At 55.9% G+C, this 139,023-nt stretch overlaps 3 protein-coding genes and 3 pseudogenes across 16 annotated transcripts in view; 3 read left to right on the top strand and 3 right to left on the bottom strand.

Annotated features, from left to right (window-relative positions):
• The first annotated feature begins 6,506 nt into the window (after positions 1-6,506).
• Positions 6,507-87,013, top strand: SLC41A3 (solute carrier family 41 member 3). 8 transcript variants are annotated; one of them, XR_011377801.1, is made up of 12 exons: positions 6,507-6,644; positions 15,407-15,693; positions 32,884-32,991; positions 59,588-59,659; positions 63,469-63,613; positions 65,771-65,917; positions 67,943-68,087; positions 68,868-68,947; positions 70,504-70,638; positions 72,560-72,708; positions 73,273-83,463; positions 85,276-87,013. XR_011377801.1 is itself a non-coding variant. In XM_070046576.1 (11 exons), exons 2-11 carry the CDS (start codon positions 15,439-15,441, stop codon positions 73,480-73,482), a joined length of 1,446 nt encoding a protein of 481 aa, XP_069902677.1. In that variant the 5' UTR covers positions 6,507-6,644; positions 15,407-15,438; the 3' UTR covers positions 73,483-84,524. The 8 variants fall into 8 exon arrangements, 4 of the variants coding, with proteins under 4 accessions (XP_069902677.1, XP_069902678.1, XP_030706596.2 ...); XR_011377800.1 differs by lacking the exons at positions 73,273-83,463; positions 85,276-87,013 and adding an exon at positions 72,414-72,474 and having other exon boundaries at positions 70,504-72,322; positions 72,560-72,699; XM_070046576.1 differs by lacking the exon at positions 85,276-87,013 and having other exon boundaries at positions 73,273-84,524.
• On the bottom strand, positions 13,136-14,098 carry LOC115849465 (heterogeneous nuclear ribonucleoprotein A1-like; annotated as a pseudogene).
• Positions 15,963-16,636, top strand: LOC115849466 (mitochondrial import receptor subunit TOM20 homolog; annotated as a pseudogene).
• Positions 48,588-50,908, top strand: LOC115849463 (peroxisomal targeting signal 1 receptor pseudogene; annotated as a pseudogene).
• Positions 70,295-102,510, bottom strand: ZXDC (ZXD family zinc finger C). 7 transcript variants are annotated; one of them, XM_030850730.2, is made up of 11 exons: positions 101,655-102,510; positions 99,473-99,625; positions 99,306-99,384; positions 98,130-98,260; positions 94,720-94,890; positions 91,441-92,090; positions 90,532-90,594; positions 89,856-89,940; positions 76,963-77,087; positions 76,151-76,249; positions 70,295-75,219 (listed from the first exon to the last, which is right to left on the bottom strand). In XM_030850730.2, exons 1-11 carry the CDS (start codon positions 102,508-102,510, stop codon positions 75,133-75,135), a joined length of 2,499 nt encoding a protein of 832 aa, XP_030706590.1. In that variant the 3' UTR covers positions 70,295-75,132. The 7 variants fall into 7 exon arrangements, with proteins under 7 accessions (XP_030706590.1, XP_030706592.1, XP_030706589.1 ...); XM_030850732.2 differs by lacking the exon at positions 76,151-76,249; XM_030850729.2 differs by having other exon boundaries at positions 70,295-76,249.
• Positions 102,511-110,467: 7,957 nt separating this feature from the next.
• The window catches only part of UROC1 (urocanate hydratase 1), a 30,993-nt gene continuing 2,437 nt past the window's right edge, over positions 110,468-139,023 (bottom strand). Inside the window, exons 2-20 of the mRNA XM_030850726.2 lie at positions 135,078-135,208; positions 134,312-134,405; positions 133,451-133,510; positions 133,036-133,164; positions 132,867-132,928; positions 129,553-129,619; positions 129,327-129,470; positions 128,254-128,342; positions 126,282-126,344; positions 125,771-125,950; positions 124,884-124,981; positions 124,648-124,720; positions 123,548-123,669; positions 123,103-123,173; positions 120,402-120,500; positions 118,788-118,887; positions 116,207-116,288; positions 111,759-111,858; positions 110,468-111,041 (exon numbers count right to left, since the gene is read on the bottom strand). Coding sequence (XP_030706586.1) covers positions 110,901-111,041; positions 111,759-111,858; positions 116,207-116,288; positions 118,788-118,887; positions 120,402-120,500; positions 123,103-123,173; positions 123,548-123,669; positions 124,648-124,720; positions 124,884-124,981; positions 125,771-125,950; positions 126,282-126,344; positions 128,254-128,342; positions 129,327-129,470; positions 129,553-129,619; positions 132,867-132,928; positions 133,036-133,164; positions 133,451-133,510; positions 134,312-134,405; positions 135,078-135,208 — 1,905 coding nt within the window. The 3' untranslated portion in view covers positions 110,468-110,900. The remainder of the gene's footprint in view (positions 111,042-111,758; positions 111,859-116,206; positions 116,289-118,787; positions 118,888-120,401; positions 120,501-123,102; positions 123,174-123,547; positions 123,670-124,647; positions 124,721-124,883; positions 124,982-125,770; positions 125,951-126,281; positions 126,345-128,253; positions 128,343-129,326; positions 129,471-129,552; positions 129,620-132,866; positions 132,929-133,035; positions 133,165-133,450; positions 133,511-134,311; positions 134,406-135,077; positions 135,209-139,023) is intronic.

The following is a 139,023-nucleotide window of genomic DNA, read 5'->3' on the forward strand; positions in this document are numbered from 1 at the left end:
AGGACACGTCCAACCACAGCCACTGCGACCCCTGCAGGGCAGCTGGGGTGTGGGCACCCCTGCTCCAGCCGTAGGGCTCGGTGGGAGCGGGGCTGGCATTGCCCGCTGCTCACGCTGCCGCTCTCGGCTCTCCGCGGATCGGACTTGAAGAGCTGGAACTCACCGGAGGCCAAGCCTTGCATTTATTCAGGAAAAAATCTCCTATGTGGTAAAATTGGGGCTGGTGGGGATGTTCAGGATCAAAACGTGGTCACAGGATTGCTCCACATAATAAAGGAAAGAGGATTCGAAGGGAGGAGGCCCCATGGGTCTGGGGGTGGGGGGCGGTGAGGCGGGAATGCTGTGTAAGCTCCTTCCCCTCCTTCCCTCCAGAGGACATGGTTCCAGAGACGAGGTGGTTCTGTACTCAAGGGGACACGGAGGGGACACGTGGAGTGGCCAGGCGTGTGCTTTCTATTTCATATAGTAGATGTGATCTGGTGATAAGTGCTTGGAGAAAACCACAGCAGTGAAGCATGGGGAGTGCTGTCTGGGGGGAGAGTGGGTGGTGCGCTGCTACGTTATACGGGGCGCTCAGGAAGGCCCTTCTGATAAAGGGGGATTTGAGCAAAGACCTGCAGGGAGAGGGAATGAGGTGGGACCCACGTGGCAAGGCCTAAAAACAGCCACGATTTGGGGAGCTGCTTCCACCAAGTAACGGGGTTGCTTCTCCACCCCTTGAACTGGGCGGGTCTCGTGGCTCGCTTTGACCAGTAGGGTGTGGCAGATGGGAGGCGGTGCCTGGTCCAAGCCTCAGCCTCGAGAACACACACAGCTTCCGCGCTTGAACCAGTCTCGCGGAGGGTGAGAGACATGGGCCCAGTGTCGCTGGGCCCCAGAGCACAGCCACCGAAGTGGCCGGGAACTGACCGCAGACTCGCGGGTGAGGACCCGAGGAGACCAGTCCCAGCACTGGCCACTGAATCGTGGGATGAATATGACTGCTGCTTCCAGCCTTGCAGTGGCAGGGTGGTTTCTCGTGCAGCAGAAGCTAACTGATATGGACAGCTTTAAGAAGTGAAATCTCTGAGTCAATGTTTCAGTGCAGGTTAGACTAGAGGACTCAGGCAGGGAAGGAAGGGCTAGACTACAGGAGGCTGTAGTCAAGCCATGCGTTTTTGGAGCATCCGAAGTATCAACCCCTAGGGAAATAGTTAAGTCAGTATTCTCGATGCTGCCCATCCCAATATCTTCATTTTATATTACAAATATTTTTATATCACCCTTTCTATATCCTCTGATGATTTGCAGGTCACATTACCCACCTATACATGTAATCTAAATAAATTAATATGTTGCCCTCACTGCAATACAGATGAGAAATAAAAGAAAGGGATTTTAAAGAAAATATTATGTGCTTCGGTACATAGAGGTGGGAGAGCTGGGCTTCGCTCAGGCTCCGGGAACTAACCTGAAATCAGATTGCTCTCGCGGTAGAACCAGGGGGCTCAACTGCAAAGCGGGTGGGGCCTGATCAGGGCCTGTGTGTTTACGAAAGGCTCCAAAATTATAAAATTGTGGTAGAGTACACCTAACATAAAACGTAACCATCTTAACCCCTTTCAAGTGTACAGGTCAGTGGCGTTAAGTATGCTCATGTTGCCAGGCAACCGTCACCAGCATCACCTTCAGAACTTGTTCATCTTGCAAAACTGAAACTCTCCCAGCAGAGACTTTAATGTTAACGGCAAGTGAGGCGACTCACGGAGCTGAGCTGTCGCTCACCGCCAGAAGGAAGAAGATGCACACTCTTCACCTGTAAATCTGTGCCTAGTCTCTACACAGTACACAACAGTTTAGAGCTGTGAGGGCATCAGATCCCCCAGGTTATGGGCTCAGTCCCGCAAGTCTGCCCGCCCCCCGACTTCAGATGCCAGTTGAAGCCAGGTTGTCACGTGTGCTTCTGACCCACCGGCTGTAGATGAGAGGTTCCCACGGCCCCCTCCTCAGGTTGGATTAACTTGCTAGAGCAGCTCAGAGAACTCAGAGGAACACTTGACTTACTAGATCATAGGCTTCTGATAAGAGGCGTGGCTCAGGGGCAGCCAGACGGAAGAGACGCTCTGGGGAGGGTGGGGGAAGGGCCCCGAGCTTCCACGCCCATCCCCGCACGCCCCCCCCCCCCCCAGCCTCCACGCCTTCCCAGCCTGGGCGCTCTCTGAACCCGCTCCTTCGGGGTTTCTGTGGAGGGTTCCTTACGCGGGCGTGATTGACTACATCACGGCCACTGGTGATTGATTCCGCCTCCAGCCCCCCTGCCCTCCCGGAAGGTCAGGGGCTGGGACCCACGTTCCAGGCCTCTGATCACACGGCGGCTCCACTGGCATCCAGCCCCATCCTTGGGTGGTTTCCCAGAGTCAGCTCATCAACATAAGGAAAGACACCTTCATCCCTCTCAGCAGAGGAAATTCCAAGGGTTTTGGGAGCTCCGTGCCAGGAACGGTGGGCAAAGACCAAATACGTCTTTCTTATGGGCCAGACCCCAAGTCAGGGCACGGCCTTTGGGAGACGCTGGGGAGGGGACATCCGCATCTCACGGGTCGGGGACAGACTCTCGCTGACCCCAGATCTCTTCAAAGTGCAGGACTGTTTTTAGCGGTGGCTCCGTCACTTCGGGCCCTGCAGGTCCGGGGCCCCGAGGCGCCTTCTCCGTGGCTGCTCCCTTCGGCGGCCCCGCCCAGCCGGGTCCTGGGAGCTGGACCATCGCTCCTGATGCCCCACCTGGAGGGAGAACCAGCAACTTCTCCAAGGTGCACCCAAGTGCCCGCATTTCAGGCAGGTGAGTCCCGCTGCCGCCTGCTCGGGCCTCGGCAGTGTAGGGTGGAGAAGACCCCCAGGCTGCCTGCCGTGGGGAGGCCGTCCAGCAGGGCGAGAGGTCCCACGCCCCTGACCCAGCCCTGCTGGGCACCCTGGAGGGCAGGCCCGTTTCTTCCTCCCTGACTTTAGTACCAAACACCAGACCATCGTAGAGCGGTGAACTCTTACCTGGAGCCCTGGGTTAATCAGAGTGCGGCCCTTCATCCACTCACTGTCATCTGTTTGAAAGAGACAGACCGATGGAATGGAGAGACTGGCCTTAGAACAGAGTCTGAAGCCCGGCTCTGCCTCTCGAGGCGTGGCCTTGACCTTTGGGAGTTTCCTCATCCGAGAAAGGGGGTCCGCGGGCCACACAGAAAGCACAGGGGCCCAGAGCGCGTGCCTGGATATCTGATGTCCTGCAGCCTGGCTGTGGGACCTGCAGGGACTCCTGGGACGTCTCTCTGCCCTCGTGAGCCACCTGCCCACCTGGCCTCAAGGTCCAGGGCTCCGTTGTCCTGGAAGCAGCCCTCACTTGAGGCCTGGTGGGATAGGAGTTGGCAGGGCCTTGGGGTGGGATCTCCAAGGACTGAGCTCCAGGCGCCCCGGCTGCCTCCCGGTCCCCCCACCCCCCGACTCTCCCAGCAGGTTTCCTGGGACCACCTCCCAGACAAGCTCATCTCCAGGTCTCTTCCCGGCGGGAATCCAAGGACGAACCAACAGTCCCCTGAGGAATTTGGGGTGTGAGAGGCAAAAGTACCCTCCCTAGTATAGCACAGTGACGTGGCTAAGAGGCGTCGGGACATCACAGGAAGGAGGTTGAGGACCCGTGCCTGACGCCCCCCGGGGGCGACAGCTCCCAAGCAGAGGCCGAAGGAGGCCGTGCAGAGGGAGGCTGTGTGGGACGGGGTGGGCAGGAGGCCGGGGGCGATGAAGGCACAGCTGAGCGGCACTGCAGGGCAGGTGGGCTCATTGTGGGAAGAGGCCGAGGGCCCTAAACTCCCGTCACTTTGCGGGGTCAGTCTGCGCGGGAGGGCAGGGCTTGGCCAGCCCGTCACAAGGGCCCCCGCCCAGCAGGTCTGCCCACCGGCCCTCACACTGGGTGGGCATGGAGGGCAGGAGGGAAGGGGGTGGCGCCAGGGCTGCTGCCACCAAACTGAAGGCCGTTTGGGGAAGACAAGGACTGGCTGGGAACAAGGGTGGATGCCGTGGTGGCAGAGTGACAGCAGGAATCTGGGACAGACATGAGGAAAGGTGCAGGCAGGGTCAGGCCTTCCTTGTGCCCCACACATCCCCCAGTGGGCCATCCGGGTGCCTGGACTCATCCGTCAGAACTTCAATGGTAACAATAAACTCAGTAGCAGCAAACACCTACTGGGCTCCCCGTTCGTGTGCTGAGGGCTTCACAAGGACCCTCCTGTCGTCCTCCGACCTGTGAGGCAGCACTAATACTATCCCCACGTTACAGATGAGAAAGCTGAGGTCCATAGCTTTCCTAAAGTCAGCTTGCTGTGAAGTATTAACCCCTGCCTTAGTCAGATTAGGGTGCTATAACAGAACGCCAGGGACGGAACAGCTTAAACCACAGAAGTTTATCTTCTCACGGTTCTGGAGGCTGGAAGTTCCCAGATCAAGGTGCCTGCAGGGTTGGTTTCTGGCGAGGCTCTTCTTCCCGGCTTGTAGACGGCCACCTGCTCGCTGGGTCATCACAGGGCCGCAGCTCCTCGTTAGGACACCAGTCCTAGCCGGGCCCCCCTCCATGACCTTAGTTAACCTTTATTGCCTCCTTATAGGCCCCATTTCCAAATACAGGCACGCTGGAGGTCAGGGCTTCAGCATGTGAATTTTGAAGCCACAGCTGAGCCCATAATATCCCCTAACACTGTATGGAACTGTATCATTTGCAAACGTCTTTCGTGTCTGCATTTCTTACGTTTCCATCCAAAAACTACAGTTTGGGCAGAGTAGCTCTTTGCAAAAGCTACTCACTGCGTGGAATCTGGCCAGGGCCCTGGACACCCAGCGCTCTGGGCACCTGTAAACACCAGTGAGAGGGGAAGCGAAGGGGCAAACTGGGCACGAGCCAGCTTGCAGGACTGGTGCACGCTGCCTGCCACCTGCCGAGGCCCCAGAGAACGGGCCCCACATCCTGGCATGGCAGCCATCCTTTGGAGCTTGGCTGCGTCTGCCCCTTTGCAAGAGGGCTACATTCTCTCGTGCTTTCTCTACTACGGAGGTCAACTGTAAGTTGCCATTTATCATTATGCTTTTGCTGGTTTATTTTTCTTGTAGTAAAGCTAAGAATGAAATGAAATATTTCTTGTGCCCATAATTATACTGAACCAAGACAGCCACAAAATTTACAGAACCCAGGGCAAGAGTACAAATGGGGGCCCACAAGGCATATTTGCATTCATAGGAATTGCAAATAAAACAAACAAGTTGTAAAAGGGGGTCATTCTAATTTCTGGCCTTGACAAATGTACCTCCATAGCAACTTGGGAGGCCACTGGACTTCCCAGTGGCCCTGTGGGAAGGGAAAGCCCGTGTTCCTGGACCCGTTTCTTCTTTGGATTGCTGATCTGGGCACATCAGCGGAAAGGGCTTGGAGCCAGTGGGAATTCCTGGGTCCCAGGTAGCTGGAGCAGGTCTACAAAGTTGAGAGCAGGACTCCTGGCTACAGGTGACATGAACCCTGTTTCATGGGGAGGGCAGGAGGGGCCAAAGGATGGCTGGCCCTCTGAAGTCCAGGCGCCTGGGGAGCTCCAAAACCAGACATGGATCAAGAAGGCCACATGTCCTGAAAAACAGAGTGCACGTGTGTCTGTGACTGGAGAACTCTGTGTTTCACACGCAAAGTTGTCTTTTGTTGCAATAATATAGTGCAGTATTTACTGAGTCTTGCTGAATATCTGGCCTCCATCTGCACTAGATGGCCCCTCCCCTGCCTGGGACTTCCCTCCGTGGGACCACATTCTGGCTGTGACCCTGAGCAGGCTCCTAGCAAACCCTGCAGGTGAGCTTTGCCTGAGACTCCCTCCAAAATCTCATCCTTCCTCCCACCTTGGCTAGAGCAGGGCAACGGTCAAAAGATAGTTTGGAGTGCATCGAGGAAAGCTGAACCGCTGGGTATTATTAACTTTGTCAGGTGTGATGCCGGTATTATGGAAATGTTTCAGAAAACAGGCCTTATCGATTAGATAAAGATTCAAGTATTTACAGGTGAAATATGTCTGCCGGATGCTTTAAAATTACTGCGGGAGAAAAAAAGGTGTGTGCGAGGCCCAGGATTTAGATGAAAAAAAAAAAAAGCACGATGCAGCGCATGCCCGCGGCCCGAGGGGCGTGGGGCCATTTTACTGCCCCGGGCCGCCCGAGCGTTTCCGGGACGACACCGACGGGGGAAGACGGCCCCTCACGCCCCTCCTCCGGGCCTACTCGCGGCCCTGCAGCCGCCAGAATCCTGGGGAGCCCGCCCTGCAGCCCGGGAGGGGGGGAAGGCGATCTGCGCGGCCCAACCGGCCATTTCCCCCGCCGGTCCCCCCAGCCCCGCCCCAGGGCCTGTCCCGCCCCCGAGACCCCGCCCAGAGTCCCGGTCCTCGCGGCCGGGCGGAGGGGGCCGGGGAGCGCGGCTCCGGGTTTGGGGGCGGGGACTCCGGGCCCGGGGGCGGGGACTCCGGGGCTGGGCGGGGACTCCGGGTTTTAGGGCGGGCTTTGGGAGAAGGCCGCAGTCCCGCCTCCTCCGTGGCCCCAGCGGCCTAGCTGCTCTTCCAGCCGAGTCGCTTCTCGCCGCCGCCCGGGGCTATCCGGTGAGTGCAGCTCTGCGCCCGATGAGCCCGGGGCGGGGTGCGCGGAGGGGCGGCCCGGGGCTCCGAGGGCCGGGAGCCGGGTACGCGGAGGGGCGGCCCGGGGCTCCGAGGGCCGGGAGCCGGGTGGAGCAGAACGTACGCGGAAGAGGAGGCAGGACTGGGGGAGCAGGGGGCGGTCCGCGCGGCCGGGGCCTGGAGAGCGGGATGGGGACACCCTCGGCCCGGAGCTCAGGTAGCTGTGGGGCCCGCGCCCACAGCACCCGGCGTCGGCGCCGACGCCCCGCTCGCCACCCCCACCAGTGACGGGAAAGCACCAGGTGGGTCCAGCGCGGCTGCCGTTAACGGCCTTCCAGGTGATTCTGGTGCGGGGGAGTTAACCGCTGAGGGTTTGTGCTGCGGGTGGCGACAGGCCACGAGTCCTGTGATGCGGATGCGTTAGTCCCGTGTCTTCAGCACCCTAAGGAGGCGCAGAAGTTTAACTTTTCCAAGGACACACGTATAGGAGGGGAGGAGCTGTGTGGGGGCGAGGCGCGTGTGGGGTGAGGCGCGTGTGGGGGGCGAGGCGCGTGTGGGGGGTGAGGCGCGTGTGGGGCGAGGCGCGTGTGGGGCGAGGCGCGCGTGGGGGGTGAGGCGCGTGTGGGGTGAGGCGCGTGTGGGGTGAGGCGCGTGTGGGGCTGAGGCGCGCGTGTGGGGTGAGGCGCGTGTGGGGTGAGGCGCGTGTGGGGTGAGGCGCGTGTGGGGGCTGAGGCGCGTGTGGGGTGAGGCGCGTGTGGGGGGTGAGGCGCGTGTGGGGTGAGGCGCGTGTGGGGTGAGGCGCGTGTGGGGCTGAGGCGCGCGTGTGGGGTGAGGCGCGTGTGGGGTGAGGCGCGTGTGGGGGGTGAGGCGCGTGTGGGGTGAGGCGCGTGTGGGGTGAGGCGCGTGTGGGGGCTGAGGCGCGTGTGGGGGCTGAGGCGCGTGTGGGGGCGAGGCGCGTGTGGGGCGAGGCGCGTGTGGTGAGGCGCGTGTGGGGTGAGGCGCGTGTGGGGGGTGAGGCGCGTGTGGGGGGTGAGGCGCGTGTGGGGGGTGAGGCGCGTGTGGGGGGTGAGGCGCGCGTGGGGTGAGGCGTGTGGGGGGTGAGGCGCGTGTGGGGGGTGAGGCGCGTGTGGGGGGTGAGGCGCGCGTGGGGTGAGGCGTGTGGGGGGTGAGGCGCGTGTGGGGCGAGGCGCGTGTGGGGGGTGAGCCGTGTGGGGTGAGGCGCGTGGGGTGAGGCGCGTGTGGGGGGTGAGGCGCGTGTGGGACGAGGCGCGTGTGGGTGAGGCGCGTGTGGGGCGAGGCGCGTGTGGGGGGTGAGGCGCGCGTGGGGTGAGGCGCGTGGGGGGTGAGGCGTGTGGGGGGTGAGGCGCGTGTGGGGGGTGAGGCGCGTGTGGGGGGTGAGGCGCGTGTGGGGCGAGACGCGTGTGGGGGCGAGGCGCGTGTGGGGCGAGGCGCGTGTGGTGAGGCGCGTGTGGGGTGAGGCACGCGTGGGGTGAGGCGCGTGTGGGGCTGAGGCGCGCGTGTGGTGAGGCGCGGGGGCTGGGTGGAGTGGGGGCTGGGCTTGGGGGTCCTGCTGGAGCCGGGCTGGTCACCGCCGGCCTGGCTCAGGCGCTTGCAGGGAGGGGCCGTTGGTGCTGAGCAGAGCGACGTGTGTCTGTGGTTGTGTCCTGAAGGGCGGGAGGGAGGTGGGCTGAGAGCCAGCGGGTGACTTGAGGTCAGGGAGCTTGTTTTTGAGGCACATCCTAGAGCAGGTTCCTTTCCCAGCAGACGACCCTGCAGAGGTCGAGGGGGGAAACTGAGTGAGGACACCTTGCAGGTGGCGTCCTTGAGCAGCTGAGCTGGGCCTGGGACAGGGGGCCGCCTCTCTGGCCCTGTCCGCCGTGGGTGGGGGCAGCGGGGCAGTACTGGCCGGGCCATCCTGGGGTCTGGTGAAGACTAAGGGGGTAAAGAATCGCCCCCCGAGTCATGGGAGTGGGGTCGTTACTTTTGAAGAGATGAGGGACACGGCCCTGAAGCCCTGGGCCCGTAACCCTGTTGTGCCCAGCGTCCTCCGTCCTGTGGGTTCCACGAGGAATGCGGAGTGGGGACCCGAGAGCCCGCCGGCGGCTTTGAGCACGGGCGCTGCTCCGTGGGGCAGGCCTGGAACCTCCTCCCCCTCCGCTACCGCCTCTGCGCCACGGCCCGACGGGGCGTCCTGGCTCAGATCCCCAGCATCGCCGAGAGTGTGGCAGGAGTTTAAAGGAAGGGGCCGGGCTTAGAGGTGGAGGGCCAGAAGCCCACGGCGGGGTGGAAGCGGGTTCCAGCCCCCATGAAGGACCAGGGCTTGGGTCCCCAGTGAGGGCAGCCCCTGCGGGTGGGCCGACCAGTGGGCGGCCCTGGGCTGCTTGGCAGGAGGTGCAGGGCAGGTGGGAATGAGTAACTCCCGGACTTAAGTGGTTTGCTGCCTCTTTGAGCCAAGCAGAGCTTGCCCCGGCCGCAGTTCTGCAGGCTGGAGATGAGGGGCTCCCCTTTGCCTCCGTTCATTGTGCCCAGCGCACCCCTCTTCTGCCCAGCACCTCCTCTGCTGCCCCTGGGGAGGGGCTGCGTGTTAAACAGGTAGCCACGTGCCCCTGCTCTTCCTGAAGCTAGAAATCCTCTGGGAAAAAAGTTTACCGGCAGCTGGGTGCAGTAAGCCCACCACCTCATTCCTCACCTGAAACTGGGGTCAGCTATCGAGGATGACGAGAAGGCATAAAGGCATCTCTACTGAAGAGAGAGGTGGAAAGGTGCATACATTTCATATTTAAAGACACCCCGGATCTAGAGCTGATTAAAAAACTACAGTATGAGTGTGAGAGTGTGTGTGTATGTGTACATCGTGTATATATATATGTGTACATTGTGTATATGTGTATGTGTACATTGGAAGGATATGCGTATGTGTACATTGGAAGGATATGCGTATGTGTACGTTGTGTATATATACGTGTACATGGTGTATATATATGTGTGTACATGGCGTATATATATGTGTATGTGTACACTGTGTGTGTACATTGGAATGATATGTGTATGTGTACACTGTGTATGTGTGTGTACATTCGAAGGATATGTGTATGTGTACACTGTGTATATATATGTGTATGTGTGCATTGGAAGGATATACACTAGACTTAGCATTAGTGATCTTGGAGCAGTAACGTTGAGGAATTAAACTTATTTATACCTTTTTGTATTGTGTAAATCTTATTTCTCATGAACACGTTACTTGTGTAATAAAAGCAATCAAGTTTTTATTTTGGAAAGGAAGGTAAGTTGGATGGTCCCTCAAGCGTAGAACAGGTGAATGGATTGTGGTATATTCATGCGGTTGCTTTCTAACAGTAACAATAACAGTAACAATAAAATGAAACAGATTCAGCAGTGTGGCTGAATCTCGGAAGTATAATGTCCAGTGAAAGAAACAAGACATGAAAAAAATAAATGGAGTGTGATCTTAGTGATCTAAATTGCAAAGTGAGCAGAACACTACTGTGGGATCCCCCCTTACCCATGGGGGATACGTCCCAAGACCCCCTGTGGATGCCTGAAACCACGGTTGTGCTGAACCCTGCATCTACTCTGCTTCTTCCTGTACATACATACCTGTGATGAAGTTTAATGTATAAATTAGGCACAGCATGACTACGCTTGTGCTTGGGGGCCGTTATTAAGTAAAATAAGGGTGACTTGAACACAAGTGCTGTAATACCATGGCGGTGGATCTGGTAACCTACAAAGCTGCTAAGTGAGTGACCAGCGGGTGGATATGCCAGACAAAGAGATGATTCACGTCCCCAGCAGAACAGAGCTGAACAGTGCGAGCTTTCGTCCCACTGCTTAGAACAGCACGCAATTTAGAACTTATTTCTGGAATTTTCCATTACTTTTGGACCATGGTTGACCTCAGGTAACAAGTCGTGGGTAAGAGAGGTGACTGTCAGGAATTCACTGCCGAGGGTGTGGGATCAATGCCTGGTCGGGGAATTAAGATCCCACAAGCCATGCGTGGTGCAGCCCCCGCCCCCACCCAAAAAAAAGAGTAAAGGGAGAGGACCATCTGTTGTTTAGCGCTGTAGTCATAGTTGGTAAAAGTGAAGGAGAAATAGAACAAGCTGAGGTGTGATCGTGTCTCGAGTTAGCACTATTCTGGCGGGGAGTGGTTATTTCAGAGAGTCTGCGGAGGCTGGGAGTGTTCTGTTTCTTGCCCTTATTCCACAAATGATTCATACTTTTTATTGAGATATAAATCACATACCCAAAATTCACCCTTTAAAACGTACAGTTCCGTAGAACAGAAAACCCATTGTTCATCGCTAGTGTATAGAAATAAAACTTAACTTTTTTGTGTCAATTTTGTATCCTACAACCTTGCTGTACTTGTTGATTAGCTGTAATAGTTGTGTGTGTGTGTGTGTATGTATGTGTCCTTTAGGATTTTCTATGTACAAGATCATGCCATCTCTAAATGGAGGTAGTTTTACTTCTTCCTTTCCAACCTGCATGCTTTATATTCCCTACTGAAGTCGTCTGACCTTGGACTTTATAAGAATATTTTTATTACTAATTCAGTCTCGTTATAGGTCTTTTAGTTAAAAAGAATTTTTTTTTCTTGAGTTAGTTTGGGCGTTGCTAGGAATTTGTCCATTTCATCTAGGTTTTCTAATTTGTTGGCATACAGTCGTTCATAGTATTCCCTCATAATTATTTTCAAATTTATAAGTTTGGAAGTAATGTCCCCTCTTAAGTATTTGAGTCTTTTCTCTTTTTTTCTTGGTCAGCTAAAGGTTTGTCAATTTTTTCAGTCTTTCCCGAGACCCAACCTTTGTATTTGTTGGTTTTCCCTATTGTTTTCCTATTCTTTGTTCCACTTATTATCACTCTAATCTTTATTACTTCCTACTTCCTACTATTTTTTCAGGGGGATGGTGGTGATTTTGCTCTTCTTCATTATTTTTCTTAAGGTGAAAGATTATTTATTTGAGCTCTTCTTTTTTAACATTGGTACTTACAGATATAAATTTCCCTCTAAACACTGTCTTCCCAGCATTCCGTACGTTCTGGTATGTTGCGTTTTTATTTCTCTCAAATAATTTTCTGATTTCTCTTGTGTGCTCTTCTCTGACCCATCAGTTACTTGAGCATGTGTTTCAATTTGCACATATTTGTAACTTCCCAAAGTTTCTTCTGTTATTTGTTTGTAATTTCATTCCATTGTGGTTGGAGAACATACTTCGTATGATTTCAGTCCTTTTAAATTTGAGACTTGTTTTCTCCCAGATGTGTGGTCCATTCTGGAGAATGTTGCGTGTGTACTTGATGAGAATATGTATTTTGCTGTTGCTGGGTTGGAGTGCTTTGTTTTCTGTGTCTCTTACGGTTCTTTCTGTTCCTTTATTCTCCATTACTGCCTTCTTTCGTACTAGATCTCATGTATTTTCTAGTGTGCCCTAACCTTTATCATTGTATTTCTATATATGAGATATTTATAAGATATATATATATAATATAGTTATTTTTAACTCAGTAGCAACTTAATTTACCAGTATATACAAACTTTGTTCGTATATAGCTCTACGCCCACCCTTTTGTGGCCTTACTGTCATACAAGTTGCGTCCTTCTACATTGTGTGCCCATCAACACTGATTTATAACTACTGCATTATGCAATTGTCTTTAAATCAGATACAAGAAAAGAGTTACTAACAAAAAAATAACGCTTACACTATTTTGTAAAATATGCCTATTAGTTACCCTTGCTATAATGCTCTTTATTTCTTCATGTGGACAAACAGCTGTCTGGGTCCTTTCATTTTAGCCTCAAAGTCTCCCTTTGGTATTTCCCCTAGGGCCGATGTGCTAGTGACAAATTCTCTCTTTTCGTTTATCGGGAAATCAATTTCACCTTCATTTTTGAAGGATAATTTCGCTGCCCATAGAACTCTTCCAGCGCTTTCAACATGTTACGGCTTCTTGATTTCTTCTGGCTCCATGATGTCTGATGAGAAAGAGCCGTTAATCTTACCGAGGATGCCTGTACAGGATGGGTCATGCTTTCCTTCTTTAGACATGGCTCCTTAAGTTCTTTGAACATATTTTATTTATTTATTTTTATTTATTTTAAAAAGACACATTTATTCAGCGGCATGATCAGACTATTACACTTAGCAATCAACAGCATGGGTTCAAAAAAAAAAATCTACATTAAAACCCTTTGTTGGAATGCTTTACACTTTCCACGGAACAGAAACTAAAATAACCTGTTATACAATTAGTCACAAATACAGTCCTCGAGTTTTTTTGCCCATACACATGAGTATTGTCTAAAACACATCTTCTTTGTAGCAGCGAGGCCCTGCCACCACTGTGCTTGGCTGAGCTCACACATCTGTTGTAGCCTGGAGCTTCCCCGTCACTCCTCTGGCTCTCCTCTCCTGCTAAGCTTTGTTTCCTGGCAGTAATCAAAACCTTCTGCCACTGCCATAGCTCCTGCTGCTGCTGGAACCACCACAGCCACCTTGGTTTCGGGGTTTGGCAAACTATTGGCCTCCACCACCCTAGGGGCCAGAACTTCTGCCTCCAAAGTTTCCTCCTTTCATGGGTCCAAAATTTTAAGATTGATTGTTGTAACTGCCAAAATCATTGTAGCTTCCACCACCTCCAAAATTGCTTCCATCATTACCAAATCCGTTATAGACATGCCCACTGCCACCATATCCACCACCACTGTGGCTGCCACCAAAGCCACCTAGACCACTGAAGTCTCCTCCACGACCAAAGTTGTCATTCCCACCAAAACCACCTCCACGACCACCACCAAAGTTTCCAGAACCACTTCGACCTCTTTGGCTGGATGAGGCACTAGCCATCTCTTGCTTAGATAGGGCTTTCCTTCCTTCACAGTTGTGGCCATTCACAGTGTGGTATTTCTGAATGACAGTCTTGTCTACAGAGTCATGGTCATCAAAGGTTACGAAAGCAAAGCCTCTCTTTTTGCCATTGCCTTGATCAGTCATGATTTCAATCACTTCACTTTTCCCCTACTGTTCAAAATAATCCCTTAGGTGATGTTCATCAGTGTCTTCTTTAATGCCACCAACAAAAACCTTTGTCACAGTTAAGTGGGCACCAGGTCTTTGAGAATCTTCTCTTGAGACGGCCCTCTTTGGTTCCACAACTCTTCCATCCACCTCGTGTGGCCTTGCACTCATGGCCGCACCCACCTCCTCCACAGTGGCGTATGTGAGAAACCCGAAGCCTCTGGAGCGCTTGGTGTTTGGATCCCTCATTACCACACAGTCTGTGAGCGCTCCCCGCTGCTCAAGATGGCTCCTCAGACTCTCATCGGTTATTTCAAAGCTCAAACCTCCGATGAAGAGCTTCCGCAGCTGTTAGGGCTCTTTGGGTGACTCTGACTGAGACATGACGGCAGGGGAGGGGGGAGGAGACGTCAACGATGCCTACTCGGCGGCGTCCACGAGCAGAAAGGCTGAACGTATTTTAAATAGCTGATTTAAAGCTTTTGTCTAGTTAGTCTGGACATTTAAAATAAAATAATGTGGCACCTCTGGAAATCAGATTCTCCCCTCTTCTTCTCAGGGTCGTTTGTTATTGCTGCTTACTGTAGGTGTTGTTTGTTTCATGACTTGTCCGAACTAATTCTTTAGTCTGTTTTCTCTATTCTATGTGGCACTGAAGGCTCTGCTTAGTGATTGATGGAGAATTCCTTGAACGCCAGGCCTGGTGCCGACGGGTCTCCCAGTCCTTGCCAAAGGGGCCCTGTGTGCATGTCAGGGCATCCCTTCAACCCTCACTCAGGCAGTTGGTAGCCCTACCTTAGCCTTCACTTCCTGCTTGTACTGAGCCTCCAGATGAGTCAGAGGTGAGAGCTTGGGTCTCCTCGGGTATTTCCTGAGCAGCCCAATGCCAGTGGCCTTCTAGTGTCCTGCGATTGTATGGAACCTTTTCAAAACCCAAGTAGGCATCTCATTCCACAGCTTTTCCTTTTAGGCTTTTTGGCTAGTGTGTTGTTAACCCCAACTATTATCTACTGCCTCAGGCAGCCAAAAAGGGAAAAGGCTTTTTATACGAAGCAAACCACAAGTCAGGTGACATACAGAGTCTGCAGCTGGCGTCTTCTGGTGAGCTACCTGATGTCCAATAGTGACAGTTCTTTGGGAACGAGGCTTTGAGAAAGCTCTGGCCCATTCTCATCTTTCCAGGCAGTTGGTGTTTAAGGCTGCTGCAGAGCTGGAGAGCAGGAGGTGGGACTAAGGCAAGTTCAAACATTACAGACGTTGTGGGCATCATTCTGTGGCTGTTTATGCTGAGATTCAGCATTTTTTCTTGAAGAAATACGTTGCTGCAAGCCTTTGATTAATATCCATAGTTGTGAAAAAGAAGATTCTGACAGTTTTAGTTTTCTTGTTGCTTTTATGGAGGAAAGAATTTTCAGAAGTCCTAATACCTCCAGTTTTGCTGACTCCAGTTCATATATATTTAATGTTCACTTCTGTATGTACTCTCTCCCCAAACATGTGCGTATTAAATTAAAAACTGTTGTAAATCCGGGTTGCAGGAGGCCATGTGGAGCAGGCTCCAAGGGAAGGGCTGTGGATTAGACAGAACGATGCAGCCTCTGCTGGACAGAAGGGTGTGAAAACCTACAGGCTGTCAGCCCCATGGGGGTCAGGAACTCTGCCCTACAACCCCTGTTGCTTTATGTCTCCCAGATTAAGGCTGCCAGGGGCTCAGCTGTACTCAGATGGACGGGACGGAGACCCGACAGCGGAGGCCAGAGGAGCTGGGCCTGCTGCACGGCCTCAGCACAGGAAGACTCCCTGAAGCCTCGGAAGATGGACTGCTGAGTGTCCCTGAGAGCCAAAGGGTGGCCCCTAAACCCCTGGGGCCTGAGCTCAGCAGGGAGACCACCTTGTCCATTGGCCTCCAGGTGACAGTGCCCTTCCTGTTTGCAGGCCTGGGACTGTCTGGGGCAGGCATCCTTTTGAACTATTTCCAGGTAAGAGGGGACTAAATGGGGATGGTGGGGGTGGGGTACTGTCTAGTGTCAGCCTAGGGAGTAGGCAGGTACACATTGTGTCCAGCTTGGGGGCAAGGGGCAGGACCTTCTCAACTACCATTTTTCTAAAATTTGGGCAAGATTCTTTTAGTTACTGACGTCAGAGACTAACTTTAACCCAGGTTAAGCTTTAAGAGACAATTATTAGCTCATATAATTGAAATATCTGAGGGGCTGGATTTCAGGCCTGGCACAATCCAGGTACTTAAATGGTATCAGGTTACTGGCTCTTTATCTGTCAGCTCCGTTTCATTTTCACGCAAGATTCTGTATTTAGAGGGGAGCGTGGCCCTTGGCAGTCAATCCTTTGTAAGTGTGCTCTTAAAAAAAAAAAAAAAAAAGCTTTCCGCGTCCCTCACTGTGGGCGTCGGGACAGAGCGGCGCAGTCTGCTCAGAGGGTTCTAGGCCAGCTGCTTCATCACGGACCCCACCGCCGCCGACCCCACTCCTCATTGAAGAGGAGATGGAGGGCCAGAACAGCGCCATTGCCGCCCACGTGTGCAGGTCCTGCATTTGTTTCGACTGCAAGAGGCAGAGTGACCCCAACTTCAGGAACAGGCTGCGAGAACAAAGAAAGAAACAGAAGCTTGCCAAGGAGAGAGCTGCACTTTCCAAGCTACCTGACCTTAAAGATGCTGAAGCCATTCAGGAATTCTTCCTCAAAGAAATACAGCTTAGTAAAGAGTTACTAGCTCAAGGTGAATGTGAGAAGGGTGTGGACCATCTGACAAACGCAATTGCTGTGTGTGGACATCCACAGCGGTTACTGCAAGTGTTGCAGCAAACTCTTCCGCCACCAGTGTTCCAGAGGCTTCTGACTAAGCTCCCAACAACTAGAGAATTGTTAAGTGCTCAGAGCTTGGCCGAAGATGATGTGGAATGAGAAACAAATGTCAGCATAATCATCTCAATTAAAAAACATTTTTAAAATCTTTTTTAAAAAAAAAGAAGAGGAGAGAGACTTCTTGGTCAATACCCACATCAGTCTCCAAAAATTGACCCTGCTGTCGAGTGTCCACTCCTGTTCCAGTTAGTGCTTCCTGAGGGGTGACATTCTCTGCCCGGCAGCTTGACTTCTCTTGTCGTCCCTATGAGGGGAGGCAGGCCCCTTGATTTACACCCTAACAGAGCCCCATAGCGTGAGGAACTGGGAGTAACCCATCAGACAACAAAGCTACCAGTGTACCATCCCTTTCTTTTTTTTTTTTTGCGGTACGCGGGCCTCTCACTGTCGTGGCCTCTCCCGTTGCGGAGCACAGGCTCCAGACGCGCAGGCTCAGCGGCCATGGCTCATGGGCCCAGCCGCTCCGCGGCATGTGGGATCTTCCCGGACCGGGGCACGAACCCGTGTCCCCTGCATCAGCAGGCGGACTCTCAACCACTGCGCCACTAGGGAAGCCCACCCTCCCTTTCTTGTTCTTTGAGTATCAAAAGCCCCATTCCTTCATCAGCATGATCGGCAGAAGTCCTCCCTGGAAGAGCATGGTACCTGAGAATACTTGAAGCCATTAGTGGCCAGGTCGTCGCTGTTGGTTGGCAAGGAGCTGAGAACACAGACTGTCTGGAATGGTGAGCCGGGAGGAGCGGCAGCCTCTGCCCCTCTTGCTGTGGGCACTCCGTGCCCAGGGAACTTAGGCCTGCCCCTCACTGATTTGGAACCAGTCAGGGTTTGAGTCCCAGTCTGCCACTCAGCTGTAAGGCTGGTGCTTTAAAATTTTTAAGACCAGCACTTAAAAATCAAGAGATGTCACATAAAAATTCAAGTTCCTGTTTTCCCTTGAAAATCTGGCAACTCTTCCAACATTGGACCCACATTCCCTCACAGCCACAGTTAGTGGTCACTGCCGTCTCGGTGTCCACGGTCCCCACCGTCCCTCGGTCTGCACCCACTTCACTCCACTACCTGCCTGCCCCTCCCCTGCCACCTGGGGTCCTCAGTGACCCTTCCAGCCCATGCAGTCCAGTTCCTCGTAGCGTCACAGCACTGGTGACAGCCAGCTGCCCTTCCAGGTTCCTCCCAGACCTGCTCAGACCCCAGCATGGCTATGTGTCACGCCAGAGTCCCTGCCCTGGTGTGACCCAGCCCCAGGCCCCCGTTTGGTCTCTGTGATCCCCAGACGCCTCAGCCCTCTCCTTCCTCCAGTGACCTGGTGCCCTGCAGCCCCATATCCTCCTTTACCCGGTGGTGAGTCACACCGCTGCAGCCTCCAGAGCACCTGGCTTCCGCGTGCCAGAAGTTCACATGCCGCAGACCTCCGCCAAGAATTCCCTCTTCCACCTGAAGGCCGCCAGCCTCCTCGCCACCCTCCTGACTGTCTCCCTGAAGTCTGTTCTCTGTGCCGCGATTTTCAAAAAGCCTGTTTCATGGTGTGTTCGGTATAACACCACTGAGCATGTATCCCCTGCACACGCACATGTGCTCACTGCTACATACGGACACGCGTGTGTAGGTCACGTACACGTGCGTATTTATACACACATTGATACACATACATACTTGTCTGTAAATATACAGACACGTGAGTCCCCTGCACACGCTGGTTTATAGGTTGCGCTTCGAGCGGCAGGTAACAGAACACCGTGTGGCTTGGAGCCCAGACTCCAGAGCAGAACCAGCTGGGTTTGCGTCTGACCTTTGTCACTGGCACAGGCTGCCCTGTGTTCCCGGTTTTCTCCTCTTAAACCAGAGCTGAGGGAGAACTGCCCAGGTCGGGCTCCCGGGAGGGCTGTGACATGCGGTGCCGGGGCCTTGGACTTGGGCCTCGCCCACGAGGGTTTGTGGCCGAGTTTGTGGCCGACGTTCTTATTCTCGTCGATACTCCATCACAGGTAGTTCTGTGCTGATGTTTAAGAACTTACACAAAAGCTGCAACTCAGATAAGAATTAGAGATACCTGTTCTAGTGTTTCTTTCCCATGCCTGGGGGCAGGGCCCGGCCAAGCAGCCCCACGATGCAGCTCTCCCCAAGTTTTAAATCTCTGTGCACTTGCCTACTGCCTCTGGGATAAACCCAACCTCCTAAAATGCATCTGAACATCCTGAGCTCACCTGGCTGTATCAGGATGGTTGCAGCCACAGGTACCAGAAAACCCAACTTACAGTGGGGTAAGTAGGAAGAAAATATGTCATCTCCCAAAACGAGGTTTCCAGGATAGGGCGATTCTGGGGTTGGAAAGTGGTGTCACCACCAGCCAACGATGTTTCCGAGGACCCGGCATCTTCCCAAATCCTGCTAGTCAGCCTCCACAGGTCAGCTTTGTCCTAGAGGCGTGTCGTGTCCAGAGGGAGAAAAGCAGACCGTGTTCTGGTTCCTCCTTAAGTGCAAGGAAACTTACCTGGGGACTAACTCCCCAGCCTCTCCCCGGCCAGATGGGAGGCACATCCCACGTGAAAGCCACATGTAGGCAGAGGGAATGGAACAGCGTGATCAGCTGGCTTAAGTCATGGTCCGAGGGGTGGGTTCTGCTGCTCCGCGGCCTCACCTGGGCCTCCTCGTCCCCCTCCTGTGTCCCTCGGAGCCTTTCCTGGGACGCTGCCCCCAACATCACTTCCTGGGGCGTTGCCTCTACCTCCTCGGTTGAATGAGACTCCATGAGCCCAGAGGCTGCACTTTTTTTTTAATACATTTGTTTTTCTGGAAAAGTAAAGCATTCACGTGCCCGCAAGGTCAGCATGTGCACAGGGACAGGACGTGCTCCTTGCCTGTCCCCAGGCTCTCGCTTCTCCAGGGCAGCCAGGACCTGCACCTTCTCGTCTGCCTCTGCATTCCTCTCACCCTTTTACGCATGTGATGGCACATACAAACTGTTGTGTGTTTTGCTTTTTTCACTTTACAGTGTATCTCAGAGGCTATTCTTTGTAAATATGTTAAGAGCTTCCTTTTTTAAAGATTTATTTCTTTCTTTTTATTTTATTTACTTTTGGCTGTGTTGGGTCTTAGTTGCAGCACACGGGCTTCTGTCTAGTTGTGGCGTGTGGGTTTTCTCTAGTTGTGGCACGCGGGCTCCAGAGGGCGTGGGCTCTCTAGTTGAGGCTCACAAGCTCTGCGGCATGTGGGCTCTTAGTTCCCTGACCAGGGATGGAACCTGCGTCCCCTGCAATGGAAAGTGGATTCTGGACCACCAGGGAAGTACCAAGAGCTTCCTTTTTTTTTAAATGGTCGTTCAGTATCCCATCAGGCAGACACACCAGAGTTTATTCACCTTTTTTCCTCTGATGTTTAAGTTTCACAACTATGTTAGTTTGCTCGGGCTCCTGTAACATAGTACCACAGGTGGGGTGCTTTAAACAACAGACATTTATTCTCCTGTCCAGGAGGCTGGATGTCTGAGATCCAGGCATCAGCAGGGCCTCTCTCCTTGGCGTGTAGACGGCCGTCTCCTCCCCGTGTCCTCACGTGGTCGTTCCTCTGTCTGTCTGAGTCTCCTCTGACTATTAAGGGCCTATTGGATATGGGCCACCCCCCCCCCCACTTCCAGCTTCCTGTCTCCAAATACAGTCCCATTCTGAGATGCTGGGGATTGGGGAGGGGCACACAAGTCAGCCCTTAACAACTTAGAGCAGCACTGCTGACAGTGCCACGTTCTTTACACGTCTGGGTGAAGGAGTGGGATGGATTGCTGCAGGTAGAGCTGCTGTCAAAGGGCATAGGCGTCCGTAACCATGATAGATGTGGGGCTGCTCCCACCTCCCTTAACGGTGTTATCTTCAGCCTCTGTGATCTTTCACCACCTGGCAATGGATCATACACTGTATGCTGTGGTCTCTGCTCCAGGGAGTTAGCTGTTCCGGGGCTCAGAGCTTAAGCAGCCTCTGTGCCCCATGGCTGCTGTGGGACAGCAGTCAGCAGAGCTGGGTTTCCGCTTCAGGTGTCGTGATGCTGCAGCCGAGGGGTCAGCGTGCTGAGGCCTTCATCCCTTCCCCTTGGGCATGTCCAGCATGGCAGCTTCATCCAGGTGTGGGGTCGGAGAAGGAGACCATCTGCTAGCAAGGTGGGTCCCAGGAGCAGCATCTTTGCCGGCTGCTGGACGCGTCAAGTCCCTGAGGTCAGCTCACCCTGGGGGTCGTGATTCAGAGGCCGGGATCCCCGGAGGCCGTCACTGGGACCGCCAGCGGTGTTCACCGTAGTGGGATTTGCATTTCTCATCAGGAGTGAGTGAGGTTGAGTATCTTTGGATATGTCCTTTGTCCGTATTTCTGAGGAGTGGTTTTTGCTTTTGTATTGATACTTCGGGGCTCTTTACATTTTAAGGAAATTGGCCTTTCCATTGTGATACGGATTGTAAATATGCTTCCCATTTATCTTTTGACGTTGGTTTTGGTGGTTTTTTGCTGTGCGTGTACTTTTTTCTGTAGTTAGATTAACACACTGTCTTTCGAGGCTCCGAGCCTGCGTCCTCCTCAGCGACAGCGGCTGCCCCTCATGCAGCTGCCCTGCCCCCCAGGCCCCTGCAGGCCACACAGGCCACAGGTCAGAGGGCGCCTCTCAGGCAGGAGGAAGCCCCACTGTGTCGTGCGTCTGCGCTCTGCATTGCGTGCAGTGAGAGTTCAGGCTGGCCGTCCGCGGACACTGAGCTGGTCTGCAGAGGGGTCAGAAGCCCCGGGCCCCGAGTGTGGGTGGGCGTAAGGGGAGGGAGGGTGGATCCTGCAGGGGTTACGCCTTAGCAAAGACGCAGGGTGGCTTGAGAGGCTGGGAGGGCAAGCGGGCGGCTAGAGGGCAGAGGCGAGGGGTGAGAGCTGAGGGAAGAAGCTGAGGCTGGACTGGGTGACACATGGGTGAGGTCAGCCTGTCCATCACCTCCTGCCCCAGGGTTGGGGGGCAGCTGAGCACACAGCACTGGCCGTGTTGAGCACTCACGTGCGCTCACAGCCAGGGAGGGCCTTCAGGGCGGCGCTGGGCGTAGGGTGAGCCGGCTGGGGTGGGCGCCCAAGCCTGCTGCCCGCTGCCCCCTGGATATGAAGGGCTGCTTACCCTCAGGCATGGAGTGGAGGCCACTCGGGGCCTCTGCTCCCCCCATGCCACAGCCACGCACGGCCTTGCACCCCATTGAACCTGGACGCCCTGATACCAGCCTAGACCCGGTGCTGACCGGGACCTCCAGGGAGTGGGCTCTTGACGGGACGCAGAACTTACAGGGACCCCTTGGTGGCCAGTAGAGGCGATTGAGGGGCCGGTGTGGGTGTGCCTCCCCCCGGGGCGAGTCCATGTTCGCGGGTACCTGCGGCAGTGCTGACGCCAGGGGCTCCTCTTGCTGCCTTGGAACTGAACCGGAGCTGCGGGAGGGCCGCTCGGCCCAGCGCCGGCCTCGGGCGAGGGGGATTGGGGGGTGGCTGTCCCCCTGAGAAGTGGAAGGACGAGGGTCCCGGCAGGCCTGTGGCCTTAGTGCAGGCAGACACATCTGTCGCCCTGTGTGTTTGGAGTGTCCGGAAGGCGGGGTTCCCAGAGTTCCCTCCCTAAACGAGACGGCCCTTAGGCCGTGGCCCAGGCGTCTAAAAGGCACAGAGCCGGGCGGCCGGTGCTGAGGCGCTGCCTGGAGGTGAGGCACCTGTGCTGACCGCTGGGTGGCTCGGGTCCTGCACCAGGGACATCCGGTCAGGACGGGAGGGTGGTGACCTCCACCGAGCACCACCGTGACACCCACGAAGTGCACAGACCCCACTGGGCCCACCCAGTTGATCTCGGGGGCTCCCAGGAGCCCAGGTTTGGGGGTCACCCCCTGTGGTCTGTGGCATCTGAGTCAGGACAGGGAGGCCGCCCTCTGTGGGTGGAATGTACCAGAGGCCCAGGGTTGGCTCCCCGCCCCGTATTGAGGCTGCCCTCCTTGGTCGCTGTGCCTCCCAAGGCCCACGGGCAGCCGGGCTGCGAGGGTCCCAGCAGGTCTGCGAGGGCCCCCTTCCCAGGAGAGCAGGGTGTGTACCTGCGTCGTGGCTCAGCTGGTGGACGGCGCAGTCCGGGGGAAGTTTCTGGCGTCAGCTTAAAGCTCTCAGTGGTCCAGGGACCCCGGAGGCTCTTGAGGGTTCTGTTCAGTGGAGGTGTCTCTGGGGCCCGATGGGGGTGCCTGCCGGCTCTAATGGAGCCTCTTGTCGGAGGGGCCCCTTCAAGGCAGGCTGCTCGGCAAGTGTGGCCTACATGGGCAGGAGTGAACTTTGCACGTGAAGACGGTCACCTCCAGAATCCACAAAGCCCGCACAGGTGCTGGGCTGTGTTCGCACGTCAGGATGAGCTGCTCCCGGTGAGCAGAGGGTCTTAGGGGTCTGAGCAAGGGGAGGCTCGCTCTGCGAGGGCGGTGGCAGCCCATCCTCTTTGGGGGGGCTCCTCTGTGAGTGTTCGGGTGTCTCAGGGAAGGTGTCCCATGAGTCTGTAGAGGGGCGGCCATCGTGTAGCACCAGCCCCGCGGAAGGTGCAGCAAAGGCCCGACCTGCAGAGAGCCTGCGGCTGCAGGTCCGCCTGGGAGAAGCGAAGGTCAACACGCCGAGGGAGCTGAAGTGGGTGCTGAGCGGAGCGTGCTAGCCAGATCCGCAGGGCACAGCGTTCACCGGCTGCTGCCTGGGTGCGGTCAGTGTCCCGACAAGACTAGATGTTGGGTGTGGGGCCCACAGCACGGGACCCCAGCTTTACGGCTGCGGTCACCACTGCGAGGCAGTTTGTCTCTGCCAGGTTTAAGAACGGAGCTGGGCGGTCCAGTGGAGAGCAGCAGGTACCCCCTTCACTCAGTAGGCCTCGCGAGACCAGGTTCAACCCCGAGGGCCAGTTTCAACGTGGTGGCCTGCGTTGGGCTGCATTAACAGTTTTAACCGGGGAGGGGGGTGCCACGGGGTCCCCGTACGTCAGCCAATTTGTAAGTCAGGCTGGCAGCAGGGGTGCCTGATTCGGTCCGTTCACAGTCGTTCCGGCCTCGGGGAGGTGGTGACCCCGGGGCGGCTCGCACACAAGCCAGCCGGCGGGGCTCCGTCCCTGGCGGCCTTCACCGTGTCGGGAGCTGTTCAGTCAGCGGAAAGCAGCTGGTCAGGCTGCCGGGCGTGCGCGGTCAGGGGCGGGCCGTCCTGTTTGTGACGCCAGCTGCAGTGACGGCCTTCTCTTGAGGGACCTGCATCTGGACAGGTGAGGTCAGAGTTCATCAGCCCCACACACCAGGCCCGGGGGAGGATGTGCCTCCCACGTGGGGCCCTCAGGGCTGCGCTCAGGAGCGCCAGCTGCCAGAGGCTGTGCTGGCGGGCGTTGTAGGAACACGTACCGGTTCCCGTGGGGCTGTGACTGACTTGTTTGCGTTCCGCGGGCTCCTCGGGGGTCGGGGCGGCGGCAGTGGGGCTGCCCCAGGCCCTGCTGGCTTTACCAGGTGTCCAGGCAGCACATCATAGGAATAATGTGGGCCCTACACGGCTCAACTCGTGGAAGGCTGATGGGTCTCTTTCTGTCTGCTTCTACAGTGCTGCTTGTTTGTTTGTCCACACAGCACACACAGCGCTGTGCCGGACGCCGCGGTGGACGGGGTGCCGGGCCTGCTCTTGGCCGTCACAGCCGAGCACGGAGCGACAGGGGCATGAGTCGGGGTTAGGCAGCGGCAAGGGCTACGGGGAAACGAAGGGGCAGAGCTGGGTGACGGCTGGAGCAGCCTTGAGGGGGATGCCGGGAAGGCGTCCCTGGGGAGGGGGCTCTGGGCTGAGGCCTGTGTGGCGAGGGGGCTGGCCGGCCGGGGCAGGGGCACTCGGTCCCACATGGTCACCGGCAGGTGCGTTCTGCCAGCCGAGTTGGAAGCAAAAATGAAGACGACCTTTCCTGTTGCTGAGAACGTAACTGCCTTGGTCTCTGGGACCTCAACAGGATGGGGGGATTCAGGCCTTTAAGAGTGACCGTTTCACTCAGAACCAGCCCAGGCTCAAGGTGACCCGCGAGAGGGCGGGAGGCCGTTGGGAAGGTGTGCTCCTGGGAAACAAGCTGTTCCCACCCAGGACCCCGAGCCGGACCTGAGGCCCGGCCGTGCGCCCGCCCTCTGCGGCCCTTCCTAACTGTCCCGCAAGTTGAGGGGTTGGGGAGGTTCCGATGCCGCAGCTCTCGGTGCGCTTCCGGAGCGCCTGGTGGTTCTGAGCAGCGTGAGCTGAGACCCTTTTGGTGGGGCGGCGGGAGGAGGGCACCCAGAGCCCTCTGGCACCTGACCCAGATTCCTCCCGAGGCCCAGCACAGCCCCTGAATGCAGCTCAGGCCCTTGGAGACTTTGCACTGTGCTGCTGAGCTCCTGTGAAAGTCACATTCCCGATCTCGACTGTGAGCCAGTGAGCTGTGTTGACATATTCTGTTCTCAGCTTGCATATGGGAAAGTACTCTTCCACACGTGATGGCATCTTTTATTTGTTTTTGGTGACAGTTTATTTTTTGATGGTTATAAAAGCAAATAATCACAATAGATATATAGAAAGTTATGAAATAAAGGTCACTTAGGATCCCACCACCAAAGTACCCACTTTTAGCATTTTGGTATATAACCTACTAAACTGTTCACTGCTTGTGTGTGTGTGTGTGTACTTATTTCTCATTATTTTTTAAACAAAAATGAAAAACAGGGGCTTCCCTGGTGGCGCAGCGGTTGAGAGTCCTCCTGCCGATGCAGGGGACACGGGTTCGTGCCCCGGTCCGGGAGGATCCCATGTGCCGCGGAGCGGCTGGGCCCGTGAGCCATGGCCTCTGAGCCTGCGCGTCCGGAGCCTGTGCTCCACAATGGGAGAGGCCACAACAGTGAGACGCCCGCGTACCACAAAAAAAAAAAAAAAATGAGAAACATTTTTGTAATGCTTTATAACCTGCTTAATTAGGGATCTTTCCCATATGTAATCATGCAAGTGGTTGTCTATTTCCACATCTTCTGTCCTGATGAGAGTGGTTCAGGGACCCACTGTGTATGATTTTATGTTGTATTATGACATTCGATCGCATTTAAAACTATAAAGAGATCACAGGAGGTGCTGAAGCCAGGAGAAGAAGGAAATTGCTAGTTGGGGGGCCTGTCCAGATGTGGGCCTGGGGACTGGGGCAGCCAGTGTCCAGAGTGGGCCCGCTGAGAGGGGTCTGTCTTAAACGAGCTAGCAGCCTTAGACGCATCAACTTCTGCCACACTTTCCTTAGAAATGTGCTGTTTCTCTTAGCCTCCTGCTGGTTCAGACTCCTGTGTGAACAAACGGACCCTCATCTCAGAGGCGGGCAGCAGCGGGGGCAGTGGGCACTGGAGTCGGGGATCGAGGTCCTGGCCCCGCCTGTGAGCCTGACTCGGGGGTGGTCATGGGCAAACCCTCGCGGGGCCGTCAGCTTCTCATTTGCAAAACCGGGACCTTTGCTTCCTGGTGCATGGCTCGGGGGTGCCTTGAGAGTCTGGTGATGGACGGAATGTGACGTGTGCGCACGTGAAAGGGCACGGGTGGTCAGCTGTGGCCTGAAAGCTCAGGGAGAGTCTGGGCTGCGCAGGGAGCTTAGGAGTTGCTGCATTATCTGAGAAGGTCCCCTTTGCTCCTGCTGTGCAGCAAACCGCGCCTGACTCTGGCTGGTGGGAAGCCGGCTGTCAGTTTGATCTCAGATCTTTCGTTTGGACGCCACTCAGCGAGCAGCTGGTGGGACACACAGTCCAGGACCATCCCCTCCTGTGACAGGACGGCTGCTGCTGGCTGCCCACGGGGCCGCAGCCAGAACACACCCGAGCTTCTCCTCTGCGGGGTGGCGGGGTCCCGAGCGCCAGCATCTCCAGAGGTGGCCAGTGGAAGCCGTCAGGACCCCAGGATCGGGGCCCAGAACTGGACAGGGGCAGCGTCTCCTGCGCTCACACACAAGGGGCCGACAGACCCCAGCCCTCGCTGGGAAGTGGGGCTCCTTCTGTCTGGCTCCTGGGAGGGGCTTCATGAGAAAGTGAAGGGGACAAGGAAGGATGCAGTGAAACATTGAGGGCGCGAGGGAAACGGCCGTCAGGGTCTGGCTGGAGTTGGCGAGGAGGGAATCGGGCTTGGCCAGCTCAGTGGGATCTAGGGTGGTGAGGGCTGGACTCCAGGCTGAGGGCTGGGCTTGAGCGTGGGGTGGACTTTCCGAAGGAGGGGAACCGGCCGAGGTGCACAGGAGGCGTGAGTGAGCATCCAGCCCGCAGCTTTGGGCTCCTGCTGGCTCTGGCCTTGACCCTGCTCAGCTCGCCCTCAGGCCTGGACACTGTCCCCGGCACCTGTGGGATGCACAGTGGACACACTCATTCATTTCACGTAGAGACCCCCTTCTCCTCGGGGTCGGGACGGCAGCTCAAGGCTGGTCTAACCTCTGTCGGCACGAGCCTGGGCCCCTAAGAAGCACCTTACAAGTCTCTGTCCTTTGAGAGACAGCAGGGCTCTATTCCTTCTGTGAACACAGCCTCTTCCTGTGGCCGTGAGCCCCTCAACACCTAGGTCAAGTGGCCGCAGGGCACTGCTTCTTTCTTGGGGGCCTGCAGGCCTCTCGACCTTGAGGGGTGACAGTCCTCAGGGGCTCAGACCTGGCCCGAGGAGCAGGTGCTTCAGGCTGAGATGTCCCCAGGCCCCGTGCGGCCTCACGAAGGCCGGGCCTCACGTGGCTCCGGCTCTCTGGTCCAGCCCGAGTCAGCGTGGGCCGGACAGCTGGACGCTGTCAAGGTCGCTCCAGGGGACAGGGAGCCTCCTCGTGGGAGGCCAGCCGAGGGAGGTCCCACCGGACACGGCAGCCACTCTCGTAGGAGAACCTGATCTTCGGGGAGTGGACAGCAGGAGTGGCGGAGCCCTGAGCGAGGCTGAGTCACCCGGCCTTTGTTCCTCACCGTTGGCTCTGGCCCTCGGCCGAGGGGCAGTGGAGACTGTCCACAGCACGGGGCACCTGGCAGCTCTGCCCGGGTGGACTCCTTAGGAAACGCATCCTGGTGTGGGCGGAGGCCGGTGTTGGGGGCGCCCAGGCTTGGACATCCAGGGAATGCGTCACCAGCCTGACCATGGTGGTCACCCAGCTGGACCTGGAGCTCTGCTTTCAGGGCACGAAGCTGCGAGGCTTCCGCTGTGAGTTCACCCGCTGCCCCCGCGGCGTCCTCCCCGAGACCACCTTCACCATCGTGGGCCAGGTTGTGGTGCCCGTTCTGCTGTCTGGCCTCGGCATGGTGATGGCTGGCCTGCTGATGAACACCGTCCAAGTGCGTATGGCGAGGCGGGGGGCAGCATGGGCCCCGGGGTGGGGGACCAGGCATCACACACAGGACAGGCCCCTGGGTCGGGCAGGGGACGGGGCTCGGGGGGTGGCAGGAGTGTCCTCCTGGAACCTCAGTGTCTGAGAGTCACAGAGGCTTCTGACGACCCTCCACCGTCAGCCTGCATGAGACTCCTCAGCCTAGGAGCTCTAACTGTTCTCCTTCCAGCAAACGCAGACCCATTAGGCAGGGCCTGGGGGGCCTTGAGTCCTGCTCCTACGGTGTCTCCCCACCCGAGGGGCTCAGGCATCCTGCCTCAGCCTCTCCACCTGCAAGCCGGGCAACGTTGTGAGGTTGGTGTGCTGGCCCGAGCGGGGGTGCCGGGCACCGCTTCTCCAGCCCGAGAATTTCTGGAGGGGGGTCTCAGCGGGAGGACGGGGTCCTGAGCACGGCGGGGGTCCAGGCGCACAAGGGGATGCAGATGCGGGGGCCTCTATCAGGAGAGGTGTTTGCTGGGAGACCCAGGGGGTCTGTTTATGCCCTGGGTCAGCTCTGGGAGCCGTGTTTGGGTCACTTACGGAGTTAGTGTGTTCTCGATCCGCTGGGGCCTGTATGTGAGCGTGCGGGGGGAGGGGCGGTCACCTCTCACATCCCGCCGTGCCCCTGCCTGTGAGCTGGAGGGGGCGGCTGACACCTACCCGGGTACCCGGCTCTGAACGAGGTTCTTGGGGCGGCGTCTGGCCGCCCTGCCCAGTGGACAGGGTACTTCTTCACCTGCTGCCAGCTTGAGACCCGGATTCCTGTCTGCTGCTTCCCCTGGAGTTGCCCCAGGGTCTGTCACCCTCCCTGGGCCTTGCGGACACTGGGAGAGTCCACCCTGAATCTCCATCCTTGACCTTCCCCAGCACCTTGCGTGGAGCATGGCCTTGTGTCCCCGACCTGCCCGCCCATGACCCTTTCTATGGGGCCTCGGGGCCGAGAACAGGCGGCCGAGAGTTCGACAGAGTCCAGGAGGTTTGGTGGGGCCCTGGGGGAGAGGGGGTCATGCCTGACCATCAGCGGAGGTGCCCCGGGGCCGGGTCTGGAGGGTGTCCAGCTGGTGAGTGCAGCGCCCTTCCTGACCGCGTGCGGGTTCCGTCTGGGAGGTGGGCCCAGAGCAGATGTGGGGCAGGCTGTCTGCAGGTTTGGCCTTGAGCCATCAGCTTCGGGAAGGCCAGCGACTGGGAGGATGGGACAGCTCTGTACGTCACAGCCCTTTCCTCATCCCCACTTTGCAGACAGGGTGCGTGAGGGTCAAGGGCCCTCTGTTTACTGGCTTCCGGTGCTCACCACCTCCCTGCTCACCCCTCCCGGCAGTGCAGGAAGCAGCCTTGAGGCTCCCAGAGGGAAGCCCACATCGCAGGGGGCTCCTGGCTCCAGTGGTACCCAGGCTGGTACCTGACCAGAGCCATTCACACCGGGCCTCGGGGCTTCCGAGCCCGCAGTGAGGTAGACCACCTGGCCCGACAGCCGCGCCTTGTGGATGGTCCCCGGTGCGGCTCTGTGCCTGGCTGGGTGCAGGTTTCACCTACACTCTTGGGGACCGGGAGTCTCTGATTCTGGGCCTGGGGATTGAGGCCCAGTAAGTGGCCAGAGTATCAGTTTCGTGTCTTCAAAAACTTTTTCTTCAGTTACACAAGTAAGTGTAAGTATTTCTTTTTATGGAACAAGCATCGCAGCGAGGTTAAGCCCTCTTTGACCACGGCCTCAGTCGCCGTAGCTCCCTTACTATCGAGTCGTGGTGTCATTCCAGACCTTTTTGGGGTTTACATGCACACGTGGGCACCAGGGACCGTGAAAGCACATGTGATTACTCTTCCCAGATCAGGACTGAACCAGACAGGCTGGCTGCTCGAAGCAGCCGAGAGCCAAGCGCCAGGCAGGTGGACAGAGCCACTTGTCACCCAGTTCCTCCTTTGTTGAGCGAATTTGGTCGAATCCTGAGCGGAAGCTGATCTTCCTGGCTGGCGTGTCTGGTGGCCGTTGGGCCCCCTGCAGACAACGGGCAGGGGGCGGAGGCAGCAAGGGAGGAGGGGCAGGTCGGAGACTGTGCAGACGCTTCGCTGGGCCTCAGAGGTGGCGTTTCCTGGGTGCGTGAGCAACAGTGAACGTCCCAGCGAGGGGGCCCTTGTGCGCAGACCACGGAGGGGGCGAGCGTGTGGGCGGGGGGCGGCCGCCAAGGGTGAAGCGTTGTTCGCTTTGTCCTCGTTCTTTGTTCTAAAACAAACATCACGTTTTGCTTCACTGGCGTCCAGCACAGGCGTGGAGAAAATCGCACAGCCAGTGAGCACGCAGTTTGGTGAGCCATCTGGGATAAAGGGGTGCGTTAACCTGCCAGATGGAGGGCTCGCAGCCCCGCCCACTCCTCATGCCCCGATCTGCACTGCCTTTGTGTTTGCGGAACATGAGGACCTGTGTGCCCAGAACTGGAATTAGTGAAGGGTCGTAAGGGGTGGAGTGACATGTCCCCCCTGGCTGCTGGGGTCTGAGATGACCCGGAGGTGCTGCTCAAGGCTGCAGGGGAGAGCTGGGGACTGTAGGCGTGATTGAGAGACCCCCACACACAAGTGCAAGAGCCAGCGCACGGGGCCCATGCAGCAGGGTCAGCGTGGAGCCTTGGGCGGGGGACCTGTGGAGTGTCCAGGGCTGTCCACGGCCGGGGGCAGGCGTGAGCTGGGTTGTGGAGCCAGCTGCCGTCAGGGTGCTCTGGGAGTGGGTGACCAAAATCCTGACCCATTCAGGGTCTCCCTGAAGAGGTCTGCAGGTCAGGCAGCTCCAGCCCTGTTCATCCTTCGGACTTGTTGTCCCTGGGGCCCTGGCCTTCTGTTCTCCTGGCACCGTCCACCTTTGCTGGCTTTGTCTCTGAGTAGCCCCTCATGGTCGTCAGACCTGATGTGTCTAAAGCCCCTTCCCAACCCTCCTCGGCCGTGCCTGTGGCCCAGCCCAGGCGACCCCTTGCAGGAGGACAGGACCACCGCTCGCAGGCTTACCTCCTGCCGCCCCTGTGTGGGGTGGGGAGGGGCCTGGGCCTTGGAAGGGAGGGGACTTGGAGAGAAGGGAGAACCGAAGCAGGAGGGGGAGTCAGGGTTAGAGGGCAGGGGGTCACAACCTTGCTGTACTGCTGGCGGAATCAGATCCGAGTGGATGGGGTGAGTCCAGGGAAGTGTTGTTTTTTGTTTTTTTTTGGCTGTGTTGGGTCCTTGTTGCTGTGCACGGGGTTTCTCTAGTTGCAGCGAGTAGGGGCTACTCTAAGTTGTGGTGCGTAGGCTTCTCATTGCAGTGGCTTCTCTTGTTGCCGAGCGTGCGGGCTCAGTAGTTGTGGCTCGTGGGCTCTAGAGCGCAGGCTCAGTAGTTGTGGCTCGTGGGCTCTAGAGCGCAGGCTCAGTAGTTGTGGCTCGTGGGCTCTAGAGCGCAGGCTCAGTAGTTGTGGCTTGTGGGCTCTAGAGCGCAGGCTCAGTAGTTGTGGCGCACAGGCTTAGCTGCTCCGCGGCATGTGGGATCTTCCCAGACCAGGGCTCAAACCCATGTCCGCTGCATTAGCAGGCGGATTCTTAACCACTGCGCCACCAGGGATGCCTCCAGTCCCTTACGTTTGAAAAATGTAAAAGATCGGGAGGGAGATGAGGAGCCCTCAGCGGAGGCCAAGATGGGACAATCAGAGGTCAGCACAGGACAGGACGAGGCCCCGTCAGCCATGTGGAGACATGGGTGTGCCCATCACGTAGCGGGGGAGGGGTTCCCACGGGGAGTCACCCCGCACACATGGGTCTCAGGTGCGGCGGCCAAGTTCAGTGGTGCCGGGGAAGAAGGGGGCGGAGAGAAGGGGGTTTACTTGGGGGGTGGGTACTCGGTCTTGTGTGTTCGTGGGAGGAGGGTGAGAGCGCCAGCCCCTGGGAGGGGGCTTCCCAGGTGGGAGGGGCCTCTGCTGGACAGGACGCAGCACCCCCCTGGCTGGTGACACATTCCTTCTGCACTTTTCGGAGAGGAAGGCTTGTAACTCCGCCAGAGCTGGGACTGGGTTCTCAACTTCCCAGCTTTGTAGAAAAGGTAAAGGAGAGGGAACCGTAACTGTGAGTCTGCGAAACTTCCCAGATCTCAGGACACAAAGGGGTCTTCAGAGGGCCTGGCCCGCCCCTCTGCTTCCAGGTCCTGTAAGATGCATTGTGGGGTGGCTCTTTTGATGACCCTCTGGGCCCCTGGGGTAGGGGGACTCTTGTCTTGGGGACGGGGGACCAGACCCCACGCCACCTGCCTCCCAGCTCACAGAGCAGCAGGGTTTCTAGGACCAGCTTCTGTGGAGGGTCACAGATAGCTCAGGCCCAGGGAGACGAAAGCAGCCAGTCGGATCAGTTGGGGTGTGAAAAATCAGTTGGGGTAGGGGCCGTCTAACTGCACGTTAAACAGGTAGGACCAGTTTCCCTTCACAAAGAAACGTCTTCACGTTCTCTTGAAGCGTGCTTGTGCTTCCCGTTCCTTCTTTTTACATTTTTATTTATTTACAAGTGATAGAGACACATTCTGTCAGTTTTCACAAATCCAGGGCCCCCATGTGACCTTGGGCCCCACCCATCGGCCTTGGGGCCAGGGAGTCCCTGCCCAGCCCAGATCGTCCTGCCAGCTCGCCCGTGAGAAATCTCACAAGAAATCCCCAGCTTTGAAGTTGGGGGCTCATTCCTGTTTCTACAGACGTGTACGCAGGACAAAGCAGTTCCCCGTCCACGGGCACGGGCCCAGACCCAGTCTCCCAGCAGCCAGGGAAGGAAGGGGTTCCCTGGGCCACTGTTCACGGTTGATCATTACTCTGTTTAGTTTAAGGCCATTTAAGAAACTGGGTAGTTTTTTTCATTTTACAGGGAACGAGGACTTGTCGAAGTATCTCTCGAGCAGTTCCTGAGAGGCGCGGTACGTGTGCTTGGACTGACCCCCAGTTCTTTCCCCGCAGCACTGGCCCGTGTTCACGGAGGTGAAGGACCTGCTGACCTTGGTGCCGCCCCTGGTGGGCCTGAAGGGCAACCTGGAGATGACACTGGCCTCACGCCTCTCCACCGCGGTGAGTGGACGTCTGCACATCTGACCTCCAGGTCTCCCCGTGGAGCTTGTGGGTGGGTGGGTTGGACTCTGAAAATCTGATGTCGTTGGGAGTTTTCCTGTCGTGTGGCTCTACCTGGTCACTCCTCCCAGCCATCACCCTGCCTTGCGGCCAGAGGCTGGGCAGCGGATGAGGCCCAGATGTCAGGGGCGCTGTGTCCTTGTGTCCCCTGTTCATGCTGGAGCCTGAGGCTGGTTCCACACATGACCCAGAAGCAGTGGCGAATGTCCTAGAATCCTCGTCACCAGGGTGTCCTCCTCTGGGCTCTCTGTCACAGTTCCCAGCTTTGCGACTCTCCTCACCTTCCCAGGGCATGGAAATCCCTTTCCTTCTGTTATGGGGATGGTCTCCTTTCTCTGTGAAAACGTCCTGATGCGCTGTGTTCTAGACACCGAGAGGTGGGCGATGCAGCTGGGGTGCTGGGGGGTCCCTGGAGCCCGAGGCTGGAGAGAGAGGTGAGGGGTGGCCAGCTGAACAGCAGCCCGCAAAGATGTCCACGTCCTGACCCGTGGAGACTGAACGCTCCCTTACGTGGAGGTGTTTGCACATGATCAAGTTAAGGCCCTTGTGGTAGGAGATAATCCTAGATTGTCCAGGGGGCCCGGTGTTGTCACAAGGGTCCTTACCAAGGGGAGGTGGGGTTGGGGGGAAACGTCAGACACAAGAAGGAAGCAGAGTTGGGGGAGCAGATGCTCGCCACCACCTGCAAAGATGAAGGAAGGGCCGTGAGCCAGGTGTAGCTCTACCTGCTGGAAACGGAAAGAAACAGCTGCCCCCCCTGCATAGACCCTCTGTAGACCCCTGGCCTCCAGAACTGAAAGAGAAGACGTTTGCATCATTTTCAGCCACTGAGTTTGTGGTAATTTGTCACAGCAGAGGCCAGACCGTGCAGTCTTGTAGGCCATTGAAATGTCTTAAGTGGCAGGTGACATGGTGCCCGTGTGTGTGCACATACACGTGTGCACACACGTAAGTGTGATTAAATGGGTTGGTGAGAGGGAAGAAATGTTGATGGTAATCCCTGCCATGGTGGCATTTCAGGTTACATTTTTTTTAATATAAATTAATTAAATTAATTTATTTATTTAGGCTGCGTTGGGTCTTCATTGCTGTGCACGGGCTTCTCATTGCCGTGGCTTCTCTTGTTATGGAGCACGGGCTCTAGGCACATGGGCTTCAGTAGTTGTGGCACGTGGGCTCAGTAGTTGCGGCTCACGGGCTCTAGAGCACAGGCTCAGTAGTTGTGGCACACAGGCTTAGCTGCTCCGCAGCATGTGGGATCTTCCCACACCAGGGCTTGAACTCGTGTCCCCTGCATTGGCAGGCGGCTTCTTAAGCACTGTGCCTTGAGTTACATTTTTATTCCATGGTGCTTAACTGCATATTAAACACTTCTGTGCTGTGATTGTTTCTGTTATAATGTTTTTTAAATGCATAAAATGTGGAGGGGAAAAAAGAATGATTGGAACAGTTCATCATCACAGCCTGTTTGAGGAGAACAGCCCCATTATCAGTGCAATAGAACCTTTATAAAAGCATTCAGGGGCTTCCCTGGTGGCGCAGTGGTTAAGAGTCCGCCTGCCAATGCAGGGGACATGGGTTCGAGCCCTGGTCCGGGAAGATCCCACATGCCGCAGAGCAACTGAGCCCGTGCGCCACAACTACTGAGCCTGCGCTCTAGAGCCCGCAAGCCACAGCTACTGAAGTCCACGCGCCTAGAGCCCATGCTCCACAGCAGAGAAGCCACTGCAATGAGAAGCCCACGCACCGCAACGAAGAGAAGCCCCTGCTCGTCGCAACTGGAGAAAGCCCGCACGGCAGTGAAGACCCAACTCAGCCAAAAATAAATAAATTAAATAAATAAATTTATAAAAAACAAAAAAAAGAACCTTTCAACACCCAACATTGTATTAATGTGTAAATCAGTGCAACAAAAACTCACAAATTTTAAGTGTACGGGTCAGTGACTTTTGACAAATATACACACTGACATAACTACTATCCCAATCAAGATACAGAGCCTGCCACCCACAGTCCATCCCAGAAACCCCGATCCACTTCCAATCTCTGTAGATTAGTTCTGCCTTCAAGACCCACTCATGATGTAAAAAATATTCTTAGTGCAACTTGAAATAGAAGAATATTTTATTTATATTGTTCTGGATGTTTCAGCTAGTGTAATATGCCAAGAAAAGGAAATAAGACCCTTAAATAAAAAAGAGGGAGAAAAACTTATTATTTGCTATTGATATGCTTATCTTCTTGGAAAACTAAGCAAATCAAGTGGAAAAGTTTTAAAACTAATAATCTCAGTAAAGTGATCTGGTTTCAAAATATCTAGATGAAATTTAAAATAGACATTAACATGTGTAACTGCGTACTTCTGCACACACCAAAATTGGTCATTACAAAATACAACTGAATTGTAAAATTGAATTGAAAAAATTGGAGAGAGAGATCTTTCAAACAATGAACAAATTTTTTTTAGTTGTACATATATATACATTCTTTTTTTATTTGTATAGTCTTTTCCATCATGGTTTATCATAGGATATTGAATATAGTTCCCTGTGCTGTACAGTAGGACCTTGTTCTTTATCCATCCTATATATAAAAACTTACATCCGCTAACCCCAACCTCCCACTCCACCCGTCCCCCAACCCCTTTCCCCTTGGCAACCAGCAGTCTGTTCCCTGTGAATCTGTTTCTATTTCATAGGTTCACGTGTCATATTTTAGATTCCACGTATAAGTGATATCATATGGTATTTGTCTTTCTGACTGACTTCGCTGGATCTCTAGCTGCATCATGTTGCTGAAAATGGCATTATTTCATTCTTTGTTATGACTGAGTAATATTCCACTATATATGTGTACCACATCTTCTTTATTCCTCTATCAATGGAAATTTAGGTTGCTTCCATGTCTTGGCTATTGTAAATAGTGCAGCAATGAACATTGGGGTGCATGTATCTTTTTGAATTATAGTTTTGTCCGATATATGCCCAGGAGTGGGGTTGCTGGATCATATGGTAGCTCTATTTTTAGTTTTCTGAGGAACCTCCATACTGTTCTCCACAGTGGCTACACTGTGTAAATGATTTACATTCCCACCAACAGTGCAAGAGGGTTCCCTTTTCTCCACACCCTCTCCAGCATTTACTGTTTGCGGATTTTTTGATGATGGCCATTCTGACTGGTGTGAGGTGGTACCTCATTGTAGTTTTGATTTGCATTTCTCAAATGATTAGCCATGTTGAGCATCTTTTCATGTGCCTATTGGCTATCTGTATGTCTTCTTTGGAGAAATGTCTATTTAGGTCTTCTGCCCAGTTTTTGATTGGGTTGTTTGTTTTTTGTTGTTGTTGAGTTGTATGAGCTGTTTGTATATTTTGGAAATTAAGCCCTTGTTGGTTGCATCATTTGCAAATATTTTCTCCCATTCTGTAGGCAGTCTTTTCGTTTTGGTTATGGTTTCCTTTGCTGTGCAAAAGCTTGTAAGTTTGATTAGGTAACATTTCAAACTGTGAACCAATTTTAAAACTTTTTCATCCTGAAGCCTCAAAAAGAAATGTGTGGGACCCATTCAAATAAAATGACAAAACTCCATAAAGGGAAATAGAAATTTGGAGGGAGAGACGGAGTTTCTGATGGGAAAAATCAATGTTGTAAAGTTACCAGTTCTCCCTGTTTTTGTTTATAAAATTAATGCAGTTAATGTCAGAGAGATTTGGGGGAACATTTGACAGTATTATTTTTATTATTACGTGTGTGTGTGTGTGTGTGTGTGTGTGTGTGTGTGTGTGTGTGTGTGTGTGTGTGTGTGTGTGTGTGTGTGTGTGTGTGTGTGTGTGTGTGTGGTACGCGGGCCTCTTACTGTTGTGGCCTCTCCCGTTGCGGAGCACAGGCTCCGGACACGCAGGCTCAGCGGCCATGGCTCACGGGCCCAGCCGCTCCACGGCATGTGGGATCCTCCCGGACCGGGGCACGAACCCGTGTCCCCTGCATTGGCAGGCGGACTCTCAACCACTGCGCCACCAGGGAAGCCCTTGACAGTATTATTTTAAAGTTTATCTGGAGGAATGAGTCAGAATAACCATGAAAATATTGGTAGGAAAAAGAGAAAGAAGACTAATGGTGAAATTTGATTTCCAGATTTTATAACATAATATAAAGTTATAGTAAGAAAAGTATTTTGCAGCCAGTCTCAATTGATATATCAGAGAACAAAACAGAACATCCAGAAATAAACTCAGACTTTACAAATACAATCTACTGTATAATAATATGACATTTTAAATCAGTGAAAAGAGGGTGAATTATTAATAAGTGGTTCTGAGATAATTGGCTAATTCTTTAGAAGTAATTTTTATTTTATGTCATACCTAAATGTATATTTTGAATACATGGAGTAATTTAAAGTAAAGCATGATACCAGAAAAACACATCAGTATTTTTAGAGTTGGTGACAAGAAATGCTTTTTAAGTAGCAGAACAAGTGCAGAACTCATAAAGGAAAGACGATGCCTTGTCTCAGTTAAACTGTGAGCTACGTAATAATTTTAGTTCCCTGGGGCTGTCATAACAAAGCACCACAGACCGAGTGGCTTAAACAATAGCAATGTATGGTCTCCAAGCTCTGGTTAAAAGTCAGAGATGGAGGCTGGGATGGGCTGGCTCCCCCTGAGGCTATAGGAGGCTCTGCTCCAGGCCTTTGCCCAGCTCTGGGTCTGCTGTGATCTCCACTGTTCCCTGGCCTGTAGATGCACTGCCCCAACCTCTGTCTTTGTCTTCACGTGGCTCTGCCTGTGTGCACATATCTCCAAATGTCCCCTTTCCATAAGGACAGCAGCCACGTTGGATTAGGTGCCCACCCTACCCCAGTGTGACCTCGTATAAACTAAGTTCATCTCCAACCACCCTATTTCCAAATCAAGTCAGTTACGAGGTTCTGGGGGTTCGGACTTCAAGCTCTGTTGGGGGGACACAATTCTACCCGTACGGTTTCCTCGTACAAATTAAAAGGGGAATAGCCCACAAGGGGAAGAGTTATACAAAATTAACAGATCATCTGTATCCTCAAGTATCTAAGCAGCTCTTTTACATCAGCATGAAGACAGACCCTTCAATAGCAACGTGAACAAAGGGTATGAATCAGAATTTCATGTTCAGGGTCAGTCTCCGTGCTCCCAATGCATGGGGCCCGGGTTTGATCTCTGATTGGAGAACTCGATGCCATGTGCATGCCACAACTAATAAGTCTGCAGTGCCGCAACTGAGAGTCCACATGCTGCAAAAAAAAAAAAAAAAAAAATCCCGCATGCCACAACTAAGACCTGGCACAGCCAAAATAAGTAGTAAAAGAAATAAAATTTTAAAAAATATATTTTAAAAACTGCCAGAAAATTTTATGAAATCTCACCAGCAGTTTTTGAGATATTCAGTTTTTCTGCATCCTCACCAGTATTTGGTATCGTCTAGTTTTTATTTTAGCTGTTTTAATAAATATATAGTGATATCTCAATCTTGGTCTTAATTTACATTTCCCTAATGACTAATAACGGTCGTCTTTTCTCATGTGCTTCTTTGCCATCACATAACTCTTTGAGTGAAGCATCTTTTCATATCTAATTACATTACTGTTTTTACTCTTGAGTTTTGAGAGCTCTTTATAAATTCTATATATGAGTCTTTTGTCATATATGTGGTTTGCAAAAATTTTCTCCCATTCTCTGGCTTGACTTTTCACTCCCCGAAAGGGTCTTTTAAAATATTTTATTTTAATTTTAGTAAAATACACATAAGTTTTACCATCTTAACTGTTGTTTAGTGTGCATTTCTCCACGTCCTCCTCAGCACTTGTTACTTCCTGGGTTTTTGTTTTGTTTTGGGGGGGGAGTTGTTTGTTTTTTAAGTAGTAGCCATCCTAATGGCTGTGATATTGATTTCTATTTCCCTAATAATTAGTAATGTTGAACATCTTTTCATGTGCTTTTTGCCATTTTTAATTTTCTTGGAGAAATGTCTATTCAAGTCCTATATACATTTTTTAATGGGGTTTATTTATTGGTTGTTGAGCTTTAGGAGTTCTTTATGTATTCTGGAACTTAACCCTTATCAGATATATGATTTGCCAATAGTTTCTCCCTTTCTCTTGGTTTTCTTTTCACTCTGTTGATTGTGTCCTTTGATGCACAAAGGTTTTAAATTTTGATGTAGTCCAGTTTATCTATTTTTATTTTCTTACCTGTGCTTTTTGAGTCATATCCAAGAAATCATAACCAAATACAATGTCATAAGATTTTCCCCTATGTTTTCTTCTGAGAAGTTTATAGTTGTAGCTCTAATGTTTAGATCTTTGATCCATTTTGAGTTAATTTTTGTATATGGTATTAGGTAAAGGTTCAACTTCATCCTTTTGTACGTGGCTGTCCAGATTTCCCAGCACCATTTGTTGAAAAGACTGTCCTCTCCCCATTGAACTGTCTTGGCGTGCTTGTCAAAAATTATTTGACCATATATGCCAGGGTTTATTTCTGGGGTCTCTGTTCTAGTCCGTTGGTCTATGTGTCTTTATGGCAGTACCACACTGTTTCAAAGCCTGTAGCTTTTAAATAGGTTTTAAAATCAGGAAGTATGAGGCCTCCAACTTTGTTCTTTTTTTAAAATTTTTATTGAAATATAGTTGATTTACAATATTGTGTTCGTTTGAGGTGTACAGTAAAGTGATTCAGTTATATGTATTTTATTTATTTATTTATTTTTACACTCTCTACCATTATAGGTTATTACAAGATATTGAGTATAGTTCCCTGTGCTATACAGTAGGTCCTTGTTGGTTATCTGTATAGTAGTATGTATATTTTAAGCACAAACTCCTAATTTATCCCTCTCTCCCCCTCCCCTTTGGTAACCATAAGTTTGTTTTCTATGTTTTTGAGTCAGTTTCTGTTTTGTAAATAAGTTCATGTATCATTTCTTTTAGTTAGATTCCACATATGAGTGATACCATATGATACTTGTCTTTGTCTTACTTAGTATGATCATCTCTAGCTCCATCCATTTTGCTGCAAATGGCTTATTTCATTCTTTTTTATGGCTGAGTAATATTTCACTGTATATATGTACAACATCTTCTTTATCCATTCCTCTGTCGATGGACATTTAGGTTGCTTCCGTGTCTTGGCTATTGTAAACAGTGCTGCCATGAACATTGGGGTCCATGTATCTTTTCTAATTATGGCTTTCTCCAGATATATGCCCAGGAGTGGGATTACTGGATCATATGGTAGCTCTATTTTTAGTTTTTAAAGGAACCTCCATTCTGTTCTTCATAGTGGTTGTACCAGTTTGCATTCCCACCAACTGTGTAGAAGCATTCCCTTTTCTCCACACCCTCTCCAGCATTTATTATTTGTAGACTTTTTAATAGTGGCCATTCTGACTGGTATGAGGTGATACCTCATTGTAGTTTTGATCTGCATTTCTCTAATAATTAGCAATGTTGAGCATCTTTTCATGTGTTTGTTGGCCATCTGCGTGTCTTCTTTTGAAAAAATGTCTTTTTAGATCTTCTGCCCTTTTTTTTTTTTTTTTTGCGGTACGTGGGCCTCTCACTGTCGCAGCCCCTCCTGTTGCAGAGCACAGGCTCCGGACACGCAGGCTCAGCGGCCATGGCTCACGGCGGGATCCTCCCGGACCGGGACACGAACCCGTGTCCCCGGTATTGGCAGGCGGACTCTCAATCACTGTGCCACCAGGGAAGCCCTCTTCTGCCCATTTTTTGATTGGGTTGTTTGTTTTTTTGATATTGAACTGTATAAGCTGTTTGTATATTTTATTGGTGCTATAGTGGCCTCATAGCACGTTGGCTCTTCGTTGCGGTGCACAGGCTCCTCTCTAGTTGTGGCACGCAGGCTCCGGAGTGCATGGGCTCAGTAGTTGTGGCGCACAGGTTCAGTTGCCCTGCGGCATGTGGGATCTTAGCTCCCTGACCAGAGATTGAACTGGCGTTCCCTGCATTGCAGGACCAATTCTTAACCACTGGACCACCAGGGAAGTCCCTTTGTTGGGAGTCTTTAAATCACAGATTCAATTTCAGGACATGTGATTGGTCTGTTCACATTTTCTCTTTCTTCCTGGTTCAGCTTTGGGAAATTGTACCTTTCTAAGAATTTGTCCACTTCTTCCAGGTTGTTCATTTTATTGGCATATGGTTGCTTGTAGTAGTCTCTTAGGATGCTTTGTATTTCTCTGGTGTCTGTTGTAACTTCTCCTTTTTCGTTTCTAATTTTATTGATTTGGGCCCTCTCCCTTTTTTTCTTGATGAGGCTGGCTAGTGGTTTATCAATTTTGTTTATCTTTTCAAAGAACCAGCTTTTAGTTTCTTTCGTCTTTGGTATTGTTTTATTCGTTTCTAGTTCATTTATTTCTGCTCTGATCTTTATGATTTCTTTCCTTCTACTAACTTGGATTTTGTTCTTCTTTCTCTAGTTGCTTTAGGTGTAAAGTTAGGTGGTTTGTTTGATATTTTTCTTGTTTCCTGATGTAAGCTTGTATTGCTATTAACTTCCCTTTAGAACTGCTTTTGCTGCATCCCATAGGTTTTGGATCATTGTTTTTTTCGTTTTCATTTGTCTCTAGGTACTTTTTTGTTTCCTCTTTGATTTCTTCAGTGATCCATTGGTTGTTTAGTAGCATATTGTTTAGCCTCCACGTGTTTGTTTTTTACAGTTTTTTCCTTGTTTATTTCTAATCTCATAGCGTGTGGTCAGAAAAGATGCTTGATATGATTTCAGTTTTCTTAAATTTACCAAGGCTTGCTTTGTGGCCCAGCATGTGGTAGATCCTGAAGACTCTTCCACATGCACATGAGAAGAATGTGTATTCTGCTGCTTTTGGATGGAATGCTCTATAAATATCAGTTAAGTCCATATGGTCTAATGGGTGATTTAAGGCCTGTGTTTCCTTATTGATTTTCTTTCTGAATGATCTATCCATTGATGCAAGTGGGGTGTTGGGACTTCCCTGGTGGCCCAGTGGTTAAGACTCCACACTCCCAATACAGGGGGCTCAGATTCGATCCCTGGTCCAGGAACCAGATCCCTCACGCGTGTCGCAACTAAGTGTTCGCATGCTGCAACTAAGGAGCCTGTGAGCCACAACTAAGGAGCCCGCCTGCCACAACTAAGGAGCTCACGTGCCACAACTAAGGAGCCGGCGAACCGCAACTAAGGAGCCCACTGGCTGCAACTAAGACCTGGCACAACTTAATTTAAAAAAAGCAATTAATAGGTATTAAAAAAAGGCATGCTATAAAAAAAACAAAGTGGGGTATTAAGCCCCCACTATTATTGTGTGACTGTTGATTTCTCCCTTTATGGCTCTTAGTGTTTACCTTACATATTGAGGTGCTCCTCTGTTGGGTGCGTATCTATTTACAATTGTTATGTCTTCTCCTTGGATTGATCCCTTGATCATTGTGTAGTGTCCTTCTTTGTCTCTTATAATAGTCTTTATTTTAACGTCTATTTTGTCTGATATGAGTATTGCTATTCCAGCTTTCTTTTGATTTTCATTTGCATGGAGTATGTTATTCCGTCACCTCACTTTCAGTTGGTATGTGTCCCTAGGTCTGAAGTGGGTCTCTTGTAAACAGCATATATACAGGTGTTGTTTTTGTAGCCATTCAGCCATTCTGTGTCTTTTGGTTGGAGCATTTAATCCATTTAAGGTAATAATCAATATGTATGTTCCTATTGCCATTTTCTTAATTTTTTTGGTTTGTCTTTGTAGGTCTTTTTTCTTCCTTTCCTCTCTTTTTCTCTTCTCTTGTGGTTTGATGACCATCTTTAGTGTTCTGTTTGGGTTGTGTTTCCTTTTTTGTGTTTGTACCTATTATAGATTTTGGGTTTGCTGTTCCCATGAGGTTTTGTTATAGCAGTCTGTATATGTACGTGGTTATTTTAAGCTGCTGGTTGCTTTCCTGCCTAGAGAAGTTATTTTAGCATTTGTTGGAAAGCTGGCCTGGGGGTGCTGAATTCTCTTAGCTTTTGCTTGTCCATAAAGCTTTTGATTTCTCTGTCAAATCTGAATGAGAGCCTTGCTGGATAGAGTATTCTTGGTTGTAGGTTCTTCCCTTTCATCACTTTATATATATATCATGTCACTCCCTTCTGGCCTGCAGAGTTTCTTCTGAGAAATCAGCTGATAACCTTATGGGCGTTCCCTTGTATGTCATTTGTTCTTTTTCCCTTGTTGCTTTTAAAGTTTTTTCTTTGTCTTTAATTTTTGTCAGTTTGATTACTGTGTGTCTTGGTGGTGTGTTCCTCCTCCTTGGGTTTATCCTTCTTGGGACTCTCTGCGCTTCCTGGACTCGGGTGACTGTTTCCTTTCCCGTGTTAGCGAAGTTTTCAGTTATTATGTCTTCAAACCTTTTCTCAGGTCCTTTCTCTCTTCCGCTTCTGGGGCCCCTATAATGCAAATGATGGTGCATTTAATGTCGTCCCAGAGGCCTCTGAGACTCTCTTCGTTTCTTTTCATTCTTTATTCTGCTTCTTGGTAGTTATTTCCACCGTTCTGTCTTCCAGGTCACTTATCGGTTCTTCTGCCTCAGTTATTCTGCTATTGATTCCTTCTAGTGTATTTTTCATTTCAGTTATTGTATTGTTCATCTCTGTTTGTTTGTTCTTTAGTTCTTCTGGGTTTTTGTTAAACATTTCTAGCATCTTCTCGATCCTTGCCTCCGTTCTTTTTCTGAGATCCTGGATCATCTTCACTGTCATTATTCTGAATTCTTTTTCCAGACGGTTGCCTATCTCCACTTCACTTAGTTGACTTTCTGGGGTTTTATCTTGTTCCTTCATCTGGAGCATATTCCTCTGCCGTTTCATTTTGTCTAACTTTCTGTGATTGTGGTTTCTGTTGTGCAGGCTGCAGGATTATAGTTCTTTCTGCTTCTGCTGTCTGCCCTCTGGTAGATGAGGCTATCAAAGAGGCTTTTGCAGGTTTCCTGATGGGAAGGACTGGTGGTGGGTGGAGCTGGGTCTTGTCCCTCTGGTAGGCAGGGCCATGCTCAGTAAAACTTTAATCTGCTGATGGGTAGGGCTATTTTCCCTCCCTGTTAGTTGTTTGGCCTGAGGTGACCCAGCACTGGAGCCTACAGGCTATATGGTGGGGCTAGTGGTGGCCTCCAGGAGGGGTCACGTCAGTGAGTACTTCCCAGAACTGCTGTTGCCAGTGTCTTTGTCCCTGCAGTGAGCTTCAGCTGCCCTCCCCATCACCTCTGCAGGAGACCCTCCAGTACTAGCAGGTAGGTCTGGTCCAGTCTCTTATGGGCTTTTTACCCCTGGGTCCTGGTGCGCACAGGACTTTGTGTGTGCCCTCCAAGAATGGAGTTTCTGTTTCACCCTGTCCTGTGGAAGTCCTGCATTCAAACCCTGCTGGCCTTCAAAGCCAGATTCTTTGGGGACTACTCCTCCTGTTACCGGATCCCCAGGCTGGGAAGCCTGATGTGGGGCTCAGAACTGTCACTCCCATGGGAGAACTTCTGTGATATAATTATTTTCCAGTTTGTGAGTCACCCACCCAGCAGGTATGGGATTTGATTTTATCATGATTGTACCCCTCCTACCATCTTGTTGTGGCTTCTTCTTTGTCTTTGAATGTAGGGTATATATTTTTTTTTTTTTAGGTTCCAGCATTTTTTTGTCATTGGTTGTTCAATAATTAGTTGTGATTTTGGTGTTTTCATAAGAATGGGGTGAGCTGACGTCCTTCTACTCCGCCATCTTGAACTAATCTCCCAAACAAACTCTTAATATGTCCTGCATAGGTGAGTTGGCACCTTTGGAACAAGGGGCCACTTACACCTATCATTCTAAGAGATCACCAATCTGTCTTGGAGTCATTCTTCTTATTTGTGTGTATATCTGTTGTAGATTTTTGGTTTGCAGTTACCATGAGATTTTATTATAGCGGTCTATATAGTATACATGATTGTTTTAAGTTGCTGATATGTTCATTTCCAATGCATTTCTGATATCCTGCATTTATACTTTTCTCCTCTCATGATTTTGGTTTAGATACATACTTGTGTATGGATGACTTCCTACTTTCACTCTCTGTTTCCCTTTACCAGTGAGCTTTTCCATTCGCGATTTTCTTGTTTCTAGTTGTGGCCTTTTCTTTTCTGCTTAAAGAAGTTCCTTCAGCATTTGTTGTAAAGCTGGTTTGGTGGTGCTGAATTCTTTTAGCTTTTGCTTGTCTGTAAAGCTTTTATTTCTCCATTGAATCTGCATAAGACCCTTGCTGGATGGAGTATTCTTGGTTGTAGGTTTTTCCCCTTCATCACTTTAAAGCTATCGTGCAACTCCTTTCTGGCCTGTGGAGTTTCTGCTGAAAATCTGCTGATAACCTTTTGGGGGCTCCTTTGTTATTTGTTGCTTTTCCCTTGTTGCCTTTAATATTTTCTCTTTCTCTTTAATTTTCATCAGTTTGATTACTATATGTCTTGGCATGTTCATACTTGGGTTGATCCTGTCTGGTACTCTGTGCTTCCTGGACTTGGGTGACTGTTTCCTTTCCCATGTTAGAGAAATTTTAAGCTATTATCTCTTCAAATATCTCCTCAGGACCTTTCTCTCTCTCATCTTCTTCTGGAACCCCTATAACTCGAATGTTGGTGCATTCGACATTGTCCCAGAGGCCTCTTAAACTGTCCCTGTTTCTTTTCATTCTTTTTTCTTTATTACGTTCTGAGACAGTGATTTCCACCACTCTATCTTCCAGCTCACTTAACCATTCTTCTGCCTCATTTATTCTGCTCTTGATTCCTTCTAGTGTATTTTTCATTTCATTTATTGTATTCTTCAACTCTGGTTGTTGTTTATTTTTTCTAATTCTTTCTTAAAAGCTTCTTGTAACTTCTCAGTCAGCGCCTCCATTCTTTCCCTGTGTTCTTGGATCATCTTTATGATCATTACTCAGAACTCTTTCTTGAGTAGGTTGCCCATCTCCACTTCACTTAGTAGTTCTTCTGGGGTTTTATCTTGTTCCTTCGTCTGGAACATATTGCTTTGCCATGTCATTTTGTTGAAATTTCTATTTGTATTTTTATGTATGTAGTAGCTTAGTTACATTCCTCAACCTTGGAGAAGTGGCCTCTGTAGGAGACGTTCTCTGTGTCCCAGCAGTGCTCTCCCCTCTCGTCACCCAAGGGCCAGGGACAAGCTAGTCCCAGGGTAGGTTCTGACCTGTATTTTCAGACTCAGTTCTGTGGGCTTCAGGATCGTAGTTTCCTTCCTTCTGGTGTCTGCCCCCTAGTTGGTAAGCCTGGTCTAGAGGCTTGTACAGGCTTTCTGGTGGGCAGGGCCATGTCAACGGGTATGTCTAGAGGTGGCTGTGGGTTCAGAAAGTGTTTAGGCAGCCTGTCTGCTGATGGGTGGGGCTGTGTTCTGCCTGTTGGTTGTTTGGCCTGAGGCGTCCAGCATTGGGGCCTACAGGCTGTTGGGTGGGGCCAGATATTGGTGCTAACGTCCCAAGCAAGATATCAGCCTCCAGATGCATACTCCTGGATATGTTAACCACCAGCTTTTATGTCCCAGGAGAGAGCCGCAGCTGCCCAAGAGACCCTCCAAGACCAGCAGGTAGTCCTAACCTTTGGAGTCACTGCTTTTGTGCTGTGACCTGGCACTCAAGGGACTTTGTGTGCACCCTCCAAGCATGGAGTCTTTGTTTCCCCAAGTCCTGTGGAGTTCTTGAGATTCAGACCTGCTGTCCTTCAAAGCCAAATGCTCTGGGGGCTCCTCCTCCCAATGCCAGATCCCCACGCTGGGGAGCCTGATGTCGGGCTCAGAACTCTCACTCCCGTGGAAGCACTTCTGTGATGTAATTATTCTCCAGTCAGTGGGTCACCCACCCTGGGGGGTATGTGATTTGATTAGATTGCAAGTATGCCCCTCCTCCTGTCTCACTGTGGTTTTTTCTTTGTCTTTGGATGTAGAATATCTTTTTTGGTAATGTTTCAGTCTTTTTTATTGACGGTTGTTCAACAGTTAGTTGTGCTTTCGGTTGTTCAACAGTTAGTTGTGCTTTCGGTGTGCTCATGGGAGGAGGGGAGCTCAAGGTCTTCTACTCCACCGTCTTGTCTTTTCCAACCTGGTTTGTTTGTTTAAGATTGTTTTGGCTTTGGGTGGGGGGGGTCTCTTGAGACTCCATATGAATTTTTAAATGAACTTTTTCTATTTTTGCCATTGGGTTTTTGATAGGGATTGCATTAAACCTGTAGATTGCTTTTGGTAATATTGACATCTTAACAATATTGTTTTCCAATCCATGAACACAGGATATCTTTCCATTTATTGGTGTCTTTCAAAATTTCTTTCAGTGACATTTTGAGCATACAAGTCTTTCACCTTCTTTGTCAAGTTAATTCCTAAGTGTTTTTTTCTTTTTGATGTTACAGTAAATGAAAGTTAAATTGTTTAATTTTTTCTTCAGATTGTTCATTGTTAGTAAAGAGACACACAAGTGGGTGTTTTTTGTTTCTGTTGTTGATTTTATATTCTGTGACTGATGGATTGCTTTTAGTTCAGTTTTTGTGCAGTCTTTAGGGTTTTCTACATATAAGATCATGTCATCTGTGAGTAGAGATAATTTTACTTCTTTTCTCTCCAATTTGAATGTCTTTTATTTCTTTTTCTTGCCTAATTTCTCTGGTTAAGACTTCCAGGACTGTGTTGAATAAAATTGGTGAAAGTGGGTATCCTTGTTTTACTTGATCTTAGAGGAAAAATTTCAGTATTTCACCATGAGTGTTATGTTAGTTGTGGGCTTTTGATATATAGCTTTTATTATATTGGGGTAGTTTCCTTCTATTCCTAGTTTGTTGAATGTTTTTATTATGGAAAGTTGAATTTTGTCAAATGCTTTTTCTGCATCAGTTGAGATGATGGCGTGGTTTATTTTCCTTCATTTTGTTAATAGAGTATACTGCATTGATCAGTTTTCATATGAACTAGCCTTGCATTCCAGGAATAAATCTCTTTTGGTCATGGTGTACAGTAATTTTAATGTGCTCTTGAATTCTAGTATCGCTAGTATTTTATTGAGGATTTTTGTGTCAGTATTCATAAGGGATATTACTCAGTGGTTTTCTTGCAGTGTCTTTGTCTGGCTTTGGTATCAGCGTATCTGTCCTCATAGGATGAGTTTGGAAATGTTGCCTCCTCTGCAATTGCTTTGGAAGAGGTTGAGGAGGTTTGATGTTAATTCTTCTTTAAATGTTTGGTAAAATTCACCAGTAGAGCCATCTGGTCCTGGGCTTTTCTTTATTGAGAGGTTTTTGATTACCAATTCAATCTCCTTACTAGTTATGGGTGTGTTCAGAGCTTCTATTTCTTCATGATTTAGACTTGGTCAATTGTGTATTTCTAGGAATTTATCCTTTTCATCTAGGTTGTCCAATTTGTTGGCATATAATCATTAAAGTACTCTCTGATAGAAAACAGCTTCCGTAGGACCGCGACCGTCGCGCGGCGGTCACGGCCCCTTTAAGCCCGAGCCCCGCCCCTGGCTCCCCAACCCCTTCTCTCCGCTCCCCCTCCAGCCCGCACCAGGTACCCCGGCGGGTCGTGCGGCTTCGCGCGCGGTGAGAGCCGGCGGTCACCATGGCGATGCGGGAGCTAGTGGAGGCGGAATGCGGGGGTGCCAACCCGCTCATGAAGCTGGCCGGGCACTTCACCCAGGACAAGGCCTTTCGGCAGGAAGGGTTGAGGCCTGGCCCCTGGCCCCCAGGAGCCCCAGCCTCGGAGGCGGTCTCTAAGCCTTTGGGGGTAGCCTCTGAAGATGAGTTGGTGGCCGAATTCCTCCAGGACCAGAATGCACCACTTGTATCCCGTGCCCCTCAGACCTTCAAGATGGATGACCTCCTGGCAGAGATGCAGGAGATTGAACAGTCAAACTTCCGCCAGGCACCCCAGAGAGCCCCTGGTGTGGCCGACTTGGCCCTGTCGGAGAACTGGGCCCAGGAATTCCTTGCAGCTGGAGACGCTGTGGATGTAACTCAGGATTACAATGAGACTGACTGGTCCCAAGAGTTCATCTCTGAAGTTACGGACCCTTTGTCTGTGTCCCCGGCCTGCTGGGCTGAGGAATACCTGGAGCAGTCAGAGGAGAAGCTGTGGCTGGGAGAACCAGAGGGGACAGCTGCCACTGCTCGCTGGTATGATGAATACCAGCCTGAGGCGGACCTGCAGCACACGGCCAGCGACTTTGTGGCCAAGGTGGATGACCCAAAGCTGGCTAACTCTGAGGGTACTTCAGAGGCCTGGGTTGACCAGTTCACAAGACCAGTAAACACATCTGCTCTTGATATGGAGTTTGAACGAGCCAAGTCAGCTATAGAGTCTGAGGTCGATTTCTGGGACAAGTTGCAGGCGGAGTTGGAGGAGATGGCCAAACGGGATGCTGAGGCCCACCCCTGGCTTTCTATGACGACCTCACGGCTGCTTCCTACGATAAGGGGTACCACTTGGAGGAGGAGAACCCCCTGCGTGACCACCCCCAGCCTTTTGAGGAAGGGCTGCGGCGACTTGAGGAGGGTGACCTGCCGAACGCTGTCCTGCTCTTCGAGGCGGCTGTGCAGCAGGACCCCAAGCACATGGAAGCCTGGCAGTACCTGGGGACCACCCAGGCGGAGAATGAGCAAGAACTCTTAGCCATCAGCGCGCTGCGGAGGTGCCTAGAGCTAAAGCCAGACAACCGGACGGCACTGATGGCGCTGGCTGTAAGCTTCACCAACGAGTCCCTGCAGCAGCAGGCCTGCGAGACCCTGCGAGACTGGCTGCGCTACACACCAGCCTATGCCCACCTGGTGGCAGCCGGGGAAGAAGGGGCCAGCGGGGCAGGACTGGGCCCCAGCAAGCGCATCCTGGGCTCTCTGTTGTCCGACTCCCTGTTTCTCGAAGTGAAAGAGCTCTTCCTGGCAGCTGTGCGCCTGGACCCGACATCCACTGACCCTGATGTGCAGTGTGGCTTGGGAGTCCTCTTCAACCTGAGTGGGGAGTATGACAAGGCGGTGGACTGTTTCACAGCCGCCCTCAGCGTTCGTCCCAATGACTATTTGCTGTGGAATAAGCTAGGGGCCACCCTGGCCAATGGAAAGCAGAGTGAAGAAGCAGTAGCTGCATACCGTCGGGCCCTCGAGCTCCGGCCTGGCTATATACGGTCCCGCTACAACCTGGGCATCAGCTGCATCAACCTTGGGGCCCACCGTGAGGCGGTGGAACACTTTTTGGAGGCCCTGAACATGCAGAGGAAAAGCCGGGGCCCTCGGGGCAAAGGAGGTGCCATGTCGGAGAACATCTGGAGCACCCTGCGTTTAGCCTTGTCTATGTTAGACCAGAGCAACGCCTATGGGGCGGCTGATGCCCGGGATCTGTCCACCCTCCTAGCGATGTTCGGCCTGCCCCAATGACAGTGGGATGGGCTGCCCTGCGAGTGTTTGCCTGGAGGGGTGCCTGCTCTGGATGTGATCCCCTCTCCCCAAACGGGCCTACCAAGGGGGTGGGCTGATGGCCACAAGCGGTACTGCCTCTCAGGAGCTGCCTCAGTGTAGGGGTGGGTGGTCTGGGTTCTAGTTCCTGCATAATTGTAGGAAGATGAGCTGTGTTGTCGGAGTCCCTTGGTAATTCAAGGGCTGTCCGTGCAGCTCCAGATCTCTCTGCTCATCACGCCCTTTCTTGGTGCTGCTTTTTGGGAAGGACCCAAGGATACAGGTTGTCATCTGCTGCCGTTTCTGATTGGGTCTACCACATTTGTAGCGTCTGTCCTCCCCCTCCTTTCTCCTTTTACTGGGACTTGATGATAGTCCAGCCTCCTCGCGCAGTGGTGTGTGGTAGGTTCTGTCAAGCACCTCTGTGATGACTAGGGTGGGACGTGTTAGGAGTTGGCCTGTGTGATTTAAATGTTGATTTGGCTCAGCAGAGCTGAGGTTTTAGGGGTGCTCGTAGTTCTGTCATTCTTGGACCTCTCCTGGCTATAGCTCAGAGTCCCTGGATAATGCTGCGCGCAGTAATGGGCGTCATTACCATAGGGGTCCTCAGGGGCTGCCGGGGTTAAGTTGCTGCAGAGTGTTCGGGTGTGGGGAGAGGAAGCCTCATTGTGGAATGAGCCTCAAAGGGACCACGTGGGCTCAGGTCAAGGGCTCTGGCTTGGGGGCCTGTGGAGGGAGGACAGAGCAGGTGGGACGAGGAATGTCCTGAGTGCAGCCATCCCCCTCCTCTTAGAAAGACCTGCGAGTAGGAATTGAGCTAGCTCTTCTGGAAAGTTGGTTCAGAAATTGCAGGCTTGCCAAATTCCTGGCAGAGAGAGGGTTCAGTGTTACCTTGAGCCTTTGCTGTCCTTGAAATGTTTGTAGTGGGGAGGGTCGGAAAATCCCCTTCCCCCATATCACCTCCACAAGGCGAAGGCTGAGAGGAAGTGAGTGAGCAGCTTAGGTTCTGCCGGGGAGATGCCCCGAGCCCAGAAATGACTGAAGTGGCCGGGAAGCCTCTTGCCTTGTCTTAGGTAGCTAATGGTCAGATTTTTTTTAAAACTACCGTGGTCCTAAGTTTCCATCCTAAAATTTATTTTTCTTTGTATGAATATGTGTAAATGATTTAAAAAATAAAACTGTAAAATATTTGTATGAGGAATAAATGGAACAGACATGAAAAAAAAAAGTACTCTCTGATAATACTTTTTATTTCTGTAAATTGAGTAATAATGTCTTCTCAGTTCTACTTTTAGTTATGTGAGTCTTTTCTTTTTTCCCTTAATCAGTCTAGCTTAAGGTTTGATCATTTTGTTGATCTTTTTGAAGAAACAGCATTTGTTGATTTTCTCCATTGCTTTTCTATTTTCTATTTATCCCTAATATTTATTTTTTCCTCTATTTTTTATTGGAGTATAGGTGATTTACAGTGTTAGTTTCTGCTGTACAGCAAAGGGAGTCAGTTATTCATACACATGTTATCCACTCTTTTTTAGATTCTGTTCCTATATAGGGCATTACAGAGTACAGGATGGAGCTCCCTGTGCTGTTTAGTAGTCTTATTAGTTATCTATTCTATATACAGTAGTGTGTATATGTCAATGCCAATCTCCCAATTTATCCCTCCCCTCCCTTTTCTCACCTGGTAACCACAAGTTTGTTTTCTACATCTGTGACTGAAGTTCTGTTTTATAAATAGGTTCACTTGTACCATTCCTTTAGATTCTACATATAAGCGATATCATATGATATTTGTCTTTCTCTGTGTGACTTACTTCACTTAGTATGACAGTCTCTAGGTCCATCCATGTTGCTACACATGGCATTATTTCGTTATTTTTCATGGCTGATATTCCACTGTTCATATGTACCACATCTTCTTTATCCATTCCTCTGTTGATGGACACTGAGATTGCTTCCATGTCTTGGCTATTGTAAATTGTGCTGCAGTGAACACTGGGGTACATGTCTTTTTGAATTATGGTTTTCTCTGGATATATGCCCAGGAGTAGGATTGCTGGATCATACGGTAGGTCTATTTTCAGTTTTTTAAGGAATCTCCATATTGTTCTCCACAGTGGCTGTACCAATTTACATTCCCACCAACAGCGCAGGAGGGTTCCCTTCTCTACACACCCTCTCAACCATTTATTGTTCGTAGATTTTTTGGTGATGGCCTAATATTTATTATTTCTTTTATTCTGATAGCTTTTGGGTTTAGTTTGTTCTTTTCTGGTTGTAAAGTTAGGTTGTTGATTTGAGATTTTTCTTCTTTTTCAACGAATGTTCCAGGTGCCCTTAAGAAAAATATGTATTCTGCTGTTGTTGGGTAGAGTATCATGTATCTGTTTGTTAGGTTCAGTTAGTCTATAGACATGTTCAAGTCCTCTGTTTCCTTCATAATCTTCTGTCTGGTTGTCCTATCCATTATTGAAAGTGGAGAACTGAAGTCTTCTCCTATTATTGCAGAGCTGTCTACTTCTCCTTTGAATTCTGTCAACGTTTGCTTCCTGTATTTAGGAGTTCTGATGGTTGGTCTATGTATGTTTATAACTGTTACGTGTTCCTGGTGGTTTTGTCAATGTATAATCAATATATATTTTATCAATATACACAGTCTTCTTATCAGTATATAATGTCCTTCTTTGTTTCTTGGATCAGTTTTTTACTTAGTATCTATTTTGTCTGATATTAGTACAGTCATCCTTCCTCTTGTTTGGTTGCTATTTGTAAGGAATATCTTTTTTCCACCTTTTCTCTTTCAATCCATGTGTGTCGTTAGATCTAAAGTTACCCTCCTGTAGACAGCATGTAGTTGGATCTTGTATATTTAAAAATTTACTCTACCCATTTATGTTTTTCGATTGGGAGGTTTATTTACATTTAAAGTAATTAGTGATAGGCAAGGACTAATTATTGCCGTTTTGGTATTTGTTTTCTGTATGTCTCATAGCTTTTCTCCCCCTCATTTTCTCCCTTTCTGTCTTTTTGATGAGTTCTTTTTTTTTTTTTTTTTGATGAGTTAATTTTTTGTAGTGATAGGTCTTGACTCACTTCTCATTTTTCTTGTGTATGTCCTGTAAATGTTTTCTTTGTGGGTACCTTGGGGAATCCGTATAAGATCCTAATGTTATAATAATCTATTTTAAACTGCTACCGACTTAAATTAGTCAAAAATTCTATTCCTTTAAAGCTCTACCCCGTTTATGTTATTGATATCATGAATTACATTTTATATACTGTGTACTCGGTAATATAGTTTTTTTGTTTTTTGCGGTACGCGGGCCTCTCACTGTTGTGGCCTCTCCCGTTGCGGACCACAGGCTCCGGACACGCAGGCTCAGCGGCCATGGCTCACGGGCCCAGCCGCTCCGCGGCATGTGGGATCTTCCCGGACCGGGGCATGAACCCGTGTCCCCTGCATCGGCAGGTGGACTCTCAACCACTGCGCCACCAGGGAAGCCCAGTAATATAGATTTTAATTAATCATGAATTACATTTTAGATACTTTGTACTCAGTAATATAGATTTTAATTATTTTTATGCTTTTGTTTTTTAAATCCTACAGAGGCATGAAAGTGGAGTTATGAACCAGAATTACAATACACAGGTTTTTATATTTGGCTGTGTGTTTGCTTTTACTGGAGAACTTCATATTTTTCAATATATATATTTGACTGACTTTTGATCATCCTTTCATCAACTCCCTTTAACATTGACCATAGGGCAGGCCTAGTGGTAATGAACTCTGTCAGCTTTAATTTATCTAGAAATGTCTTAAATCCCCCCTCATTTTCAAAGGACAGTTTTTGCCAGAATTACTTGTTGACAGGTTTTTTTTTTCTTTCCGGACTTTAAATCTGTTTTCCTGACCTGATACATAAACTATGCTAGCTTCTGGTCTGATGTGTGAGTCGGGTGAGAGAGAAGCCCATCTCTTGGGAGCCCCTAGACCAGCCAGAAGGTCACAGACAAGTCCATTCTTTCCCTGTGTCCCAAGGGAGGCCCAGGGGCTGGACGGCTGCCTCCTGTCTCCTCGGGGCTGTGCCGGGGGAGGGGCAAGGGCGACAGCGTCCTTTCCTCCCATCGTGGGTGAGGCTTCTCCTCGGCTGCTGCCCCGCCTGGCCTGGCTTCTAACCCTCCCGCAGAGCTGCTGTGCTCCGTCTGTGTGGTTCATCCTGTGTTTCCTCCAAGGAGCACGGGCTGGGCTTCCCTGTCCGCCCTCTGGCTGATGTCACTCCCCACCAGCTTCCTTTTAAATGTATCTTTCGTTTGGTTTGCATGTGTCGTCCAGGACCTGCTTCAGGGGAGGGTCTTGGCAGGTGAACTGTCTGGACTCCCAAGTGTGACGGCGCCTTTATCCTCACAGCTGACCCCAGCCTGGCCGGATAGCGAGGCAGTGTTCACAGGTATGTTCCCTCAACTGAGACAGGCTTGCCGTGTCCTCTGTACCCAGTGTTGCTAATGGTGGCCTCGTGTCTCTTTGAGTCTCGTTTCTTGTAGGTAGTCTGTTGATTTTATCTTCCTGTCTGAACTTTTTTTTGGCGGGGGGCTGCGTGTCGTGCGGCTTGCGGGATCTTAGTTCCCCAACCAGGGATCGAACCCGCGCCCCCTGCAGTGCACATGCAGAGTCCTAACCACTGGACGGCCAGGGAAGTCCCCCTATCTGAACTTCTTTTGCATTTTTTTTATCATCCATGTTCTGAAATTTCACCGCGGCATTTCTGGCATGGGCCGTTTTTCCTTACCTTATGTACGTGTTAGATTTTTCAATCTAAGGACGTATGTCTGTCTTCAGCTCTATGAAAATCCTGTTGTTTGTGATTTCTTATATTCTGATACGCATTCACATTCCCGCCCTCTCTCCAACTTTAACGCATCCACATGCAGCTTCTGGATCTGCCTTTTTCCATCTCTGTCTGGTTGTGCTTCATTCTGGGAAAACACCTGCGCTTGATTTTTCATTTCACTCGTTTCCTCTTAATCTTGCTCTCAAGCTCTGTGCTCCTGAGGTCATTGTGAGGAGTCCTGCTTGTCTCCGTGTTTTACTTTACATTCAGAGACCGAGTCTGTGCTTTCTAGAACCCCAGACGGTCTCTCCCTGTGCGAAGGCAGGACTCTGCCACCCCCTGGTTTAGCTGTCCTAGAGTCTTACTCGGCTTCTGTTTGATTGTTTCCTTAGGCTTTTGCCTCCGTTTGTGGAGTCTGCTGAGTCTGTCATGACTGTGGCCTTCAGGAGACAGGGACTCTTGGTCACTCGAGCATCCTCTATTTGGGTTTGCTCCTAGTCTGTGGATCTCCTTCTGTAGAGCAGGTGACCCCCTGATGGCTGGGGGGCAGCACGGTGTGTTCCCTGGAGGTACAAGCCGCTCACTGGTCTCACCGGTCTGTGTCCCTCTTACTGTGGCCACTCTGGACACTTCCCTGCTTGTGACCCCAGCACACACCCTCGCTGCTTCTGCCTAGCCAAGCATCCCATCGTCGGCACAAGCCGGTCGGGCGAGAGGAGAGGCGCCTCTTGTTGAAGCCAAGTCGCCACCTGTCCGAGGTGCCCGTTGTCCCCGGGGCCTCCTTCCTGGGCAGGAAACGTGTCCTGCCGTCATTTCTGGGCGTGGGTCCTCTGTCCACCTAACTCGCCTGCTCTCTATGCCCAAGGATTTCCTCTGAATTTGTGTGATACTGTAGAAGCCTCTTCTTGTTTCCATTGTGTGTCTGAAGGCTGTCTGCTCGCTGCCATGATGAGCCCTGTGATGCTGGACTGGAGTCAGAGATATCCTTGTAAACTCACGTTTGTTTAGGACGTACAGAGGGAGACGAAACTAAATTTGCGTGTGTGCACAGCGGGGTTAGGGTGCATACACGTACGTTTCCTGGCTCCATCCGTAAGAGGACCTAGAGGCGCTGACACTGCAGTAGCACCAGGTGGAACTTGCAGGAGACACAGGATGTGTGCATAGCCTCAGATATCTCCCCCAGGAATTGTGAATCGCTCTGGTAGTTGCAGAAAGTGTCCCCAAAGCTTCGATCTGCTTCCAGATCGAAGGAGCAGCCGCTTAATCCCCTCCCCTGGAGCGCGGGGCCGACCTGATGAGGGGCTTCTAGCTGATAGCGTGCGGGGAAGGGAAAACAGCGAGTCTGCAGGGCAGAATCCCGGCAGACGCACCTCAGCCGAGGTCAGGGCGCCTGTGATCAGCCGCGTGGTGTCGCTCGCCTCGGATTCCGCACGCGGAGAAGGCACCTCCCCTCGGCAGCCTCTTCCCTCCGAACCCACACCCTCAGTTTAGTCGTGCGGAGGCACCAGACAAGCCCACGTTGAGGGACCTTCTGCAGAATGCCTGAGCAGCGCTCCTTGAAGTGTCAAGGTGAGAAAGACGAGGGAAGGTGAGAACCCATCACTGCCTGGAGGAGACCAAGGAGCCAGTGGGGGATCCGGACTTAACTTCCTGGAACAGAGAAAGGACAGTGGTGGGAAAGCCGGGATGTGCAAATACATCCTGTCACCTAGTTGGTGGTGTTGAGCCAGTGTTAACGTCTTAGTTTGATGACTGTCCTGTGGTTCTATAACACAGTGGTCCCCAGCCTTTTTGGCACCAGGGACCGGTTTCGCGGAAGACAATTTTTCCACGGCTGGGGGTAGGGAGGGATGGCTCAGGTGGTAGTGTGAGCGACGGGGAGTGGCAGATGAAGCTTTGCTCGGTGGCCCGCCGCTCACCTCGTGCTGTGCGGCCCGGGGGCTGGGGACCCCTGCTATAAGGTGTTACGGTCAGTAGAAACTGGGCGACAGGTATTTGGGAAACTCTGCGCTGACTTTGGAACTCTTGCCAGAAAAAGTCTACATTTATTTAGAAATAAAAGGTTAGAAGGTTGTCTTTCCCTACCCTCCAGTTTGAGGGAGGAGGAGGACAGCAAGGGTCAGTCCTCTTTGTTAATCCAGTAAGTATTTTTTGTTGTGAATGGGCCAGATGACCTTGTGAAGCTCGAACTCGCTGGGCAAGTCAGGACCTGGCAGCAAACAGCAGGTGCAGGGTCAGGAGCTGAGCAGAATTAAGGAGGGGTCCACCGGCAAGCTTGTGGGTGGCAAGGCTCCCCAGGCCGGGTAGCGGCAGGAAGTCGTCCTCACCTGAGGGACGGGAGGAGGGGTGGTTCCCACAGCTGGGCCTGTCGCTGAAGGAGAGGCCGAGTGGCCGAGCTGCAGCCAGAACCGCAGGGCAGGGAGGTGTGTTGATGCAGCTGTAAGGGCTCGTGAGATTAAGAGAGGCTGAAGATGTTTGAGTGTGATCCAAACGCACACTTAGGAAGGGCCTGCGGGCTGCTTCTGCTGAGCTGAATCTGGGTCGGTCTAGAGACGCTCCAGCTTCCCACTCCTTTGCCTTGGAGTCTTGAAAGGCCCCAGCCTGTGCCAGGGCTGGCCTTGTGCCTCTAGCTCCTAGCCTGACCTCTCCAGGACCGTCGTTCTAGGGGAAAGAAATGTCCCTGTATCTTGATGGAGACCTGACGCCCCATGCCTGAGGGCCCCTGCCCGAGGTTCACCCTCCTGGCCGGCCCTGTTCCTTCCCTCCTTCACGGCCTGGATAATGGACCCTCTGAGGGTCTTCATCTGCACACCAGTTCCCGCCACCGTCCTGGCCGATTTCAGCCTCCACGGGGTAACTCATCCGAAACCCACGCTCCCCGGTGTCTGGACGGGAATCCAGTGCCCGTCAGCCCCGCTGCCGTCCCCTGGCCTAATTCCCTGACAGCCGCAGCTGCTTCCCCCCGGCTCTCCCCGCCGTTGTCCCTGTGGGATCTCCAGGCACCCTCTCCTCTGCTCCCTCTCCTGCTCAGCCTGGACTTGGTCTCGGGCCTCTGGCGCCAGGAGGCACCTCCATGCCGCTTCGTGGGTTGTACGGGTTCTAGACGTGTGCACGTGTTGTACACGCTTCCCAGCGGTGGAAGTGAGGCTTCTTGAGGAAGGACTCCCTTTCTGATTCGTACTGGGGGTCGTGGGCCAGCACCAGCCCTCTGACTACCTTGATACATTGCAATTGGTTGACTGACAGGAACCAACACACGGGCACCGGCATCTCTGGGCCGCAGGGGGCCCGGGGGGGCGGGGGGCAGGCGGAGCAGGTGTGGCCTCGGTGGGTCCCTCGCGGCTCTGCTCCACCTGCGCCCCACTTCCTGGGAGGACACCCGAGGCAGGTATCAGGCCACCTGGATGAAGCCAGAGCTGACTGGGGTTCCACAGTGGTGACCTGATGTGTCCCAGGTGCCCAAAGACAAGAAGCCTCCCCTTACTTGTACAAAGAAAAGTAATTCTGGGGGCTTCCCTGGCCGTCCAGTGGTTGGGACTCCACACTTCCACTGCAGGGAGCCTGGGTTCGATCCCTGGTCAGGAAACGAAGGTCCTGCAAGCCACACGGCGCAGCGAAAACATAAAGTAAGAAAGAGAATTATGTGTCTCCTCTGAGTTCAGTAACATAGTGAGCTCAGTGCAACAGGAGCCGAGAAAGTACATTTGCTTTGGAACCTTTTCTTACCTACATCCTGAATTTTGCTGGCAAAGGCTGTGACGTTAGGAGCAGCTACCCCTTTTAAAGGAAAAAGCTGCACTTCCGATCTCGCCTTTTTATCCCAAGAGAAGAGGGCCTTACGTACGTTCCTTAAGCAGGACACTTTGCCAAGGTGGGTGAGTGGCTGCTGGTCACGTGAGCTGCGACTCGTGGGCAGGGAGGAGGGATGGCAGGGTGGGGGGAGCCCGGCACCCCTCATGGACTGGCCGGATGGTCAACGGCTGAGGTTCTCGGTGACACACGTGCCCGCGTGTGCACGTGTATGTGTGATCGCACACCTGTGAGGGGAAGAGCTGGGCCTGTGTCCCCACCTCTCCAGCCCCGAGTCACCGTTTTGGAAGCTGGCAGGACAGTTGGCTCTGGCAGCAGCGAGGGGGCATTTGTTGGCCTGTCCTGAGACCCTCTCCAAGAAGGGTGGGCCTGGCTTCGGCGCTGCCGCCCGACTCACCCTTTGCCCTTCTTTCCATCCTAGGCCAACACTGGACAGATCGATGGCCCCCGGGAGCAGCACCGAGTCATCAGCAGTAACCTCGCCCTCATCCAGGTGACCCTCGCCTTTGTCCCTTATGCTTCATGCGCGTTGCAAACTTGTGTCTCCTCCTAACTGTGGGGCCGCGGGGCGGAGGGGGGTGTCTCACGGAGCCAGGAAGCCCGAGGCAGCAGTAGGCTGGGCCTGGATCTGGACGGAAGCGTTTGTATCCAGAGCCTCCTGGGCTCCTCTGGCCGGGGCAGGCTGTGGCCACACCGAGAACTGGGCCCAGGTCACACTGGCGTGCAGGCGAGACCGTCACTGACCAGCAGGCTGCCCTGGGCAGGACACACAGACTCAGGAGGGGCCTTGACTTCTCACCTGGGCTCCGGAGTCCGTTTGCACCTCTCCGCTGGGCATCTCCAGAGCAGTGTCCCCAGATCCGGCCCCGTCGCCTGCCCTCCTTACACCCCTCTTTGAAGTCCCAGACTCCGTCTGCTTTGGGCTGGAAGCTCACTCTGGGGTGGCCCAGCTCAGGGGCCTCATCTGTAAGATGGGCTGCTGTGTGGCTCATCGGGTGGGATTCGCGTGCCCAGTGAGCGACACTCCCGTCTGACCCAGCTAGAAACCCAACAGCCCTCAGCCTGCCTGTGTTCCTCACCCTTACATCCGGCCACTCTGAGGACCCTCCCCTGGGCCGCCTGGAGCCCAGCCCCGCTGCCCTGGCCTCCCCATCCAGGCACCTGGGCTCCACTGCGCTTCTGCACGGCCCCTGCCTGGCCTTTTCTAACCCTCGAGCTCATGGGGCCTCCTCCCCCTGGAGCCCCTTTGCTGGCCCCCTTGTCCAGGGGTGGGCCCGGCCCCCTCCCCTCCTGGGATGTCCTTTCCCCTCCCCATCACCCGGTGGGGACTCTCCTCAGACCCGGCTCCAGCCTGGCACTGGCTGCCTCTCCGGGCCTTGCGGGCGCTGTCAGGCCGTCCTGGACGCCGTTTTGTGTTTAGACGTCTGCCTCGTCCACCGAGGTGCTTCACAGGGGCCGGGACTACAGCCTGTGGCTGAAGCCCCTGGAGGTTAAAGCTCTCATGAGGCCCCGGCAGAGGGTCTGCAGGGGCGGGTGGTAAACGCCTTGGCAACAGTCACTGGTTTTGCGTTTCTTTTCCTACCGAATCCTCCTCAACCAGTGTTGATTAGGCCCTGCTGTGGGCAGGCCCTGGCCTGGCACGTGGTCCTGTCACCGCGTGGATGCAGTTGGTCTCCTCCATTTTTAAAAAAGCTTAACATCAAAGCATAAAGGGTGCAGTAAGTTCCATACTTAAACTTTTAAAATAACTTCAGGGTATTCTATCACGACAACGTACCCAAGAGTGGTACGTGAGCCAGGACCTCACGGGTAAGAGGGAAGGGCAGCCAGGGGCTGGCTCTGCGGGGCCTGTGCAGACCTGCCGAGCTCGGCCCGTCCGCTCACAGACCCATCGCCCTGCGGGGCACCTGCAGTTACAGGCTCCTACTCGATAAGTTATACTGCAGTGAGAGCGTTCTCCTTTTGCGTAGGTTTCTTAAGAGAACTTCCTACAAGTTCACAAGGTAGGAACAGTTTAAGACTCTAGATGTTTTCTGAAAGGATTACAAAATATCTGATTCCTTGGTGCAATACCAGCACTAGTATTAATAATTGAAATGGGACTTCCCCGGTGGCGCAGTGGTTAAAGAATCTGCTTGCCAGGGCAGGGGATACCGGTTCGAGCCCTGGTCCGGGAAGATCCCACACGCCGCGGAGCAGCTAAGCCCGTGTGTCACAACTACTGAGCCTGTGCTCTAGCGCGCAGCAACGAAGACCCAACTCAGCCAAAAATAAATAAATAAATGTATTTATTTAAAAAAAAAAAAACAACTTCAATTATTAGTTCCTCATAAGCTCACCAGCATGGGAAGGACTCTTCTAAACCCTTTCTGTGTTTGCAGACACATGAATGTGCCCACAGACACAGACCACAAGAGTTCCCATGTTTCTATGCATAAAACATACTATACTGTACGTGTAACTTTGTAAATAGCACTTTTCTCTTAATAGTGACTTAACGAACGGACGTCACTCTGTACAGAGCAGCTCCAATGAGCAGCTCCAATCACCATCGTGATTATGTGCTTCTTTGTCCACATGTGCACGTTTCCCTGGGAAAATGCTAGATCATCAGGTATTTAGATAACTTAGACAAATTTCCTCCCAGAATTCCTGTATCAGTTTTACCACCATCAGTGTGTAAGACAACCATCGTCCCGCTTGTTTGTCCATGTGTACTTTGTACTGTCGACCTTTGAGTTTTAACTTTACTTCATCCGACAGGTAAGAAGTATACCCCATCCATCCATTTACCCGATGAGCAGAGAGAGACCCCAGTGCCAAGAAAATCAAACAGCACTTACTGTTTAATAGAGGAGGACCAGCCCTGGTTACAAATAACCCTAATCCTAACCTTGCAGTGGGGATTAAGTTTTCCTGATTACTAGGGATTTGATCATCTTTTGTGTGTTTCTTAGCCGTTTGTATTTCCTTTCTGTGGATTACCTGTCATCTCCCTTATGCATTGTTCTATCACGTTATCTTTTTATTATCGTGATGGCTATTGTTGATTTGGTATAATGGACTCATTATTCTGGATACTAATCTTTTTTTTTTTTTTTTTTTTTTTTTGCGGTACGCGGGCCTCTCACTGTTGTGGCCTCTCCCGCTGCGGAGCACAGGCTCCGGACGCGCAGGCTCAGCGGCCATGGCTCACGGGCCCAGCCGCTCCACGGCATGTGGGATCCTCCCGGACCGGGGCACGAACCCGTGTCGCCTGCATCGGCAGGCGGACTCTCAACCACTGCGCCACCAGGGAAGCCCTGGATACTAATCTTTTAAGTTATGTAAGACGGAAATACTTTCTCCAAGGCTATCCCTGCCTTTGTTTAGTGGTGTCTTTTATCACACAGAAGTCATGCTTGGACTTTGTAAATCTTACCTGTATTTTTCTTTATAGATTTTATATGTTTCATCTTTAGTAGGAGGCCTTCCCTAATCCAAAATCTGAAACACATTATTCAATACTTTCATCCGTTTCACACTTTATGTTTTTATGTTTAGGTATATGTGTGTGAACGGTATAAAGTCAGAATCTATTTTATTTTTCCAAGCAAATATCCGGTTTCTCTTACCTTATGTATTCCATCCTGATTTGAAATGCCACCTTTAGCATAGTAAACTTTCATATATTCATGATTAAATTTTCATACATTACATTTAAAATTTTCACATATTCACGGTTCAATTCCTGGACCCCGTTCTGTCCTGCTGACCTATTTGTCTATTTCTCTGCCAAGCCACCCAGTTTTAATACTATAGCTTTAAAATACATATTCATAATGAAAATGCCAAAATTCCCATTTTCTTTCTCAAAGTTGTTATGGCTCTTCTTGCGCATCTGCTCATTTTTGTGAAAGTTAAATTTAAAATGAGTTGTCAGGTACCAGGAAAAATCTGGGGACCCTGAGTGGAATTCCGTGTGTGAGCTGGGGCGTGTTCTCGTCTGCGGAGGCTGACTGGCCTTGCGTGCGCGCTGGGGCCTCAGCTCCGACAGCTCTGGTGTCTCCCGGGGGTCCTGGGCGTTTCCGGGGGGGCAGGGGCACTGTCTGTGCTGCTGGAGATCACAGCACCTTTGTCCAAACCAGTTAGAGGGGTTGTGAGGAAACACGGGGGGCCCTTGACCGAGGACCCTACGCAAGATGACGGGGAAGGACGGGGCGGGGCAGCGGTTCCCGCAGGGATCGGGCTGGAGGGGGTGTTGGCGTTGTTGCGCTCGGGCGAGGTCAGCAGACCTGCCTAACGTCTGGTTCCTGCCCGCAGGTGCAGGCCGCCGTCATGGGGCTCCTGGCCGCCGTGGCGGCCCTGCTCCTGGGCGCGGCGTCAGGGCAGGAGCTGGACGCGGCGGAGGCGGAGGTGCTGTGCGCCAGCAGCGTCATCACTGCCTTCCTGGCGGCCTGCGCCCTGGGTGAGCAGCCCTCGGGGTCCTGCGCGGGTCGGGGCACCGCTGGGTCTTCACACCCACCTTGACCTGGAGGGCGGCGAGGGGGTCCCTGCCCTCTGCTGGGGCGGAGACACGTCTGTCTGTGACTGGCCACCGGAAGGGCCTGGGCGGGGCCTGCGGCAAGGCAGGTCCTGCGCCCCCTCCCCCGCCGGAGGCCACCACGCTTCACGCTCCTTTTGGAGCCCTTGCGAATATCTGAAGCTCTCTTGTCCCTTACTTTATGTCTCAGCTCCCTGCACGACGGGAGCTCCTCTGAGAGGGGCCTGCGTGTCCTCTTCTACCATCTGCTGTCCCCACCCTGCTCCTGCCACGCTGCCTCAGGCCCCGGGGGGAGCTCACGCGCATCAGCAGGGAGCCCAGCGGCTGCGCATCTGTTCACCACTCAGCACTCCCCGAGCCTATGTGCCAGCTTCTGTCCCAGAGCCCGGGACACGCTGGGGGCCCAACGCTGCGGGGCCCATCCTAGTTCAGGGTGATCCCTCGGTGCGCGAGCACACGCGTGACTCCAGTCTCGCAGCCTCCCCTGACTCGCTCGCAGTCACGCTGTGTTTGCTTCACACGCTTGTTCACTTGTGTACTGTCCGCTCCTCCACCAACAAGCAAGTGGTGTGAGTGCAGAGCCCGTGGTTCTTTCCACACTTAATCCAGGCACCGGTCAGCTCCCAGGTTTTCTGAATGGACAGTGGTCACACTGGTTCTCTCTGGGCCGTGTCTGTGTGTATCGTGCAAAGGGCACGCAGGTCCAGGAAGAGGGGCAGCCTTGTCAAGTCGCCTGACCCCCAGCAGGATGCAGCTGGTTATTCGGTGGCTGTGGTTCCTACCAGGCGGCTGCATCCCCATGCAGGAGCCCAGGTCGGGGCAGGGCCAGAGCGCGGAAGCCCAGGAGCAGATTCACAGACCTGCTGCATGCCTGCACGTCTGGGCCAAGGAAGGGCTGAACCTTCTGAGAGAACAGAGCCTAGGAGACACCAAGTCTCCAGAAGGCGGTGCCGCTCCCGGGGGCCATCCTAGCTCCTGTTTTAGAGATGAGAAGACTGAGGCCTCAGATGGGGTGCACCTCAGTGGCAAGGACATAGCCGGGATTGTCCCAAGAGGAGGGGGACTCGGGAAGCGTGGCTGGCGGGTCACAGCATGACCTTGGCCTGTCTGAGCCATAAAGCCAGGCGGTGGTGCTGGTGGTTTGTAATAAGTGATCTCAAACTGGTGGTGTCCTCTACGCATCCCTGTGGGATTGTCACCAGACCACCGGCTCAGCCAGGCAGTGTCAATTCACTTACAAATGACATTGCGAAAGAATAAAGTTGCTGGGACCTGGTCACAAAACAGCACAGACTGTGGCCAGCAGCATTCGATGGTACCAACGTGATGACCGTGATTACTTTCAGAGTTACAGAACGCTGAGTCCAGTGTTAAAGCAGCCGTGGCCAAGATGCAAAGTGTCTTCTTAAAGGCCACACAAGATGCTGTTGGATTTTGTCCCCGGCAGTGTGGCATGGGGGTGGAAGCACGTCACAGTGGCCTCAGAACCGAGTCAGAACAGAAGCAGGTCCTGGGAGGCGTAGCGGCCACGAGGAAGGGCCTCTCAGGTCCAGCAGGGACGTCGCCCTGCACTCGCGGCCACGTGCTGGGCCCTGGCAGCCCCTCAGGCCCCCAGTGCCGTGCTGCCTTCTGTGTGCCGCCCCTTCCCTCCCTCCCTCCCTCCAGGGACCACCTGCACTGCTGCCCCACACTGTCCCAGACCCCACCCTGCCGTCTTCCCCGCAGGCTCTGCCCCTTGGAAACCACTCATGGGCCAGTTGCCCCTGCCCCCCGCCCGGGGCTGCTGCTGCTCAGAGCAGTTTGGGGTCCATCTTCCTGCCAGGAGGGCTGTGAGCATCACACCTGTAGTTCCCAAGGTTGGGAGCCCAGGCACCACCTGCCTGTGTCTCCCCGACGGTTCAGGGAGTCATCAGGGTGCTTGGGCTGCTCCACAGCGTCAAGCCCGCGAGACACAGGGCAGAGTCCAAGCCTTGCACCCCAGTGCAGGGAGGGACCCCCAAGAGCGGGCGGCTCCGTGGGTGCAGCGAGCTCCTGGGCGGCCCTGCCACCCGCTCACCGGCCACCTGTCCCCTCCCCCTGCAGGGACGTTGATGGTCTGCATAGTGATCGGCGCTCGAAAGCTCGGGGTCAACCCGGACAACATTGCGACGCCCATCGCGGCCAGCCTGGGAGACCTCATCACCTTGTCCATCCTGGCTTTCGTCAGCAGCTTCTTCCACAAACACAGAGGTAGGGCCCGAGGCTGGGGTCTGTCCTTTCGTAGGCGAGGCCTGGGGTCACTGGGCAGATGGGGGTCGTCCCCCAGGTGCCACCGGCTTTTCCAGTGCACCATGGGGACAGGTGTCTCCGGGCAGCAGATGTACAGGTTGTCAGTGCCCACCTCTGACAGAGGTTGGTCTGGGTGCTTCAGCACCTCCTCGCGGGGGGCACAGTTCACGCTGGACACACACCAGCTGCCCGAGAGGTGACTCCAGGCAGGAGTATCACAGCCAAGGAGGCAGAAACCAGGCTCCTCAGAAGGTGGCCTGTGACGTGGTCAGCCGCCGACGGGGCGTTTGCACACGTTCTGGGAACAAGACCTTGTGGCCACCGCCCCCGCCCCCACCCCGACGTCGCCCAGGTCCGCCTGGGGACACAGCTTGGCTCGCACCCTGGCCGCTGTGGACACACGGCAGCGCCTTGCCGGCGGCTCCCTCACTGCATTTGCACAGCTGAGCACCTGCTCCAAGTGTCCCGTCTGTGGCCTCCCACCTGGTGTGGCCCCCCCCCCAGGATGGCTGCACGCCTGTCCAGATCTAGCAGATGTCAGTTCTGAGTGCGGTCACGGCTTCATGGGTGGAGTGGACAGCAATGAAGCTTAAACGTGCGGCATGGTGGGCCCGTGGACCCAGAGGTTTAAGGAATTGCCGGTTTTTACACGTGGGCAACAGAAGTGGCCCAGGAAACGCTCCCAGTGAGGGTGGCACAGCTCCGCGAGCTCCAGCCATCCAGGAAAGGCCTGCAGCAACAGGAAGGGATGGTTTGGGAAGATGCTGGAAGTTCACGAAGCGGAGGTGAAGCTCTAACAGTAAGATGCCCTAATTTTATTCTTGAAACACTCTGAATTTCAAAGATCTGTGCACGGACTAGTTATGGAATCTGATTTGCAAAGTAATTTTGAGTTACTGGCCTCCCCGGACCCTCCTCCCTTTTGCACCCAGCCCCATGCCTCCACACACACCCTGGATGTCAAGTCCTGTTGGGTCACCCATCCCTGCAGTGAGACACTGGGTTATCTCGGGGGTCCCGGCTGGGCAGCAGTCAGGTGGGTCCTCGCTGACGAGGGTGAGCCTGTGGCCACTGCACCTATGCTGTCACCAGGGAGACGGCCACAGCGGCTGGGAGGCTACGGCCCTGAGCGGTGACGCTCCCAGCTGCCGCGTCCAGGCCAGCAGATACCTGCCGAGGCTCTGGGCCCATCTCTTGCCCAGGACGCTCAGGGCACAAGGATGGCCACACATGTTTCCTGCGGAAAAGGGCAGGGGCCCCAGGCCAGGCCCGCGCGCTGGGTGGGGGGCCTCCGCTCTGGGCGTGGCCGGGGTTGGCGGGCGCTTCTCCACAAGGCTGGTGAGTCACCATGTGTGCGGGTAAGAGGCGGGCGGGTGAGTGGCCACACGTGCCCCGTGCGTTGGGCTCCAGCAGGGGCCCAGGTTCCTGAGGGCTGATCCAGGCTAAGGTCCGTCCTCGTGGCTCCTACCGCCTAGAGCAGGTGACACAGGGACACGAGCCCCTGTGAGAACGTGGGTGCCGAAGGGTCCCCCCCCTGGGGTGGCCTCAGCAACAGCAGGGCCAGCATTGCTGCCCACGGACGTGTCCTGCTCGGCCACCTCCTCCCAGGCCGTCCGAGCGGGTCGGTGAGAGCAGGAGAGTTGGGTACACGAAGTGCCGAGCGCGGCACTGGCCACGGTCACGACCCCGTAAACGGAGCCGTGAATAGCAAGGCCAGGCTGAGAGCAGGCCGAGGAAGGCACGTGTGTCGGGAAAGCCGCAGGGGCATCAGCGAAGCAAAGGCAGGTGCGGCGGGGATCGAGGTGGACAGGAGCCCCTCAGCCGCGTGACGGGAGGTGCAGGGGACGGGAGCTGTTCCTCAGGCCTCTGGGGCCCTGAGTCCCCACACACCTGTCACCTCCGCCACCCAGGCCACAGCCTGGGCCCCACCGAGCCCCACCCTGAGCTCCAGCCCCACGGCCCACGCGCCCCCTCTCTTCCCCCCAGACAGTCGCTATCTGACGCCGCTGGTCTGCATCGGCTTCACGGCCCTGACCCCCCTGTGCATCCTCATCGCCAAGCAGAACCCGCCCGTCGTGAAGATCTTGAAGTTCGGGTGGTTCCCCATCGTCCTGGCGATGCTCGTCAGCAGGTGCGTGGGCGGCGATGCCTTGGGATCCGGGTGGGGTGAGCCGTGGCCTCGGGCGCCTCCACCACGCTCTTCGCTCCTCATTTCCCCCAAGAACCCTGGACCTGGTGTATTGTGAGGGGCAGCCCTGTTCACAGGAGACGAGCACCCGCCACGGCCCCGCTCCCCCGCTGCGCTGGCCTGGCCCCGCTGAGCTGGCCTCACGGCCACAGCTCTGTGAAGGCCATTCCCGCAGCCCAGCCACTGGTGAGACCTACAGGGCTGAAGGATCAGTGCTCCGGGGCCCTGGGCCCTCCAGCCTCATCCTTGAGGGCCCTTTCTGCTTGTGGACCCTGACGGGGGCCACCCCAGCTCTTTCCCATGTGCTCCCCTGAGTGACTCGGGGAGCGGAGGCTGTGGCCGAGATGTCTTTGCTTCCAGAAGCTCGTGGACTCCAGGCCTTCACTGAACCCCAGGGTTGGTGGGGCCAGGTGCTGAGCAGCTTCGGGGAGCAGGGGTGGGAGACGTCACATGGGCTCCTCTTCCTGCTGAGCGCACCTCAGGGCTGTCACGGGGCAGGGCCCAGCCAGCTAAGTGGCCTCGGAAAGGGTCTGGTGGGGCCTTCTGCAACAGCCGAGACTCAGAGCAGAGGTGGGAGCCACGTGCGGCATCAGGGGACACGGGAGACCAGCTTGGCCACCCCGGATGTTTTGGGCGGGTGACGGGCTGACACGGCGGTCTGCGTGGTGAGGGCTGGCCAGCGTCCACTCTAATCGTTTGCCATCTCCCCCCCCCCCCCCGCAGTTTCGGGGGGCTCATCTTGAACAAGACCATCTCCAAGCAGCAGTTCCGAGGCATGGCCGTATTTGCCCCCATCATTTGTGGTAGGTACTGGGTCCCGTCACCTGGCTTCTGGGTGGTGGGGCCAGAAGAGCAGCTATCTCGGAGGTCCGGGCCCGGCCCCGGGAGGCTGCTGTAGCCCCCGCTCCTGCAGATCACACCTGCCCTCACGGGCCCCCAGGACCAGAGCTGATCCCAGAGCCTTGAAGGCTTTTAACCCGGGATCTGCTGGCACCTGGGGCCAAGTGTGGCTTCAGAACCGGGGTGTGGGCCTCTCGTGGCTTTCCTTTCATTTTAACTTAGACTCACTGATGACACTTAAGTATTTACACAGAGAAACCAGGATTCCTGTCTTCTCCTTAAAACGCAAGGCGTGACAACACTGGTTCACGGTGGGGTGGGCAGGAATCAGCTTGCCTCAATCTCCTCCATCCCCTGGGTCTCCTCCGGACCCTCCACTGGTTCACCTTCCAGGCTTAACTCTGGGCATTTAGCCCCGCTTGTGTCTAGTTTCTGGTAAGGCTCTGTAAGTGGGGCCGGCTGGTCGGAGAGGAACGAGTGTGACAACCCACTGCCCAGGCCATCTGCACAGTGTCCTGTACGTGCCAGGCCTGCACCCAGCCGAGTCCACAGGGCCTCTCCCAGTGCCAGGCCGGCCACTGACAAGGACAGCAGCAGCTGGCCCAGAGGCCACAGGCCTAGAGAGTCCCCTGGGGTCCTCTGCTCGGTGTCTGTAGGGGCTGAGTGAGCACCGCGAATGACTTGCGCAGGGAGGCGAGGTGGGCGGTGGGGAGCAGTGCAGGGCGGGCTCCTGGGCGACCCGCGTGGTGGCTGGCCGGTTGCGGGCTGGCGGGAACGGAGCCCCAGGGAGACAGGAACCTGGATTAGGGCCTAATGTGGAAAGGCCGCCAATTTATTTTTTCCTTTTTGTTTTTATAAATCATCGTGGGCTAAGCAAAATAGATCTGCAGTCACCCTCTGCCCATGGCCATTCTTTGCATCCTCTGGAGCAGCTGGGGCACATCTGGCCCAGTTAGGGGTCATCCTCCATAGGGATGAGGCAGTGGGCCACCCAACCGCCCTCTAAAGGGGACAGTTGCCAGGGGCAGGCCCCGCTCTCTGCCTGGAGGGGCTCCGAGGGGCCTTTGTCACTGGGGCCTGGGGCCCCAGCAGAGCTGGCCACGGTCAGCTCCCCAGGACGCCAAGAGCCCCCCCCCCCCCCCCCCCCGCCAATGAGCCCCAGCTCGGCTGCCACACAACCCTCCCTCCCCTCACTCTCGGCCCTCTTTCCTCTCCTTCCCGCCTTGAGGTGAAAAGTTCCTTCCTTGAGTGGCTTCCTGAGACCTCCCCACCCACTTCCCTCCCTCCCTCCCCCATCACACCTCCTTCTCCTTAAGAGCTGCCAGCTGTCAAGGTGATGCAGCTATTACCTTGATACCTGGTGCCAGACACGAGATCTGTGGGCAAGTGGGAGGGAAAGAAAAGAAATCAAGGGCTGAACCAGTCAAGGAAGGCTTCCTGGAGGAGCTGGACTTAAAATAAGGGATAGAACTCAGAGACTGGTATAAAAAAGGAGAAACCAGATTCTTTCTCTTTGCAGGTGTTGGTGGCAACCTGGTGGCCATTCAGACCAGCCGGATCTCCACGTACTTGCACCTGTGGAGCACACCTGGGGTCCTGCCCCTCTGGATGAAAAAACGCTGGCCTAACCCCCGCTCCACGTTCTGCAGCTCAGGTGGGTCTGGGGTCTTCCAGAGGCCACGTGGCCGTTTCTTTAAGAATCTGGTGTCTGTGGCAGCAGACCCCTCAGCCCAGCCCCGACCTGCCAACGTGGCCTTCACCGGTCCGTTTGCTCAGCCAGAGGCACACCGACCATCTCCAGGTACTGTGAGAGACGGAGGAGCCGATCCTACCCCCGGGGACAGACACGCTCCAGCAGAGCAGACGCACACGGGATTCCAAGTCGTGCTGTGCGCAGAAGGGCCTCGGAAAGGCTGGCGGGAGGCATCCCCGCTGAGGACGAGCGGGGGCGGGGGGCTGGGGCGAGGCCCCGAGGGGCAGGCGCTGGTCCTGCTGGGCCTGAAGGTTGAGGAAGGACCACAGAGTCTGTTCTGAGAACTGGGGACCCAATGCCGTGTCGTGTCTTTTGTTACTTTTCAAGTCCTATTCCTCTGCCCCCGCCTGGCCAGGAGGGAGGGGGCCTGGCTACCCCCGCAAACTCCAGCCTCTCACCTCCAGGGCCAGGACAGGACGGGGAGGGCTCGTGCCGAGTTGTCTTCCAGGGCCACTGACCGTTCGCGTTCTGACTCCCCAGCATCTGGTCTGGGATGCAAGGCAGCAGCTCAGGGACCTCACCTCGTGCTGCTCCCTGGGCCGCGGAGCCCTGGCCAGCCCGCCTCGTCCCTCCACCTTGCAGAATCTTATGTTCGTTTCATATGACGTCCAGGGCTGTTGGATGAGTGGTGAGAGGGACAGGAAGCGTGTCCGCCTCACCGTGTCTAAAGTGGGGAGTCCCCGTATATTTTCTGACTTGTCATCTGTATACAGAAAGGCTCTTTACCCTGTACTGCATGTATTTCAGCGTGCACCTGTCGCAGAGTCACAGACTGGGGGCTTACAAACAACACGTCTCTCACAGCTCTGGAGGCTGGACATCCAAGGTCAGGGCACCAGCACTGGTGAGGCCCGGCCTCCTGATCCACAGACAGGGAAGAAGGGGGTGAGGGAGGTCTTCGGGGGCCCTTCACTCATGGGGGCACCTGACCACCTCCTGACACCATCACTGGGGGTCAGGTCACAACTTGTGGATTTGGGGGAGCAGGTGCTCAGTCTGCAGCAGCACATATTTTACTGAATTCTCGCTGTTTAGTCTTCCTGTAGATTTTCTTGAGTTTTAATGCCGGCTGCCAATAGTAATAACTAACTATTTTGCTCTTGCCTTCGTAAGTTTTTAAAAAAATTCATCTTTTTCAAGTTAGCCCTCATCTGAGTTTTCACCATGAACGTTCTGTTGCTCTCGTGCGTCCTCACCCTCTCGCTACAAGTTATCTTACGGTAGACTTCGTACTTACGTTTGATTTGTCCTCCTTTTCTTTCTTTAGCTGATGAAACGCTTTATGGTTAACTCAGAAGGAAACGGAGACGGACTTCTCACTGCAGTTCCTCATTTCTGCCTGAGAAGCTGTCGTGTCCCCACGGATGGTTTCACGGCGGTTGTAAACTGTGAAATCCCATTTCGCGCAGCGTCTCAAACCCATGAGCACAGACACTGAGGAGAGTGTGCTGACAGGCGTCCCCAGGTCCTGCGTGAGGGAGGGGCTGCCCACGCCAGAGCCTTCGGCGCCCCGAAGCCCTGCACGTCCTCCTTCCTCCGCCCGGGGCCTCGGCGTCCCACCGCCACTCCCCACCACTTGAGCCCGGTCAGCCTTCCGCCTAGTACCCGTCAGGTTTAGAAATGACTTCTGTTTCTGCTACTTGATGCTGGTTTTTCTCTCTTCCCTACGACGTCAGCTCCCAAGGGAATGACAGGCCTCATCCCCGTCGCTAGACACGCTGCACACGCAGCTGCTCCGTAAGCACAGGCAGCAGGATGAGGGGCCGTGGGCGCGCCTCACTGCCAGCAGCTCACGCTGCCTCCTCTGCTCTGTTTCTTCCAGAAATCAACTCCACGTCGGCCCGCGTCCTGCTCTTCCTGGTGGTTCCAGGCCACCTGATCTTCTTCTCCATCATCTACCTGGTGGAAGGCCAGTCAGTCCCAAACGACAAAACCTTCGTGGGGCTCTACCTGCTGGCGGGCCTGGTCCAGGTAACGATGGCCCCTGGGGTCCCATCCTGGGAGAGGTCCCTGGACACGCAAGACACAGTCCCCACCTTCTGAAGTCCAGTCAGTCCATCCAAGCCCAAGGGCGTGATTAAGACGCACTGCTACAGGCACGCGTGGACTTCAGTCAGGCCGTTTTCCGAGACTCTAGCTGGCAGGGCTGGGGCCTCTGCAGGGTAATGGTGGGCTCCGGTGGGCACTCCCATGAGGGTGGCGTCAGCGTGTCCGTGACCCTGAAGGACAGGCTGGGGAGCCTGGGAGACTGTCCAGAGCAGTGGCTGCGGGAACCTGGGACCTGACCAGGGCTTGAGGTGCCTCCACGAAGGGCCAGCTGTCCGGAGCTGCCCCAGGCGGGCCTCCGGGAAGTCCGTCTGAGTCTCCGAGGCGGTGCGCGGCCTCCGAGCTGCGCAGCACACCTGAGAGGAGCCCAGGGAGGGCCTGGGGTGGATGTGTCCACCGTGGTGTCCGCTCTTGCGATCTGCTGGTTTCTTGGTGACACAGGCTTTCTCCTCGGCCATCATCACCTTGTGTCTGCTCACCTCGTGACAGGTGACGATCCTGCTGTACCTGGCGGAAGCGACGGTTCGGCTGACGTGGAACTGGGCCCTGGACCCGGATGACCACTGCATCCCCTACCTCACGGGGCTGGGGGACCTCCTCGGGACCGGCCTCCTGGCACTCTGCTTCCTCGCCCACTGGCTACTGAGGAGTGAAACGGCGCTGGATGGCACCCCAGAACCAGCATCTGGACCTTCCTAAGGAGCCCAGGAGAACCTTCCCTCGTGCCCATGGAAACAGGGTATGGTTTCTTCCCAGCCGGACCCCCAGAGAGGCTGACCCTGGCCTCTGCCAGTCAGCCGAGGACGCGCACACACTCTGGAGCTGCTGCTGCCTGAGGTCAGGAGCGCTTGCCGGCGAGGGTGCGTGCCCGTGTGGAGGGGAGGGCAGGGCGCTACGGCCTGAAGATGCTGAACCAAGAGGCTACCTGTGCACTTTGCGGGGGCGGGGGGGGCACTGTCTGGAGCCCACGCAGCCGAAGGACACCCTCTGTCCCCGAGCTCGGGACGCTGAGCCTGGCTTCAGGGCTGTCGTCGCTCAGCCCTTCCCAGGACAGGGCCAGCCCGTGCCCACCCCCTCTTCTGCTCCCAGCATTCCTGTCAGTGCTTGCTCTTTCATTAGAACAAATCTCTGCTTATTTTAACGATCAGAGGAGTGTAAAATAAAACTGGAACCCCAGTTGCACCCCGAGGTGAGTGTGGGGTCAGTCCCAATACAAAGAAAGACAGACAGGACGGGGAATCAGCAAGCTGGACGGTGGGTTATTACTACGGATCAAAGGAAAAATGTCAACTTTCCACGTGCAGCTGTACAAAAACTTTTTTAATTCATTCACTCACATGAGGAGTTGGGCCCAATGCCAGCAGGGACCTCAGTGCCCAGGAAACGGAAGTCCTGAGCACCTCAGGGGGACACCCACTGCGGGTGTGCGGGACAGAGGTCCAGCCGCACGGCCCGGACTCCCCTCCCGCAGGACAGGAGGCCGCCGGGCCTGGCTCCTCGTGGAGGGGCCACTGGATGACCCGGGGCTTCGGGGAGCACCATCTAGAGATGGAAACACCCCCTCCCCCATGCAGGACACAGAGAAGTCACGGTAGAAATCAGAACCAGAAGCCCAAAAACTCAAGAGAGACAAGCAGAATGGGCAGAGTTGGGATGATTCCCAAGCCTGAGAATCAAAACAGCATGTGAACAAAAACACTTCGAAAGGCACAAGGCAAAACACCGTTTCTGAGAGCCCGCGTCCGGCCCACTGACTTGTCTCCTTCTGCAGGACAGACCTCGCTCCGTGAAAACACACGGTCACCCTCAACAATGCACACACCTCCGTGCTCAAAACGTGGCTGTACAAACCGCTGTCCAATTGCCATTAGATGTTACTACCCAAATACAGAACTCAAATTCATCACTTTAAAGGTTTAACTCCATATTTGGTCTGTGCAGGGGCTGCGACAGGGCCCGGGGGCCTCGTCACCCGTCACGTTCCCCTGACACCAGGCCACCTGGGCCACTAGACCCGGTGCCACCCCAGCTCAACCGCAACCCCCACCGAGGGCGGGGACAGCCTGTTCGCTCTCAGCCAGACGCTGCGCCCAGTGCTGAAGCCCGTCAGAGGCCACCGCGGAGGCTCCGTCCTCTTCCCTAGGCACGCAGCAAGCCCAGGCGGATGCAGGCTGCGTGCACAGCCGAGCGGGGAAAAGGCACGCTCTGCCCTGAGAGGATGGTACGGCCCCAAACAAACAGCTCCCTGATAAACGTAAGAAAAACACTTGCGAAAATGTACCCAAAGTCTCTCTCTGAAGAACGAGGCCAGCCTTCCAAGTGGCGCCCTCGGCCCAGGCAGAGCTGGTTTCACTGCAGGGCCCACAGGCCGACCGTGCTGCCCGAGCTCCACATGTCCTCGGGCCCAGTGGCCCCTCCAGCTGCAGGGAGCACCTCCTGCGAAACCAAGCACAGTGGTGAGCTCGGCAACCGCAGCACAGCGCAGGCCCACACGCGCCCCTGGCCTCCCTTAGTTGAAAACGCTCGTTTTCCCCGTATTTTAAGCGTATATTCCTTGAAGGAAAACATTTTAGTATCAACAAAACTAAGCACTAAGCAAAGGTGAACTCAGTCCTCTGCTCTGCGTTTCCTCAGAGATGAGACTGTCCTTCCTGAACTTTGACCCTCCCCACTCGCTCTGGGAGCGCCCCCCACTCCCAGTCACGGTCACAAGCTGCCGTCCACGGCATCAGTGCAGACGGGCTCCAGCCACGTGGCCGCACCACCACCACCCAGCCTGCCACCAGGGAACAGCGACCCCCTGCTCACTTGTACACGACCCTGAGATGAGGAACGCCCGACGGATGGAGGGGACGGCCGTGAGGCCGTCCAGACGCTGTGACCGCACGCCCTCCAGTTCACCCCCACCCCGCGCTCCGTTCAACATTCACTTCTAACATTACGGAAAATGTCGAACAGCCCAATTCGAATATAAGAAAACCAAAATTACTGTTTGTTTCTTACATACACGTTTGAAATTGGATAAGCTACATCATTATTTTATACCCAAATCTCAATTATCTACTGCCGCTCATACTCAGCCTATTTCCCCACAGGCTAAAACCTGGCCCGCCCAACTTCCACAATTCTAAATGTATGACCCTTGAAGACCGTATTAAATTCCACCCCATCTACCATGACGAGTGACTCCCAGCTGTACGCTCCACCTTTTATGTCTCGATCCCTTAGCCACCTCTTCCACAAAGTGGAGAAACACACTGGCAACCCACCCAGCGAGTCCCATGCAAGGCCACCTCAGGGAGACACCTCTGGAAGCCGGAAGCTTCACGAGTCTCAACAAACCCAAAGAGCAAAGAGGCATCCAGACCTGGAGGACGTAGACAGGCATGACAGCAAGCAGGGGTTGGGAGACAGGAGGCTGCGGGCCGGGCGCCAACGGGAAGACCATGTGCCCTGAGGGGTCATCCTGGGAAGGCAACCGCACACGGCTCAGTCACCTTGGCCCGAGGAGTCCCGCTACCTTGAGACGCAGCAGAACCAGCGCACCCGCCTTCCAGGGGCGGCCTGAGGCCCAGCAGTGACCGGAGCCCTCCCCCAAGCCCAGCTCAAGGCCCAGCTGCATGGCCCCACGGCCCGAGAGCCGAGTACACAGAGGTGCTCAAAGAGGCTGGGTCAGAGCCATACATCCTCAGCGTTTAAACCTCTTCTCTCCCAAAACCCTTCCAAATCATCTTCCAGCCCCTGGAAAGCGAGGCTGAAGGTGACAATGTCCCAAGAGCCACGGAGGTGGGAGCAGCCGCAGCTGCAGGTCCCCAATGGCCCAGGCGCAGCCCAAGAGGTGGCCAGACCTGCCCTGAGGGCCTCAGTGCGGCAGAGAAAATAAGAGAGAAACAAGCTCAGCACCATTTCCACACAGGCCACCTCCTCCGGGTGCATCCTGGCACAGGATGAGCACGCTGCCTTCACCCGGCCCCGTGAGGACAGAAGCCAAGTCCTGGGACCCGGCAGCACAAGGAGCCAGACGCACTGCCAGTTGTCTGCGGTGCGGCCACAGGACCTCAGGCAGGAGCAGGATGGAGTGCAGAGGGCAGGTTGCAGGGGAGCTGGACACGGGGAATGCGTGGGGAGTGACGGACAGGAGGGATGCAGGACGGGGCAGGACAGCTCACGGGCTCTTACCTGCAGCAGCTGGACCTGGACGCACGGCAGAGCCACACCGGGCACTGCGAGGCTGCCCCACAGCCAGGCTCCCGGGCCGGCAGGGACGTCACCTTCTCCTGTGCTCAGTGCGGGCCCCGCGGCTCCTGAAACACACAAGGCCCCCAGACTCACAGCTGCTCAGCCAGAGGGAAGAGGCCGAGACCAGGCCTCCGCTTAGAAGCTGAGCAAGGCTCTCGTGTCTTCCGCAGAGACGGCTCAGGCCACACCGTCCTCAAGGGTGGATTCCTCTTCACCCTCGAAGCCTGGGGCACGCGGGGTCCCTGACACATGGAGCATGACCAAGCTCACGGAAAAAGAAGGGAGGGAAGCCGGCTGCGTCCCCCCCACGCCCTGCTGCCGGCACCTCAGCACCTGCTAAATGGCTCTGTCCAGCTTCCTTCGCAAAAATCATCACTTTCCTGGTTTCATAACAACATGCTTTTTAAAAAAATTAAGCACAAAGAAGAAAGAAAATATCCTAACACCCAGAAATGGTTTTTCTGACACAGGAACCCTGGATTCAAGCCTGGTTCCACCACCAACTCTCCCTGACCCTGGACAGGTGAGCTGAGCTCTGGCCTGGGGCTCCCACTGCAGAGTGTGGGGAGGATAGACCACGTGGATGTGCTCAGGGTGCAGGACCGAGCCCAGCGCAGAGCGAGCACCCAGGGGTGGAGGCGCTGTCACTGCTGGGCAGACACAGGCATGGAACGGCCTCACAAAGACAACCTTACGGTGAGCAGCATAGCGGCATACAAGCTCACTTAATAGAAGCACCCAATTAAATGTTGAATTAAGCAACGCCAAAAGAACAAATGAGGCTGAAAGACTTGCTACTTCCAGAAAACATGTCTTCAGGAAAACACCTAATTGACCTCAAGTCAAAGATGAAAAGCACGGGAGGCTGGCCAGCTATTTAGGTTCTGTCTCCCTTCTGCCGGGCACGGTTGGCTCTGCTGCCCGACGAGCCAGCCTGCGGGCCCCATCCCCGGGGTCTCACCGCCGACCCCCCTCCATGTATGTCCTCTGGGTCCAGCCCCCGTTCTCCGCCTGCCCCAGGAGCCTGACGCCCCTGCTGCTCCCAGCAGGACTCACTCCCTCCCCTTCAACAGGGAGGAATTCGATGTCCCCCCTGTCCTCCTGGGGCCTGTGCGGTTCCAGCCACCTCTGGAATTTTACCTGAATCATCGTTACGCTTTGAAGCCTTTTATCACCCTCAGATAATTCCCCGCAATACCAATCTGTACATAAATCGAAATTTTACTTATTTTTAAAGTTTTCTTAAATATATTTTCTAGAAGTGAACATTCTTCACCTGAAAAAGTGAGTTACCATTGCAATTATCAGAAACGCAAACCCAGTCAAAATAAGACATTAAACTTTGATAATTATAAAATATTAAAAGGAAAATTACACTGAAAAATGCATCCAGAGGAGTGCACTGCCGGCCTGCTCCCAGGTGGCTCGTGTCTGCCTGAGCACTGAGACTGGTAAACATACATTGTTGCCAATTAAAAAAATGTCTTAATAAAATGCTCGTGTGCTTTAGTTTCATCCCAACTATTCAGCTGAAAATTCAGCTCATTTATGTTGGACGAAGCCCATGTAACGTGGTCAGCCTTACTCTGCTGAAGGGTCCGACTTCATTTTTCAATCCAAATGAACATACCAAGACATGCTTCAAGGAATATCATGAAACCACTATGGAGTTAAATTAAGGCAGGCACCAGATAATGCATCTTTTGAAGTCAGTTTTAAAAGTAGGCAAGATTTAAATGATGTATATCTAATATTAATCGTGTAGTCATACAGCATAAAGATGAGATGAAACTGAGCCATTTCTCCTTATTTACGCTGCAGTGACTCAGTGCCAGCTGTGTGGGTCGCGCTTTAAGTTATCTGTGAAACGAGAGCTATGATCAAAGCTTTGCTTTCATTCATGAATGTGGGCACGTATGCTGCTCAACTAGGGGGAAATTGAGTAAAAATCACATGTACAAATCAGAAATAAACCCCAGTAATTGTGTCTACACATCACGATTCCGCATTTCCTTCATACTTAACGGAAGACGGGTCCACACTGCTAAAAAGCGAGTAAAACTAGAATATCACTGTTAATGAGACCAAGCGAAGTCAGTTTTAACTACTGTATCAGCACACACCTAACCTGAAAGAAATCACAAAAGTCCTCTTTTCAACGTGTACCTTCAATCCAGTGTCTGGGAATCTGGTGACCCCACAGACCCCATGGCTACATTTACAGGAATCGCTGCCGCTGGCGTGAAGGGCTCGCTCTCGCCCGGGGCTCCCCGCCCCCATCCAGATTAACGACCGGCCCGGGACAGGAGGCCCGCAGCCGAAAGCGGCCCTCGTGCGGGCACCTGTGCCGCCCAGCCTTCCTGGACCCTCTTCTCCAGCAGCTCGACTCACGGCAGCAGCGGGGTCTGGGAAGCTGAGGGTCTCCGGGGAAGTGCGCCCCCCCACGGGCCCACCACACGCCCCAACTCCAAGCACCTCGACACGCGCCCCTGGGAGGCCTGCCGGAGGGTGGGCGGGCGAACTGGCCACATCCACCTGTACAGGGCTCGTCCCCGGACCAACCCACGAGGCCTGGCCGAGGGGCTCGGGAAGACCCTGGCCTGTTCCGCACTCTCCTGAGGGGCGTGGTGAGGCTGGTGGAGACACAGCGGGCGTCTGTGGAGGGAAAGGGGCAGGAGAGCCTGCAGTGGCCCCCAACTTGACGCTAGGAGAGAACGCATGGAGGCTGCGGCCCCGCAGGCCCCTCTCACGCCCAAGATCCAGGCAGAACACCGCTGTCGGCACCACAAGGAGGGGACCCTGACCCCCACGGAGCGGGCGTTGCCCAGACTCCCTGCTTGAGCCATCGCGGTGGGTGTTCTGTTACACGACCCCAAACGACAGACTGTGCCATCGGGTACTGTGTCGACACTCAAGACGACCACAAATTAACCCCACGCCTGAGCGTGACGGAGAAGTCCGTCTCTGCGGGTGCCTGAAGGCACGCGGATGCAAACCGAGGGTCGCCACACGGAGTCCTCACCAGTAAAAGATGCCATGGCGCTAAACATAACGTGACTCATCTAATTAATAAGCCGATCAAAAGAAAAATCAAACTTCCTTTTCCACGGTGGAAATCCACAAACTCTTACCAGGCAGGTAATCTTCACACTGAACTGAGTATTCTCCACATTTATCCAAAATGCTGATCTGTGCTGGGCGACTTTAAGGAAGGGAGAGGAGAGTAAATCCAGCCAGCAGATACGCTTCCACTAAGCAGACCTTAAAAGACCACCCTCTTTGGGCCTCAAACGGCAGGGTGAGCCGGACTCCACACTGCACACCGGACCCCTGGCCCATCCGTGAACTACGGGACCCCCGGCTGCCCTCCCAGGGCCCAGCGAGACCAGGTGAGGCCGGCAGCACAGACCCAGCTCGGACCACGTGCGCGCTCACCCCAGCTCCACCGCGAGGCCCTCGCAAGCACACCCCTGCGCCACAGAACCTGCCCTCCACGCCCAGTGGGCGGGGGGGCCACGTGGTCACTCTCCACGGGTTCCTCGTCGGAGCCACAGAACACAGCAAGAAACTGCAGGGACCGCTCCCTCCATTCCTGCAAGGAAGGAGATCTGACAGGACACAGCATGGACGCAGAGGCACTGGGGCCGAATTCACTGACGTGTTCAGTCCTACACAGCTGTCGAGAAGATACGTTATAAAAACATCATTCACAAGGAGAGACATTCACGTTATTAACAGGAAAGAGCAGAGTAGTGTATCATTTCTTCCAAGTAAGGATACACGTGCAGTTTATGCACATGGAAAACGACCACCATCAAAACGAAGGACGTGGTCTCCCAGGGCAGTGGAGCACAGGCCAAGTAAGAAGCCACTTCCTTTCTCCCCGACTAAGCCAGCGTCACCAGAGCCACTCACCGGACCCCACGCTCTGCTCTGCGCCCAGTGTCCCACGGGCCCTCCCACCATTTCTCTTTCCTGAAGACGCACCAGGAGTCTCACAAGTTCATCTTCCACAGGAGCTGAAGCCTGACGGGGGGCTTCAGGTTCCTTTGGGATTTTCAAGGAACTGAATAAAAGATGTAAATCAACACTAGAGGCAGAGCGTTTCAAGCCAGGTATGGGGAGGCCCTGAGCAGGCCTCATCCAGGCCTGGCGTCCTTGTCACGGGGGGTCCCGAGACACCTTGTTACTGTTAATGCCGTTATGAGTGAGATCCGTCTTTCGTTACTTTTTTCCGGATTATTCTAATAGAAAAGCTACGAATCTGATATTTGCAAGTTCGTTGTGCAATCAGCTACCTATCCTTCCCTCTTATTTCTAATGACTGGAGTCAGTTCCCTTGGGTTTATAACCGTCATCGGAAAGCCATCACCGCTTCTCCCTACGTACCCACCCTCCTCCAGACTTCCGCAGATGTGCCTAACGCCCCTGTGCTGTTGCCCGGCTGCCTCTACCCCACTGTGATGGGAAACGACGCTGCCAGTCTGACTTGCTTACTAGGGAAATCTCTCTGGTTCCTAAGGATGAAGGTTTTATGATTTTTAAAAATCAGCCATAAGGACTTCCATCAACTGCCTTGTTCGGCATCGGTGAGTACACAGCAGTGCCCACCCCGACCCCCACCCGAGAGAGGCCGTCATCCGGGCCGCGTGCTGGCTCCCCAGGAGCACCGCATCCGCCACACTCGCGGTTGGTGAGACACGGCCTTTCCGTGTGCGACGTGGTGCCGCCAGGCCCCTGAAGACTTTGCAGCCCTGCACCGTGGGGTCCATCCCCCTCAAGTTCCTACCCAGAAAATGGGGCATCAGTAGCCACGCCTCAGGCTGCCGTGAGGACGTGGAGAGGGAACGGGGTGTGGGGGAGCCCAGGACACAGGGCATAGGACCAGCCCTCGTCTACGAGGAACTCTGTGGGACACCGGGCGGGACGGGGCACCCGTGTGCCGAAGCTCACGCTGCTGGCCGTGCACCAAGTACAGGCGTATGTGTTTCCAGGGACGTACAGACGAGCCCACACCCACACGCGCTGATGAGGGAGCAAGGGCACCCTGCCAACACCAAGGGGCCGAGGGGCCCTCAGCGAGGTCTGTGGTCACAGAAGCAGCTGCAACATCACTGCCCCTCAGAGGTGCTTCTCGCCGGGGGTCGGTCGGGGCCCAGTGGCACGCAGGGACGCTGTGGTGTGGCACCCAGAGGGGCTCCATGCAGGCAACAGGGACGTGGGTAACGGTGCACTAAAGCACAGCAGCACCTCAGGCGGGCACTGCCGCCCCAGAGTCCAGGAGGGGGACAGCCACACAGGGCCAGAACCACGGCAGGGCCGCCCCGCAGGAACGGGCCAGGGAACACAGCGCGAGCGAGGTCCTGGTCCCCTCCTCCTGCCCCGCTCCCAGGACGGGAAGGCCAAGCTGGGCCCACTGGGAAGGGCAAGGTGAGGACCCACCCAGAAAGGTGGATGGACCCGCAGAGCGAGCCAGGGCCGTGCACCGCGCAGGCAGGCCTGCCGGGCGCACAGCCAGCCAGGCCCAGGGCCGGTGGAGGGGGCGGTCTACGCGGACGGGAGTCCTCCGCCCAACCGCAAAGCCGGGGCCTGAAGCACACACAGCCCTGCCCGCTGCTCTCCTTAATCTGCTCCCACGGCTGTACGGATGGTCTGTGAGCATGAACCGTGAGCGCCCGGCGAGACCCACAGCCTTCCCTGCACGCTCTTCAGTCCCGCGCCCACCCCCGCCCCGGATCTGCGTCCTGCCTGGGTCGCAGGGTCCCCCGAGGCCCTCACGCATCGCGGAACGGGCAGAGCTGCCCTCGCCGCTGGTCAGAGGGTGTGCTCAGCGGCCCGGCCCCGCCGGCCCGGGGCACCCACACCAGCACCATGCTGACCTCGGTGGGGGACCCCAAGAAGCCCCTGCTCTCCTTGCCTGCGCCGTGTCCCTATGGCTTACTTTCACAAGGACAGGTGGAAGAATCCTTTAGAAAATACCACATCCCTCTTCTAATCACGCTCTCATGAGAGCCCAGTTCTGACAGTGACCCAGAGGCCCCAGCGGCCTGGCCTCCTGCTGGCACCGAGCTCGTTCCCAAAACGCTCCCAGCCAGCTGCTCTGGACAAAGGGCCCGTGCTGAGCACACCCTCCGGACCCGGGCCTCGCCAGAACGGCCCTTCACCCGCACATGCCCACACGGGCCTCTGTCCCACGCGAGCCTGCGAAGCCTCGTGGGCCGGCTCCTCGTGATGCCCACACCCCTCCTGACTTACTGTCTTCCTTGATGACTGTGACCGCAGGAGCCTCCTCCCCGCAGCGTCTCAGGCCAGCTCTGTCCCCTCCCTTTCAGGTCCCGCCCACTTAGGAAACATCCTCCTTGTGAAGGGCGCCTTCTCCACTGTCCTTCCTCCAAGCTGCGGCCACAAAGGGCACTCCTGCGGCTGAAACGGCGCACTTGGGTAACAGCTCAGCCCCATCACTTTCCGGGGATCCTTCGGGTTCTCTTCTGAGTCACCGTCTATCCCCTCCCTGCAGGTCTCACTCATTCCTCTAAGTTTATTTCAAGGGCCAGAAGCTCCGGGACCACACTGACACAAGGGGACGACGGCGGTGCGTCCAAGCAGGACGCCTAGGGTGGGGATGGCTCCTGGCTACAGAACCTTCCTTCCATTCCTATTTCCATCAGGAACAGAAACCAATTTTTAGAATAAACAGAGGATCTGTTGAGAAGACAGTACCATTCCTCAGGGACCCTTCCCTGTGAGACCTGAGTAGCAGACTTCCCACCGCCATCACCTCAGGCTCCCTAACCCGCTGCCGAACCCCAAGTGTGTTTTCTGGGGAGCGGTGTTCTATTTTCAGAAGTCACCATCCTGGAGACACCCAGGCCACGGGCGATTCCCGTTCCCACAGCCCCTCGGCAGGGCACTGACCACGCCTCCACCAGGGGCAGAACCGCCCACAGCTCAGCCCCGGAAACACTCGCTCCACTCCATCCACGGCGTCCAACCCCTGGTTTCTGAGTAACGATGATTTTCTGTCTTTTTGGAAAACCACGCATCTTGTTGCAAGGACTCCAAACTTATAATCACGTAGTGTAGAGGATTTCTATTTACTTTCCACTGAATCTGTGGAATTCACTTACACTTCCCCTTTATCCTTTGTAAAACTGCTCAGACAGATGCAGCAAATGGCAGACCAGGAGCTGTACTCACTTAAGGCTGCTCTGTTTGGCCCACACAGATTTTTTTAAAAATCTGAGTAGGTTTTCACACTTAAGTGTCAAAATCAGGATTTCTGACTCTAAGATCTTAGTCTGTTCTGTTTCTGTCTTGAAAGACTCAGCCCCTCCTCCTTGTTCAAGAGGAAGGCACCCTGCTCGGTGCACCCGCCCCTCCCACACAGAACCACCACCACCAACCTTCCAGGGCTGCAGGCACTGCACCCGCCTCAGCCCAGCGCAGCGCCACGGGAACCCCCAGCCCCTAGCCCCTCTGGAACCCCCAGCCCCTCGGGAACCCTCAGTCCCTCTGGAACCCCCAGCCCCTAGGTAACCCTCAGCCCCTCGGGAACCCCCAGCCCCTAGGGAACCCTCAGCTCCTCTGGAACCCCCAGCCCCTCGGGAACCCTCAGTCCCTCCGGAACCCCCAGCCCCTAGGGAACCCTCAGCCCCTCGGGAACCCCATCCCCTAGGGAACCCTCAGCCCCTCGGAAACCCCCAGCCCCTAGGGAACCCTCAGCCCCTCTGGAACCCCCAGCCCCTCGGGAACCCCCAGCCCCTAGCCCCTCGGGAACCCCAGCCCCTAGGGAACCCTCAGCCCCTCGGGAACCCCATCCCCTAGGGAACCCTCAGCCCCTCTGGAACCCTCAGCCCCTCTGGAACCCCCAGCCCCTCGGGAACCCCAGCCCCTAGGGAACCCTCAGCCCCTCGGGAACCCCATCCCCTAGGGAACCCTCAGCCCCTCTGGAACCCTCAACCCCTCGGGAACCCCAGCCCCTCGGGAACCCTCAGCCCCTCGGGAACCCCAGCCCCTAGGGAACCCTCAGCCCCTCGGGAACCCCCAGCCCCTCGGGAACCCTCAGCCCCTCGGGAACCCCCAGCCCCTAGGGAACCCTCAGCCCCTCTGGAACCCTCAGCCCCTCGGGAACCCCCAGCACCTAGGGAACCCTCAGCCCTTCTGGAACCCCCAGCACCTAGGGAACCCCCAGCCCCTCGGGAACCCCCAGCCCCTCGGGAACCCCCAGCAGCTGCTCTTCTGCCTGTTTCACAGAGAAGGCTGGGGCCCGAGAGGCTGCCTGCTCAAGTTCACGCCACCACACGGCCACCTGCTCCTCCTGGAAGTCTCTGACCAGCTCCTATTTCTTCTTTCACCCAAGAGTTTTTACTAAGTTTTATTTTGTTTTCCAAGTGATTATTACTATGTTTTACCACATTACGGTCAAAAACATGTAGTACCAAGCTGTTTTTTCCTAGACTTTGCTATGGTTTTCCTGACGCCTAATTTGTTCCGTTCAATTTATATAAATATTCCACTGTCATGGAGTAGAATCTATTACAACAACTTTACTAATCCCACTGTAAACATATTTTACATCTTTATTTTTTCTGCTTGTTCTGCAAATAATTAAATTAACAAATTCCAATACTGCCAGGTTTTTATCCAGTTCTCCTGGAGTTCCCTCTGTGCTTACTTCATATTGTTCGCTACTGTAAGTTTTCATATAAATGTTCATACAAACGGTCACAAGTCATGGTAAGACCGTCGATTATGTGTGAACAGCAACTAAAAATAGGAAAAGCCTTCTCTGTCCCAATTGTTTTTCTTTGAATTCTATGCTTCCGATATTAGTATTAACCCCTGCTTTGTAACTTTTGTTTTTTGTTTTGCTCTATCTTGTCTTAATTTTAACCTTCTAAATACTCCCGTCCACAATATGTCTCTTCTGGACATCGTGTGGTTGGGGTTTTGCTTTCTGTCTCAGTCAGAACAGTGGGGGAGTCCCACTCATTTACGTTTTCACTGTCACACAGACGTGTGTGTTCTGCTGGTTACACCTCCTCCAGTGGGCACCATGCTTTCCTCCCTTCCCTGCCCTTAAAGAGCAGAACGTGCACATCCGTTCACAGTTCTGAAGTTGGGTACATTTTTTTTTTAAGCTTATTTTGCTAACTGTCAGCTTCAAGAATAAAAGTTTCTCTTTTACGTTGAGAAAATATTCTCGGTTTGAGGGGGGAGCCTCAGCACTCAATAGCAACCCAATGGCAACAGTGCTGGATTTTAGACCCCATGTCCACTTTTCAAAGCGTTCAGACTACGCACTCCCTAAGAACCAACGGGTGCGCTGCACTGAACCGCGGCGACACCGCGAAGCCACAGTGCTTACACGACTCGACTCCACCAGCACTCCTGCTGCTGCAGCTTCTCTACTCTTGGACCTATTACACCACATCCCGAAACCCAGGAGGTCCCCAAACCCAGGTTTCTCCCAAGTTTGGTGCCAAAAAGAATGTAGCAGCAACACGCGACCCAAAAGCACGTGAAGACACTTCACGGTCTCACTGACTCACTTAAGTGAACGCGTTTCACTAAAAAGCCAACAGCAGAACTAGGCGTGGTGAGAAACACAGAGTGTGTGTGCCACACTCCCACCCTGAAACGCAACACGCTCTGAATCCGGAGCACAGCAGCGTGGGCTCACACGCATGAATCTGCTTCCCGGCACAGCGTCCCGAGGCAGCAGCGCCCTGGGGCAACAGGCAGCAGCACAACCTGCACCCAGCGTGGGAACGGACGCCCTGAGAAGCGGCTGCTCCAGGGCTGGGCCTGGTGGTGGCAACAAGTGAGGGGCGTGCCCGGCAGGAGGGCACAAGAATCCACCAGAAGAGCGGCCAGCGGCCAAGTCAACACGGAAGGGATCGATCACAACCAGCACCAGTGACGTTACACTGAAGGACGACGTCAGTGTCTTCCAGCCTGTACTGATACAGCATCGATTATAACCAGCACCAGTGACGTTACGCTGAAGGACGACGTCAGCGTCTTCCAGTCTGTACTGATACAGCATCGATTATAACCAGCACCAGTGACGTTACGCTGAAGGACGACGTCAGCGTCTTCCAGCCTGTACTGATACAGCATCGATTATAACCCAGCACCAATGACATTACGCTGAAGGATAACGTCAGTGTCTTCGAGCCTGTACTGATATAACTGACTGGACTGATAAGGGGAGAGAAGAGACAACTCTCCCTTCCAGAAAATTCTAATTAATACACGCACAGGTGGAGGGAAATGGAAAATCACCGTTAGACCACCACAGTGATGACAGCACAGGCCAAGCTGTCCTCACCTGCGGACAAGCGGGCGGGTGAGGAGAACGGACCCGGCGCAGCGTGGGACCGGGCTAACCTCGCCCCGTGGCCCAGCCCCTGGGAAGGAGTCTCGAGGCCTCTGGAGCGCACCATCTGGCAGACAGGCCCCTTCAGACAGTCTGACAATGTGACTCGGGGTGGCAGCCTTGGGCCACAGGGGCAGCTCGGCCTCCGGAGGGGGTGGGGCCGTCAGCACTGACCACAGCGCCAGGGACAGGGCGGCTGGCAGCTTCGCTGAGAGTGTCCTCTGCCTGCAGCCAGCTGTACTGTGTGTCCCTTTGCTCCGATAATGCGTAACCATGGGTTCTGAGCCCTTCTAGAGAATTCGTGAACCCAGAGAGTCACAGGGACCCTCACACTTGCTGGAGGTGTGAGAGTGCGGTAATCCTGCAGGTCTGCACTCCAGCCCAAAGTAGCCACCTCAAAACAGACATTTATCCCTACAAAGGGAAAAGCAGGGACTTCACCATGGAGGACACAGCGGACCCCACCTTAACCAAGGGGCCAATGTCAGCTTTGCCCCAATAAGTTTACTGCATGGACCCCGACAAGATGCAGGGACAAGGGCACCTCACTTTGGGCCCCCCAAAACACACAGCCTTGGTCCAATCAAGAGAAAGCACCAGACAGACCCGAAGGGAGCGACGCCCTGGACTGAAGGGCCAGCATCTCAACAGGAGCATCTGGAAGGTCGAGGGGCAGCACAGTGGAAGAGGCCGAGGGGCTGACCCAGGACCCTGGGTAGAAGAGGGCCCCAGGGGACCGCCACGTGCACGTGAGGCCCGAGCCCATCAGTGGCCCGTGGCCCTGGTCCTTCCCCAGCTTTGCGGACACACATGATCTCGGACCACGTCCACACGAGGGAGGGTGGGTGAAGGGCACCACAACTGGGGACAACACACATGGAAGCGTGTTTCTGCAAGTCTAAAATGCCCCCAAAGTAAAGGGTCAGGGAAACACACAGCTGGCCCCGAGGGTTCTGGAAAGGGGCTGCGGGTCTCTATTTATCTTCCCCCACCTCCTGGCTGTTACGGGACACAAGAGGGCTTTCCAGGTCACGCGGGGCAAAGGTGAGCGAAGGTGAGCCTGCACACCCCAAGAAGAAGCTCTTCCCCTGCCGTCACGTGTGCAGGCTGCACACTGGACGGGTTCCAGATTTCTATTTCCCTGGAAAGTCGATAGTCAATGAGCGTATAAAGTACCCTGACCACCCCTGGAGGATGCAAAGAAACCAGCTAGCTCGTTATTTTGAAAACTGATTAAGAGAAAAGTGTAGACATTTCTGCTGACTTTCCTGTATGAGCAGAAGTGTTCTAGCTTGAAATGGGAAAGACATCAGCGTCCTCCTACAGCCTGATGATGAGCAGTCCAGACCCGGGGCGTCCGCGGCTGGGCTGGCCGTCAGGGCCCCACAGACTCTAAGTCGAGTCAGAGCAAAGCCTCCAGCCGGAGCGCCTGGTTTACAGGAAACACGGAGACAGTGACCTGTTACCCTGAAGCGTGAGACCCACCAACCTGACGGGGCAAACTGCCCAGCCTCCAGCGCACACACGTACGCACACACACACGGGCGGGGCTACGAGTGTGAAAGAGACCCCAGACCTGCAACAACCAACAGGAAATACGGGCCTTACTTGGGTGATTAGAATAAACAGGCATAAAAGCATTCGTGGCATCTGAAACGACTGAAAATGGGAACGCCGGCTAGGTGCTGACTTTAAGCAAACACGTGCTGCTAACTCCTAAAGAGGTGATGACAGTGCCTGGAATGTTCTTAAGTGTCCTTGTTTTTAAAAAGATAACGCTGAAATATTACAAAAACAATGAAAACAAAACTGTCTCTACGGATGCCGCCCCAGAGCAGCTCCACTTCCACGGAGCTGAGGCCCCGGTCCCTCACCAACTGTGCCCTCATGGACGCCACCACCACCTGCCACCGCCATCTCTGAAGCCCCCCCCACAATAACCCCCCTCCCCGCCCCGGCCTTCGGGAACCGCAGGGCGGGCCCTCCTTGGCACGAATGCCGACAGGGCCCACGCTCACCAGGGGGCACTATTTACCGCCCCAGAGAGGAGGGCGCTACCATTACGTGAAATAAGACACTGTCATGTTAAGAAAAAGATGTAAACTAGTATACTGCTAATCCTACATACCTTTCGATGTTTTAAAATATATTTTAGATAAATGTTTTTTATACAATGAAATCTACAAAATAACGTTATTTAAAGAATTCAGCGTCACCTTCACAAAAGGACTGACTCAGTTTCCCTTAAGCACTGTGCCCACTACCCCATTTTCAGGATGGACGGAGGAGGTCACCAACTAGCAGGTCCTGTCTAGTGTTTTTTCTTTAAATTCAAACAAGATGCCGACACTTTAAAATCAGAAGCGCTCCTGCACCGGGGATCCACAGCGCCACATGCCGCCTGCGGGGCTCCACGAGACACGCCCGGCCCCCTCCCCGCACACAGCCTCACCTGTGTGGCTCCCAGCTCCTCTCTGCTTTTTTTCCTTGGCTAGTTGAATGGCTCGGGAATCAGTTCTTGCTGAGCCCCCGCCTTCCTGAGACCAAAGAAAAGCGTATCAGTCACGGGACCCAAACAGTAGAGGGAGGGGAGCGGGGGACCTACTGAGCGCGGGGTCTGCTTCCTGAACAGACCCCAGCAAAGGCTCAGAGAATCAAATACCACATCCAGTGACAGCGACAGCTGCACGGACTTTGAGTTGGAACCATATACGTGATTTTATTATCCAGAGAAGCGAAGTTTATTCCTTCAAAGTCTAAAACATACTAAAATATTTTACACAGAAAGTGAACTGCAGGCCACTCTGCTGTCTGACACACGGAACCAGTGTGTCCTCAGTGACCAGGACTCACTGACTGCGGCCCCTCCCCGGGTTGCAGGACGTGTCACACCACGCCCGCTGGGCCACCCCGGGGGCCCGGGCCGTGTCCCCCACGGAGGCTGCTCAGGGCAGCTGCTCCACTCGGGGTCCCACCCGGCAAAGCAGAGCGGTAAGTGCATCACTGAACCGGGGCGTCTTCCGAGGGACCTGACGTACGCACACGGGACTGGGAGCGCCGTAGCCCTGCGGACGCACTGCGAGGACACGGTGGAACCCCCATCCCCACAGAGAGAGGCTCGGGCGTACCTGCGGCCCCTTCGCCACGCGCCTTCTGGGCTCACAGACGCCAGGCTGGCCCACGTCACACAGCTAGTGAGAGAACGGACAGGGTCAGGGTCAGGGTCAGTCTCGTGCTCCGCCGGCCCTCAGCCACTGCCGCATCCGTCACAGAGAACGCCGATTCAAAGGAGTAACTTTTCTTTATATCACGGTAAAATAAGATTTAACTTTCTGAATATAAACATCGCCATCACATTTAACCTGCACCACAAAGAAAAACCTACTCGATCACTCCCACCTGAGGCTGAGGTAAGACGTTCTCTTAAGAATCTCTGATTAAATTACTTTAAATTATATTAAATGTATAACTGACATAAATATAGTTAAAATATATTAACTACCAAGTCTCGCAATTGGAGAAGTGCTCTTATAACCCTCCAGAGACAAAGGCTCCCAGACCACTCCCTTTTTTTGTTGTTAATTCAAATTAAAAATTTTTGCATGGTTTTAGTTTCCGTTAAGCCTTAAGAAACATTTGATGTCACAATTCCTCTTGGCCACGACTCCATCTGAGGAGGATCTGCTATTACGTGATAGGCTCAAATGCAGAACGTTTCAACATTATGAAATACCTCAGCTTTTTTCAAGAAAAGACACGTTATCACCAAATCACAGAACTCAGAAAGACCTTAGAAATCATGTAGCCAAAGCCCCTCATTTTAGAAATAAGTGAGAATTTAAGGCTCAGACACGTTAAGTGATTTGCTCAAGGTCATAAAAACCAGTCCGTTCCAGACTCGAGACTGGAGCTCAGATTTCCAGACTTGCAGGCGGGAGCTCCATCCTTCCGCAAACCCCTAAGAAACGTCTGCACGCAGATTGATCCAGAACACCGCACGACGGGTGTGAGACGTGACCGAACAGAGCGCCTCATACCAAGTAGAAGCCGCCGGTCCCCGCACCAAGTCCCGCGTCTTTCCGAGGTCCGAGCTCCTCTGCAGGGCTGGACTCCACAGGCTGCGGCGCCCCTCCACTCCACGCCTGCTGTCTGACGGCGTCGGGGTCGGGGGCCGAGTCTGGTTCCACTTTGATGGGAACCAGCAGCTCCGGGGCACTGCTGTCTCCCTGGGGGCCGCTCGCAGAGGTCAAAGCCTGGGGGTCCTGACTCAAGCTCTTCATGGGCAGAGCCACCAGACAGCCCAGCGCCCCTGGGTCCACGGCCTGCACGTCACCTGCAGCGAGGCTGCCCTGCTGGAGAACCGTGGCTGCCGTCCCGAGGACGAGGGGCCTGTCCGGGCCCAGTGGGACGTCACCGTGGGCCACCAAGACCAGGGGGCCCATGGGCCCTGAGGCAGCCTGACTGGCAGGGAGGCCCCCCCCGAGAGAGGCGCTCACAGAAGTCACGTCGACAGTCAGGATCCCAGTGCGGAGCGCCTCGTCGGAGGTCCTGGGGGCACCACCGCTGTCGCCAGGCGTGTCGGAGAAGAGGACCGCCAGGTCCACGCTGCTGAACTCACTCTGGCCGGGGCTGCTGAGGTCACTGGTGGGCGCGAGCGCGCTTGGAGCTCCCAGCGGAGGGAAGAGGTCTGAAAAGGAAGGAACACTCTGGTGACCTCAGGCCCTCAGAGACCAGGGAGCTCTGTATGTGCTCAAGACGTGAGCAGGCGGCCACCGAGGGGACAAGGATGGTTCTTCCTGCCGCCGGTGCCTGGCCCTGCAGGCGGCCACGCTCTGCAGCGAGGCACTGTGGGGGACACGCCCGGCGCCCTGTCCACGCTGCCCGGAGCCTCGAGCCCACAGGCATCTCCCCAGACGACGGGCGTGACCTGGGTCAACGACGCTCCCCAAAGTCACACGGCCCAGTGACGGAAGAGGCAAGACTCAAACCCAAGTCCTCCTGGCTTCACACCCTGAGCTCACCCCACCACGAGCAGCCATCCTAGGAGACCAAGCACCCTCGCGGAGCAGACACCTGCAGGCCTCGGGCCACGCTGAACCCTGGCTCCCTGACATTTCTGGCATCAGCTATGTGGGCCCACGTCCCATCCAGCTCTCTGCCCACTTCGCGACAAGCAGCTTCTCCAGAACGAGAGGGCGCAAGGGCAGGGACGGACAGTGGGGAAGATCTGGGCTGCCGGCCCGCCTGCCTCTGGGCTGGAGCAGGGCGCCCCCAGGGAGCTGCGGAGAGCGCAGGTCAGACACCACACTCTGCAGGCCTGGCCGTGGCCTCCTGGATGGAGCTGCTCCGTTTCCAGGCTCCACCGCCCCCACTGCCGCGGGTCCCAGCGTCTGTGCCCCTCAGCGGCAGACACAGGGCCTGGCCCTCAACAAGCCGCCCTCGTTCACTTCATTGCTGCCGCAGCGCTCTCCCAATACTTGATTATTTGTTATTCAATTAAGATTTTAAGTAATCAGATTACCCTTGGGAGAATACTGAACACTAACGCACTGTAAAGAAGCTTCAATGAATGTTCAAGTTGAGGGTTCATACACAAGAACACCCGATCACCCAAGCCCTAGGGCTCACCAGGCCCAAGCAAACAGGAAACGGAAGCACAAAGAACCGGGGCACAGCTGCCAGATGAGGCCCTGGCCGCCCCTCTCCTGCGGCTTCCGACACCCAGGCCCGGCCTGGCACCATCCCTGCCTCCCAACCCTGAGCGAATCCCAAGCTCACGCTGTCCGGCTGTGGACCCACGTCAAGGTGCCTATGATGCTTCCACTGTGAACCTATGAAAGAATCTACTCGAGACGCCATCCCCCCAAAAGTAAATAAATGACAACCAAATTCAGAACCTATCACCTGCAGCTGTCATGCTGCTTCAACGTTTAAGAACTGGATCAATCTACCATTGCTTCAATAGTCACCTAGTACCAAGGAAACATTCTGAAAGGGCAGTGACCCTCTGAAATAATTAAAACTGGAAACATGTCTCTTTTTCAAAAGTTTCCTTGATAACCTTGATGATTCAGCTCCCTATGAGAAAATCAATAATAATCTAGGCAAACAGGTACCAGTGTGCTCATCAATTTCCTGTTAGCATTTTGCTGATTCCACAAATGTTTACTGGAGACCTGCCAACATGCAAGGGTCAACATCCAAAAATCATTAAACAAATGTTTGCACAGAGCGTCCAGCACTAGGCCACACCACGACCTCACTCCAGCACTTCCCTGCCAACGCGAGCCCCAGCTGGGACCAACATGAGGGGGACCCGCACAGCTGCCCACAATAAACAGATGCTCCCAAGCTCCTAGTTATCAGGAGGCGAGCCTGGGACCCCGTCACACACCCGACACGAGACCACGTCACATCATAAATGCCCGGCCTGGGCCACCCCCCGTCACCTACCCCACGCAAGACCACGTCAGATCATAAATGTGGGGCTTGGGATGCACCCCAGTCACCTACCCGACACGAGACCGTGCCACACCGTAAACGCCAGGCCTGGGACACACACCCCCGATCACCTACCTGACACGAGCCCGTGTCACAGCATAAATGCAGGGCCTGGGACCCCCCGCCCCCGTCACCTGCCCAACACGTGCTTCACATAGTGGTGCCCCTCCCAGGATCACAGCGGGGAAGCGGCTATGCCTGAGGCTGGCAGGCCTGTCACAAAGGTGGCACCGAGCAGGGCCTGGCAGCAGCTGCTCAGGTAACTACAGCTAGGACTTCACCCTCCAGGCCCTGCCAGGAGCAGCAGGCCTGCCGGGCCGCACAGCACGGTGCTGGGACGGCTCTAGGGAGAGGCAGCCGCCGGGCCACCCAGACCCTCAGGCCCGCCCAGGGGCCGGTGCACGGGGCAGGATTCTCAGTCCCAGGCCCCCAGGTAGCAGGACGGCCAGGTCCATGTGCCCAGAGTTGCCCCTCTGGGCTCGTCGTGGTTCACGCTCTGCCCCCAGAACGTCCAGGAACAGCTCTGTCCCGTCTCCAAGGACTCTCCCAGGCACTGGGGTGGACAGGAGGAGCTGAAGGAGTCGGACGCAATGGGAGGCAGTCTTGGAATACAGGACAAGGTCGCAAGGAGAGACTCAGAAGCCAGGCTACGAGGGCCAACCCCGTGGAAGCCCCTCAGAGACGAGGGCGGGCGAGAGGGTCAGAGGCGGGAAGCGGCAGAAGAGAGGTCACGGGGCCACGCAGCGTGGCAGCTGGGGTCCCTGCCACGCGTCCCGTGGACTCTGGGCGCCCTCAGGGCCGTGAGCGGGGCTGACCTGGGTGCCGGTGGTGCTGCCTGATCACGTGGGCCTTCACGCTGTGCTTGGAAGCAAAGAGCCTGTGGCAGCTGGACACCGGGCACCTGCTCTTCGTAGCGGCCACGTCCTGCAGGTGCTTCTTGGAGTGGATGTAGAGGCTGCTCCGCGCGGAGAACCTGGCACAGCACCCTGGGCAGAGAGAGGGACGCGTGTTAGCCTGAGGGTCCGCGTCCCCGCTCTGCCCCCCGCAAGCGCCCTCAGGCAGCATCACGAGGAAGCCTGAAGCCCCGCATCGGCCGCAGACAGGACGCGTGACCTGCACAAGCAGGCTGACCGCCTCCATTAAGCTGCTACTGGAAGAAAACCTGCGACCCCGTGACATCTGGGGCTGGAGACCACCCCAGAGACCCGCCACTTCCTCTCATTACGCCCCTGAGAAGCTGTTGCCCAGACGGGCCGAGCAGATGGCCGGGAATCGAGGCAGGAGGGGAGCCCGGAGTTGGCCCTGCCCAAGTCCGCAGAGCAGACACACAGCCGGGGCAGACCCAGAGATACAGCCGCCCTCCTTCACGCCCCAACGTCCCACTGCTGGAGCTCGGCACGGCGGGGCCACAGGAGGGAAGAGGGGTTCCTGACGGCCACAAGCTCGTCACCTGGTAGGGACACATAAGCAGCCGGCTGTCCTAACACAGGCGGACTAAAGCCCGGGGTCAGGCCGCCCAGCGTGCCGGGAGCAGAGGAGGGAAGGTCTCAGGAGACAGGTCACGTCTGAGGTGCCGGGCGGCGTGGCCACCACAGCAAGGAGGTGCGGCCGAGGGGCTGCCAGGCCACCCGTGTACGGCCGTCTCGACCCCCTCTGTAAAGCGGGGCCTCCACGGTACTCAGGACGCCCAGGAAGGACGCCACTGCGCTATCACGCTACAGCATGTCAGGGAAGGCGACGGGGTCGCTGGGGGCCGGAGGAGGGCTACTGCAGGAAAAGAGGCTACGCAGAGAGGAAACGGCCACGGCAGTAAGGGCTCTGCTACCCCTGAACTGATTTCATTTTCAAACAAAACTTCACACACATTTGCCAGGTCAGGCTCAGGTCAGGCTCAGGACAGGGCACTTGGGAAAGACAACAGAGAAGAGACATCTCTGGTCTTGCCCCCGGGGGCCCTGTCGCCACGCGTGCTCCACACCCCCTCCCAGCTGGGACCCTCACAGAGCCTTCCCGAGGGCGGGGTCGACCACCACAGGGACGTCGCCATGCTGCCGCCAGCAGAGTTTCTACTTGTGGAGATGCTTGCCAATTCCACAGGGAACAACGCAGGTATCATTTCAATTTGTATTTCCTTTGATGATCAGAAGCATGACCATTTTTTCATGTGTGTCAACGACTACGTTTTCCCAATTACAACATAATCTATTGAGACTTGTGTTACTGCTTTACAAATTAAGGATATTCACACACAGCCCCACCCATTTCTACCACGCTACCACCCCGCCAGGGGAAGGGCAGAAGCAACTTGTCAAAGACAGGCTTCCCTCCAAACCCAGCTCCTCAGGAGTCTGCCCAGCTCGCACCCACGTTCCGTGGGCTCCACGGCAGGCTGGAGGCCCAGAGAAGCCCCACCAGGCTCACGCCGCCCTCAGGCCGCCCCCGTCCACACTCGCTGCCGTGCTGCACTCCCCATCCTCTCCTCCTCCTGCTACTACTACGGGAACGGCGGGGAGTGGCGGCTTCTTAACTTATTAAGAATGTTCCAAACACCTACAAAACCAGAGAAAATGGTGAAATCACCCAGACTCAAGAACTGTCAGCTCTCAGCAAGTGTGACAAAGGATTCTGGGATGCCTCCGCCAGCCCGCCTTCACTGCCGCCCCCTTGACCACGCGCCGCCGGTCACCCTCTATGTCAGACCTGCGCAGAGCTCTCAAGGATGCACTTACCAAGAGGAAAATCCTGCCTCCTCCGTCGCCAGCCCTGCCCCTTCCTCTTTGCCTCAATCCCCTCGAGAAGGAGGGAAGCCGCGCCCCGCCCACCCGCGCCGCCATCGCCGCAGGGGTTAGACCCCCCCCCCAAGGTCTCTCCAGCCGCCCGCGGCCCCTCAGCTCCTCCTCGCACCGGCCCACTTGCCTCCTTTCCCAAACTTGGTGTTCTCTTGGCCCAGTGCCCACCTGGCCCCTCGCGTCCTCCTCGTCCTCCTCAGGCCCCTCCCGGGGCGCCCTCTGCTTGCCCACCCGCACGCAGGGCAGTTCCCAGGGTTCGACCTGCCGGCAGCGGCAGGTTACTGATGTCCTCTCGGCCCTTAATTAAACTCCCTGACCAGCTGGGCCCCCACCAGCCCCATTGGACAGAAGCAGAGAAGAGGCAGGGCTGGGAGCCGCACGCAGGCGCCTTCGCGGCACCTGTCCCGCCCCCAGCCCGCTTCTCAGGCCCCAGCAGCACCTGCGCCGCCTCCCGAGCATCTGTCAGCAAAGCCTGCGGGCTCCCGGAACGCAGCGCGTCCGCACCCACCTCCTGCCTGTGCCCCATGTCCCCGTCTCAACTGAGACGCTGACCCAGCCGCCACCCCCTCCACAGCACCCGCTCCTGAACCCTCGCCAGGCACCATGCATTCTAACTCGCGCCTCTGCTGTCTACGCCGTTCCTCCCTTCCCAGCGCCTGTCCAGGCACCGGCCCATCTGCCCAGGACCCCAGACTCAGCCTAAACCTCCACTGTGGCCCCATCACCCCGCCTAGAGCCCTCAGCCTGCTGCCCACACCGGCCCTTCTGCCTCCACCGCCCCTGCCTACCGGGAGCCACTCCCCCACCCCAAGAACCCTCTGGGTGACCTCCTCTGTGCGCCAAGCACCCTGCATGTTAGCTGTGTACCTGTGGCCCCAACCGGAGCCCTGGGGAGACGCGGGCCTGGGTCTGATTAGACCACCTGGGCTACATTCCAGAAACTGCTCAGCTGGAAGTGGGTCTTTGGTATCCCCTTCTCCAGGTGAGGAAACTGAAGCCCAGAGAGCCTTGCCTGAGGTCACTGATTCAGGGAGGGCGGAGCCAGCGTTCAACTTCACAGCCCGAGGGACCCGGCCCGCCGTCCCAGAATCGCGCCTCTAAAACGCCAGCCCGGCTTCACTGCTGTCCAGTCCCAGCGTGAGGAGCCACGGCTACGGAGTCCGAGACACGCGCCACGTGCCGAAATGGGCTTTCTTCACACGTTCCGTCAGCGGATCCTCACAACCGTCAAACCCAGACGGGACTCAGCAGAGCGCCCCCGCAGGGCCCAGTCCCGCGGCCTCGCTCTGAATCTGCTCTTTCCGACACACTGCTCCCAAGACCCGGCCACCGGCTAAAAGCAGCCGAGCCCACCTCACGGTGCAGTTGACACGACGCACCTCGAAGCAACTTCCATGCATAGCGTCCAGGCGGCCGTGGGGCCGGCTCACACCTACCTTCCACAGGACACGCGAAGGGCTTGGTGCCCAGGTGGGTGACGCTGTGGCCCTTGAGGTGCTCGGCCCTGGTGAACGACTTCCCGCAGCCCTCGACGGGGCAGGGGAAGCGGCGGTCCTCATCGTGCTTCCTGCGGGACAGAGAGCAACAGGCAGTGACCACTCACAAGCAGAGCGTTCCATTCAGGAGGAGCAGCCTCCCAGAGACCCTGATGAAGCCGCTTCCGCCGCTCAGCAACCCCGCTCGTACACGGGCTGTCCACACCGCAGGGGACACCACCTCACATACACACAGCCTTATTCTAAGTAGACACCTCAGATCCCAGCTGGGCAAGTACAGACGAACCACCCAACCTCCCTGGCTCCCAATGCAGAACAGGACAAGGGGCTTCCCTGGTGGTACAGCGGCTAAGAACCTGCCTGCCGATGCAGGGGACATGGGTTCGATCCCCGGTCTGGGAGGATCCCACATGCTGTGGAGCAACTAAGCCCATGCACCACAACTACTGAGCCTGTGCTCTAGAGCCCGCGAGCCACAACTTCTGAGCCCATGGGCTGCAACTACTGAAGCCTGCGCACCTAGAGCCCGTGCTCGGCAACAAGAGAAGCCACCACAAAGAGAAGGCCACGCACCACAATGAGAAGCGCCCGCTCGCCGCAACTAGAGAAAGCCTGCACGCAGCAATGAAGACCCAACGCAGCCAAAGATAAAATAAATAAAAATAAATAAATGTATAAAACAAAACGAAACAAAAACAGGAGAACAAGAGCTTCAGTGTCACAGCTGCTGAGAGGCCGAACAAGGGACACAGGCCAGGCGCCGAGTGTCACCTGCACAGAGGCCCAGTCCTCCAAGGCGTCATCACTGCCGCCGGAAGTTTGTAAAGACACGACGAAGCCTTAGTCTATAACCTTAATTTTTTTTAAATATCAAATTGCATATTAAGTATACCAGTTAAACTTAAAAACAAGTACACACAGAAAACACTGACTCTGGGGATCAGACCCTGTGTGGTTTTCTTCTTACAAGGTTTCTGAATTCTCCAAGTTATCCACGTTGGTTTGTTTTTTATAACTCACAGAAATCCAAAGGTTATTCCACCCATAGGCTTCTACTACTAACAAACAACTCACCTGTTTTCAAAACTGACAGTTCAACCAGAGCGTAAAGATTACCTTTTGTGCCTCAGGAGCTTAGACATGCTGGTGAAGGTCCAGCCGCAGCTGTCAGAGTCACAGATGAAAGGTCTCTCGCCTTAGGAAGGAAAAAGAATCACACCACGTGATTACACACGGGAGCTGCGCCGGCGGCAGAGGGGGTCCAGGCGCCCCCGGCTTCTCACCTGTATGGCTCCTCAGGTGGATCTTCAGACGACAGGCTTTGTCATACTGTTTGCTGCATCCAGGGAAGGAGCAAGAAAAGAGTTCCTGTTCCCTGAAGTGGGCCCGGTTATGGGAGAACAGAGCGCTCACTGTGATGAACGTCTTCTCACAGCCTGAACAGAGAAAACACAAACCCTGCTCACCGGCATGACGAGAATCACACAACTCAGCTCAACCAGTCGCCACCCCAGGGCGCTGCGTGCACGGGGGCAGATGCAGAGGACGACGACTGAGGAGCATCTCCAGACAGTGAAAACCTTCGCAGCGAAAGCAGCAGCCCACGGTGCACACAGGCCACCTGTCCCCATGTGACCGGGAGACACAGCACCAGATCAAGAGAAAGTCCTCCAGCACAGCTGTGCCCCCAGTTCTGTAGCTCAGACCCTGTGGACACGGTGGGGACTCAACTGCCCAGGTCACCCATGTGAGACCAGAAACCCAACGAGAGAAATCAGAGACTAAGGAACAAGATTCCGCCTGGTCGGGCTGAGCTTGGAAGGGCTGCAAACGACTGCAGTAACACCTGGGACTTTTGCACCTGTGAGAGTGAGGCCGCATCCCCCACCCTCGTAAACGTCCCCTGGACGTCCTTGGAGGCTGGCAGCCCGGCCTCTGGCAGCGTGCTTCTCTCTCCCTTTGGTCCATTTCCTGGGGGTTCCCTGCTCTGTCAAGGGTCACTGGGGTCATCTTTGCTCACATGGCCTTTTTCCACCACCTGCATCGTCGACCCCGGCTGAGCCACCAGACTTTGCACATCACTAGCTCTCCTTTGACAGAAAGGTTCAGTGCTCAAACAGGGCAGAAAACACGAGGCTACGAGACGCTGACCAGGAGTCTGCGCTGCAGCGCTCCTCAGAGCCTTTACGGTGCTGCCAGGGGCGCACAGCACTCTGCAGGACAGCGCAGGGAACCCCACTTTTCACAGCGACACGTAACCGGGAAACGCTGACCTTCCTGAATGCCTTCCAAGCCTCCTCTCGGGCGTCAACCTGTCTGTGCCCAGCAGCCCCGGCCATGCCTTACTCCGGGCCTAGGTGCCTTCCCACACTCCGGCAGGGAGGTCTGAACAGGCTCAGCAAGAAGCACCCTCCCCCACCCGACAGTCAAGCCTCCCAGCCCAGCTTGCAATCCTTCCCACTGGAGCCTCCTCAGCGCCCCACTGCGTCTACCTGGGTCACCCCTCAGGACCCTCCGGTCCGGAACATTCACGCAGCTTCCCTGGTCCCTCTCCTGCTCCCGCCCACCTCAAACCAACACCCCGCGTACCATTCACCTCAAAACCCCCAGGGTGACCCCGTGCCCAGAAGCAGGCTGGACCCCGGTCCTCCTGGTACTACGCTCAGAAGGATGTCCCTGAGCTTTTTACTAGAGGGCGGTCCGCCGACCGCCGCCAGATTCCGAGTGCAGGACCAAGCGTTCGGAATCAGCGGCCTACAGCCATGCTCTCCACGGAGATGGGGTGCACAGGACAGGCCAGGGCACGTGGGAAGAAAACACGGGAACCTGGTAGCATGTGAATTTTCTTCCGCCCTTTCAAAAGCCCACACGTGAGTGCACTTCATAGCATACATTCTAAGGAGCGCACTCCGCGTCCATGACGCATCAACAGGGTCGCCGGGCACACACTCGCGCTTCTCTTTTAAGGAAGGGCACCTGGGAGGCCCTCGGGCACCCTGCCCCCAGCCCGCCCCACTGCCCCCATTCCCAGCCTTGGCTCTGCAGCGTGGCCCCCGCACCGCAGCCCCTCCTTCCCAGGCGGGAACCTTCTCTCGTGCAGACACACATTCCCCCCGAGAGCAGCTAGAGCTGCCTATCCCGGTAGAGAGCTCAGGGCACTCACAGCAGAGAAAGACCCCTCCGCCCACAGCATCCACCTGCCCAGAGTCTCTCCGTCTGAAGATAAGGACGACTTTCAGAACTTTACGCAACTGTGAAGCCCGAAGGAAACAACGCTTTCAACGTCACAATAGTGGATGCACCGCACCTCCGCGACCATCCCCTCGGCGCCTTAAGGCCTCGCCTGGGCCGCGTGGCCCTGCGTCCCTGCAGCCCGGGGCACGCGCCTACACGCCGGACGGAGCTTTTCTAAGTGACGAGACCTGCCTCAAACTCCCGTCTCCGGGCCCCGCCGGCGCCGCTCACCGGGAAAGTCGCACTTGTAGGGCCGCTCAGGCTCGAAGTGGCTGCGCTGGTGCGAGCTGAGCTTGGCGTGCGTGGGGAAGCGCTCGGCGCAGACCTCGCACTTAAACAGGCTCTCCTGCTCGTGGCCCTTCATGTGCGCCCTGAGGTTGTACACGGTGGTGAACTTCTTGCCGCAGCCGCCCACCGGGCAGCCGAAAGGCCGCAGCTTGTCGTGCGACTGCAAGTGCCGCTTAAGCTTGTACGACGTGGTGAAGGCCCAGCCGCAGCCGTCCAGCGGGCACTTGAAGGGCCGCCGGCCCTGGCCGCCGCCGTGCGTCAGCAGGTGCACCTGGAGCTGGTGCTTCTTGGCGAAGGCGAGCGCGCACTGCGGCTCGGGGCAGCGGTAGCCGGGGCCGGCGGACGCGCGGCGGGCCCCTGCCGGGCTGGCGGCTTCCTGGCCGGGCGGCGGACGCCGGGACGGCGCGGCCAGCGCGAGGACGCCACGCTCCAGGTGCACCAGCAGGTCCTGGCCGCCGGCGGCCCGGGGGCCCACGAGAGGCGCGGCGCCGGGGACCTGCGCAGGGCGGCCGGCCGGGCTCGCAGCGGCGCCGGGCTGGGGCTCGGTCTCCCGCCGCCCCGGGGCTTCGGCCGCGCCGCGCGCCACTTCCAGCAGCACCACGAAGGAGTCGCCACCGCCGGGGCCCGCCGGCCGGGCCTCCCCGCGCCGCGGCCCCTGCGCGCCGTCCTCTGGGTCCCGCAGCAGCAGCAGCCGGCGGTGCGCTGAGCCCGGGGTTCTGCGGGTCCGGCCGGGGCCGCCGCCGAGCTGGGGTCCGCGTGGAGCCGGGGCCGCAGCGGCGAGCAGCGCCGGCGCGTCCATCTTGGGCCGCTGCGCGTCCAGCCACCGCCTCGCCGGAAACGCCACCCCGCACGCACGCACGAGGAGCGCGACGCCGTGCGCTACGCACGCGAGTCGGCGCCAAAGCCCGGCGCGGAGTGCGACCCGGCGCGCGCCGGAGCGGGGCCGAGGCGCGCGTCAGAGGCGGCCCGAGGCGCGCGTGCGCGGAGCGGCGGGCGGGGCGCGGGGCGTGCCAGGCCGCGTGACGTCAGGGCTCCGCGCGGTGGGCGGTGCAGCGTGGGTCGCTAGCGGCTGGGGTTACGCCCCCGGCCGGGTCGCGCGGCGGAACCGGCGGAACCGTGGGTCGGGGACGGTCCGGCGGCTTGTAGCTCCGAGCGGTCATGCCGCCTCAGTGAGCGCTGCCTCGCATCTCGTCCCCGCCCGGACCGACCGCGCCTCACCCGCGCGTTCCGGGACGATGACCCCGCGGCTGCCGTGCCCCCGCCCCCGGTCGGTCCTCCGCCGGCCGCGCTCGTGATCTAACAAAGCGCAGGTCCGGCTGCGCCCCCTCCCCGAGCGGCCCCGCTTTGTCCTTGCTCCCCACACCGGACCCCCGCCCCGCTCCCCCTCCTCCCGCAGGACGAGCGGGTTCCAGCCTGGGGGGCTCGCTCCGAGTGCCCTCCCCCCGCCCCTCAGACAAGTCTCAACTGCAGTTGTTCCGTTCGTCCTTGTTCCAGTGAAGCCTCCGTGAGGACGGTGACCCTGTCGAGTCATTCACAGCTGTGTGCCCAGATGCTAGCAGTGGAGACGCTCAGTAAATGTGTGTTAGATTGAGGAATGCTGTATTATTAAAAGTTCTTCAGAAATACGGTGCTTCGGGGGACTTCCCTGGCGCAGTGGTTAAGAATCCGCCTGCCAACGCGGGGGTCACGGATTCGATCCCTGGTCCAGGAAGATCGCACCTGCCGCAACTAAGCCCGCATGTCGCAACTACTGGAGGCCACACACCTAGAGCCGGTGCTCCCCAATGAGAAGCCACGGCAATGAGAAGCCCGCGCACCACAACATAGACCCCGCTCGCCGCAATTAGAGAAAAGCCCGCGTGCAGCAACGAAGACCCAACGCAGCCATATATAAATTTATTTTTAAAAAAGAAGAAATAAGGTACTTCAGGAGTTCCCTGGTGGTCCAGAGGTTAGAACTCCGCGCTTGCAATGCCGGTTGGGGAACTTAGGTCTCTCCACACGGCCAATAAATAAATAAAATAAGGTACATCAATAATATTGAAAAGAACAGGAAACATTTATATGTAAGAATTTGTGCCAAAAATAAATTGCTCCAAGACCATTCAATGAAGGAAACAATCTTTTCAATAAATGGTCCTGGGACAACTGGTTATCCACATACACCAGAATGGGTTTGGACCTCCGCCTCGTACCAGACACAAAAACGAACTCAAAATGGATCCGAAGCCTAATGTAAGAGCTATAACTATAAAACTACTACATTTGTGACCTTGGATTACGTAGTGGTTTCTTAGCTGTGAAACTGAAAGCACAACCAATGAAAAGAAACCAGCTGGGCTTCAACAAAATTAAATACTCTTTTGAGTCAAAGAACACAAACAAGAAAGTGAAAAGACAAGCCACAAAATGGGAGAAAATTTTCAAATCATATATCTGATGGGGATCTACTATCCAGAATGTACTTTTTACAACTCGTAACTTAATCACAAACAGACAATCCAATTTAAAAATACACAAGGGATCTTAATAGACATTTTTCCAAAGAAGAAATACAATTAGCCAATATGCCCATGAAACAAAACTCAGTATCATACATTACTCATCAGGGAAATGCAATTCAGAACCACAGTGAGATACCACTCACACTTACTAGGATGGCTATAATTTTTTAAATGGACAATAACAAGTGTTGGTGAGGGTGTGGAAAAATTGGAACCCTCATATATTTCTGGTGGGAATGTAAAATGGTGAAGCCACTGTGGAAGAAAGCTCGGCAACTCCTCAAAAAGCCAAGGATAGAATTTCCTTATGACCCAGCAATTCCACTCCTAGGCATATATCCAAGAGAAATGAAAACCCATCCACACAAAAACTTGTATGTGAATGTTCACAGTAGCATAATGCTACATTAAAAAAAAAAATGGAAACAGTCAAGTGTCCATCAACAGACAAAGGGGTGAACAAAATACGGCCTTTCCGCAGAAAGGAATATTATTTAGCCATAAAAAGGAATGAAGTACTGATCCACGCTAAAATATGGATGAACGTTGAAAACATGCTAAGGGAAAGATGCCAGACCCAACAGATCACATATTGTGTGATACCGTTCATGTGAAATGTCCAGAATAGGTACGTCCGTAGAGGCAGAAAGTAGATTAGTGGTTGCCAGGGGATGGAGGGCGGGAAATTAGGACTAACTGCTAAGAGCTAAGGGATTCTCTTCGGGGTGATGGAACGTACTGGAATTAGTGGTGATGAGCACACAACACCGTGAGGCTACAAAAAACACCAACGCTTATACTTTAAAATGGTGACTTTTATGTTCTGTATGTCTCCATGAAACGTATATTGTTAGAAGTCCATGCAGAACATTGTTGGGGAGAACCCCATTTATTTAGGGGGGAAACTGTAGGCGTGTTCACGTGCCTGCATATCCTGGGGAAGTTTCTGGAAAGACACAGACACTGCTAGCACCCTGACTGCTCTGAACCGAGGTGGGAAAGGGCTCTTTCACTCTACACTTCTCTCCCTTTGACACTTCTTCATTTTGTTTTAGATCATGAGTGTCTTTAATTTTTATAATTAAATATGTTTTCCCCACTGTGGAGAACAGTGTAGCAGTTCCTCAAAAACCTAAACATAGAATTACCATCTTGAAACAGGAGGGAAGAGCGCAGGGCACAACCTTTAAAAGGTTGTGGATACGACAAAAACTGGTGAGAACCCATTAGGTCCAAGATGACAGAAAATCTAACTTCCAGTGGACGTTGAGCCTCATTACATGCTCACTGTAAATGCATCAGTTAAATGACACACCCGCAGGGGCCAGGACAATTCCGAGGCTGACCATAAAAGGCCAAGAAGCAGGCAGGGGTCGAATTCCTGGAAATCCCTCCCCCTTCTCCAAGGTAGTTGGAATAACCCTCGCACTCATTAGCCTATGAAATTACCCAGCCCGTAGAAACTAACCACCCAATATTTCGGGGCCTCTCGCCTTCCGAGCTGGCCCACCGTCTGTCTGTGGAGTGTTTCTCCCAGGGCCGCTGTCACCTTTTGAGACAGTCTGCATTCTGTCTATGGAATGTGTAGCTCTCTAAATAAATCCACTTCTTACCTATCACTTCGGCTCTCACTGAATTCCTTCTGCACTGAGACATAAAGAACCTGAGCGTCACCAAGTCCTGAGACCAGGTGTACCATCTTACTTAAAAGACCATGGGTTTGAGTCCCAGCCCGAGGCTTTGAGTCCCAATCTGGGTTTTGGCTGGGTTCGAATCCCATCTCAGTTGTGTGGTTTCAATATGACCCAGCGGGTAACCCCGCCTCTGGGTATGAACCCAAAAGAATTGAAAGCGGAGACCGGAACAGATATTTGCACACCCATGTTCACAGCAGCACTACTCACCACAGGCGGCGGCATCCTCACTGCCCACTGATGGCTGCATGGATAAATAAAAATGTGATTTATGGACCCAACAGAGTATTATTCAGTCTTAAAAAAAAAGAAGGAAATGTTGACGCATGGGACAACATGGGTGAACACTGAGAACATTATGCGAAGTGAAGTACGTCAGCGTCAGTCATGAAAGAACAAACACTGCAGTACGTGATTCCACTCACGTGAGTCCCTAAAGACAGAAAGATTCCTAGAGACAGAAAGTGGGATGGTCGGTGCCAGGGGCTGGGGAGGCGGAAGGGCCGGTGTGGGCAGGTCTGTGTAATGAGGGCACAGATGCAGTTTGAGAAGATGAACAAGTTCCGGAGACGATGGGTGTTGATGGTTGCACAGCAACGTGAATGTGCTTAAGACCACTGGCTGTACACTTAAACATGGTTAAGATGGTAAACTCTATATGTTTTTTACCACAATAAAGAAAAAATGTTTTCATGAAAAACCTTTGGTGGCAATATGCATGTTTTCACTGCTTGATTTTTCACCTTTCAAGAATGACTGACAATTTTTTCTTTTTTTCTTTTTGCGGTATGCGGGCCTCTCACCGTTGCGGCCCCTCCCGCTGCAGAGCACAGGCTCCGGACGCGCAGGCTCAGCGGCCATGGCTCACGGGCCCAGCCGCTCCGCGGCATGTGGGATCCTCCCGGACCGGGGCACGAACCCGCGTCTCCTGCATCGGCAGGTGGACTCTCAACCACTGTGCCACCAGGGAAGCCCAGGCTGACAGTATTTTTAAAAACATTTTTAAATGGGTGAAATGAGCCCTGTTAAACGTTTGCCAAGGACTCTCCTTGCCCTCCCAACCACCCTGCAACAAGCAGGCAGGAGCAGAGGGGCAGCTCATTCCCTGGCCTTGACTGCCGGTGGTGGTTCGGTGATGTCTCAGGCACAGACAGAAAGGCACATTCTAGAGCGATTCCGGGCATTAGGAGCACCGCAGACACTGCGCGTTCACCCTCAGTAACCCAGGCCCTGCCCTCCGAGCAGGTGGGTGTAGAGAGGCCTTGGGGCAGCCGGGGGAGGAGAAGCGGAGGACACACGTGCACTTGTCATATTTGCATTTGGGGGGAAACCCCACCAGCCTAGCTGCTGCTCTCCCAGCACCTGATAGGCTGAAAGGCCTCACTGTGGACTCTGAACGGCCAATGGTAGCATGCAGTCCTTCCGGAGCTGTGGCAGGAGTGGGGCTGGGCTGGGCCGGGCGTTCCAATGTGCTTTTTTCCCCAACACCACCAGGCAGTTGACACATCTGACACCATCTACCAGGAGATCCCGCAGCTCAAGTGCTCAGGCCTGCCAGAGTGCCGTCAGATGCCCATTGCAAGTCAGGTTGGCACCTGTGCTTCTGACCCACCGGCTACATATGGAGGGTTCCCATGACCCCCTCCTCGGGTTCAATTAACTTGCTAGAGCAGCTCAGAGAACTCGGAGAAACATTTTACTTAAATCACTGGCTTATCATGAAATGACATAACTCAAGAACAGCCCGATGGAAGAGGTGCGCAGGGCCAGGCCTGGGGAAGGACTCGGGCTCCCTCTTCAGTGTGCCGCTCACCCCGGATCTGCAGGGCTTCACCAGCCCAGAAGCTCTCCGCATCCCCTTCCTTTTGTTTTTTTCTGGAGCCTTCCTTACACAGGCGAAATGGATGAAATCATGGGCCATCAGTGATTGATTCAACCTCCAGCCCCTCTCCCCTCCCTGGAGGTCGCGGGTGGGAAACTGAAAGTTCAACTCTCCAATCACAAGGTTGGGTCCCCGGGTGACCAGCCCCATCTCAGGTGAGGCCCCAAATTCGGAAACATAAATTCAGGTGTGGCAGAAAGGGGCTTGTTACGAATAGCAAAACACCTCGTCTCTCTCATCACTTAGGAAATTCCACGGGTTTTAGGAGCTCTGGGCCAGAAACAGGGCTGAAGACCAAACACATGTTTCTCATTGTAAATCATCGCACCACAGAGTTAATTTCTCCATCAAAGATCGCCGTGACGGTAAATTTTACACGCCGTGTGGACTGGGCCGTTTTACACCTTGCTTCTGGGTGTGTCCACGAGGGTGTTTGCAGATGAGATTAGGATTTGAATGGGGGGGGCTCCCCAGAGAAAGTGATAGGCGTCATGCAAAACAGAAGGTGGGAGGAGACGCAGCTGGCCTTTTTCTGCCTCCCTCTTGAGCTGGGACCCCTCCTCTCATCTCCCGCCTTGGGTGGGGACTCACACCATCGGCGCCCCGGGCTCCCTGGCCCTGGTGCTGGGGCTGAACTGCGCCCCCGGCTTCCCTGGGCCTCCGGCGCACGTGACATAGACGGCATCTACCTCTATACATGGACATCTATCTATAGCACATACGGATATACGTACGGGTATACCTCCTGCTGGTTCTCTAGAGAGCCCTAATACAGACAGATTCAAATCCCAACAGAGGCCATGCAGGTGACACAAACGTGGGGAACAGGCAGGGGTAAGAAATCAGCAGCTCCTGTCCAAGAATAAACAACAAACACACGTGGCCTCGCCGCTGGAGGACAGCAGAGGCTGCAGGGCTGCGGTAACTTGGGTGAAACAAGCCTCGGCCCAAGGGGCCTCCGGCTAATTGCCGTCACAGCGGTGGCGAGCGCGTGGCGTCACCTAATCTCTTGACTTCTTTAAGTAACTCAAAATCTGGATTTTTTAAGTGAAATTTCCCAATTTCTAAAAATCGGTGACAATGTCAAAAAATTTTTACAGAGGGCAGGCCAAACAGAACGCGAGTGCAGGTCAAGTCCAGCGCCAGCCCCCAGGGTAGGAGCCCCCTCTGGAAAGCCCAGGGCGAGAGAGCTGAGCCCTCCTGCACCGGCCTGCGCTGGCCGGCAGGGAGAGCCTCAGTTCCCGGGGGGGTCCACGTTCCCAGGGAGCAGAGGGCGCCCCGGGAGGGGCCCGGAGACTTTCACAAGCCCCAGTTTTGAAGGCAGCTGAACTCACGCCCATCAGGGCCGACTGTTTTCTACCTTCACTGTTTTGATGAAAACATTTCTGAGCGGACTACACACCTCTCCTTTCTTCAAGAAGGCTGGCAGAAGGTTGCTGCTGGTGGGAAGGAGCAAATACCTAAGTTAATGGTTTTGGTGCTTTTCTAATTGTGGGAAGAGGTGAGAATCCAGGTTCATAAACGACTGCTCCAGAAAACACCTGACCCTGTGAGGGCCTGTGCTGCCCGTTTTCCCAGAACACAGAGTCTCACCCTGCTCTTCGCCCTGAACTTTCCGGGTGCGCTGAAACGTCAGCGGCTGCAGTGGCTGGTGACCCAGGCTGCGGCCACTGCCCTGACTCCCCCCGGGCCCGGTGGCGGCTCCGCTCTGGGTGTCAGCTGTCCCTTCTCCCTGCTGGCAGCTGAGGCAGGGGAGGAGACTGCTCACTGGCGGCCTCAGTAGGGCGCCTAGGGCGGGTGTGCAGCCCTCACACATGGCCGGAAGCCTCCTGAGACCCTGCCCTGAGGCTGGCCGAGCCTGGCTGTCCTGAATAAGCGAGGGTGCTGGATGGGAAAGGATGACGGGAGGGCCCGGTCTTCAAACTGGACATATCCTCTTTGTCTCTCCCTAGGAACAGGGAATGTCCGCACAGATACACGCAGCAGGGTGCCCTCCGTGGAGACTTGTTGGCGGCGATACGACCATTTGGACCCCGTGCTCGCCGTGTGGAAGAGAAGCCCTCCCAGGATGGCTTTAGCAGGTGAGGACCAAGGAGAAGGGGAGGCCATCCGGGCCTGCCAGGAGCCCAGGCGCCTCGGCCTTTCCACGTGCCTCCAGGTGCCGCGGTGAGCCTCATGGTCACTTCACAGCAGGGCTGCGGTGCTCCCAGGCATCACACCTGAGGTTCTGGCAGGAGGAAGGGGCAGAAGCAAAGAGCGATGCAGCCGCGCCTGTCCGTTTTTATTACAGCTTTCCCGGAAGGCCCACCCAGCAGACTTCCACGTCGCCTCATGGGCCGGAACCAGGCCCACGGTCACTCCTCATCACAAGGGCGGCTGGAAAATCGGCTGCTTTCTACGTGCACTTTGCTGCCTAGACAACAGTGGGGTTTTGTTAGCTCAGGCGAAGGTGGAATGGCCCGTGGGAGGACTCGGCCCCCCGGCTAGACGTGGGGGGCGGGTGTCAAGTTTTCTGCGGCTCCTTGGAGACCGGCCCCCCATCTCTTTCTCAATTGGAGCCTGTCGTGGGAACCAAGGAGAATGAGGACCTGGCCTCTCTGTGCAGCGAGGTCGCAGGTCTCGGGCGTGGACCGCCGGCCCGGGCCAGGCCGTCTCTGCCTGGTCACCTGGCGGTCCCACACCAGTCGGCCGGTCGGTCGGGGGAAGGCGGGGCGATGGGCGAGAGCCTGGCCAAAGGAGCACCTGGCCCTTGGCGGGAGGAGGGACAGCAGGCGGCCCCAAGGACTGGTCAGTGCCCCACTCGGCCACTTTTCACGGCACCAGCCCCCCGAGCCCACTCGGCGCCAGGCCTGAGCACCCAGCCGTGAAGAAGACCCCCACTGCCTTCCCGGTCCCCAGGGAGCCGCGTGGGGACAGCAGAGGTCCCCGCCTCCTGGCCTCAGCTGTAAGCTGGGGGCGCAGTGACACTCCCTCCGGGTGGTGAGCCCCAAGAGGGCGTGAGCACAGCTCCTGACCCAGGAGAGCACGGAGAGTAGCGGAGGGAGCCGGCGGGCTGTGAGGCGAGGGCGGGGCCGAGGTGGTGAGGGGACCACAGGGCTCTCGGTCCCGCTCACAGCCGCAGGGCCCGCTGGAGCACACGCTCATCCGCCACCTCATGGGGCAGCGTCACCACCAAGCCCCTGTCCTCCTGCATCGTCCGGCAGATGATCTCGTAGGCCTTCGGGTTCCCGGACCAGCAGCGGCGGGCCACCTGCCGGCGGGGCGGGGAGAGGGCGTGCAGTGTAGGTGCCACGTCGTCGGCGGGTCAGTGGGTTCCCACCAGGCGTTCCCAGGTCACACCTCCTCCTCTCTTGGCCAGAAAACTGACCCACCCGCCTGTGACGGCGTGACACTGGCCATCCTTCTGCCCGAACTCCCCCCCACCCACCCCGGGCAGGGGCCCCAGGCCAGGCCCAGCGTCCTCAGGGCCCCCTGGACGGTGGCCTCGGCCCTCCCCCCACCTCTGGCTGCCTTCCTGCCACTCCCCACCTCCCCCAGCCATTCCCTCACTGCCGCACCGCCTTCCGGACGAGGACCAGCCCCCTCTGCTGGGGCTCCGCCCCTCCACTCTCCTGGGCCACCCAAGTCTAACCCTAGCGCAGGGCTCCCAAGCCCTTCCCCATTCCACTCCCATCTGCAAATACCCCCCATCACCCCCTGACCTCGCATTCGTGCTGCTTCCCCCTTCAGGCCCGCGTGGCCATAGAGACGGCTGGAGCCCCGCACCACACGCGCACGCACAAGCAGGCACGCGAGCGACACCGCCCAGGCCCCCTGCGGACACAGGCTGGGCGGGAAAGAGCCCGTCTGAAGAGGAGGGAAACCCTGGCGGTGGCTGGAGGGGAGACACAGGAGCAGCGGGGGCTCCGGACTGTTTTCTGGGAGGGGGGCAGGGCCACTGACGGGGAGGGGCCAGGGGGTCACTCACTCCGTTGGAGACGTCCCAGCTGAGCATCATCTTGGCCTTCTGCTCAGCCTCCTGGGTCCCGTCCAGCACAAGGCCAAATCCCCCGTTGATCACCTCACCCCTGCGAGAGGCAAAAGGTTCCCAGGTCACGCTGGGTCCGACCCTGCGAGGGGCAGGCCTGCTTCGGAAGCGCTGTCTGGGGAAACAGCCCCGCAGCCCGGAGCCTGCCTGTGCCTAACGACCGAGGGATGCAGGCGCTCCACCCACAGACCCCAGGCCCCCTTCCGGGCCCCCACGTGTCGCCTCCGTGGGGGGCGGGGCCACCTCTTCCGGGCCCCCACGTGGCTCTCTTCCTGCCGTCCTTCGCGCTCGTCCTCCTGTACTCGCATTCGGGGTCCTGATTACTTGATTTGAGGGCCGAGTTCCCGGATGCCCAGCATTTGCTGGACCACCTCCTCTCCCGGGTTTGACGTGCTCTGGGGTCCCTCGTCCCTGAGAGCTGTCATTCCATTCTCATCATCCACGTGGGCCAGTGCCCGTCCTCTCCCGCTGCTTGCCCCGCAGTTCCTCCCCATCAGCCACGGAGACTGCGTCCTTCCTGAAGCCCCGGCATCCATCCTCACCCTCCACGGCTTTCTCCAAGGCTCCTGCCCAGCTCACATCCCTGACCCTCCAGCCCCTTTCGGTTACACACACACGAAACGCCCTCAATCTTGTCAGCTCCTGCCAGGTTTTACTGCCAGGCTCAGCTCTCAGATCCTCTGGCCCCTCCGGCCTCACCCCCTTCTCTGCCCAGCTGGACCCTCCCGACAACCTCAGCCGGTTCCCATCCCACCCAGGGAGCGGAAGCGGAACTCCTGCGCCCGGGCCCGCGTCCCTGCAGCCGGCCGCCCTGTGCCCGCGAGCGGGCTCCCAGCACTTCCCGTGGCCCCTGTGGTGGAGGGGGCTCTGCACGGATTCAAGGTCGTCACCACTCGCTCGTCAGAGGCTGGTGCCGGGGATCAGAGGACAAAGCAGGCGGCAGCCACAGTCCTTTGACCAGAGAGGACTTTTGGAGGTTAGAACGACATCTTTCATTTTGGTAGCCCGAAGCCCAGATGGTCAGAGAGCAAAGGTGCCCAGCTCCAGGGGACCTCTGCAAACCCTGCCTGGAGCAGTCCAGGGCCCAGGAAGACAGCAAGAAAGGAGAACCTGTATCCCGGAGCAGTTGCTGGACAGAGAACGGTCCCGTTGAGAAGGACATAAAAGCAGAACCCTATGTCACATGTACCAAGAGTCAGTGCCAGATGTACTAAGGAAGGAAGCACTCAACATTATAAGATGAACAAGAGCACGCAACTCAGGAACAGGACCCTGGGAGAGCGACTCAAAGCAAAACAGCAGAGTCTGTAACTCTGGCCCAGCAGCCCGGAAGCCCTGGGTTTCAGGCAGTGATACCGGCCAGGGCTGAAGAGGTTATGCAAACAGGAATCTTCATGCCGGGAACTGTGGCGCCCACGGTGCACACACAGTGACGGTTCACGTTCACGGGAGGGGGGCCTCGGCAGGGCGGGGCCTGTCCTGGCTCCTTCACAAGTGACTGCGGGTGGCTTTGCCGGGAACCCCAGGCAGAGTCACATTCTCGGTGCTGCTGCCTCATAGGTGGGACCATCGAGGTGATTCGACGAGTGTCTCTGGAGACACCCGTGCACAGGTCGTGCACCATAGGAGCCTTAGCTGCCGCGACTAATCTCCACCGCTAGCCCGCAAAGCATGCTGCTACCGTGACCATTTGTCCAGGAGAAACAAGCTCCTTGGGGAGCCCCATGCACAGCCGGGTTCGAGATATGCTCTAGTGAGGAAACAGCATCTTATCCAGATAAAGACGGTGCACTTATTCCTCAAACACGTGAGGCCCCGGGGCTGGACCAGGTGTGAGGACAGAAGGCAGGGACACAGGGACTGAGGGGAAGGCCCGGACCCTCCCTGGAGGGACGGAACCACACAGGCTCTACGCAGCCGTCCAACCCGCCGAGACCAGGGACTGACTGCCGACTCTCCCGCTCTGCGCCCTGTCTAAAAGGAGCAGACGGCAGGGACCGCGGGCGGGCAGCACAGGACACACCCCAGCACACAGTCAGAGCAGACTGGGCAGAGCAGGGGCCGCAGAGCGACCCAGTGCCGACACTGACCAGCTCAGAAACGGGAACGCAAACTGAGAGGTATCAGTGGCTTATGACTTAGACACTTGCTTTTCCATACAAGAAGGCAAAAACTATAGCTGGAGACGGAAGGAAGAACAGGCATGGGACAGATTTTTCCCGCTGATCTTCACAGGAAGGTTTGCAGCAGTATCTGGTGGATTAAATCATGCACGTCTGTGTCTGATGGATTCCCGGTGAATCTGAGGCACTTTCCAAAGGAGCCCTCGAGGGCGGCCACGACCGAGGGCCTCGGGGCCAGCGCCTCGCCGGTCGCGCCCTGTCAGAGCCTAGGGCAGCCTGGCAGTGAGAGGGGACCCCGCTCTGGGAGCCCCGTGCAGGGTCAGCGGCAAGCACTGTCCTGCACACTTTCTCGGGGGCTCCGTCCTGCCTTCTGCGGTCCTGTCACCAATGTCGCGAATCCAGGGACAACAGATCTGGGTCCATATCTGGCTCCACCAGCACCTCCGGCCCCCTTCAGAGCTGCTCTTGCACCTGCAGCATGACTCAGCAAACCCAGTGCCAACACGCCAGGCGCTCCCTCCCGTCCTGGTTTTCTCCAGCCTGTGTCTCTGAAAGGACACGCGATCCGATCACATTTTCCATTCATGAGAGCCACCTGACTGGGCTGCAGCTCGGAATTCCGGCCTCGAAGGGCCCAAGGCCAAGCCAGCCCCCGGGGACGCTCTGGAAGCTGCAGCGTGAAGGACTTGGCTCTGGAGGGCAAGTCCAGGCTTGATCCGGCCAAAACGGGCTCAGAGGTCAGCTCAGAGGTGGCCGGGCCTGGGCAGCTGTCTTCCTCTGCGGGGCCACGGCGCCCCCTGCTGCTCTGAGGAGCCAGGAATCCCACGCAACCAGAGCTCCCCAGGCGACCCCCCCACCCCCACCCCCGCCCACAGGCCACGCGCACAGGTGTAGCCCCAGCTGCCTGCTGCCTCAGTTTCCGCATCTGTAGATGCATTTCTTTTCCAGGAGTGGGTGAGACAGGGGATTCAAATGCTTGCCATGCGGTCCACTTGCAGTAAACGTTAGTTATTCATCGTTCTTAGCAGCAAATATGACATCACGGTTTATAACAAGAAAGACGTATTTGGTCTTTGCCCACCGTTCCTGGCACGGAGCTCCCAAAACCCTTGGAATTTCCTCTGCTGAGAGGGATGAAGGTGTCTTTCCTTATGCTGATGAGCTGACTCTGGGAAACCACCAAGGATGGGGCTGGATGCCAGTGGAGCTGCCGTGTGATCAGAGGCCTGGAACGTGGGTCCCAGCCCCTGACCTTCCGGGAGGGCAGGGGGGCTGGAGGCGGAATCAGTCACCAGTGGCCGTGATGCAGTCAATCCCGCCCGTGTAAGGAACCCTCCAGAGAAACCCCGAAGGAGCGGGTTCAGAGAGCGCCCAGGCTGTGGAGGCAGAGTGCTTCCACGTGCTGCCGTGCCCGGCCCCAGCCCCACAGGGTCCCTTTGGGTCCTCAATTCGTGTATCTCCTCATCCAGCTACAGATTCACATCCTTTGATATCTTTTGTAGTAAATCAGAAATCCAGTGACTAAATGGGATCCCTGCGTTCTGTGAGCTGCTCTAGCAAACCAGTGGAACCCGAGGAAGCGGCTGCAGGGACCCCTGATCTGCAGCTGGTGGGTCGGAAGCACGGGTAATACTGTGCACATGTGACTGGAGTCGGCAGGTGGGTGGGGGACAGCCCTGTGGGACTGAGCCCTCAGCCATGGGATCTGACGTTATCTCTGTGCTGACAGTGTTGGAACTGAGTGGAACTGCAGGACACGCAGCTGGTGTCAGAAAACCCCCTCGGGTTGGAACTGGGTGCAGAATTATAGGGACGTCCCCACGAGGGAACTGCATCTGTCGCCCAGAAGGGAGCCTCCCAGAAGCCCTAGCTCCCTCGCGGCGTGGGCTGGAAACAGGCCTGGCTGGGTAGAGAGGGGCCAGGACACAGGGAGCCCAGAACCCAGGTCCCCGCCTCCCAGCCCAGCCCCTGGCGGAGTGAAAGGACGGGGCCAGGAGAGTGCTGAGCATTCCCTGGAAAACATCTGTGAAAGCAGCATGAAAACGACAGGAAAGGGTGATTTACGGCGTCCACGGCAGGCCTTGGTGTCCCGCGCGACGGGTGAGACCCCAAAGGTGGGGTGTTGGGCAAGGCCCCCATTTCCAGCTCACACGAGGAGCCCTCGGTAGCGGGAGCTCCAGGAAGCAGGCCCAGGACCCTGGAGGAGACCCCCGAGCCTTCCACAGGAGCCCCAGCTGCACCACCGACCCCCAGAAACCTCCTTACCAGCCGACACCCCCGCCGTTGTGCAGGGCAACCCAGGTGGCTCCCCGGAACGCATCTCCCACGAAGTTCTGCACGGCCATGTCTGTGGAAACAGAGCCCCGTCAGCCCCCAAGGAAGGCAGCCAGGCCGGGCCAGGGTCTGAGGGACGGATGGGAACAAGGCAGGGCAACTGCAGGAACAGCGAAATTTGTATTTTCAGAGCCAAGCAAAGCAGGACAATGAACGAGTGCCCGACGAGCACTGTCGCTCCTGCTGTCTTCTCTCCGGTGCCAGGTACAGCGCCCCAGAGGCACGAAGGGCAAAGGAATTCAAAGGGATGTGGTGGCAGTGTCAGCTCAGATGGCAAAGAGCGTCCGTCCCACCCTTAGAGCAAACACGCTAAATTGGGGGCAAACTGCAAATCACCAACTGTCCTCGGCCCCTCAGAGGCCCGAGGTCCCAGGGCGGCCAGCTACCCAGAACTCTGTGGGGAGGCAGGCACCTGCCCAGAACTCTGTGGGGAGGCAGGCACCTGCACGGAAACGGAACCCGTGCCTCACCCGTGTCTAAGGACTCGCTGAGTGACAAGCCTCAGCTTGCCTGAGACCGAGGCCCCTGGGGACACGGACAGAAGGGGTCGGCACCTTCCGGCGGGCTCTTCCTCCAAACCCCCACTGTGCCCACAGAGAAGAGGAGGGGGTCCTGGGAATACTTTCGTCCTAGTGCAGGGCTATGAGATACAAGAAAAGCAGCTCTAGGACCTGGAAAAGGCCAGGGAGCAGATTCTCCCCTGCAGCGTCCTGAGACGTCACAGCCCTGCCCGCACCTCAACTTAAGCCCCGAGAAACTGACTTCAGACTTTAGACCTTCAGAACTGCGAGGGAACACATTTGTGCTGTTTCCAGCCTCTAAGTCTGTGGTATGTTGTTACCGTGGCCAAAGGACACGAATGTAAACCACATTGATATCAGAGAACTTCAGAGCCAGCAGTATTATCAGGGATAAACAGGGACATCACACGATGATAGCGGTCAATTCTCCAAGAAGAGACAGTAAACCTAGACAAGGGCACACCTAACAACACCACTCTAAAACACACGTGGCAGGGCTTCCCTGGTGGCGCAGTGGCTGAGAGTCCGCCTGCCGATGCAGGGGACACGGGTTCGTGCCCCGGTCCGGGAGGATCCCACGTGCCGCAGAGCGGCTGGGCCCGTGAGCCATGGCCGCTGAGCCTGCGCGTCCGGAGCCTGTGCTCCGCAACGGGAGAGGCCACAACAGTGAGAGGCCCGCGTACCGCAAAAAACAAACAAACAAAAAAAACACATGGCAAAGTGGATGAGAACTGAAAAGAGAACAGACAAATCCACACACACAGTTGGGAACTTCATCACCCGTCTGTCAGTAATTTATGGAACAAGTCAGCAGAAAGTCAGTAAGGACCTGGACACCAGGAACAGCATCACCAACTGACGTGACCTCATTGACATTTAAAGAACAAGCCCCCAAGTAACCGCAGAAGACACCTTCCCACGTGCCCCAAGATGGACCAATACAACCTTAACAAATTTAAAAGAACAGAATGAATACACAGTGAGCTCTCAGACTACAATGGAATTAAATCAAAAGTCAGTAACAGAAAGACATCAGAAAAATCTCCCCAAACTTGAAAATTTAAAAAGATACTTCTCAATCACTCGTGGGTCCAAGAGAATGTCTCAAAGGAAATTTAAAATATTTTGAACTGAATGATAATAAAAATATATTATGTAAGAATTTGTGGGATGCAGCTAAAGCAGTGTTTAGAGGGAAATTCAAATTCACTCTTATTAGAAAAGAAAAAAGGTTTAAAATCAGTAACCTCAGCTTCCACCTCATGACACCAGAGAAAGAAAACCAAATTAAACCCAAAGTAAATAGGAAGAAGGTCATACTAAAGATTAGAGTACAAATCCGTGAATTTGGAAGCAGAAAAGCAATTTAAAAAATCATTTAAACTAAAAGCTTCTTGAGAATCTCAATAAAAATGATAAACTTCTAGCCAGACTCATAAAGGAATAAGAAAGAAGCCACAAACGACCAACACCAGGAAGAACAGAGCGGACCCCACAGACGTGAAGAAGATAATGAAGGAACACGACTCTATACGCGTGAATTCCATAACTTAGACGGAGTGGACCCAATCCCTCAAAACAAAGTGATGTGGGGGGTGCTCCTGACCGTCCACCTCCTTCCCTTGGGATCCCGTCCATAATGGGAGGAGCTGCAGGTGCTGGGAACCAGAAGGCCCCCCAGGACCGGAGCGCAGAAGCTCTGGGGCGACAGTAACAATCGCAGCGGCTGCAGCAGCAGCAGTCCCTCCCTGAACGCGGCCCAGGGGCACCCGGGTCTCGGGCATCCACCTAGCTGGGCCACCTGGCACCCGCCCTGGTTTACAACTGAGCCCGCATCCCAGGACCCCTCCCTCCGTCCTGGGCTGGCCACCCTGTGCCATGCCTCTCAGAGGCCAGCACCTTTCTGGCAACACCACAACCGACTGAATGAATCCCTTGATCGTTAAATACAATCCAACAGAGAAAAAGCTTAAGTTTGCTGTGCTCCTCACCCGCACAGAAGGCAGAGCCGTCACGGATGTTGGAGGTCTCCCTAAACGGGCTGTCTGTGCCGCTTACGTCGTGGTGGTCTCGGCTCAGGACCACCGGTGCCTGCAGTGTGGGAGGACACAAGAGGTCAGCTACCCGTGTCCACTGCCCAGCACAGGGCAGAGATCAAGGGACAGGGCACACCCGATGCCCTTCGGATGCCCCTGAAAAGCAGACCTTCGGCGGGAGGAAGCGCAGGGCTTCTGTTGCCCCCGCGGCTGCTCAGGGACGCACTTTCCAGCCACCTGGAGCCCCATGTGCTCTCCAGGTGCTGGGTTCGAGTCTCCTCAACCCCACCCACACTGTCACCACACCCACTTTGTAGAGGAAAACTGAGGCCCGGAGAGGACAGGACACCTCCCCGATGTCACAGGGCTGTAAGGGACAGCCTGGTGTTTCGACGGCACTAGAGGTACCGGGAATTCACGGCTTCAGCGTCCGAGGAGCTGCCCTGCCCTTGAAGAGGCCAAGTATGCTCCCCTTCTTCACCTCTGCCATGAACCACCTGTGCAGTATTCCGGCACCTTCTGGATACTCAGGCCTCCGCTCTGCGTCTGCAAGGCAGCAGGCCATCCTGACCCCTGTCACCCCACATGTCACCTCATTCACAGAGCTTGGTACCACTGAGATCCCCTGAACTGATACGTTTGCCTGCATGTCCAAGTGTGCCTCCACCAGCACCAGGCAGGACCCTGTCTACCTTGTCCTCTGCACAGCAGTGCTGCAGCAAGGCTGGCACCAGGGGGCGCTTGGGAAGGAGTGGGGGGGGAGGGAAGGAGAGACGGGGAAGGAGGGAGGGGAGGTGGGGGGGAGGGAAGGAGGGAGGGGTAGGAAAGGAGGGAGGGGAGGGAAGGAGGGATGGGGGACGGAAGGGGGAAGGGATGGAAGGGGGAGGGAAGGAGGGAAGGGGGAGGGGGAGGGAAGGGGGAGGGAAGGAGGGAGGGAGGGAAGGAGGGGGAGGGAAGGAGAGAAGGAGGGAGGGAAGGGGAGGGAAGGGGAGGGGGGAGGGAAGGAGGGAGGGGTAGGAAAGGAGAGAGGGGAGGGAAGGAGGGAGGGGAGGGAAGGAGGGATGGGAGGGAAGGAGGGATGGGGGACGGAAGGGGGAGGGGGGGAAGGAGGGAGGGAAGGGGGAGGGGGATGGGGGAGGGAAGGAGGGAGGGAGGGAAGGAGGGGGAGGGAAGGAGGGAAGGGGGAGGGGGAAGGAGGAAGGGAGGAAGGACTAAGATGCTGTCTCTGCCCTGCCAGCACTGTAGCACCACAGCAGGAAGTGCGCATGCACTGAGCGAGGTGGGCAGGGCTGACCAGGAGGGAAATGGGGAAAAGCAGGGAAGGTTGTCATGGTTTGAAAGGGACGATTTAACAAAGCCACGTGAGACACTTGTGGGAAAGCCACGTTCTGAGGTTACGGGAGCCTCTTTTCTGATAAGAGGTTCAGAGAGGGCCCCTGACTGCCCAAAGTCACACAGCAGGGACCGAGTTGCCAGAGCCTGGGCTTGAGGACGGGCCTCCTCCCTCCCGGGCCTGGGCTGGCCTGGTGGGGAGGCAGGGGAGCCCCTCCCAAGCACAGGACAGCCCACCTTGATCTTCCCACGGGCGATGGCTTGGTTGAAGGCCACGGCGATGGCCACACGGCCCTTCTGGTCCGAGTACAGGATCCTGGCCTGGGAGCCCACCACCTGCGGAGAGAAGGGTGAGAGCTGACCGACGCGGGGGACGCTCGGGAGACACGGCCACCAGCAGTCAGACGGCCGCCTCCAGGGAGGCAGGAGGCGGCCCTAGAGTCCAGCACTCACGTCCTGGCCCGCGTGTCCACGTGCAGGCTGGGCCCCCAGATGTCCCTCCTGACCCATCCCCGCAGGGTTAGCCCCAGGGGCCTCCGGGACCCTGACTCGCCTGTCTCCGGGGATATCACCTCCTGTGGGCGTCACCCTGCTCGACCCTTCCCACCAGAGTAACCTCAGCACCCCACGAGGCGGTTCTGACGTGTCTGCCTTGCTCCAGCTTGGCACCCAGAATCTCCTTAGTGAGTCTGTGAGGAAGACGCTACTGTGCTCATCACAGGCCCCGTTGCACAGGTGAGGAAACGGGCCGGGGAGGCTGAGCCCCTGCGCACCGCCACCAGGATGCAGCCCCTTTGGAGCTGGGGGGCACTCACTGCGGGAGACAAAGGCTCCCGAAAATGAACTGTTGTTCATGTTGGCGTTGTCACTGCTAGCACAGCGTCATCGTTAGCACAGTGGCTCTCAGCCGGGCGACCTCTGGGGATGACTGTGGACATTTGGGTGCTGCTGGCATGGGTAGGGACGCTGCTAGACTATGGTCCCCGTGACCAAGAATCTCCAGCCCCCAGGCGCTCGCAGAGGTAGTAGCGCCCATGTTCACAGCAGCATCATTCACAGTAGCCAAGAGGGGGAAGCAACCCATGTCCATGGCCGGCGATGGATAGAAAAGGTGTGGTCCATACACACAGGGAACACGATTCCGCTTAAAAAGGAAGGAAATCCTGACATGTGACAACGTGGATGAACCTTGAGGATATCAAGCTCACGGAAATAAGCCAGACACAGAAGGAGAGGGGAGGAGAGAGGGAGCTAGGGTCTGACGGGGACAGAGCTTCAGCTGGGGAAGATGAGAAAGTTCTGGAGATGACGGTGCTGATGGTCGTACAACAGTGTATGTGCTTAACGCCACTGAGTCGTACCTTCAAAATGGGTCAAATGGTAAATTTTATGTCATGTATATTTACCACAATCAAAACAAATTCACCTGGCCCCAGATGTCAGCAGTGCCGAGACTGAGAAACCCTGGACTCTGCAAAGGGGGCGCAGGTGTTTCCCTCAGCCGCCCAGGGATGGGGTGAAGCACGGCGGGGCGGGGGGGCGCGTCCACAGGAGGCCCGCGCACGCCCGCCTCTCAGTCAGCCTGGGGCTTCCTCGGCCTCCCGCCTTCCACCCAAAGGCCTTGGCTTATTTGCGCCAGCTGCCTCGAATCCTTTTTGGAGAAACTGTACCGTAAACCAGCATGGCAGCCTTTCAGATTTCCCGGATCCACAAACAGAAAATGGGAGGAACTGACCCAGGACTGCCAGCGTTGCCGAGAGCGCACATTAAAAGAAACAATTAAAACGTTAAAAGGACAACCTTCTGTGATCACCAACTTTCACGAGAGACGAGGGAGGGAGGGAGGGAGGGGGGAGGGCAACCTGAAACAAGGGGGAAAGACACAATGTCCAGGTAACTTTAACTCAAACACAAAGAGAGGGTCCTGCTCGCAGGTTGGGGGGGCGCCCAGCGGGCCGCCCACGCGCCCGCAGCCCTGCAACCCTGCCGGCCCCTTCTCGGTGGTCGTGGCCCCCCATCTCCGCCTCTTGCCCCACCCTCCCGGGCCCAGGCCCTCAAGTCCAACAGTGACGGCCGTGGGCATCTCAGGCTCCAGGTAGCTGGCATGAAGGGTTCTGTGGAGAAATGCATTTGTGGCCGCTGGGCCAGGAGGCGGCGGCAGCCTGGCTGGACAGGGCTGGACCAGGAAGCCCAGGAGAGGGGGCTCGGAGCTCGGGGGAGGCCTGGCTGAAGCCCAGGCCAAGGACCCACTGGTCCAGACGTGGCGGCGGCATCCGGCCATCAGGGTCTGTGGTCAGAGGCCTGTGACCCACACGCCCATTTCTCACTTTGCCCTGGTGCATCCGGTTGGCCGTCTCCTCAGGCCTGTGCACTGGCTGACCCCTCCGCTTCCCCCACTGTCACTCCCCCCCAGCCCCCAACCCCACTTAGACCTGAATCCACAAGTCAGCTCCTCAGAGGCACCCTTCTGACGGGTTCGTGTAAACCAGTCCCCACCTCGAGTCACCCGATTGGTGGTCACGCTCACAGTCACGGAAACGCCCGTCCCCCCAGCCCTGGCCCCGCAGAGCGTCAGAGGGCCTGCTCCAAGCCCCACACCACAGCCAGGGGGCACGCGCCGCCTCCAGCATCTCCACCGCGCAGACAGGACGGGAGGCTCAGAGAGGCCAAGCCACTCACCCCAGGTCACACAGCGGAGAAGCCGGGAGACCTGGCTCCAGGGCCCAGCAGGGGAGTGAGGGGAGGAAAGACCTGCCTGACCCTGGTTGCTGCCCCGGAGCCCAGGCCCCCTTCTGAAAGGTCCTGGGCTTCTCTGCCCAGCGGCCCCTGGGTTAGGTGGCCAGTGGGGACATCACCTAACTGGCCCAGGTGGCAAGCAGCACCTCACCCCGGGCACGGTCCAGCTGCCCACCCTGCCCCCGCCAGGCTGAGCCCTCACCAGCCGGTGCTGGGAGGCCTCCCGGATCCAGCGGATGTTGTCCATGTACTGCTGCTCCACAGCCGGATTCACTGCAGGGAGAGGGGAAAGGGGGTCACAGGCACCAGCAGCCCCTGCCCCACGGTGGGGGGCGGCACAGACCCTCCTCGCGAAGGCTGCAGGGCAGAGGCACCCGTCTGTGTCCACAGACGGACCCACAGATGGCCTGGAGCAGCTGTGACACGGAGACGCAGAGGGGCCTGGACACGGGGGAACGGCGCAGATGGACACAGGGCCAGCTACAGGGAGCCAGAACACCATCAACAGGCACCACCCAAGGATGTGCCCTGTGCCCATGGGGCCAGGCCAGGGACCACGTGTCCAGGCTGCCCAGCACCGCCAGGCAGGTGTCTATTGGAGCCTCTGGGGGTCACCGTGCGCCAGCATCTCCAACCAGCAGCCTCACCTCCACCAGCAATGACCTCCTCCAGCACTGACGTGGCCAGCTGATCCGTGACCGCCAGGTCCTGCGGGTCCCCGGACGTGCACACCCAGCGGAAAGGCCCAAAGCCCTGGGAGAATATGTCCCTGCAAGGGCAAAAGGCTCGTCAGCTGGGGGCTTCCAGGCTGGCTGCACGCCCTGGCTGGGGTCACCACGGTCGGCGAGGCCGCAGGTGCTCCAGAACTGAGGAGGTGAGGGCTGTGCGCCAGGCGGTGGTTCGTGGGGGCCTGTGTAGTGAGTGGGCGTCGGTGTCCACGATGGCTGCCGGAAGCCCCAAAGCCACGAACTGGACGGTAACTTCCCCCAGCCCCCTCTGTCCCCTCGGTGTCCTTTCCCAGCTCCCCTCTCAGAGCTGTACCATCTCTGGCTGCAGAAGCAGGGAGCTGGGACACAGACAAGCAGAAATTCCTTAAGTTGCTGGTGGAGACAACCTGAAAACCAGGCAACTGAAACTAAATATTGGGACAAACAGTAAACTTAAGGCCAAATCTGCTTTAAGTGGGCTGACCTTCCGAGGGGACTCCAGGCAGAGGAATGCAGGGGCCTCCCTGGGCTCCCGCGCCCACCCAGCCCCTGCTGGGCTCCCTTCCCACTGCCCCCTGGGAACACCCCAGTGGCCCTGGCCCAACTCTGGCCCCTCCCCTCCCACAGTGAACCTCAGAAGGACGCGGGCCTCTCTCGCCCCCCGGGGGTCCCCTCCGGTGCAGATCCGGGGCTGCTGCCCACCCCACCCAACCCAGCGGCTCAGGCCCGAACTCCACCCTGTCCTCTCCCTCCGGCCGCTCCCTGGTCCCTGCTTGTTCCGGCCCACGTGGCCAGGGAAGCACACGGGCTGCAGGGATCAGGCCCTCCGCCGCCCACTCGTGGCTCGGGCGTGGCCGATCCTGTTCTCTCCCTGAGGCCCTGCACAGGGTCTCTCGTTTTCAGCTCCTTTCCCCCTGCATTTTGGGGTGGAAAGCCCGTGACCCGGTGCAGGCCTCAGCACGTGGCCTGAGCAGTGGGGAGAGGAGGAGATCTTCAGACCTGCATGTCCAGGACAGACGCTGGAAGGGCCCATCACTCACCCCATAATGTGCTGGACGTACGAGGGGTAGCGGAACTCCGTCCTGTTGGCGCCCGCCTTCCCCACGTCAGCCCCTGTGCGCGGAGACCCAGCGTCACCTGGAGAAACCGAGGCCCAGCGAGACCAAGGCCCTGGCAGGGCCAGCATCCAGAAGGGACACGTGGAGCCAACCCGCAGGCCACACTGCCCCGCCCACGAGGCCTGCAGAGAGGGAACCCCCCCTCCCTTCTCGCTCACCTGCTCTCTGGGCCTCCAGGAGGAAGGCGTTGCCATAGTCCCAAAAGAAGAAGTTCTCCTGGGCCAGCCTGTTGATGGCCGAGACGTGCCTCCTCAGGCTGCGAGAGGTGCGGTCAGTGGTCAGCTCAGCACCGCCCGCCCGGGCTGAAACCGAAGCCGAACCCCACGAGCCCCACCTCCCTGCTGACTCTTCCCCCAGCTGACCCCACCCCTCCTGGTTCCACCCCCTTCTGACCCAACCCTGACTGACCCCACCCCTCCTGGATCCACCCCCTGCTGACCCCACCCCTGACTGGCTCCACCCCTCCTGGTTCCACCCTCCTGGCCCCACCCCTGCTGACCCCACCCCTCCTGGCTCCACCCCTGACTGGCTCCTCCCCCAGGCTCCACCCTTCCTGGCTCCACCCCTTGCTGCCTCCTCCCCCCAGCGCCTCCTTCCTGGAAGCCCCGGTCCGTGCCGGCTCCTCAGGTCCCCCTACCCTTCAGGACCCTGCAGGCAGCCCCTAAGCTAGCGCCTATGGGTCGGGTCGTCAGCCAGCCAGCCCGGCGCCGGGACCAGACTCAGTGCTGAATAAGCAACGGCCTCTTGCAGAAGCGCCTCAGGCTCCCCTCCACCAGCACCTGCTCAGCACTCACACGTGCTGGAAGCTGCCCCCAGTGTTTTGCAAATGTCACCCCAGTCTGTTCCCAGCATACCCACAGGCCAGGGAGCCCATGACCCCGTGTGACAGAGGAAGAGACAGAGGCCCAGAGAGGTTAAGGGTCTTGCCCGAGGCCACACAGCTGCCCCAGGAGAACTGGGCAGAGGCCAGAGCCTCCCAGTCCAAAGTTCCTGCAGGCCATGTGTACCCCCATCCCTCCCCCAGCAGCCCTGGGACCTGCATCACCTTTCCTGGACCAGGGCTTTGAAGGCAGCAGGGTCGGAGGCCATGAGGCTCTGGGCCTCTGCGAAGCCCAGCTGCACGGGGTAGTAGCCACCGTTGAACGGGTTGTGGCAGGACGTCTGGTCTGACCCCAGGTCCACCAAAAGCTCCCCCGTCGTGTCCAGTTCACGGACCAGGCGCTCCCTGGGGAGACTCAGGTGGTCAGGGCAGGGCAGGCAGTGCCGGGGCCCGAGCTCAGGGTCCAGCCAGGGGGGCACGCAGCGTTTCCCAGCCCACACGCCCAGTCGTCAGGCATGGAGGCTCATCCTGCTTTCCCTCTGGAAAGATCCCTGGCGGGAGGGCTGCCCAGCTGGGCAAAGGCTGCCGTGAGCTCGGCCAGGATCCGGGCCATGAAGGTTGGGAGCAGAGCCTCAAGCTGACACTGGAAGCCTTGTGTCCCGGGAGCACCTGGCCCGGGACCTTGGCTGGGGGGGCTCACCCGGTGTCCTCGAGGCTGCCAACGCCCCCCACTTACCAAAGATCCACCACGTTGCCATGGTAACCAAGGCTGAGGGCCTCCTTCCTCTTCCTCGCTTCCCTGGAAGGGGCAAGGGCAGGACAGATGGCCCCACCGCACCCGCCCACGGCTACCCACCCCCAACACACAGGCCCCAAGCTGGTGGGGATGCAGAAGGCCCAGGAGGCACCCAAAGCACCACGTGTGAGCGTAGGCCTGAGATGCAGGGACCCATGAGGTGTGTCTTTTGAGGACCCAGGCCTGAGGGGAACAGCAGACTTGAATGCCCTCGGGAGGACTCGCTGGCAAAGGTGACCACCCCTCCCCCCCCAAGGTGTAGAATTCGATCAGTAGAATTAGGGCTGCTGCTGCGAGGACTCTAAAAGGGATCTTTGTAGAACCCACTCAAGGCGATCCTTAAGTAGCAAATGTCACAAAAGATGGCTCTAAACATTATTTGCGGGACTTCCCTGGTGGCACAGTGGTTAAGAATCCGCCTGCCAATGTGGGTGACAGGGGTTCGAGCCCTGGCCAGGAAGATCCCACATGCCGCGGAGCAGCTAAGCCCGTGCACCACAACTACTGAGCCTGTGCTCTAGAGCCCACAAGCCACAACTACTGAACCCGTGAGCCACAATTACTGAGCCCGTGAGCCACAACTACTGAGACTGTGCTCTCGAGCCCGCGAGCCACAACTACTGAGCCTGCGAGCCACAATTACTAAAGCCTGTGCGCCTAGAGCCCATGCTCCGCAACGAGAAAAGCCACTGCGATGAGAAGCCCACGCACCGCAACGAAGAGTAGCCCCCGCTCGCTGCAACTAGAGAAAGCCCACGCACAGCAACAAAGGGCCGATGCAGCCAAAATAATAATAAATAAATAAACAAACGTTATTTGGAAAAATAAAAGGACAAAAAACGAAAGCATATTTGGGGGAAACAGATTTGAATACATGAAAACCCCACAGACGTGGGAGGGTCGCCATTCCCGTCTCTGCATCTCCGCAGCTCAGGGAACAGAAATGTGACCAGACGGCTGCTTCAGGCATTTGTTACACTGATGTGGACTCTGTGTGTGTTCATGCGTGTGACCGCAGAATTAGGGACCCAAACTGTGTGAGACGAGAGGGAGCCGGCATATGGAAGAGGGATACTTAGAGATGACAGAAATGTCACAGTGCTTGAAAGTGTGTGTGAGCATGCGAGTGTGTACGTGCGGGTGTGCGAGTGGGCACGTGTGCTCCAGGTGCACCCACAGGATTGGGGCCAGATCAGGTGAGACCCTTCATGCCACACTAGGAGGTTGGAACTTCTCCTGTGATTAATGGAGAGTTTTCTGCCAGTTTTCAAAGATCTATGTCCAAAAAGTACCCAGTCTTGGTAATGGGAATATTTCTCACACTCTGTGTGTCTTTGAACATTTTTACATAAGCCCCCTGGAGACCTTGGGCGAGTCTAATTGCAGCGGGTGGAGCCCCCTGTGCAGAGGCGAACTCCCCACATGGGGCTCAGTTCTGCAGAGCAAATTCGTTGAGAGGATGCTTCAAAAAGGGCACCTGATCAGCGGCCCCCAGGGCAGCCCTGCCCCGCCCCACTGAGATAGCTGAGGAGACAGCACGCAGCGGGGAGGGGCCCAGCGCCACAGGATCAGCTGTGGCCCCCTTGGGGAGGAGGACGGGCCTTGCAGAACCCAACGGGATCCTGTTGAGGGAAGCTCCACCTCCCAGGGGTTGAGCAGATCCAAGCAGCACCTACTGTGTGCCAGGCTCTGGGCTGGGCACTGAGGCACCATGGGGAGAAACGCAAGACATGCTCTTTGCAAAACTGTGGCCGAGCGCTAGGGTCACCGAGAAAACTACTGAAGTCTGTTAGACCACAGGTATGGGCACCACGGATGCACACGGGCTTCCCCCACGCTCGCGGAAGGGACCAGCGAGAAGCAGAAATTTAGAAGGTCCCAGCCCGGTCTCCCCCCGAGCCGGACACTGTACCTGAGTCTTTCAATGCAGCGGTCCAAGCTGTCGGTCACTTCCATCAGCCAGCCTTGCTTGTGGCGTTTCATGAGGGCCGCCCCATCCACCTGGGACCACGAGGCACGGGTGTAGATCACCCCCTTTCCCAACAGAGCCAGGCAGACCCTACAAGCTGCTGTCAGTACTGACTCCCCCTCCTGCCTCGCATCAGCAAACCTGGATTTCGCTTAGGGTGACGCTATGCTCGGCCCCAGGGGATGAATCACATCCTACCTAATCACAACTGCCCTCCCACCGCTTCCAGCCTCCCTGGCGGATGAGAACGCCCGTTTGATCCCATACTGACTGCTGAAGTAAAAGAAGCAGTTTCTAAGGCGTTATTTTCCTGCTAAAATGGAGTCAGCCACAGCCGGCACTTCCCCTGTGCCCTGCCTTGGATGTAGATGTGATGGCTGCGGCTGGGCAGCCACTGTGTGTGCACAAGGAAGCCCAAGAGAAGCTGGAGATGTTGACCCTGACGTGGAGCTGCTGAGCCAACGCCAGCCCTGCTGGCTATGTGAGAAAAGTAAAACCCTCTGTGTCAGCTGCTCTCGTCGGGTTTTCCATCACCTGCAGCCAGGTGGGCTCCTAACAAGTACACCTGTGCGTGTCACAGGCTTACTGTCAGCCAAGTGCGGATCCCATGGGCGCGTGCCCCCATGCTTTCCTCCCGGCTGCCCCTTCTCTTCCGCTCCCTGCCCCTCTTCCTGCCGGAGGAACTCAGAGCCAGAGGGAAGGTTCCTGCGCTCTCCCCGGCTCTCCCCCACCGACCGACCGACCGCTCTGTCCAATATGGGGGAGCCTGGCTCACTTATTCACAGGCTGTACTCCAGGGCCCCAGGGCAAGGGAAGCCAGGCCTCAGGGGGGCAGTTTCACGGCAGAGTGGAGGCAGGCACTGGCCCTGGCAGGTGACGGGCACTTGGAAGGCAGGGGCGTTCGCTGCCCTGGGGACCCAGGCTGGGAGGCTTGGGGGGTGAGGGCGAGAAAAGAGGGGGCAGGCGGGGGTGGGGGGCTCTGGAGTGGGGGCAGGGAGGCGCTCCCGCCAGCTCACCTCTGCAATCACGCCGACGCAGCCCACGATGACGGCGGCTTTGGCCTGAGCCCCACTCATTCCGCCGAGCCCGGAGGTGACAAAGACCTTCCCGGCCAGGTCCTGGACGCCCAGGTACCGCCGCCCGGCATTCAGCACGGTGAGCTGCAGGGCGAGGACTCGGGTTCACGATCCACGCCAGCTTGTCCACCCCCAGGCCCGTGGGCGGGCGTGGCCCGTCTCTCACCACTGTGCCGTGGACGATGCCCTGGGGACCAATGTAGCAGTAACTGCCCGCTGTCATCTGGCCGTACCTGCCCAGAGGGGGAAGCGGGGTGAGCCGGTGCCTGGCGCCCCACTTCACAGGGCCTGAAACACACTGTCATCACCCCAAGTGCAGCACTACCTTCTCCTTCAGAGACAAAAGAAAGCTATAGAAAAGGCCACAGCCCCCCGTTTCTGGTCCCCCTCAGACCTTTCACAGACAGGCTTCATTCTCTTAAAAACTGTAGTCAAATCACCGGGGAACATTTAGCCACGTGGACAAGAGCTGACGTGACCCGGCACCTCCAGGTGAGGACGAGTCACCACGCCTTCCTATGGTGGCCAAACCTGGGGGAGCTGAGCCGCTCCTGCAGGAGGAGACCCGGGGCCGGGGGAACACAGAGCGGAAAGGGCCGCGGCCTCCCGGCAACACCCCGAATCCGGACAGTCTGCGGGATTCTGGCCCCGGGATGTGCAGACGCCCTCACCGGGGCCGGGGAGGGGAGCTCTGCCACCCGTCAGGGGACACCTGAGACTCGCGTGCGGCACGCAGGGCAGAGGCCAGCAAGCGGCGTTAGTGTTGTGTGGGCGACCATTGCTATTTGCATAAATGGCCTTGTTCTGTAGGCACTGTTTCTGGGTCTGGGTTTCCCCCAGACACAAGGCCTGTACGGGCCTTTGCACGTCAGCACCCGCAGACCTTCCGTGGCTCCACAGTCAACCCCATCAGAGGGCACAGGATGTCCCCTCTCCCTGTCGGTCAGCCGGGTGGCTCGGCTGGGCCACAGGACAAGGCCGCGGTAAGCGACCTCCCTGGCCCTGCCGTGCCCTCCAGGGTAGAATCCAGGAACGGGGTGCCAGGGCACCGTGCAAACATTTAAAGCACTAATAGACAGCGTCACACTCCAGAGGGACTCACCAGCAGGGCACAGGCACTCCTGTTTGCATCCTATGACACTTATCCAACAGTTGAGTTTTTGGCAATGTGATGGGAAATTTTGCTGTTGCCTTAGGTTTACTCTTCCCTGAGGACCACTGAGGTCAGGAGACCCTCGAGGCTGCTGTCCCCCAGCCACTTTCTGGACCTTCTCTCCTCTGGGTCAGGGTGGATCCTGATTCTCGCAGATCTGAACGCCAAGCCTGTCCCATAACTGGGACAAAGCACTGGACCATGTAGAACCTCTGCTTCCTCCTCCAAAAAATGGGGAGTCATGACCTGTGCCTTGCGTGTTTGTGTGACTATGACAGGGTGTAAGGGAATCGTGCTGATATGATAGACATCTACCAGGGAGGCAGGTGAAAGCATCAGACCCCGCCGCAGGGCGTGCTCCCGGGTGGCCGCCACCCATGGCGCCTTTACAGATAGGATCCGAGCTCCCAGGTGGCCCAGGGACACGCGGCAGGGCTGGGAAGCGATTCGGAGGCCTTCTGATTCCATCCCTTGTCGCACCTGATCCACTGCTGCTGCTCCTGCAGTTCACTCTTCGGGGTAAGATCATGGGGTCAGTGTTGTCTCCATCTGGGGCTTTGACCGCAGTCACTGGATGTGGCCCTCCCGCACCCCAGCCTTGCCGTACAGACCTTGACACCCCAGCCTGTGGCTGCCTGTTCCCCCACGTACCCCCACCACGGAGGGGACCAGTTCCACTTTTGTCAGCCTGCTGGTGAAAAGGTTTGCCCTGGTCAGCTGTTCTCAGATTCCTTATCCAGGCAACCCCTTCCCACCTCTGTGGTGATTTGCATCTTCTCTTTGGTCAACTGCTCGCGGCGCCTGGGGTCAGCACTCAGGGGCAGCCAGACCAGGTCTGACTCTGCAGCTCTGCCCCTTTAAACTTCTCTCCTGAGCCCGCAGGACAGCAGCACAGGGGCTGGTCCATGGCCACACACAGGAGGCCGACCAGACACCGACCGTCCTTCTGCTCCCACTGGTACAGAAGAGGTCGTCAGGCCTCATAACAAATAATAGTAACAGCAACTTATTATATAATAACAGTAACTACTTATGACGAAGGACAAAGGTAATTGGGTTTCTGAGCCTCAGTTTCTTCCTCCACAAAATGGGTTAATAAGGGCCCCTAGCTCGGAGGCTTCTGTAAATCCTAGAACAAGTGGCGGCGACCATGATTACAATCATTCATAGGCTCTCAGCCTGAGGCCCAGCGGGGTGGTTAGGATGCCAGCGCCCCGCTCCCAGAGACCCACAAGCACGTGCAGATCAGGGCTGTCCTGTCACATTCTTTACATCCCCAGAACACTGGGAACAACCCAAACCAGGTGGCAAGTGAGCTGAATAAATAACAGCGCAACTGAGCACTGCCGGTGAAACCCAGCAAGTCAGCCCGAATCCCGAGGAGGGGCCAGGTGCGGAGGGCGTGGCCCCTGGCTGTCGGGTCACCCCCGCCGAGCGCCCGCACACACGGGATGTTGGGCAGGACACAGGAGACGCTGTGAATTGGGGCGTCCGGGCGGGAGGAGGTTCCCTTCTCGCTGTGGCTCCTTCTACAACGTCTGGGGGAACACCTCCCATTGGAGCGTTAATGTGACAGCGCGCTCAGGGGCTGCACAGACACACGCGTCGTCAGAGCTCACAGAACGGAGCACGTGACGTGTGCGTTTGCGCATTCGTGACATGTAAATTTCACTTCAAGACCAAGAAAACTGCGGGGACTTCCCTGGCGGTCCAGTGGCTAAGACTCCATGCTCCCGATGCAGGGGTCCCAGTTGGATCCCTGGTCAGGGAACTAGATCCCACACGCATGCCGCAACTAAGAAGCCCGCATGCTGCCACTAAGAAAGTCTTCATGCTGCAACTAAAGGTCCCACATGCTGCAACTAAGACCCAACACAGCCAAATAAATAAATAAACATTAAAAAAAGAAAAAAAATTATGGACAAATACTGAATTCCAGGCAACAATATTTACAGCTTACTCTGAGACGCATCAAAAAAATGATCGTGGGTATAGGGATGCGAAGACAGACAGATAGGAGCTCACGTGAGTTTAGTAGCATATTAATCACAGAATCTTGGTGTTCCCTATTAATCCTGTCCATTTTCTGTATGTTTGAAACCGATAGTAAATTGTTGCAAAAGTAGGATTCAAATTGTAGGTTCACTTGCTCACACCTGTATGAAAACTGTAGGCATAGCTATGAAAACTAGCAGAAAATACGTAAATGCGAAACCGTGCTGTAGAGCTTTGACTGCGAGGGCTTTGCAAAGTTGTAGTTACTGTTGCTGCGTTGCTTCATAATAAAGCCTGGCGAAGGCCGTAACATAAGCTGAAACAGTACTTACATGGTAACCCCCATGGCAAAGAGCTTCTCGTACTCCACCCTGGAGGAGTAGTTGGGAATGACCTGCACAAGAGGGCTGGGCTGAGGGCTGGGGGCAGCGCCATGCCCTTGGGGATGATGGCTTGGCGGGTGTGCGGGCACCTGGCCCTCCCCGCTGCCCTGGGACCCACCATCCCGTTGGTGATGACCAGCCTCGGGGCCCCGGGGCTGCTGGGGAAGAGGCCCAGGGGGTGTCCGCTATACATGACCAGCGTCTGCTCCTCTGTCATCTGGGACAAGTAGGACATGGTCAGCCAGAACTGCGGGGAGAGCGAAACACGGGGGCTCTGTGAGCGGGGGCCCTGCACCAGCCCCAAGCCCCCCCCCACCCAGGCCCTAGCCGTCCTGCCCGGAGCCCTCTACCCTCCAGTGGCTCTCCCTCAGGACCTCCGACGTCCCCAGGTAGCCTCCAGGGCTGGGATCTCAGGCATCGGGGAGGCAGAGCCCGAGTCCTGAGCCTGGTCTGTAACGTGCTTCCAGGCCAGAGGACGTGGGGGAAGAAAGGCCTGGGGTCAGGGCGGGGCCAGGCCACACAGTCCAGCGTACCTGAGCCCAGTTGCTGAACACCTGCCCGTTTCCTCCGTAGGTCACGAGCTCCTGGGGAAACTGGGGAGGACACGATGCTGTCTGAGATGGGGGCCTGGAAGGGAGGCCCCTGCCTGCGCCGGGCTCAGGGGCCAGGTGGCCGATGGCCCCCGAAGGACGAGTGGGGGGCAGGGGAGGAGCCAGAAGGGGCAAGGCCCGGGGACAGTGGCCCACCCGTGACCGGGTAAGTGCTCAGCCTGGGGTGAGCGTCAGAGCTGGGTCTGAGGAAGCTTCCGCCACCACCTGGAGCGGTCACATCCTAGGACCCTTTCACCCTCCAGTAAAATACTCAGGGACCCCCGAAGCCTAACCTTCCTTGAATACGGGGGTCAGAGGTACGGACTGGCGCTCAAGGACGCCGGGAAGGGCACGTGTAGCCACTGAGCACTTGAGCCACAGCCCGTCTGACAAGCTCTAGGGGTAAAATACACCCCTGGTTTCAAAGACTCAGCAGGAGAAAAACATTACGGAATATTTACATTGATGGTCACACGTTAAATGATAATAGTTTGCATATATTGGGACAAACTACAGTACTAAATCTGTTTCTTTTCAGTCTGCATGTGGCTACCAGAAAATGTAAAATTACACGTGTGTCTGTTGTACCAACGCTGGTGTCGTGGTGCTGATGCTGCACCGTAGTTACCGAAGATGCAGCTGCTGGGGGCACCCTGGAGAAGGGGATGATGTCCTCCCTGCACGGTCTTCGCGATTTCCCTCAAATCTATCATTATTTCTAAATAAAAAGCTTGAGAGCATTTCATGAGCTTCTCCCATTCCGCTTCCACTGCTGGTCCCTGGCCCCCGTCTCCTGGCCCTTACCTGGGCCACGGCAGGGTCCAGGTTGTTCATGATCATGTGCATGATAGCTGCAGCCGCTCTCGTCCGGCAGGGGTACTGCTCCACTGGGTAGGCCCTGCAAAGGGGGCGCAGCTGCCAGGCCTGACGATGGGCGGGCACAGGCTTCCTTCCTGCTAAAGCTTGGGCCCAGCCTGGGCTGGGCGCAGAGGGGACAGCAAGCCCTGGCATCCCGCAGAAGGCGCCTTGGAACTCCCAGCAGGAGGTGCTTCCAAACGCCCTCCTGCTTTGTGCCGGGCCCCGCCCACCCAGGCCGCCCTCCGTCCCCAGTGGGCAGGCTCCGACTGGGATAAAGCGGACTGCAAAGCAAAGCTGAGGCCCCTCCTGCAGGTGGCCTCGATTCATCCGTCCTTTCCTTCGGGCCATCAGTGCTCCTGGGCACCCATTCTGCAGTGGGCGCCAGGCCAGCAGCCCCAGACAGGAGCGAGGGCAGGTGGCTCCCGCTTTGCGGGGTCATTCCCGACAGTCTGCGCTTCCGGCATTTCCAAGGACAATGGTGCTCAGAGTGTGATGCCCGGGCAGGGGCAGCATCTCCTGGGGACGGTGAGGAAGGCAGATCCTCCTGCCAGGACCTGGCAGCAGCCCCAAGCCCGGCCCAGGGCAGACGCGTCCATGGGCCTCCTAGTGGGAACAGCCTGGACCTCCCCCTCACTGTGTCCTGACCCCCAGCAGGGTCCCTCCAGGGAGCCTCCCACTCTGGGCCCCTGTGAATCTGTGGCCCAGCACTCACTTCATTTCAATGTCGGGGCAGAAGCGGTACATGTAGATGTGCCCATACAGTCGCAGCTCCTGGGTGAACTCGGGGGCCAGCAGCTCCTGGGTGTCCGGGGGGAAGTACCGAAGGGCATTCCTCAGCGCCAGCTGGGGGTGGGGGAAGGGGAGAGGGGTGAGGATGGCGGGGGTGTGGGCTCCAAGATCTCCCCACCTGGATTTGCCTCTGTTCCACTCAGAAACCCAGGGCCCTGTCCGGAGACTGCCTGGTTCTCACCCCGGGCCAGCCTACCGTGATGCCTCCTGCAGGAAGCCTTCCCTGACTGCCCTTCCTGCTTCCCTCGGCAGCCCTCGAGTCCCTCCCTCTTCTTGCTCACCGGGGGACCAGGCTGCTTGACCCAAGGCAAGGACCAGAGAGGGGCTGCCCCCGAGGCCTGTGGCTACAGCGGCAGGTGCAGACTCGGGGGGAGGGCAGGCTGACAAGCCAGGCCCGGAGGCTCTCTGTGCAAGTGCGGAGCAGCACCCAGCGTGGCCGGTAGCCTCGGGCGGCACACAGCTCTGGGAGGCCCGGGGCAGTGCCTGGAGACGGCGACAGGCGCCCAAGAGCAGGAAGAAGCGTCTAAGGCTTCTCATCGCACACCGTGGAGAGCAGCGCGACTCCTGCCCCCGTCAGCCTTCTCCAGATGGCCCTCGTGCTCCTGTCCGGCCCCTTCCCTTCCTGCTGCCCCAGCCCCCGTGCCAGCTGCCTCCCTGGGAGCCCCCTCCTCGAAGCCCCAGTCCAGGCGCCCGTGCTTGGGGGCCCGCCTTGACCGTGCGGTCTTGACTCTCAGCACCTCCACGCTTCTCTCCCACAGGCTCTGCGTCTTCGGACGCTTCACCATTGGCTCCTTGCCTCCCATCAGTCTCGCTGAGCTCAAGCAGGGCCAGGGTCCCGGCGGACCCTTCACAGCGCTCCCCCTCCCACCACCCAGCAGGAGCCTGCGGCTGGGGGCGCGGGGTGACGACCCTGTGTCGGGGCGGACGTCGAGGCCACGCCTTCAACCAGCTGACCCTGGAGAACAAACTGCTCTGGGGGCGTGACGAGGGCCTGGTGTGAATGCATTCATTCGACACACATCCACCGAGGGGGAGGCAGTGTGAGCCTCAGAGAGGACGGGTGGGCAGAGGTGACGGGACAAGAGCCTACGGCCCCGGCCTGGGCCCTGAGGACACCAGCACGTGGGCAGGCAGGGCGCAGGGCCAGCCCGGGAGACAGAGAGCCGGGACCCGGCCAGGAGGACAGCCTGCCCCGTGCACCCTGAGGTCCAGCACCGCGCGACAAGGGTGTCACTGGGGGCCTGGGGGCACGTGGGGTGGGAGGAGAGAGGAGGGGGAGGGCGGTTCAGGAGGAAGCCGAGGGCAAGAAGGGCAACGAGGGAAACTCCAGCTCAGGAGTGACGGGGACTTGACAGGGTTCGCACAGCGAGTCCCTCTCTAAGGTCCACGTGGAATAAAGCACGTAATCCCTGCTCTCTTGGAAAAATCGAAAGGTGGCTAGAAATACATCCACAGGCGGTGCTCAGACTCCAGCGGACTTGAGAATCACGCAGAGGGTCAGGTGCATCGGAGGGCTGGGCCCGCCCGCAGCGTCTCTGACTCACGTCTCTGACGGGATCCCAGCTGCTGCTGCTGGTCCGGGACTCCCGGGGAGGCACGAGCGAGCCGCGCGCAGCAGCAGGGCGGGAGGGGAAGAGGCCGGCGTGGGGAGGGCATGCTGCAGAAGGCCAGGGACACGGCTTCAAGGGCAGGCAGGGCTAGGCGTGCGCCAGAGCTCAGGAGGGCTGGGCCCTTCAGGGTCATGCCCGTTGCCTCGGCCTGGGCCTCTGGGGTCCAGGTTACACCTCGACGCAGAGGTTGGGTGGTTTTTTCTATCAGTGTACAGCTTCCAATCAGAGCTCGCCAAGGGAAACTGAACATTTACAGAAAAGTTTCAAAAGCAACGTGTCACACACACACGCTCCACGGGACGCGTGACCTTACTACATGGGCCCTAATACATCCTACCCCGAATACTGGTTCCGACCCCCTAAGCCCCCTTCCCAGCTGCTGGGCTATTGCTCCCTGTGGACAATTTCCATCTCAGGATTTGCTGAATTTCTCTTTCTCCCTGAAATTCAGAAAACTAGCCTGGATATGTCTTCATGTGGACTATTGTACGTTGGGGTTTCTTTTGGTTCTTTCAACGATAAACTTTGTATCTGAAATTTCACATTTCTACTAGTTCAGCAAAGTTGTCTTCTGTTACACTTTTGTTCAATAGCTTTATCTTCTGTGTCTGAATTTACGTAACAGGCCTGCAGTGACTATTTCTTGAGTGAAAAAATTAAAGCAGCAGCTCTGCTGGCCTGGATTCAATACCCCAAGCTCTGAATGGGGGCAGTTCTCGGGGTCAGGACGAGAAAATGCAACTCGGACAGGCGTGTGACCTGCCCCCCGGGGGGATGAGGGGCAGCCTCAGCAGAGGAGGCCCCATGAGGACAGGCCAGGTGGAGAGGCGGGACGGTTTCCCAATGAGCTCGGAAAGGCAGGCACAGCTGCCTCCCGGGCCCTGCTGAGCACCGGCTGGACCAGCCCGGGAGGCCACCCGTCTGTTTCTGCATCTCTCGGGGCGCCAGCTTGGCCGTGTTGCTGGAAGGACTAATGAGATTAACACGCACGGCCCAGCACACAGTGCAGCGCCGCGCCCTCCTGTTCCTGTAAAGACACCCAAGCCAGGGCCGGGGGCATTTCTTGCTTCTCCCCCTCCCCAGCTTTGCAGCTTCCTTGTTAAAAAGTCTTCAGTTTACTTCAAATGCTGCCAGGAAGAGCCCGTGGGGGCCATACTTGGGGATTCACCCCCGGGGTCAGCTGGCGCTCATGCCGCACTGCTTCCACCTCAGCTCCACGGCAAGTCTGCCCCGGAGGGTCTGCTGTGTAGCACGTGGAATTTCACAGGTGAGATTGTGGCCTGTTAATCACAAAATGCAGTTACCAGTGGGCTCTTACTGGCAAAATCAGAAGCATCTAACGCACATAAACTGGACAGAATTCCAGAGACCTCCATCTCCCCGACCTTGACCTCAAAGGCATAAGAAGCGGACAAGCTCAGTGGCCTGTACCCTTAGGGTCATGGGATTATTTCATAGAAGTCCCGTGTTCAGCCACTGGGCTGGAAAATTCTGGGTGCCTGATGGGATGGGGGACAGAATTATGGCCCCCAACGATGTCCACACCCTATTCCCCGGGAATATGTCATGTTACATGGCGAAAGAGACTTTGCAGATGTGATGACGGAAGGATTTTGAGATATGAGATGACCCTGCCTCTCCAGGTCAGCCCTAGGAATTACGAGCGTCCTTCTGAGAGGAGAGGGAGGCTCAGAGCAAGAAAGAGGGACTTCAATGTGCTGTGCTGCCAGCTTTGAGGACAGAGGATGGGCCCAGGAGCCCGGGAACGCAGGCGCCTCTGGAGGCTGGAAAATGACGCGGCAGGGCTGGTGCTCCAGGAGGCTCTGGGGGAGAATCCCTGCCCTGTCTCTTCCAGCCAGCACACCTCACCTCTCTGAACGTCAGCCTCCTGTTCTGTAAAAGGAGCAGATGGCCCCCACCTCACAGGGCTGCTCACCCGGCACCTGGCACACATGGGCCACTGGGGGGCCAGCTGCCAGGACGACCGTCTGCACACTCGTGGCCTCCACGCCGGGCCCCTGTCCACCTGCCCCCCTAGGAGCTCTGCACCAGCCCTCGCTCTCTGTGGGCACATGCCAAGCAGCAGCTCACACTCCGGCTCTGAGACCTTCATGGGCTTCTGACACAGGGCACACTGGTGGGCATCCAGGCCCCCCAGTAGTCAGGCTGGGCCTGGCTCTTGAGGTCGGCACCCAGCCTGGGCCTACGCGGGGCCTCGTCCAGCCCAGCCTACTTTGCACAGGCCCGTCTCTGCATCTC

The sequence above is a fragment of the Globicephala melas genome, chromosome 11, assembly GCF_963455315.2.
Source record: "Globicephala melas chromosome 11, mGloMel1.2, whole genome shotgun sequence".
In the NCBI taxonomy this organism is placed as follows: Eukaryota; Metazoa; Chordata; class Mammalia; order Artiodactyla; family Delphinidae; genus Globicephala; species Globicephala melas.

Excerpts from the sequence above, each read along its gene's own strand:
- SLC41A3 (XM_030850736.2), top strand. The coding sequence starts at position 15,439 with ATGGACGGGACGGAGACCCGACAGCGGAGGCCAGAGGAGCTGGGCCTG. Across the intron at positions 32,992-59,587 it reads CCTCACGCCTCTCCACCGCG|GCCAACACTGGACAGATCGA; the intron begins GTGAGTGGACGT and ends TTTCCATCCTAG. Across the intron at positions 59,660-63,468 it reads GTAACCTCGCCCTCATCCAG|GTGCAGGCCGCCGTCATGGG; the intron begins GTGACCCTCGCC and ends TCCTGCCCGCAG.
- ZXDC (XM_030850727.2), bottom strand. The coding sequence starts at position 102,510 with ATGGACGCGCCGGCGCTGCTCGCCGCTGCGGCCCCGGCTCCACGCGGA. Across the intron at positions 92,091-94,719 it reads GCAGCACCACCGGCACCCAG|ACCTCTTCCCTCCGCTGGGA; the intron begins GTCAGCCCCGCT and ends CTTCCTTTTCAG. Across the intron at positions 90,595-91,440 it reads GGACCGGCGGCTTCTACTTG|CTGTGTGACGTGGGCCAGCC; the intron begins GTATGAGGCGCT and ends TTCTCTCACTAG.